The sequence below is a fragment of the Homo sapiens genome, chromosome 9 (genome assembly GCF_000001405.40).
Source record: "Homo sapiens chromosome 9, GRCh38.p14 Primary Assembly".
Classification (NCBI taxonomy): Eukaryota; Metazoa; Chordata; class Mammalia; order Primates; family Hominidae; genus Homo; species Homo sapiens.
This window is the reverse complement of record NC_000009.12, coordinates 86,259,981-86,367,302: the sequence shown is the minus strand read 5'-3', so window position 1 is coordinate 86,367,302 and position 107,322 is coordinate 86,259,981. Positions and strand designations below refer to the sequence as shown.

At 39.7% G+C, this 107,322-nt stretch overlaps 2 protein-coding genes and 1 long non-coding RNA gene across 21 annotated transcripts, besides 7 other annotated features; all 3 read left to right on the top strand.

Annotated features, from left to right (window-relative positions):
• Positions 12,635 to 12,814: a silencer, noted in NCBI's record as "silent region_19997". NCBI's record gives its function as "represses an Ori minimal core promoter by ATAC-STARR-seq in GM12878 lymphoblastoid cells {active_cell/tissue: GM12878}" and the evidence as "EXISTENCE:reporter gene assay evidence [ECO:0000049][PMID:35858748]".
• Positions 12,835 to 13,044: an enhancer, noted in NCBI's record as "active region_28516". NCBI's record gives its function as "activates an Ori minimal core promoter by ATAC-STARR-seq in GM12878 lymphoblastoid cells {active_cell/tissue: GM12878}" and the evidence as "EXISTENCE:reporter gene assay evidence [ECO:0000049][PMID:35858748]".
• Positions 12,893 to 79,570, top strand: TUT7 (terminal uridylyl transferase 7). 19 transcript variants are annotated; one of them, XM_006717283.2, is made up of 29 exons: positions 12,893 to 13,032; positions 14,073 to 14,623; positions 20,823 to 21,004; positions 21,518 to 21,634; positions 22,149 to 22,326; positions 24,140 to 24,228; positions 26,250 to 26,301; positions 27,198 to 27,267; positions 28,354 to 28,480; positions 29,765 to 29,884; positions 38,811 to 38,963; positions 41,789 to 41,969; positions 43,343 to 44,430; positions 44,828 to 44,978; positions 47,633 to 47,719; positions 48,245 to 48,345; positions 50,027 to 50,084; positions 56,494 to 56,597; positions 57,286 to 57,375; positions 57,727 to 57,840; positions 58,014 to 58,091; positions 58,697 to 58,874; positions 62,064 to 62,111; positions 62,356 to 62,447; positions 64,102 to 64,217; positions 65,702 to 66,027; positions 68,031 to 68,104; positions 68,473 to 68,536; positions 78,559 to 79,570. In XM_006717283.2, the coding sequence occupies exons 2-29, from the start codon at positions 14,104 to 14,106 to the stop codon at positions 78,624 to 78,626; spliced, it is 4,626 nt and encodes a 1,541-aa protein (XP_006717346.1). In that variant the 5' UTR covers positions 12,893 to 13,032; positions 14,073 to 14,103; the 3' UTR covers positions 78,627 to 79,570. The 19 variants fall into 19 exon arrangements, with proteins under 19 accessions (XP_006717346.1, XP_011517317.1, XP_005252264.1 ...); XM_011519015.2 differs by lacking the exon at positions 78,559 to 79,570 and adding an exon at positions 70,093 to 72,005; XM_047423867.1 differs by lacking the exon at positions 12,893 to 13,032 and adding an exon at positions 13,184 to 13,853.
• Positions 38,645 to 39,352: an enhancer, noted in NCBI's record as "OCT4-NANOG hESC enhancer chr9:88942866-88943573 (GRCh37/hg19 assembly coordinates)". NCBI's record gives its function as "activates a minimal SCP1, AML or CMV promoter by ChIP-STARR-seq in naive H9 embryonic stem cells {active_cell/tissue: H9 hESC(naive)}" and the evidence as "EXISTENCE:reporter gene assay evidence [ECO:0000049][PMID:30033119]".
• Positions 54,126 to 54,963: an enhancer, noted in NCBI's record as "NANOG-H3K27ac-H3K4me1 hESC enhancer chr9:88927255-88928092 (GRCh37/hg19 assembly coordinates)". NCBI's record gives its function as "activates a minimal SCP1, AML or CMV promoter by ChIP-STARR-seq in naive H9 embryonic stem cells {active_cell/tissue: H9 hESC(naive)}" and the evidence as "EXISTENCE:reporter gene assay evidence [ECO:0000049][PMID:30033119]".
• Positions 84,365 to 84,644: an enhancer, noted in NCBI's record as "active region_28515". NCBI's record gives its function as "activates an Ori minimal core promoter by ATAC-STARR-seq in GM12878 lymphoblastoid cells {active_cell/tissue: GM12878}" and the evidence as "EXISTENCE:reporter gene assay evidence [ECO:0000049][PMID:35858748]".
• Positions 84,765 to 84,914: an enhancer, noted in NCBI's record as "active region_28514". NCBI's record gives its function as "activates an Ori minimal core promoter by ATAC-STARR-seq in GM12878 lymphoblastoid cells {active_cell/tissue: GM12878}" and the evidence as "EXISTENCE:reporter gene assay evidence [ECO:0000049][PMID:35858748]".
• Positions 84,765 to 102,757, top strand: ISCA1 (iron-sulfur cluster assembly 1). Its single transcript, NM_030940.4, has 4 exons — positions 84,765 to 84,925; positions 93,061 to 93,114; positions 95,191 to 95,296; positions 101,112 to 102,757. The coding sequence occupies exons 1-4, from the start codon at positions 84,845 to 84,847 to the stop codon at positions 101,258 to 101,260; spliced, it is 390 nt and encodes a 129-aa protein (NP_112202.2). The 5' UTR covers positions 84,765 to 84,844; the 3' UTR covers positions 101,261 to 102,757.
• Positions 85,085 to 85,384: a silencer, noted in NCBI's record as "silent region_19996". NCBI's record gives its function as "represses an Ori minimal core promoter by ATAC-STARR-seq in GM12878 lymphoblastoid cells {active_cell/tissue: GM12878}" and the evidence as "EXISTENCE:reporter gene assay evidence [ECO:0000049][PMID:35858748]".
• LOC124902194 (uncharacterized) lies at positions 85,222 to 89,086 on the top strand. Its single transcript, XR_007061634.1, has 2 exons — positions 85,222 to 85,334; positions 85,850 to 89,086. It is a non-coding gene; the product is annotated as an uncharacterized LOC124902194 (long non-coding RNA).
• Positions 102,758 to 107,322: the final 4,565 nt, after the last annotated feature.

Below are 107,322 nucleotides of genomic sequence, written 5' to 3'. Positions count from 1 at the left end.
GTGCACAGACCAAGGAAGGAGAAGCTGTGTGAGCTGGTAAAGTATTTCCTTGGTGGTCAGGACTAAGGTAAGAAAGCTGCAGGGGGGTGGGGGGTGTGGTGAAGTACTCCTTGGTCAAGGTGGCTTAGAGGTTAAAAAGAGGCAAGACATCCCTCTTGGCAGGGATTAAACCTCACACAAACCTCCAGCAGTAGAAAAGGCAAGAAATTTCCAGTGGGGGAAATTGAGCCTCACCCCAAAAGGTGAAAAATGTCCAGTAAGGGAAATTGAACTTTGAACCTTACCCCAAAACCATCAAGATGGGAAATATCCCAAGCAAGAGAGGGAGCAAAGGGGATAAAGATGGTAACAAAGATATCCCCCCAGATAGCCCTCTGGGTCTCATGCTAAAACACTGGAAGGATAATGAAAGGACTAAACATAGGAAAAAGCAACAAATGATAAAATATTGCTGTTATATTTGGACTCAGGGACCCATCCTCAAACCCTCAATCTTCTGGCCAAAGTTTGGGTCGAATGAGGATGTGATGTGCCAACTTCTAATCCGATATGGTAATGATAAAGGTCCACTGTCTCAAGAAGAAGTAGGCTATGCCCTTTGTTGGAGGCAAGGCGCAGCCCTCCTTTTTCCCTTAAAAACAAATAGGGAAGAACCCAATCTAGCACCTCAAACTGAAAAGTTAGAGAAGCCAGCTCTCATGCCTAAAGACTCCAGTGCATGGTATCCCCTAGACTCAGTGTCCCCCACTCAGTGTCTCCAATCTTTTCCCTCAGACAGCCACTGCTGCCTCAGATCCCATTCCAATTCCCCCTGTACTCATGTTATTCTTCCTCCTTATAACCCTGACTCTTGAGAATTACCATCCCACCAGCCTGTTCCCTCCCAACCTAAAGACCCCTCTCTAAAAGGACCCCAGCCTCCATCTGGAGGACCAAGGTCCTCGTCTACCAGACCCCCTAAAGAGTATGGGGGAGCAGGGTTAAAGAATCCCAGAACTAAGCGGGAGGAAAGACAAGATAGGTGCTATAGATGTGGAAGAACAGGCCACTTCAAGAAAGGATGTCCTGAACTAAGAAAGGAAAAAGAAACCCTTCCACTCATGACTTTCAAGGAAGAATAGGGGGGTCAGAGGCTCTGTCTCTTTTATCTTGAGTACCACCAGGAGCCCTTGATAAATTTGTAGGTGGGACCTAAACATGAGCTTATCACCTTTTTAGTCAACTCAGGGGCTGCTTGCCCCTCTGTTTGTTCCCCACCCCCCATCTAATATTGTCTCCTCCTCAGAGGAACTTTTAGTCTCTGGGGTAAAAGGGGGAGGATTTAGAGCAAAAATTTTAGAAAGCACAGAAGTTAGATACCAGGATTGCTCAGCTTATATTCAGTTCTTGTTAATCCCTGAAGCAGGAACTAATTTACTGGGGAGGGATTTAATGTTAAAGTTAGGCATAGGTCTGCAAGTCAGCCCAAGAGGATTCCTCACCTCATTAAACCTACTCACCACTACAGATGAAAAATATGTTAATCCTAATATCTGGTCCAAAGAAGAAAACCGAGGGAAACTCCAAGTCCCTCTGATCCACATCAAGCTAAAAACCCCGGGAGAAGTAGTAAGTAGGAAACAATACCCTATTTCCCTAGAAGATAAGATAGAGTTAAAACCTATAATCGAAGGCCTTATTAAGGACAGGCCTCTTGAGCTCTGTATGTCCCTTTATAACACCCCAATAGTGCCAGTCCATATAATCATCAATGGTTTACTATGACAGATTTGAAGAATGTTTTTTGGGCATGTGCCTTGGATGAAGATAACCAAGATATATTTGCTTTTGAGTGGGAGGATCCCCACTCAGGGCAGAAACAACAACATTGATGGACAATCTTGCCCCAAGGGTTCACAGACTCCCCTAATCTTTTTGGTCAAATTTTAGAACAAGTATTAGAAAAAGTTGTCATCCCAGAACAAATATGCCTTCTTCAGTATGTGGATGACATTCTTATAGCTGTTGAAGATAAAGAGAAGGTAACTGACTTCTCTACACATATTCTTAACTGTCTGCAGTTTGAGAGGCTACAAGTCTCAAAAAGAAAGCTTCAGTATGTACAGCCCGAAGTTAAATATTTAGGCCACTTAATAAGCACAGGCAAGTGAAGAATAGGGCCTGAATGGATCAAGGGAATCATGTCCTTACCCTTGTCTCAAACTAAACAAGAACTCGAAATTTTTAGGGTTAGTCAGATACTGCCACTTATGGATTGACTCATATGCACTGCACAGTAAACTGTTATATCAAAAGCTTGCCCAGGAGAAGCCTAACCATCTCCCGTGGACTTCTGAGGAAGCTGATCAAGTTGAGAAGCTGAAGAAAAGGCTCATAACTGCCCCTGTTTTAGCCTTACCCTCCCTAGAAAAGCCATTCCACCTTTTTGTTAATGTGGACAGTGGGGTAGCTTTAGGAGTGCTGACTCAAGAACAGGGAGGCCACCGGCAGCCCGTAGCCTTCCTATCAAAGGTCTTAGACCCAGTCACTTGTGGATGGCCTCAATGCATTCAGTCCATCGCAACTATGGCAATACTAGTGGAGGAAAGCATTTTGGAGGAAAATTGACAGTAAGCAAGCCTCACCAAGTTAGAACTATCTTAAACCAAAGAGCAGGGAGATGGCTTACTGACTCGAGAATCTTTAAGTATGAGGCCATTCTGTTAGAAAAGGATAATTTAACATTGACCACTGAAAATTCACTCAACCCAGCAAGTTTCCTGACAAAGAATCCAAATCTAAGGAATGAACATACATGTTTAGATTTAATTGATTACCATACAAAGGTTCGACCAGACCCAGGAGAAACCCCCTTCCGGACTGGACGGCACTCGTTCATAGATGGTTCCTCCCTGGTGATTGAGGGAAAAAGACACAATGGTGTTCAGTGATTGATGGAGAAACTCTCTTAGAAATAGAGTTAAGAAAATTGCCCAACAGTTGGTCTGCTCAAACGTGTGAGCTGTTTGCACTCAGCCAAGCCTTAAAGTACTTACAGAACAAGGAAGGAACCATCTATACCAATTCTAAGTTAATTTGGACTAAACAAGGTCTTATTAACAGCAAAGGATAATTGAAATCCCAAACTCACAAGGTTTTCAACAAAAGCAAAACTTGCTAAAAGTTAACAGTGTAACATGTATTATCCTAACTTCTAATCTTGTGGCCTTAGGCAATCTAATCCACAGACCCGAAGGAAGTTCGCTTTGGAAAAGAATGGTTATCATCTTTGGGGAAAAAAAAAGGATGGGGGAGGAGAATTTATGTAAAAAGAATGTTATATGGTAAATTCTTGTCCTAAAATAAATTGTTTGTTTAAAGAAAGGGACATTTGCAACAAGTCAGAAAGTTGAGGCATGTCAAAGAATTGTCTGGCATTTCATCAACCAGAGGAAGGAAAAATAAGATATTGTAAAGCGTGAAAAAAAATGTGTTATAAAAGGGAATTTATGCAAGAAATGTTGTATAATGTAACAGTAATTAGGCGTCCTGAATGTAAAACTATTGACGAAACAGTTTATGTGCAAGGTGTATAAGGAAAGTAAAATATACTTTTAGTAAAAGAATTATAAAGAGGCATAAGAATGTGGATTTTTACCTACATTAAAAGGTGAAAAAAAAACTTTGTTTTGAAGGTTTAAGCAAGTTTGAAAACATTAATTATAAAGGAAATTCTGTGTGTAAACACACTGGCTAAAGTTAAAAAGGTATCATCCAGTTTTTCTGTGAACTGGACATTAAAATAAAAGCACAATGGATTTTTCTTAAAGCACTAACCTGCTCTTTAACAAAAATTATAAAAGGTTAAAAAGAGTCTATGAAAATCTTATCTTATGGTTAGATGTTAAAATTGGATAAATATGTCTACACGGTTTTATTAAAATTGATTTTAACATTAATAGCACACTAATATAAAGGTGAAATTTAGCTTATCTGGTATAAAAGTCATACAGGAAGCATTGTCAAATATAAAATGGTGTTTGGCTTTCTTTGGTCTAAAAACTAATAAAAATAGGTGCTAAAGGAAATTTCTTAATAAGAAGGCACCAAGGACTATAATGTCCAATGCTGATGTCCCTGCATTTAAAACAAAAGATCAATTTCTTAGACCTTATATACTTGGTTTATCTTCCTCTTTCCTTTCCCCCAAAACTAAAAGTCTTTTAGCACAGGTACCACCCCTAGAATTTCCAGTAAACCAGCACCAGCCTGAGGATCACATTCTCATCAAAGGGTGGAAAGAAAGAAAACTCGAGCCAGCCTGGGAAGGACCCTACCTTGGGCTGCTAACCACCGGGACTGCTGTTCATACAACGAAAAGAGGATGGACTCATCACACGTGAGTCAAGAAAGGGCCACCCCCCCCGCACCCCCGCCCCCCCACCCAGAGTCGTGGGCCATGGTCCCAGGGGAAAACCCTACCAAACTAAAGCTAAGAAAAATTTAACTTTCTTTCATCTATTCAATTACTCTTGCTTCTTTCTTCGCTCTATTGCTGACCGTCTAGTTATAACATAACAAAGTCAATTTCGCCTCAAACTATTGCATTTGATGCTTGCTTTGTTATACCCTGTGGGGACTTGCCAAGTCAAAGACAGCTCTCTACTTCAAAAAAGTACCTCTGTCCTTCCTGACTCTCCTCAGACTGGGCCTCAGACTGGGCATTTAATCCGGGGAGATGTCGATAAAACTCCAGTGTCAACCAGGAGTCTTGCCCCCGATGTAGAGCTTTTATGCCGTAGTTGGTCCTACGTTCTGTGGACCACTGAAGAGCAAGGATGGACTGCCCCAACCGGTTTTTGTAATTTCCTTAAACCATACATTCATTTTACTAGAGGATCATAAAAGTTAAAGACTTAAAATAAACTTTGGCAATTAAGATACCAAAGATACCAAGGATACCAAGATGCAAATGCCTGGTGGAATAGATCAAATATTCCGTCCGCACATTAAACAAAAGCAATTGTTATGCTTGTACGCACAGCAGGCCAGAGTCCCAGACTGTCCCCTTTCCACTAGGGTGACCCTCCACTTGACCAGGCATAGGCTGCATGGCAGCTCTTTTCCAGGATTCTACAGCCTAGAGTAATAAGTTGTGCCAAGCTCCCTCTCTGCTATATCCCGAAGTCTGGCACCCTGTGGGTCAGCCCCCGAGGGCTATCCAGCTTCCGTCTCCCAACACTAAGTTCACTTCATGTCTCTCACAACAGGGAGGAAACAGCGTTCCTTGGAGACCTGAAGGGATGCAGTGAGCTTAAGAATTTTCAAGAGCTTATCAATCAGTCAGCCCTTGTTCATCCCCAAGTGGATATGTGGTGGTATTGTGGTGGACCTTTACTGGACACTCTGACAAATAACTGAAGTGGCATTTGTGCTTTAGTTCAATTGGCTATCCCTTTCACCCTGGCATTTCATCAACCAGAGGAAGGAAAAATAAGACATCATAAAGCGAGAGAAGCCCCTTATGGGTCTTTTGACTCTCACATCTATTTAGACACAATTAGAGTCCCATGGGGAATACCAGATCAATTTAAAGCCTAAAATCAAATAGCTGTAGGATTTGCATCAATATTTTGGTAGGTGACAATTAATAAAAATGTAGATTGGATAAACTACATCTACTACAACCAATAGCGATTTATTAACTACACTAGAATTAGGAGTTTGCATCATGATTAAAACTCAATGTTGCACCTTCATCCCAAACAACACTGCCCCTAATGGAAGTATAACAAAAGCATCGCAAGGTCTGACTGCTCTATCCAACAAGTTAGCCCGCAACTCAGGGGTAAATGACCCTTTTACAGGATGGCTAGAAAAGTGGTTCGGTAAATGGAAAGCAATAGTAGCCACAATTCCTACTTCCCTCACAGTCATAATAGGTGTACTTATTCTTGCTGGCTGCTGTGTCATACCATGCATCTGTAGGTTGATGCAGAGGCTCATAAAAATGGCACTCACTAAAACCTCCCTTAACTATCCTCACCTTATCCAGAGAAGCTTCTTCTTTTGCAAAATCAAGCAAAACAACTAAGCCAAGACATGTTTAAAAAGTTTGAAAAGAAAGCTGTAAGGAAATAGAAGAGGAGGGGTTGTTAGATATGAGTCCTAAATTTCTTTTCAAAGAATCAATATGTCAGTATGTTCAATTCTTTGCCTTCTACTTTTAAACTTAACTTCCTCATAAAGCAACCTTTTTCGATTACCTACTCCACCCTGACTCATTCCAATCACCTGCTCTGTCATAACCATTTTTCCTGCCAAACCACTCACTCCATCACTCTCTTCAAATTAGCCAATCGGAATTAGTTTAGCCTCTGTCGCCTAACCCTAGCCAATAAGGGAAGGACACAGTAGCAGTGGCCACATGCATCAGGGATAAGAACCCCTTCCCCTCCCTTGTCCAAGTGTGTGCTCACCATTGCTCCATCTGTAAGGGCACACCCTTCTATAGAAGTACCTTGCCTTCCTGAGAATCAAAAAGAAAATTTTATATTCAAGTGCTATTTCTTTTGCAGCACCGAAACTTTATATATAACATCACTACGTTACCAAGGCTGGTCTCAAATTCCTGGGCTCAAGAAATCCTCCCACCTTGACCTCCCAAAGTGCTGGGATTATAGGGTAAACAACCACGCCCAGCCTATAAGCCACTGTGCCGGCAAAATTTTGCATAGAAGGCTGATTTATGGGTTATAACAACAATTTAATTAGTTATGGCTTGTTTTCATTTCCATACAGCTTGTTTTCATTTTCTTCTCAACTTAAGAGTATATTTAACATTCCCTCTTAGACAATGTGCTAGTCATAAGCCTTAGTGTGAGAGAGTTAAGAGGAAAGGTAATCTATAATGAAGATCAACAGTAAAGAGAAAAGGGGTCTTCTCTGGAGCCCATTAGTCATTTACAACATTTTACAAAACAATATAGGTAAAGAAGAAGGTTAATCTATAATGAGAGAAACAAAGGCTACAGCTGCCTAGGTTATAGCTGCCTGTCAAGTGACTCAGGCTCCATAAGCACATTCCTTTAAGGTTCAAAAAATTTAAAGTTTCAACAGCTTAGATTTTTAAATTCTTTTTACAAGACAAAAAAATACACCGGGTAAAATGTTAGATTAAAATTTAAATGGGTGGTCAGGGCTGGGTGTGGTGGCTCACGCTTGTAATCCCAGAACTTTGGGAGGCAGAGGTGGGTGGATCACCTGAGGTTGGGAGTACAAGACCAGCCTGGCCAACATGGTGAAACCCCATCTCTACTAAAAATTCAAAAAACTTAGCTGGGTGTAGTGATGGGCACCTGTAATCCCAGCTACTCAGGAGGCTGAGGCACGAGAATCGCTTGAACCTGGGAGGTGAAGGTTGCAGTGAGCTGAGATCGCGCCACTGCACTCCAGCCTGGGCAACAGAGCAAGACTCCATCTCAAAAATAAATAAATAAATAAAATAAATAATAAATAAGTAAATACATAAATAAATTGGTGGTCAGAATAGGCTGCATTAAGAATGTGACCTTTCAGCAAAGACATGAAGGGAAAGAGGAAGTGACCAATATAGATGTCTTAGGGAAACTGTTTTAGGCTGAGGGAACACCCAGCGCAAAGCCCTGAGGCTTGTGATGGAAGAATTGCAAGGCTAGCATAGTCGGGGTGCAATGTGTGTGTATGGGAGGGGATGTAATGAAAAAAATAGTTTCCACTCTATTCTCACATTCAATACAGCACATTTCTGTGACCAGATAAGTGGAGATTGGTGATTTCCCCACATACCAAGTGTTGGAGCTTAGAAAATGATGCCCCAACATGTGGCACTTTGGCATGCTGTGTGCCTTTAACAAGGAAATTGAAAGGGCTCAGAAATAAATCTCAGAACCAAGGACTGTCTGATTTTCTCTTGCCTCACCCCACCACCCTCACCCACCTACAGGAAGGGAGGGACTTTCTCTAAACTTCCTTTATCTGATTAAGGGAAGTTTCTCCAGAAGAAATGCAATTGTCTTAGACCCCCTCCTTGGAATCTACACTAACTAGAGAAGATGAACTCGTATCTCAGGAGAGCCCAGGACAATGTACCTGGACAGGCTTTTTTTTTTTTTCTAGACAGAGTCTCACTCTGTTGCCCAGGCTGGAGTACAGTAGTGCAATCACAGCTCACTGCAGCCTCGACCTCCCTGGGTTCAGGTGATCCTCCCACCTCAGTCTGCTGAGTAGCTGGGACTACAGGTGTGTGCCACCATGCCAGGTTAATCTTTTGTATTTATCGTAGAGATGGGGTTTTGTCATGTTGCCCAGACTGGTCTCAAATTCCTAGGCTCAAGTGATCCTCAGGCCTCAGCCTCCCAAAGTATTGGGATTACAGGTGTGAGCCACCACGTCTGGCTGGACACACTTTTCACCTATTTTTTTAAAACCATTTTTCTAGTCTGAAAGACTTTATCTGTATAAGAAGAAACTTTTGCTCAACACACACTTACTCTACCCTCACCTTTCAATGACTGTGGTCACCACCTCCCCATCAGAGGCCCTGGTTTCTTTCTGTAGCTCAGGGTCCCATTTAAGCTTCAGCCATTTGGCCCTTCTTTGAGTTTCATACTTTGTTTGGGTCTCGCTAGCTTGCAAGTTAATAAATCGATATGTTTTTTCTCCTGTTAATCTGTCTATTGTCAGTTTGTTTTATAGATTCAAACCATCAAAGCTTCTGAGGGTATAAAGTTCCTTCTGCCTTTACAGAAGCAATTATACCAACTTGGTGTCCTATAATCCATTTCAATTCTATCTACCTGGCAATAGTGTCAGATCCCACAGGTGAGGGCTCAGCCCTACGAGTTTGCCCCCACTTCAGATACCAGTCACAAGTCAAAGCCACCCATACTTCTGACTGACTGGTTTCTGAGGTTCCCGTGTCCCCAGTGGCCCAGAGAACTCAGGGAAACACGCTTACTGGTTTATTATAAATGATATTATAAGGTATACAGATGAACAGCCAGATGAAGAGGTACATAGGGCAAGGGCACAGAGCTTCCATGCCCTGTCTAGGTGAGCCAACGTTCAGCACCTACATGTGTTCAACTATAGGGAATCTCATCAAATCTTTTTGTTCAAGACTACTTAGAGAGCTTGATCTCCGGCCCCCTCCTCCCCTTCACAGAGGTCAGTTGGTGAAGCTCAAAGTTCTAACCCTCTAATCCTCCAATCACTTGGTCTTTCTGGTGATTAGCCCCATGCTGAGGCTATGTAGGGCCCCCATCCTAAATCATCTCATTAGCATAAACTCAGGAGTTTAGGGGCTCACTATAAACACGGAAAGACACTTCTATCACTCAGGAAATTTCAAGGATTTTAAGAGCTCTATGACAGAAACTGGGGACAAAGGCCAAATATATTTTATATTATACCACTGGGGTAAGAGGAATAAGGGCTGAGATCGGGAGGTAAAGGGAAAGGCCCTGAGTCATTGAAGGATTTTGGTTTTTACTCCCAGAGAAATTGGGAGCCAGTGAAAGGTTTTGAGGGGTAACTCAGTCTGATTTTTAATATGCATTTTCTGGCTATTGTGTCAAGAGTAGATTGGAGGACAAGGTGGAAGCAAGTGATAGTGGTGAGCATTTGGCTGGAAGCAGAGAAAGTAGTGATAAGTTACTGGACTCCAGACAGATTTGAAGGACAAACCAACATAACTTGCTAACAATGTGGATAAAAACCGCTGGCATTTAAGCATTAGAGCTCTAAAAACCGAAAACCAAACCAAACCAAACAAAATAAAACACTGGGGAAAGAATTTGGCTGATAAAGCTATGAATATAATTCCTGTATTTCTGACTCCATGGCTGTATAGAAAAAAAGCACTGGGTTTGTTCAAAGTTGACTTGTCAAGATGTATTACAATGTTAATTTCAAGATAGAATTACAAGAATGTCAAGATGTATTACATGTGTTACAATGTAAACTTCAAGATGTATTACATGTATTACAATGTGAATTTCAAGATAGAATTACAAAAATGCCAAGATGTATTACATGTACTACAATGTTAATTTCTAGATAGAATTACAAGAATGTCAAGACATATTATGTATTAAATGTTAATTTCGAGATAGAATCACAAGATTTCAAGTTGTATTACAATGTTAAGCTCAAGATAGAAAATATATTGTAACATATGGAGCAGTATTAAGGTCCTCTGAACATTGCTTAACAGTATATGGCAGCCTTTGCCCTCACATTTCTGCTCCAGGTTGTTGGAAATATGTCAAGACCGTGAAGCAATCACCATAAAGATTCTGAGAAACTCATTAATCCTTCCAGTGACATCCAAAGAAAACTCAAATCAAAATTTCCAACCAGATTGTAAGAATTCCTAGGACCAATTTAAATATCCATTACAGCATAATATGGACAGAAAAAGGTATATTCTGCTGTCAATATATTTTGATTAGTACTGCATCTTATTTGAGAGAGCCTGATTTGTCCTCAAAATGAATCTTAAAAGCAACCATTAGAATAAAAGAAGTTGGGCTTTGGGAAAGACGTTGAAGAAAACGCAAATTCAAAACGTTTTATTTTTTAAATTTATTTTTGAGAGAGACAGGGTATTGCCCTGTTGCCTAGGCTGGAGTGTGGTGGCACCATCATAGCTCACTGCAGCCTCCAACTCCTGGGCTTAAGGTATCCTCCTACCTCAGTCTCCAGGGTTGCTGGGACTACAAGCAGGAGCCAAAGTGCCTGGCAAAAGTATTTTAAATCGGGCCAGGCCTGGTGGCTTACGCCTGTAATCCTAGCACTTTGGGAGGCCAAGGCCGGTGGATCACTTGAGGTCAGGAGTTCCAGACCAGCCTGGCCAACATGGTGAAACCCCGTCTCTACTAAAAATACAAAACTTAACCAGGCATAGTGGTGCCTGTCTGCAATCCCAGCTACTTGGGAGGCTGGGGCAGGAGAATCACTTGAACCTGGGAGGCAGAGGATGCAGTAAGCCAAGATCGCACCACTACACTCCAGCCTGGGCAACACAGTAAGACTCTGTCTCAAAAAAAAAAAATTAAATCCTTAGAAAGATGTATCCTCTGCTGCTGCTCTAGAACTCTAGGTGGAGGCAAAGGTTGCAGCCAGCGGAGATCATGCCACTGCACTCCAGCCTGGGCAACAGAGTGGCACTCCATCTCAAAAAAAAAAAAAAAATCCTTAAAAGTATGTATCCTCTGCTGCTACTCTAGAACTCTAGGTGGAGGCAGATTTCTAAACCAGTTCTTTTGCACAGGAATTACTGGTTTGGGTGGGGCGTGGTGACGCTGCTGTCTCAGAATTAATGTAATCATGCATCTCCACACTCCCTTTTGGACTATATTTTCAAGGCCACTGTCTGCCTGTTGAAGAGACTATCAGTTTGATCCTCACGTATTTTCACAATCAAAATATCTAAGTAAGGAATTATATAAAAGTTGTAGGAATGTGTTTTATATCACTTTTAGTATAGCCACATGGTTAATAACAGCCTCATATTCAGGGTCTGGATTGCAGCAGTGCCATTTACTTCACTGCAAGTGCTAAATGTCCTCATCTTTAAAAGTGGGATAATGATATAGTCTTCATGAAGCTGTGAGGATTAAAGAAGTTAAGGCTGGGTATGGTGGACCACCCCTGTAATCCCAACACTTTGGGAGGCCAAGTTGGGCGGATGGCTTGAGGTCAGGAATTGGAGAGCAGCCTGGGCAACATAGGAGACCCCTGTCTCTACAAAAATATAAAACAAAGGAGTTAATATTTGTAAAGCCTTCAAAACAGTTATTGGCATAGCCAGAACTTTGTGTGTTATTATTTTAAGACCATTGCTCCACAGGACCTGACAGCTTTCAATTTACATGCTTTAAAAAAGCAGAGAAATGAAAACTGTCGATTTTCCCAACGCTCCCTAATTTCACTAGTTGCTTGATGTTTTTCAAAGCATTTAGAACACTGTAAACAGCAAGGAAGGTCATACAGTAAAGAAAGAAAAAGCAACCCCGAGTTCGAGGTGTGCACTCTTCAACTCAAAAATTCGAATGTAACGCTCTCTGGTCATCCCTTGCCATTACACATATTCTTCGAAATGAACTGATTTTTTTTTTTTCCAAGTAAAAGTAATCCTTACACAACCTAAGAAAAAAGCAGAGCATTTTCCTTGACCACTTTGAGATCTGGGTGAGCAGTGGATGTTTAAATGCTGGCATTTCTACAAGGTCGGCAATTAAGAATTCACGAAAACATTAATCACTACGAATTATCAGAAAAACACCAAGAGCGCTACGAGGCCTCGGAGCCTTTACTCCCCCTGGAAGTAACCGGGGAGCACCCAGGGGCAAAGCCGAGGCCCCAAGCGCGGGGAATGCGGCTTTGCCCGACCGCTGGCTCCGCGTCCCTCTCCGGGTGCATAAGTCTTGGCTCCCGCGCCTCTCCCGAGCACTTAGCCTCCCGAGCAGAGAGGGGAACCAGAGGAGCGTCGAAGCCGGGAGAGAAAAGGGGCGGGCGCCGCTCTGGTAAGAAGTTCGGGCCTGGCCCCCAAGCGCCGGCGAACCGGCTATCCGGCGAGCCAGTAATTAGCCCGCTCCGACGGTTGCGCCCGGTGGCCAGACCCGGCGCCCGACACCTGGAGCGAGTGCGCTGGGGCGCCGGACAGGAGAGGCCAGGCTGGCAAAGGCGCGGGAGGCGGGGTCGGAGCGTGGGCGGGGCACCGCGGGGCGGGGCGCGTCGCTCGTTTCCGGTGTGCGCGGCGGAGCGCTAGGGCGGGGGCACAGTCGGCTCCCAATCGCGCACAATGAGACAGCGCTGAGCGCCGGAAGTGGGGCCGAAGGAAAACACGGAGAGGGAGCCCGGCCGGGACAGGAAGAGGCTGGGGACCGCGGCGAAGGTGGTGAGTGCTCTTGGGCGCCTTCTCCCAACGTCCCTGCCAGACTCGCCTCCGGGCTGATTCTCCAGTTGGTTTCCTGGACTCCAGAGTAGCTGTCCGGCCTGGCCCCGGAGGTACGTTGGTTCCATCCCCCGCCGGCCTCCTCGCACCAGTTTGGGTGACCGAGGAACCCCCAGGCCGGCAGAGGCTGAGCCCTCGGGTTCGAGTCCGTGTTTTCACTTTTTGTCAGACTGCGGGCGCAGAAGACGGGATTTGGGTCAAGACATTCGGCTCTGGCCCCCTGGCCGGCCGGGGGAACCCTGGAACCCCATGGAGACAGCAGGTCACTTCCTGCTTCCTGGTCCCCACGGTGGCTTCTTGGCCAGGAGTGCAGGGACGCCTCCTCTTTCTCCACGTCGGGCTCAAAAGGGTGGAAACTAAGGCAGATCGGTGGTGGAGCGGTCAGATGGGGATTGAAGAGGAGTGTCATTCCTCAGGGAATTGCTGTTCCTGACAAAACCAAACTTGTTTGGGGTTGGAGAACGGGGATTGAGGAGGTTAGATGGAGTTGTCCCTTGATCGGAAACCCAGCCTCTTTAATTACAGCTGCACCTTGGTCGGAAGCCCAGCCCCTCCGTAACCTAAGCGCTCAAAGCCGGTCTGTCCAGAATAGGGGTGGTGAAGGGACGGAAAATTGGAGTTGAGAAATGTAGTACTCCTTTCACGTAAAGTTTCGGTGTATAACACTTACAAGTAATTGCCAACTTAAAAAACAAAAGACTGTTTCGGTAGTTTAGTAATAATATTGGCTTGGGATGAGGTTTTCTTTGAAGAGAAACGCCTTGTTACAGAGGGAAAAGCCGACCATACTTGATATGAGTAATATTCTACTATGCTACAGTTCTGGAACCTATAGAGCTTCTCTTATTCACACATTTAATCTTCATGCTAAATAGTAAGTATTAATTTTCATGAAGAATATTAGAGGACCAAGCCTCCCAACCTCTAGGGTAAAGCACTGATTATTAAGAATGTGATAGAATTTTTATTTTAAAAAAATAGGGAGTTTCTTTCTTACAGGCTTTGGGGCATCTGTACGATAAATTGTTATTTTGTATACTTGTATGATATCTTGTTATATAGTTTGATATTTCCCCAAAATACCTTCTTTCAGGTGCAAAGTAAGAAAATTGAAGTCAAAGACCATGGGAGATACAGCAAAACCTTATTTCGTGAAGCGCACTAAAGACCGGGGGACTATGGATGATGATGACTTCAGAAGGGGTCACCCCCAACAAGATTATTTAATAATAGATGACCATGCTAAAGGCCATGGCAGTAAAATGGAAAAGGGCCTTCAAAAAAAGAAGATAACACCAGGGAACTATGGGAATACCCCCAGAAAAGGACCATGTGCTGTTTCCAGCAATCCATATGCATTTAAAAACCCAATCTACAGTCAACCCGCTTGGATGAATGACAGCCACAAAGATCAGAGTAAGAGATGGCTGTCTGATGAACATACTGGTAATTCAGACAACTGGAGAGAATTCAAACCTGGACCTAGAATTCCTGTTATAAACCGACAAAGAAAAGACTCCTTTCAAGAAAATGAAGATGGTTATAGGTGGCAAGACACAAGAGGCTGCAGAACTGTAAGACGACTGTTTCATAAAGACCTAACAAGCCTAGAAACCACGTCAGAAATGGAAGCAGGAAGTCCTGGTAATGTTTTCCAACTTGTCAGATCACAACCCCAGAGTCAGCAATGTTTTATTCTTTTTCATCCAAATGAGTTTTGTTATTTTCAGCAATTTAGTTTCAGTTTTTCACAGTTTCTGTTTTAAGAAATGGTCACTTAGTGTGATTATTTTAAGGATAGTAATCATGATATTTGAGCAGCTAAAACACATTTCATATGTTGATCCCTTTAAAAGTTTACTTTGCCCCAGGGCTCACTTTACGTCAGTAAACATGTTTTCTGTAACGTGTTTTTTACAGAAGAGGGTAGCTATATGCTCCAGGGGACCATATCGTAATTGCTCAGTGGTTTGTGTGTTTTCAAAATTGTGATTATAATTTTGTATTTGAATAATTAATGTGTTCATAATATAAATGACAGAATATAAAGCTTTTTTTAAAAAAAAAACTTATTTGTTGATGTAAAAACACAGTATACACTGCGTATATCTCCTGCCACAAGAGATATATCTTTTGGATGTAGTGTCAGTGTCCCGAGATGGATAATCTGAGATCTTTGTTTTTCAAAAGGGATCGTGACAAACAGGTTGAGAAACAAGTTTAGAAAGTCAGAAATAGATTCAAGCTTTGCTGTTTGGTTTCAGTAAGACCAAAACTAATTTCTCGGTGCCCTCACATGCTTGGTTAATTGCCCCAAAGGGATAATAAGGAGATAATATGTTTTTCTAAAAGTAAAAAGTAGATTTTATCCATGTGGCAACGATTTCTGCAAACAGGAAGGTTATTTTTATCTAATGGGAGATATATACCGAAATGAAATAAAGTCACAAATTGGATGGAAAAAATGAAACAATATCACAGTTGGAAACATGGACTTGTAAGTTTAGTGGCTGAAAGCGTTTTTTAGTGGTTGTATAGAATGTGTTTCAAACTGGCCAGCACTTTTAAATAAATTTTTTTAGTTTAAATGCATTCAGGGAATATGGACACTTTCTAGATCACCCGATGCCTTTTCTCTTCATGTTATCTCACAGTGGCCAGTTCATACACTGGTTACCTATAAGGTGTTTGAATTTGTGTCCCATGCGTATAGAATACTTAAAAGCCAAAAGGTCGTCTTTTATCTTTACAAGGTCTTAGGATAAAAATGAAAGTCTCAAGCACTTATTAATATTAAATGGGGGGAAATGTGCTACTTGATTTTTTTTCTTTTTTCACAGATACTTCTAGTTGTCAGATCTGTTTATTTATATTTTATTTTATTTTTTGAGACGGAGTCTCGCTCTGTCACCCAGGCTGGAGTACAGTGGCGCGATCTTGGCTCACTGCAACCTCTGCCTCCTGGGTTCAAGCGATTCTCCTGTCTCATCCCCCAAAGTAGCTGGGACTACAGGCACATGCCACCACATCAGGCTAATTTTTGTATTTTTAATAGAGACAGGGTTTCACCATGTTGGCCTGACTGGTCTCAAACTCCTAACCTCCAGTGATCCACCCACCTTGGCCTCCCAAAGTGCTGGGATTACAGGCGTGAGCCACCACATTCAGCCTGATTTTTTTTTTTTTTTTTTGAGACAGTCTCACTGTGTCACCCAGGCTGGAGGTGCAGTGATGTGACCTCCTCTCACTGTGGCCTCTGCCTCCCAGGATCAAGCGGTTCTCATGTCTCAGCCTCCCAAGTAGCTGGGACTACAGGTGCACACCACCATGCCCAGCTAATTTTTCTGTTTTTTAATAGAGATAGGGTTTCTCCCTGTTGGCCAGGCTGGTCTTGAACTCCTGACCTCAAGTGATCGACCTGCCTCTGCTTCCCAAAGTGCTGGGATTACAGGCGTGAACTACCGCGCCTGGCCCTCAGATATTTTTAAATTTGAAAATTAAGAGTATATATTAATATCAAGTAGCAGAAACAGAATGAAGTGTTATAAAGGCGTTAAGTAGTAGGGAGACATAAAACTTAAATCTTTAAGCTAGAAATAGCTTGAGGAATTATCTGATGCAGTACTCTGTTGTAATATATCAAAAATGGAATCACAGTTTTACAAATCAGGCAGCTGCAGCTCAGAGAGGTTAAATTTCCACAGACCTGTTTATGCAGCGCGGTAAATGAGGAAGTAGAACTAAAATTGGGGACTCTGCTACTCTGGCCATTAACTCAGCCTCGCTGGACCTGAAATCCTGACGGCGGAGCCGAATATTTCTTGATAATTTCTGGGCTTTTGATTTGTGTTTTTCTTTATTAAAAATTGTGTATATTTAAGTGTTTCTGTATTACTGTCCAGGTGGGATGTGGGTATTTAATTTTGTTACCTATAGTCTTGTAGAAGTTGATCTTGAAAACCATTTCATTTTATTATTATTATTCTCTTTTTTGAGATGGAGTCTCGCTCTGTAGCCCAGGCTGGAGTGCAGTGGTGCGATCTTGGTTCACTGCAACCTCCATCTCCCAGGTTCAAGCAATTCTCTTGCCTCAGCCTCCTGAGTGGCTGGGACTACAGGCACGTGCCACCACACCTAGCTAATTTTTGTATTTTTAGTAGAGTTGGGGTTTTAGCATGTTGGCCAGGGGTAGTCTCGATACCCTGACCTCATGATCTGCCTGCCTTGACGTCCCAAAGTGTTGGGATTACAGGTGTGAGCCACTGCACCCGGCTGAAAAGCATTTTAAAAAGAAAGTTTATAGATCAAAAATTTGCAACTAGACATTAAAAGGAACTGTTGGCTGACCACAAAAACTTTTATATGTTTTCTTATTTTATGTGTATTCTTATAAAAGCAACTAAAGAAGTTGCTTTTAAGTGTATTTGAATAGGAAATGCATTTTGCTATTTTTTTATTGGAGGTAATTCAAAAGTTTGCATGTTTTTGCTGTATGACATACAGGTATATGCTTTCACAGTTATTAAGTAAAGAATTATTCAGTTTCTATCCCTTGAAAATCTTCATATAGGAAGCATTAAGCTTCGGTATAACATTATTTAGTTTAGAGAGATTCAACTGAAAGTATAAACTAAAAAGGATCTCATTAAAGAGATCGAAATTTCTTTATCAAAATTGTGTCTTAATAAGGAAGGGTATTATTCAACAATGTGAGAAGATATAATGGAAATTATGGTGGAGTTGCTTTTTTCCCCCCCACATACGGTACTACCTTCTGTTTTTTTCAGCTCTACATTACTGCCCCTACTTTAGCCTTCAAATGTCCTAGATTGCCAGTTTAATGTATTTGGGACATTGCCATTAATGATCTTAGCTGGAAAGCATCCACTCAAATACACATGTCCTTTGTGAACCATATGCAAATAAAATATGGGAAACTTGGAATGCCGAATATAGAGAACTCTTATTACAATAAATCTGAGGTAAGCCAGGTAGTCTTCCTCCAAGTAATTATGAGAATTTTTCTTTTTTCTTTTTTTTTTTTGAGATGGAGTTTCACTCTTGTCGCCCAGGCTGGAGTGCAATGGCATGATCTCGGTTCACTGCAACCTCTGCCTCCCGAGTTCAAGCAATTCTCCTGCCTCAGCCTCCCGAGTAGCTGGGATTACAGGTGCCTGCCACCACGCCCAGCTAATTTTTGTATTTTTAGTAGAGACAGGGTTTCACCATGTTGGCCAGGATGGTCTCGAACTCCCGACCTCAGGTGATCCACCTGCCTCGGCCTCCCAAAATGCTGGGATTACAGGCATGAGCTGCCACGCCTGGCCAAGAATTTTTCATCAGTACCTAGCTTTACCCTCCAAGAGTCCCTCCGGTGAGATTTTGACAGTTTTTACCATGCATGCCTGTGAAAGTAGGTTTAGAAGGTTATATTGCCTTTCAGTGCTAGTCCACTCTAGATGTGAATGGGTATGTTCCAAGAAGGGATTTTAGTAATTTCTTTCCAGTTTTTATGTTGTTAGTTAGAAGGCTGAATTTCAGGATTTCATCCTTTTTTTGTTTGTTTGTTTTTTAGACAGAGTCTCACTCTGTCACCCAGGCTGGAGTGCAATGGCGCAATCATGACTCACCACAGCCTCACCTCCTGGGCTTAAGCAGTCCTTCCGTCTCAGCCTCCTGAGTAGCTGGGACCACAGGAGTGAGTCATCTTGCTGGCTGATTTTTTTCATTTTTGCTAGAGATGACATCTCACTATGTTGTCCAGGCTGGTCTTGAACTTCTGAGCTCAAGCAGTCCTCCCACCTTACCCTCCCAAAGTGCTGGGAATTACAGGCATGACCCACTGCACCTGGCCCCATCCATATTTTAATCTATATTTTCAATCCCTTTACTTTGATTTAGCCATGTGTTCTTGGAGAAGTTATTCTCTTGGATTCGCATTGTCCCCATCTGTACAATGGGGACAGTATTAGCAGGATTGCTGTAGGGATTAAATAAGGCAGTACATATAAAGTGCTTTACATCTGTTGCATAATAAGATACACCATCATGGTAGCTGCCATTATCTGACAGAATTTCTGCAGCCATCCACTTCTGTATAAAAGCAGTAGGAGTTGATTGAGGTCTTTGGAGGAAGAGAGAAGTTACTCTTTCTAGAAAATGACAGCAAATATGGTTATATGGAGAAACCTTTGTGACCAGAAGAGAGGAAGAGTTTAAAAAAGGAATTCGGTTCCCTATCACTTACTGGCTTGTGAACTAATAGGGGCTTTTCTAAAGGGTATTGCAGTATTATTTTAAATTTATAGAGTTTTTGCCTAAGAAACCTGTAATAAACACTGAAGTTAGATGCAGTTTTTTTGATAATGTTTATAATGATAAGCAAACTAAATGAGAATGGATACATCTCTAAGTAAAAGAAGTGCTTATCTGAAAAAAAAAAATTGTTCAGACCAGAAATACTGGCCTTAAAAGATTATGATAATTTAATTGGGAGTCGGGGGAGTATTAAAAAGGAAATATTAAGGTAGCGCAAGGTAGCCTGATTTTCTGTTGAAATGACAACTTACCTTTTAGTATTTTATTTGTTCAGTGTATTTTGATTGATTTTTTAAAACTACTTTTCCAACACTTTAATTTTTTTTAATTTTTTAATTTTCTTATATTGTGGAAGGTGTTTGCAGAATTTTGAGATAGTCATCTCAGGTAGTTTTAGCACAATGCTTGCTGCTTATCCTTTAGCGCTCTCAGCAAGCTTTTTATAAAATTGGAGGTCCTATATTTCCTTTTCAGCCTGCCAGTTCATTGTAATTGCCATACTAGTAGTAATGAGTTCCTCTGAAAACTTGATGGAGGAATTACTTCATGTAGGGCTTTTCAGTAGGTTTATGTTTCCAAGCACTAATGTGTTACTAATAGTTTCATTTTTTAAAACTCGATATAAGTTATCAAAGCTATCTAAAACAATTTTTTATGGTTTAATCCCACAATCACTTTAACAAGTTGAAAAGTTATAAGTTTTAAAAAGGAACAGGATGATTTTTATTCATTATAAGGATTATAGAACTAATAGCAGAGTTTATAAACAAATGTACTTAGAGAAAACTTTTGTTTCAATGGCCAGTTGTTTTTTTCCTTTGAAATATGCTCAGTGTACAGGCCATTCAAAGAAGCTAAAATGAAGGTAAAGGTAAAATGAGAGATAGTTGTCCTTAGTAAATAAAATTTTGGCTTGGACTTCTTCATATTAACGGAGGGACCCGGCTTAGGTGTTATTGATGGCTAAATTTGCAACTAAATGATGATTTTTCACTCCAGATGAGTATATAGTTGATTTCTGAGTTGTCCAGGGGTACATTTTGCATTTTGCCTTATTGAGATTGTTCACTTATAGAAGATGAAAGCAAATGTGGCTGGTTTTAATGAGAATAACAGGTGTACTTACAGATATTATAGAATATGTAAGATATATTTACAATATGTATTGTAATATTTTAATATAATAGAATTATAGATATACTTGCCTTCAGAGTATAATTTTTCTGTTGCTTTGCTATGCTCAGCAGTATACCAGGAAGAGATAATAAAAATCAAATTGTATGATTGAAGTAGAATTCTTTTAAATTTTCCAAAAAGATGATTTCTATGGCTTAATGTCTACAGGTGATGTGCTCACTGAATACAGTATTAAAGCATTTTGTCCATAGGACAGCTACCTTTCCTTCTGCTCTGCATGCAGATGTGATTTATTCTCTCACATGATTTAATACATATGTAAGGTCTGCTTTTTACTCAGGAGTGGCATTATTTAATATTGCCAATAATATTTTTCCCCCACCTTAAGAAAACAAGAAGCAGAGGTCCAGACCTAGGAAGCCACGGAAGACTAGAAATGAGGAAAATGAGCAGGATGGAGACTTGGAAGGCCCTGTGATCGATGAGTCTGTACTTTCAACGAAGGAGCTGCTAGGCTTACAGCAGGCTGAGGAGAGACTGAAGAGAGACTGCATTGACAGGCTAAAAAGGGTAACATCCTTATATATATATTTGTTGGTTAGAATCCTGGTTTTAGCCTCAATTTTGTTGTTAATTGAGTATGCATGCTCTGATCAATTAGATATCCTACTTTGGTTATCAGTATTTAAGCACTACAAGTTAAAAGTGATGTCCAGTGTGATTTAATAGGATTAGGAGTCATTGCTATTATACTTAAAATGACTGTTAGGGTAGTGATAAAGGGAACAATAACAGTAGCAATTTTAAAAGTGAAGAAGAAGCCAGGCACAGTGGCATGCCTGTAGCCCCAGTTACTTGTGAGGTTGAGGCAGGAGGATTGCTTGAACTCAGGAGTTTGGGGCTGTAGTATGCTATAATGGTATCTGTGAATAGCCAGTTCACTCCAGCCAGGGCAACATAGTGAGACTCCTGTCTCTTTAGAGAAAAGAAATTGAAGGGGAAATCATTTCCTGGCTGATTTTGTTTATCTGAATGTTTGGTTTTACTTATGTCTCTCTCTAAATAAATCTCTTCAAATTATAGCGACCACGAAACTACCCTACAGCAAAGTACACCTGCAGACTCTGTGATGTTTTAATTGAATCCATTGCATTTGCCCATAAGCATATCAAGGAAAAGAGGCACAAGAAAAACATTAAGGTAAATTGAATGTAACCCAAACAAGTCTGCTTACTTGTTAGTTGTTATTACTTGTCATCTTTGTGGCTTTCTTCTCCTTAAGGCTATGATATTGATAACTTTACTGCTTTATTTATTGAATATATTTGAGCCAAAATACATAATACTGGTCAGATGTATTTTACTGGTTAATCTTGTGAATTTCCTTAAGGGCAGCATCAGGTTATATGAAGTCATTGATAGGACCCAGGTATATGTCCTTATACTAGTATTAAAGCAAACAATGTTTGTAAGTGCTGTTTTTAATATTCTTTCCTTACACTTTCTCCTTATGCCCACCTATCCTCTGTTACCACTGATCCACATTATGTGCATAAGGAAGTATGTATATGTTTGATAGGATGAAAACTAACACAGCTAAAATGAGAAGGGAGGGCTAAGAAAAAGAAAACTCTATAGGGTGTTGTCTTCATGAGTGGTAGAAGGTCAAAACTATGTGTAAGTCATTTTTAATCTCAACATTTGATCTTAAAAGGAGAAGCAAGAGGAAGAGTTGCTCACTACGTTACCCCCACCAACACCCTCCCAGATAAATGCAGTTGGCATTGCCATTGACAAAGTGGTACAGGAATTTGGCTTACACAATGAGAACTTGGAACAGAGGCTGGAAATTAAACGTATCATGGAAAATGTGTTCCAACACAAGTTACCAGGTATTTTCTAGATTTGTTTTTCTATTTAACTACCTAAAAGTACCTCATTCATTTCTCCTACCAATAGTAATTTTCATCAAATAAAAATTTATTTACCATGTCATGAAGCTCTTGTGTTTTCTATTTTTTTGTTTTTTGTTTTCCCTGGCTTTCCCTAAGGTAACAAGGACTTTCATATGCATTGTCATTATAAACCTGTTTCCATTATAAATTTTACCCTGTGTGTGAACTTTAAGTTGAATGCCCTGCATTATTGGGGCACTGTGGGACTCTTGTGTATGTATGTTTCCCTTTCCGCTCATCTAAATTGACACCATATTTTGAGTTAAAATCAAGAGAAGTATCCTGAAGTTATTTTCAGGTTATTCATGTCAAAAAAAAAAAAAAAGATTTTATTTAACTGTACTTAAGAGAATTGCAGCATCTAAAATGAACTTTGAAAACTAGTTTTAAGAAATTTGTATTGGATTTTGTGCACTGTTGAATTGATTTTCCAAGTTATGTCTGTCTTCTGCCTGTTTTTAACTTTAGACCTTTGGCATGATGGGGAGGGGGCACAACTATTTGGAGTGTATTACTATGAAAATTTAAGGTCAGGTATGTTCAATGCCTGACACAACTGCTGTCAATCCTTGATGGCAACAAACCCCACCCCACATCATCCCCCAACCCCCACTGGCCATTGCTGTTTAGGTAAATGGTTGGAATAGCTTCATCATTCTCAATTCTTGCTGTGCATCAGAATTATCTGTGAAGCCATGGACAACTATTTTTACAAAGCTCGACAAGTGATTCTGATCCACAGCTAGGGTTGGAATCATTATTTATATTTGTCACCTTATAAATCTTAAAACTGTTTGTTCTACTGAAAGATCATACATATAGTATTTGTAACGCATATACTTTCATAAGAATAAGGGAAAATAATCTCATTTTATTATACATGTATTTCCTGAAAAGTCAGTTGTAATTCTGATGATTTTTACTGTAAAATTTCATGTAAAAATGAATGTACTTTGTTGTGGAAAACTGCTAAAACCCAAAGAAATCACTTGAATTTTAGCAAACCTTAAACAAACAAGAAAACCAACCCCTGATGAGAAAGGATACTATTTTGGCATCATAGTAAAACACTGAAAATAAATGCTATACTATAGATAGTACTCATATACACACACATCTTCCTCTGAAGAGTGAAGTGTCTGCTACCTATGTCAGTGATATTGTAATTATTTTTCAAAAGTTTATTGGGATTTTGTTACAGCAAACGCTTTTTGTTCATAATATAATGAGAAATTCATATTAAATATGTCAAAAGATTATTTTTATTATTGTTTTACTAAAACCTCCTTATAGTAAATTACACCAATGGGTGCATTCTAAAAGGTGAAAAGAAACGTTTGCATTAGCTCTTGAATATACTATCAGGTTTATAAATTTAAACAAAGACATTCTTTTTCAACTGGCACATTTAAAAAAATATTTTAAATAGTATTTTCTTCATAAAATGTGATATTTAGATAATAGTATTTTATTCATAAAATACATGATAACGTAGCAATTTGACGTTTTACAACTGACATGAAGCGTGGCTGTTAAGCTAAATCATAGTTGATGCAGCCTTCCCTATTAAATTAAGTGAAGAGCAAAGAGCCACCTATTTCTGTCCTTTGTTTATGCTAGTCTTGAATACAAGTTTGCTTTTGTGTGTAATTTTAATTGATGGTTCTGCTTCTGAAATAGCAGTGTTTTGTTATAACTTTTGAGAAATTCTACTGTATTTATTACTTTTATTTATTTATTTATTTTTTAGATTGTTCCCTAAGATTATATGGGTCATCCTGTAGCAGATTGGGTTTCAAAAATTCGGATGTAAACATTGACATCCAGTTTCCAGCCATTGTAAGTACAAAATGAAATGCTGGCACTTTCAGAGTGGTATGGAAATTCTTTCTTACAAATGTAAACTGTCTATGAATATATTTTAGATATTTGAAGATATTTTAAGTGTAATGACAGCATCCGCTTGCCTTCAGTTTCAGAGCTTTTTTTTTTAATACTCTGCAAATTTTCATACTTATTTTAGTCTATAGATCTTTTATACATCCAACACTGGTTTTTCAACCATGTGCACCTGATGGGGGTGTTTAGGTTCTGTTACTTAAAAAGAGTAAATTTTCTTGATAAAATCAACTTTCCAGTGGCAGAAAGGGAATTCAGATTTTAAAGTGTAGATATTTAAACATTTATGATCTGCAAGCTTAATTGTCTCTGGAGTTTCCTCTTTTTGTATACCTATTTTGTTAAAATAATTAGGCTTTTAAAGAATCACACCTAGCCTGGATTTCTGGTTTAAACATGATTTAAAAGTATGTTGATGAGTTAGAATTTTAAAACTGGAGTGTAGCTGGACACGGCACAGTTCTGTAGTCCCAGCTACTCTGGAGGTTGAGGCGGGAGGATCACGAGCCCAGAAGTTCAAAGCTGTAGTTAGCTGTGACTGCACTTGAGAATTGCCACTGCATTCCAGCCTGGGCAACATAGTGAGACCCTATCTCTTAAAAAAACAAAAAACTGAAAGGCACTTTAGTAGATTATCCATTTCTCTGCTGTTAGTTCCCACAGGCCTGTTTATAGATGATGTGTTTGCAGTTACTTGGGTTGCTTGTTAAAAATCCATATTCTGAGCTGGGTGCAGTGGCTTCACCCTCTAATCCCAGCTACTCGGGAGACTGAGGTTGGAGGGTTACTTGAGCCCAGGAGTTCATGAACAGCCTGGCCAGCCCCACCTCTCTCAAAAAAAATCCAGATTCTGGGGCCCCAGAGGTTCTATTTTACAACCTCTTACTTCTTGCTAAACCTGAGTGCTGTAGCTACCTGGTAAGCTACCCAATAGACTGTTTTTTTAACCTTAAATTCTGATCAGTGATTTACCAGCCATAGCAGTTATTTTGATCCGGTGTCATTAATTCATTTAGCAAATATTCACTCATCCCATTTGTATGGCAGACATACTAGGTTATAAAGGACAAAACAGAGATGGTTCCTCTTTATGGAACTCATCTAGTAAAGGAGATTAGTAATTACCTTGTAATTATAGTGAGAGCTGTGCAGGTAAAGGTTCAGGGATAGAAAATGACAAGGTCTGGGCAGAGATACAGCAGTCATGAAGGCTTCTTTGAAGAGGGAACATTTAAGCTGAGTTCTAAAAGACGAAAAGGAGCCTGCAGGAGAGGGGGAAACGGGAGGGAAAAGAGTTTCAGGCAGGGGGAGCAGCATTTGCAAATACCCTAAATCAATAAAGAGTTTGGCATATTCAAGGAGCTAAAAGAAAGGTTGTGTAAGTATGGTGAAGGGACCAAGAAAAAGAAGAGCAGGAGATTAGGATGGCTAGGTAGGCTGGGCTTGACTGGCCGAATTGTGTAGACCATGGTAAATAAAGAATTTGGTTTTGACCTAAGGGCAGTAAGAAGTCATTGAGAGTTGTAAGGATACAGTTTATGATTTTAAATGGCCCTGGCTCCATTGCGAAACAAGGATTTTAAAAAGAAGTGCAAGACTGACTCCGGGACCAGTAAGCTATCTGTTGCAATGGTATTAGAGTGAAAGGTAATATTGTTAGCAGTTTGACAAACTTCCAGCTACCACTTTGAGACTTGCTGAGAGGCAGGTTAACCTCAATAATTAGTTAAATCAGAAGTTAGTTGTATAGTAGGTCTCTTGCCCACATTTGTCTTCATTTGGTGTTGATCTGTCTGTCTTTGACTGACATATGCAAACAACATAGTGAGTAATTTCTTTACTTTGATAGCAATGTGCATTTCTCATTTAGAAAGGAATTTGGGGAACTTCGGATGACTCTTATATCAGTGAAGCAAAATCACTTAGGAATAATTTCATGTATTCATTGATTTATTTCCTAGATGTCTCAGCCAGATGTCCTCTTACTTGTTCAAGAATGTTTAAAGAACAGTGGTAAGGCCAAATTCCACATTTAAAAAATTTTTATGTTGTCTATAATTTGGATCTATCTTATTTCTCAAACTTTGAAAATAGCAAGGCATGCTTTTAAAATTATTTATGTGGGTAATATCCAAAGCAAATGCCCATGAATTATTAACTAGAGTCCTGTTAGTAGTTCTACTATGCAGAATAACCATTTCATAAGTAAAGCTTTTAGCTTGATGACATCATCACTATTTATAAAGATTAAATGAGTCCTAGATGTGACTAAGAAATGCAAAATATGTAAAATGTACTCTTGAGGGTAAAACTGAAGGATAATCTGCTTTTATCAATGGTTAAAATCAGTATTTTACCAACAGTGAATAGGTGTAACCCAACCCTAATTAATGAATCCACAGAGTGGTGCCCATTTAGGTTTATCAGTTGTCTAATACAATGTCCAGCTTGGGGCTTTATGGCTCTTTGTGTTTTACATAGTCCTTATGAAACTGTGTCATCTCTTGAATTAGTCATCCCCATCCTCCTTGTTTTGGTTAAATTTTGTCTTCGATCAATACATATTTTGACACTGAATATTTTAGTAGCTTTTACAGCAACTTTGTTTTTAAATGTATTACCTATATTTCTAATTGTTATCCATATAACATTTGAATTTTCTGATCCAATGATGTAGTCACTTATAATGAAACATTCACTTTACAAACTAAGGGTTTTACACTAATGTGATAACTTGGTTTTTGAATGTAATATTTTTTCCTTTTCAAGTCATTGCAGAGCATTATTTAGTAGTGGTCTTTCAAAAGACTCAACAGCTAAGGGACAACTGGTACTTGTACTTTATCTGGTTCTGCTTTTAAACAAAGCTTTAATTAACCAACTTAATATTTTTCTTCTTCTTTCCTCAGACTCCTTTATTGATGTTGATGCAGACTTCCATGCTAGGGTGCCAGTGGTGGTGTGCAGAGAAAAGCAAAGGTCTCATTTCTTTAAACTGTTTATTTACTAACTCTCAACTTGCCAAAAGCACAAGTACTTTACTACATCTTAATGTCCAATTTCTAGAATTATAAGCTTTTTATTTGGTTATCACACATGGTTCCTACTAACATTCTCCCTATACTTTTGGCATTTGATGTAAAAGGGGAAAATCTCATTTTAAAAATAATAAAATGACTTAAAAGAAAAAATATAGCAAGGAAGTATTTCGGTCCATTTCAACTCGTTAAAAAACAGCCTTATTAAATAGTTACTTGCTGTAATCACCTGTATTTTGCCACCCTTTTTGGCAGCATTTATGGCAGTGCTGAGTAACAGTGTGACCTCTCTGGTTTATCTCTCTCTGCCTCTGTGTGAAAGCATTACTGTCACTACTGTAAATGGGTGGTTTATAGGCTGTAATGATTCTTCATTAGGTACATTCCTCCAACTCTTGGGAAAACACTCTTTTATTGTTACAGAGATGAATCATGCTCCCATTTGAAACTTTTTTTTTTGAGACGGAGTCTCGCTCTGTTGCCCAGGCTGGAGTGCAGTGGCGCAATCTTGGCTCATTGCAACCTCCGCCTCCTGGGTTCACACCATTCTCCTGCCTCAGACTTCCGAGTAGTTGGGAGTACAGGTGCCCACCACCACGCCTGGCTAATTTTTTATATTTTTAGTAGAGTCAGGGTTTCACCCAGGATGGTCTCGATCTCCTGACCTCATGATCTGCCCGCCTTGGCCTCCCAAAGTGCTGGGATTACAGGCGTGAGCCACCATGCCTGGCCCGAAACATTTGATAATATTTTCCTTATTTGCATTTCCCCCCAAAAAATAATATTTGAAAACAAAATTATTAATCCGAAAAATAAAGTTTACTCAGAAAATAGCCACGATATCTTTTTTGTAAAGAAAATTTATTAAATTACTCATAAAGATGTAGTTTTTTTCACTTTTAAGCTTTTTATTTTTGAAGTATTTATTATGCATGTATATTAGTTGTTGGCATAAAAGACACTTTGAGACCTGTGTAACACTTTTTTCTTTTTTTCTTTCCCATCCTCCTCCCCCACCTCTCACCAGTGGTCTTCTGTGTAAAGTGAGCGCAGGAAATGAAAATGCTTGTCTGACAACAAAGCATTTAACTGCCCTTGGAAAACTAGAACCAAAGCTGGTTCCTTTGGTGATTGCATTTAGGTACTGGGCAAAGGTAGGCTTGAGGTCTTTATGCATGAATACATTCTACATATGTATAAGCAGTATGCTTTGATTTTTACTTAATTTAATCTTCAGTGTTTAAATGCAAATTTATAGACATCAAAAGAGAAAGACATCTGAATTTTGCAACAGAAACGTACAGACGGAAGATTCAGTGTTTCTGTTTCACTTTAACGGTATTGCTCAAAAGATCAAAATGATTTATAGGGCTTATTAAAAATCAGATTTGTGAGTTAAATCTCAGAGGATAAGGCCCAGGAATTTACATTTTAACTAGTTTACCACAGTGGTTGTTAGGCACAGGAACGTTGAGATAAAGCTTCTCATATCATGTCCAATAACATACACAGAGACGGCAAAAAATAGAAGATACTCTCTGATCTTGTTTACATTTCCATAATGTTTTAAATATATTTCAATTAAAATACTCAAACAGTAGAAGATTTAACGTTCCCCCAAAATGTGAGGTTGAGTCATGATTATAAAATTGAGATTCTGTCGCTTGAACCTGGGAGGTACAGGTTGCAGTAAGCCAAGATCGTGCCACTGCACTCCACCCTGGGTGACAGAGCAAGACTCTGTCTCAAAAAAAAAAAAAAAAAAAGAGATTCCATGTATGTGCTTTTAGAGAAAATCAAAAGCTTTACTGATTCAGGTATATCAATAACAATAGATACTTCCCGTTTCTTGGATCCTGAATGAACAACGGATTTCCCACTCTTCACTGGCTAAATTATAATTATAATATGCTATCCTTTGAAAACCACCGCCTGCTTCATCACTAAGTAGAACATGCCCTTTTAGTTGTTATTTCCATTAGTGGTGATGAGTTTGTCCACGTTCTCTCCCCACGCCAATCTTTGTGACCAAAGCATGCATATGCAAGACGCTATGGGTTAGGGTAAGAGGACCATTGAACTGGCTTAATGTGTAACTGAACAATCGTTTTTAATTCATTAACATGTATTCTAAACAAATGAATGAATTGACCATGGATATCAAAAAATAAAATAGGAAATAATATTTTAGGGCCATCCACAAGTGAGTATGGTTAACAGGATTAAATATTCAAAATTGAAACTATCACTTAAAACCACAATATGTGGTTGCTGCAAAAGTATAAGGAAGTTGTATATTTTGTAACTGCTATTTTCAGCTGAAGAATTACCGTAAATCATGTAGTAAACAAGAATGAGGTTACAGGTTTTAGGCCAAATCGTGTAAATGACAAATTCATACAAAAAGAATGCTTAACTTTCTTTTCTCTTGTTTGTAGCTTTGCAGTATAGATCGCCCTGAAGAAGGAGGTCTGCCACCTTATGTGTTTGCCCTGATGGCCATTTTCTTTCTTCAGCAGAGGAAAGAACCCCTTTTGCCTGTATATCTAGGATCATGGGTATAAAACATTTTTTTTGCTTATATATCTGAACAGATTTTATTACAGGTCCACAATTAAATTTTGCATAATTTCAAAATCTAGACACCTAACCAGAACTGACATGGATTTATTTATTCTACTCATGTGAATATTCATACCTTTCACTGCTGAAATACTAATGTGTTTGATTTCAGTATGTTGCCCTATAACCTGCTTAGGGATATTATTACCTTTCTAGACTGCAAAATCTCTTAATTTTTGAAATATGTATGGTCCTGAGACGAACAAGAGACTGACCCTGTAAATTTACCATTTGGTACATTCTTTCTTTGGGTACAGTTTTCTAAATTGATACTTGAATTTACATATCACCTCCAGACAGACAGACTGTGGGAAGCATTTGGTTCACTGTAACTTACTTTCTGTTTCTAATCTATTTCTCCCCATAACCTGTAAAACAAAAAAATATATAAACATTGAAATTGCTACCTGTACCACAAGATGCAGAACCTAGTAGTCATCTCTTGAATAATATTTTGACATTATTTTAAAGATGAATTAGAATTCATGTGATCACTCTTTCTTTCTGGATAAATTAATGTTGAGTTGATTTGTTCAAGTAAGATTTAAGAAGAGACCATCTGAAAGAGTCAACATGATATTAGCTCATCCTCTTAGAAACCTTGTTTGTAATCCCTTGGTATTACCTTGATACACTTTTATGTGTAGAAAAACTCCCATTTTATAGAAAGACCCCTTAGTGAAAAGCTTACTTTGACACATTGGCTATTGTAACTACTTTTCTTAATGCACACAAGTTTCTCTCATCATTTAAGGAGTTCTTAACAATGAGTACACATCAAAAAATACATTTAAAGAGAATTTTTTCCTTATACTGAATAAGGTGAGATTAAGCAGGGACTTCTGTCTACCAGGCCGTGGGAATAAAGACTGAAGTAGAATAACTCACTTAGAAAACTATCCTGGCATAAGGGATTATTGCATGCTGTGTATCCTAGTAACCTAAAGGTAGTTCTCTTCGTGCCTGTGGTACTGAGAGAATTCAGAGCCATGAGAGGGTATCTCTACCAGACTACTGTCCTGGTAGAAAAAAGAGCAAGAGAACAAAGTCAACCCTTAGTTGATAAATAACTCTTTCCAGCACACCCAAGTAGGAATGTGTGAAAGTCTTTGAAGTTTTCCTTTCACCTTGATCTAAGAGAGATAGGAATTTAGGATAGGATTAAATCAGGTGGACTCCTGCACCTAAAAAAACCCTGGCACAAGTTGGATAAGTTGCCTTGCTCACTACCATCTTACTGAATGAGATCTGCTTTTTCATGTGTCTTGATCTTCTCTAAGTAGTCATCTGTCATTAACATGAGAATGCAGGAAAAAGAAAAATCTCTTCTGGTGATGAGATTCTCCTAAGGATACTTCAGGGTAGTATGGATACCCTTTCCTATGGCCAGCATATTATTTCCTTGTTAGTGATACCGGAAACTCTCTAAAGTGATACTGAATTTGATTTTGATTGGATCATGTTTGTTCAAAATTTAATGACAAAAGCAGGTATGCAGTGATCAAACACTGGATTGAAATCATTGGATCCATTAAGGCACACTACCACCCGAACCAAAATGATCCTGCGGTGTTCAGCATTTTAAACTAGTTAGGAAGTGAAGAGAATGGAACTAATACTTACTAAGTATCTTTATGCTAGATATTTTACATACATTATTTCTGCAGAAAATCCAATGAGGTCCTCATAATTATGTACATGAGAGTATCTAACTGTTAATTCCTTCAAAATATTTAAAGCACTGTGTATACTAGTCATTGTAGTAGTGCCTGAAATACAAAGATGGACAAGACCAAATTCCCTGTCAGGAAGTTTAGTGTATTGTGCCTGTGTTCTCTGATCTGTCTTTTCACAAATCTTTTAGTCATTCTGTCCCGACCTACCCAGATCTCTTCCATGTTGGAGACTCCAACCCTCTCCAACCTTTATTCCCAATCATAATTCCCATTTTATTGTCATTAAATCTTGATATGATTGAAGTTAATCATAGTGAGTTGTGAATGAAGAATAATTTTATATTATAAAAACCTAGTCCTTAGCAGATATTCATACTTTAGAGATGCCAGGTAATATAGTAGAAAAAAGGGTGATTTTCAAGTTTACCAGCACTGGGACTCATCTCTGTTTTGCCACTCACATCCTTGTGACCTTGAGCAAGTTATTTAATCTCTGAGCCTCAATGTCATTCTGAACCTTGAATGAGATAATGAATGTAAAATTCCTGAAACAAGGAAGGAGAACAAATGTTATAGTCCTTTTCTCCTTCAGTAGAAAGTCAAGTTCCACTTATGGTGTGGAAGTGTGAACTCCTAATCAAGTGATCCTTCTGCAAATAACAACTATAAACTCTGGGCAACATACAGAAACAACAGCATCAAAAACCTGCAGACTGAACAAATGCAAACAGTCTTTAGAGGGGAGTCAAAACTTGGAGCAAATGACCAACACAGAGTGAGTCTCCTGTTTTTCTGTAGCTCTACCCCTAAAGGCAACTCTGATTTAAGACAAAAATCAGTCCTCTTCCTGGCCAGAGGAACCAGGGCCACCAGAAGATAAGGTGTACAAGAGGAGGAACTGAAAGGAAAGATAACAGATAAGTGGAACCCTTAAAACCCTTAAAAAGAACCCTGGGTATAAAAACTCAGGATGTCTCTGCCCAACTCCTGAACCAGTTTAGTTTGGCATGAAAGGAGCCCAGAAGTCGTCACTCTCATCCTCACAAGAAAAAAAACTGAACAAACGGAAAATCAACAATTCTTTTTGGATCCATCAGACAATTGATGTCATGGGCAAACCACTGCCCCCAGAATTAGAGAGCAGGGTAATACAGTGAAGCACAGCTTACCAGAGCAGAAGGCCAGGAGCGGAATCCTGCCACTGAAGCCAATACTAGGGTAGAAAAATTTAAAGTGTAGTTGACAAATTTCCGAAGGCTCAGTTTGGACAAGCTTGAGGGTTAAAAATTTCTCCCATTCTTAGGAGGGCTTCCTCAGACTTTTGTGTGAGTTATACCTCCAGGAATCCCACTAAGCTCTGAGGGTAAAGACCTGAGAAAAATCTCCCAGTGCTTCTGGCAGGATGAGAGGAAAAGTTGCCATTTAGAAATAATGCCCAGAGCATTCTTTAATTATTGAAAGCCTGCCCTTCGGAGGTACTCTTACTGAAGCCTAACCACCTTGGGTTTTACTTGCCACGGGAAGGGAGGTACCTAGCTCCACTGCTCCAGCCTTCCTTTCTCATCTAAGTAAGGGTGGTAGTAGGAGAACTGGGAAATAGTTATGAAGGTCACTGTCTAGGGGCACAAGCTCACTAAAAGACTGAGACCTAATCTTAGGACTATACAGTGTTTCCCCTCTCCAGGGATCACAAGGTCTGAACTACAAGTCTCAGACCTTTTTTAAGAAGTCTTTAGGGAAACACAGAGGCAACAAGGGAGACAAAAACAAGGACACCAGAGGAATTTTCAGCTACGACAGCTGCAGAAAACAATAAACATCCTAACTCCTAGCCAGATAAACATAAAACCTCACCCTAAAAGCCTGTTTACCCAGTACATCGTGTCTAGCTTTCAACAAAAAATTACAAAGCATGCTGAAAGGCAAAAAGCACAGCTTGAAGAGACAGAGCATGTGTCAGAACTTAAGTTGGATATGACAAATGTTGAAATTGTCAGACCAGGAATTTAAAATAATAATGATTAATATGCTAAAAGCTGTAATGGAAAAAATGGACAACATGCAAGAATAAATGGGTAATATAAGCTGAGAAGCAGAAACTCTCAAAAGATTTAAAAGGAAATGCTAGAAATCCAAAAAATTATAACAGAAATGAACAATGCCTTTGGGCTCATTAGTAGACTAGACATAGCCAGGAAAAATCTGAGTATGAAGTGATAGCAACAGAAAATTCTCAAACTGAAAAGTAAAGAGGAAAAAGGAACAAAATACCTAAGAACTGGGTCAGTTAGTCAAGGTTGAAACATATGTATAATGGGAATACCAAGAGGAGAAAGAAAAAAGAACAGAAGAAATAGTAGAAGGACTAATGACTGAGAATTTTTCAAAATTAATGCCAGACTCCTAAACCAGGCCTGTGTGGGGCAGATTGAATATAGTTGGGGGCCAAGGCTTAAAGAACTGATGCAAGAGCTGAGCCACAATCTACTGGAGGTGTGATAATTTCCAGTTTGCCTAAACAAGTTAATTACCTGCTGCTAAAACAAAAACATCACTTTTTGGAGTAAAATAAATGATTAAAATTTTAATAATATAATATTTACAATGTCTAAAATGCAATCCAGAATTACTCAGAAAGAGTCAAGAAAGTGAGACCTACTCTCAAAGGAAAAGAAAATGAACAAAGGCAAACTCCAAGATGACCCAGATGCAACTGTCAAAGACATTAAAGCAGTTATTATAGCTGTGCTTCATGACAGAGGAAATAATACATGTGGAATAAATGAAGAGATAGGAAATGTCAGCTAGAGAAGTAGGAAATATCAAAAGAACCAAATGGAAATTTTGTCTGAGTGGACAAACAGAAAACACTCAAATGTTAGACCTAAAACCAATGATATCAGTAATCAACTTAAATATTGACAGACTAAATATCCCCACTAAAAAGCATAGATTACCAGAATTTATTTATTTATTTTTAACTTTCAGGTTCAAAGGTACATGTGCAGGCTTATTATATAGGTAAACTCATGTCACGGGTTTATTGGACAGATTATTTTATCACCCAGGTACTAAGCGTAGTACCCAATAGTTATTTTTTCTTGCTCCTCTCCCTCCTTCTACCCTTAACCTTCAAGTAGGCCCCAGTGTCCATTGTTCCCTTCTTTGTGTCCATGAGTTCTCATTATTTAGCTCCCACCTATAAGTGAGAACTTGTGGTATTTGGTATTTGATTTTCTGTTCCTACGTTAGTTTGCTAAGGATAATGGCCTCCAGCTTCATCCATGTTCCTGCAAAAGACATGATCTTGGGTTTTTTTATGGCTGCATAGTATTCCACGGTGTATATGTACCATATTTTCTTTATCCAGTGTGTCACTGATAGGCGTTTAGGTTGATTCCACGTCTTTGCTATTGTGAATAGTGCTGCAGTCAACATTCGCATGCCTGTGTCTTTATGGTAGAATGATCTGTATTTCTCTGGGTATATACTCAGTAATGGGATTGCTGGGTTGAATGGTAGTTCTGCTTTTAGCTCTTTGAGGAAAGTGTTCCCTTTTCACTGCAACCTTGCCAGCATCTGGTATTTTTGACTTTTTAATAGTATTCTGACTGGTGTAAGATGGTATCTCATTGTGGTTTTGATTTGTATTTCTCTAATGATTGGTGATGTTGAGCTTTTTTCATATGCTCATTGGCTGCATGTATGTCTTCTTCAGAAAAGCATCTGATCATGCCCTTTACCCAAACTTTTTAATGGGGTTATTTTTTCCTTGTAAATTTGTTAAGTTCTTTATAGATGCTGGATATTAGACCTTTGATATATAGTTTGCAAAAATTGCCTCCCATTCTGTAGGTTGTCTGTTTACTCTGTTGATAGGGCTATGCAAAAATTCTTCAGTTTAACTAGATCCCCTTCAGAATGAATTTTAAAAGCAAGACTATATTCTAGAAGAAATAAATTAAATATAAAGACATATAGGTTAAAAGTAAATGGATGGCAAAAGATGTAAATTGTAACCAAACGAGAGAGGCTATGTTAATATCAGATGAGATTGATTTCAAGTGGAAAAAATATGCCAAAGACAAAAGGGACATTTTATTAGGGTAGGGTCAATTCATTGGGAAGACAAAACAATCGTAAATGTTTGCAACTATTAAGAGGGCACCAAAATACATGAAATAAAAATTGATGGAATATATTCTACCATCAGACAAGGAGATTTTAACAGCCTTCATCAATTGACACCTGTGTTAGCTAAACAAAAAATCAGTATAGATAGTATAAACTGATACATCATATCAACCGCCTTGACCTAATTAATATTTATAAAACACTATACCCAATAACTGGAGAATACATATTTTTTACAAGTCCATATGGTACATTCATCAAGATATACTACATGCTGGTTCTTTTGTTTTTTTAATTTAAGAGACAAGGTTCCACTATGTTGCCCAGGCTGGTCTCAAACTCCTGGGCTCAAGCAATCCTGTGTCAGCCTCCCAGAGGAGGGCCTATGCTGGTTCTTAAAATAAGTCATAGTACATTTGAAAGGATTCCATGGATTAAAGAGGAATTCAAGTGGGACATTAAAACATATTTTGAACTAAATAATAATAAAAATGTAAGATAGTTTGGCATAGTGGCACACACCCTAGTCCCAGCTACTCAGGAGGCTGAGGTGAGAGGATTGCTTAAGCCCAGGAGGTTGAGGTCGAGGCTGCAGTGAGCTATGATCACACCACTGCACTCCAGTCTAGAAAACAGAGCAAGACCCCATCTCAAAAAAAAAAAAGAAAGAAAAAAATACAAGATATATAAAATTTGTCAGATGCAGCTAAAATAGTGTTCATAGGGCAAGTTTTAGATTTAAATGCTTAAATTCAAAAAGAAAGGTCTAAAATCAGTGACCTAAAGGTCCACCTCAAAAAGCTGGAAACCAAAATGGGTGAAAGACCTAAATGTAAAAGTTAAAAACTCTGAAACTCCTAGAAGACAACCTAGGGAAAAACCTTTGCAGAAAGGATTTCTTAACATACTAAAATCAATAAAGAAAAACATTAAGAAATCAAACTTTATCTAATTCTAAAACTGCAGCTCTTCAGAAAATATCACTAAATAAACAAAAACTCAAGCTACCCAGTTGAGAAAAATATTGAATACATACATCCAACCAAGAAATAGTCACTACGCCTAATATTTTCCAAAGTGTTTTCTGTGGAAGACTAGTTCAGTCTGTCAACAAATCTTTACTGAGCAGTTACCATGGCCAGGCACCAACTAATTCTGGGTGTTACTGTTAGAAGTGGTGAACAGGGCCGGGCATGGTGGCTCACGCCTGTAATCACAGCACTTTGGGAGGCCAAGGTGGGTGGATCACCTGAGGTCAGGAGTTGAAGCAGCCTGGCCAACGTGGTGAAACTCCATCTCTACTAAAAAAATATAAAAAAATTAGCTGGGCATGGTGGCAGGCGCCTGTAATCCCAGCTACTTGGGAGGCTGGGGCAGGAGAATCGCTTCAACCCAGGAGGTAGAGGTTGCAGTGAGCCGAGATCATGCCACTGCACTCCAGCCTGGGCAACAGGGTGAGACTCTGCCTCAGAAAAGAAAAAAAAAGAAGTGAACAAAACACAATTCTTGCCCTCGAATTTATACATCCAATTGGGGCAAGAGACTAATAAATATATATGCAGTGGTGGTACTTTCTCTGAGGAAAAATAAACCAGGGTAAGGAGGACAGAGAATGATAAATGTGGAGCTCCTTAGAGAAAACATTTGAGCAGAGCTGAATAAAGTGAGGGAGAATGAGTCATAGTCTCCCTCACTTTGTTAGGGGGAAGAGCATTTTAAGCAGAGGGAATACCAGGTGTCATCTCTGAGCCAAGAAGATAGAAGGATCAGAGAAGTAGAAAAGAGCCAGGTTACTCAGGCCCTGGAAAGGACTGCACTTCATCTAGAGTGAGACAGAAACCACTATGAACAGGAGAGTGTGTCTTCTGTTTTAGAAGGATCACTCTCTTCTAAACCAATGAAGTAGCCCATTTGGTATAAAAATACATTTGGGAAATGTGATGTCACATCCATACTCCATCCCATATTATTTTGTTCATTAACCTGTTTTTGTTTGTTTTTTGTTTTGTTTTTTTTTTTTTGAGATGGAGTTTCGCTCTTGTTGCCCAGGCTGGAGTGCAATGGCACCATCTCGGCTCACTGCAACCTCTGCCTCCCAGGGTCAAACAATTCTTCTGCCTCAGCCTCCTGAGTAGCTGGAATTACAGGCATGCGCCACCATGCCTGGCTAATTTTGTATTTTTAGTAGAGACGGGATTTCTCCATGTTGGTCAGGCTGGTCTCGAACTCCTGACCTTAGGTGATCCGCCCACCTCAGCCTCCCAAAGTGCTGGGATTACAGGCATGAGCCACCATGCGTGGCCTGTTCATTAACCTGTTTTAAAGGCTGTGATAAATCCTATCATACGATGAAGAAACCTGTTCAGCTCCGTTTGACATTTCACAAGCCTTTTCAACTAGACCATTTTCTTTTGCATTAATATTCATTAATAGCACATAAAATTTACTTTGAAAATGTCCAGCATACCCAGAATTAATAGTATTTAAAATTATTTTCTAATTAGCTGGATCTAGTTCTTGTAATTTTCATTTTCTAGCAATATAGTTGTCTTGTATTTATTAAGCAGTTACTATGTGCTGTATGCTACAAGCAGATACTACCTCTATCTGAGTGCCTTATGGTCATTTTTTTTATATCATAACCATCCCATGAAGGAAGTCCTAGTGTTACCCCTTTTTAAAGGAACCTGAGGCCTACAGAGAGTAAGTACCTTACTCAAGGTTATACAGCTAGTATATGAAGGAGCTGAGATTTGGGACCAGGCAGTTTTACTTCAGAACCCATGACGTCAGCCACTAGGCCATTTTGCCTACTCTTAGAATATTTACTGAGGAATTATTTCACAAAGTCACCATTTCTTTTGCAAATCAAAACCTTGTTTTTTACTTTTAAAAATATTTTTAAATGTATAGATGTCTCTGTGATAGTCCATAAATTATATCTTTTGTATTTTCGTTGAACTATGAGTATTTTTTTATTCCAAGATTAGTAGACTGTGTTTGATATAAGATTATTTCTATCTTATTTTAGCATGTGTCTAATTTTTCCTAGATTGAAGGATTCTCATTAAGCAAACTAGGGAATTTCAACCTTCAAGACATTGAAAAAGATGTTGTGATCTGGGAACATACTGACAGTGCTGCAGGGGACACAGGCATAACAAAAGAAGAGGCACCAAGAGAAACGCCGATTAAAAGGGGACAGGTCTGTTCTCTTTTGTTTCTAGTTGTCAGTTTCACTTGCCAATTGTGAAGTTGTGGATTAGTCAGTCTTGTCTTCTTTCCTTAACTATCTTTACTATTTCGTGGCTCTTTCATTTGCCAGTCTGTTTAGTACCTCGAACAGACAAGTAATGAGAAAAGGTTAAAAAAAATATTAGATCACTAAATCCACAGTTATTTATGTAGTTTCTTTGTGCTGGTTCCTTTGAAAGAGACTCAGAATTCAAAGGTAAATCCATATCTATCCTCAAAGAGCTTAGTCTTAGGTGGTATTATGAGGTTTAAATGTATGAAAGGTTAACTAGCTTTCAGTTACTAAAATAACAGTGAATGCATATATGATTTAATGTACCGGTCCCATACTGTTGGGGGTGGGCAGGGGAATTTATGCACAAGGAAAGAATAGCCATTAGAATTTCAAACAAAAATCTCTGCAATGTCATTATCCTAGTAATAAGAATAAGATTCTCTCCCAAATAGGTGAAAGGCCCCTGATCTTCCCGTTACCTTTTGGGGTAAATTGACAGTAACATCCACAAAATTCTTGGAATCGAATCCCAGCTTTATACAAACAAGTCATGTCACTCCTCCAGTTCATGTTTTACTCATGCCTAAAATGAGGAGTTAGTGGTGAATCAGATTTTCCAGTTGTGTTTTCTAGAATCCTTGAACACTGGGAGGAGGAGGAGAGTGGTGGTACCACCCTACCTCTGCTGCCACCAGAACCACTTTTATCTGTTTCTTATTTGGAGTCTCTGTAGTGGAGAAGAGTATAGGCTGTGGAGCCAGAATATGTGAATTTGTATCCCAGCTCTCCCACTTCCCAGCTGTGTGTCCTTGGGCAAGTGACTTCGCCTTTCTGTGCACCAGTTTCCTCCCTACTCATGGGGATAATATTGGTACCCTCTCATAGGGTCACTTACAGAATGCTTAACTCAGTGCCGAGCATGTGGTGAGCACTCAGTAAATGTTAGCTGCTATTCTTATTTTATTTGAAAAAGAAAATGTTCTCTGCTTTAAAGAAAACCAGTTTAAGTTCCTGTAGTCTAGATATTTCAAAGGTCTCTCCAGTTTCATGTTATGGTATTATCAAGTCATTTCAGTGAGATGCTTAAAAATCCTTTGTAATGCCGCTATGGATAAAGAGGTAAAATGTAATAATGCTTAAAATTTCTGGGGGGTTTATTTGTGTCCTCAAACTGTAGTGTTTGGGACTTAGACAACTTCCATTTTTAATCAGTTCTGCCTTGTAAAGCCACCAGATGACTTTGTATTACTTGACAGAACCTTTGTGATTGAGAAAAATAGACCACTGATTTTGAAGCTTAATATAATAAAGTATGATTGAAAACAAATTTGTGCACCTTAGAGGAAATTACTTTTTTCAGTGTGAATTATAGGAAAAGCTATTGCTGTAAATCCATTTAATGCTTTATTTTTACATTTTTATGTTATTTGGAAAGATTAATCATGCTGCCACTTCTGAAATAAAGTGAGCTTCAGACATTATGGGGTTGCATATGGTGTGCACTGTACTGAGATCAGGAGACATTGAGACATTGTTCTCATCCGGCCACTGCCAGGCAGTGCAACCTTCTGACAAGCCATGGGCACTCGTGGGGCTTCAGTTCCTTCTCTTGTAATATACAGGAGTTGAACTAGATTACCTCTTAAGAGCATCTTACAGTGGTGACATTGTGTTTCAGTGATATATGGATTTCTTGTACTTAAAAAGGCTATACCTACGTGGAAAAAATACAGAGAGCAACCAAGTCTGCCAGATGCTTTCCCTTGTTTCTGATTTAATCCTCATCACTATCCTGTGTTATAGGTGGTATCATCCCTACTCTGCAGATAATGATAGCGACCATTTTTTGAACACTGTGTGCCAGGCACTGTGCTAAGCACTTTACAGACACTATCTCACTCAGTCCTCCCAACAACCCTATGAGGTGGGTACTGTTATCCCCATTTTTCAGATGAGGAAACCCAGACTTAGACAGATTATAGACCTTGACCCAGATCATACACAGCTAGTACATGGCAGAGTTTGGATTTCAGATCTAAGCTTGTCCCAATTCCAAAGCCTGTTCTCTTAGCCACTGTGCTGTGCTACCAGTCTGAGAATGAAGAAGCTAAGTCACAGAGCAATTAAGAGCTATGACGTGGCAGAATCTCTATTTGGGCCCATATTTTCCCCTATCCTAAGTAATATGTACTTTCTAATATATTACATCGCAGTTATGTTCCAACTTGTCAGAAGTCTGTAACTGTAAAACCAGTGTCAATTTCTGATGGCAAGAGTTATTTGACTTTAAAATCAGTTGTCACTGACAGAGTCAATGTGCTTATGTAGCTTCTCAGGGCAGTGAGAGGAGTGTTTTTCCTTTTTCTCTATGCCTTTAGCTACTGTCCATTTTTGTGTGTCTGTGACTGTAAAGGTGCCTCCAGCAGCAGTAACAGGAAGAGTTCAGTGCTGAGAATATTAGCAACCCATGCACAGTCCTCTCCACCTGTTATTAACAGTTCAAAATTAGGAGCTCTGTCTGGTTAAATAAAACTGATCCTGTCTATTCCTGTGATAATGACTGGATTATAGCATACTCTAATCCTAATAGTGCAGTGAAGTAATGCTGTTTTACCACAAACAAAATAGAAGTTAGAATTGATTTATCTAGATGGATTGTCAGGCTTATATCTTTGTTAAGGTTTTCCAGATTTTTTTAATTTGATGCTTAAATGATCTTTAATTTTCCAGATTGTACTTACATCTGAAATAACCTGTATGTTTCTCTTTGCTATTAATAGGTGTCATTAATATTGGATGTGAAACACCAGCCTTCAGTACCAGTTGGGCAGCTCTGGGTGGAATTGCTGCGGTTCTATGCTTTAGAATTTAATTTGGCTGATTTAGTGATAAGTATTCGTGTCAAAGAATTGGTATCTCGGGAATTGAAGGATTGGCCCAAAAAGCGCATTGCCATTGAAGGTATCTCAAAATGTTTATCTTATTCCCCCCCACTCTTTTTTTTAAAGGTACCAGTCTAACAGCATGCTTTTTATTTCAGTCTCTTTTCAGCTCCTACAAGTAAGGTAGGCCTGCCCTCAAAGGGAAATAAATAGTTAGAATCTTGCATGTGTTAACAGTGGGTCATTTCAAGGAATCAAACTGTTCACCCTGGGTTTTTAAAGTATAAACAACTTGAATAATGGCTGGCTGAGTCCTTGCTTTCTTTGTAGATTGCTTAACCACTTAAATGCCTAAAGTATGTTTTTCACAGTGATGTGTAAATCCCCCTTTCCTCTTTACCATTCTCACCTCTGGATTTTTTAATTCAGTCCTTTTGTGGATTGTTGAAGTTGTTTAGTTTTGCAAAGGTGAGGACAATACTTTTTCTCGTCAAAAATGTCATTCTCCATTGGATTCCTCTCCAGTAGAGAGAATGAGTAGTTATTTTTGACATATCTACAGTAGCATTTAGAACTTATTCATAAAAACACATTTTTAGTGAAGCCTCATTTAACTGAAATCACTTTATCAAAGACACACTGATGTGCCCTGTAGACATCATTAAATGGACTAGCTCTTCTCAGCTTTGCAAAGTCAGGAGGTTGAAACCCCTCTAGAAATCTTAATTCTCCTCCTTTAAATAATTTAAAGAACCTCCTAAATGGAATTCTCTTATTTTTGCTTGATTTTTTTTTCAAGCTTTATGTTGCATAAGAGGGTTTTTTGCATTTTGCATAAATTCTGTGTGCAGTCATGGGGATCTCACATTTTTAAACCCTCCCCTGCAGTTTCTGTGGCTCAGCTCTTCTGGCCAATTGCCTAACCTGCTGGAGTTCTAGGGGAGGAGAAAAGATTGAGAGAAGTGGTGTCTCCTCCTGGTGCCTCCCTCTCGCCCCTGAAATTCAGTCCAGCCAATTCAGTGATGGGGCTTCCCAGGGCAGAAGAGTGGAGGTAAGCTCGATAAACCACAGGGCCTGGCTGAGTGGGGAGGCAGAGCACTCAGCAGCAGCAGAGCCTGGTGGGAAGATCTTCCTTCCCAAGGGCCTGAGAGCCACGCTGATAACATCTTTTCTACCTCCACAGTCACAGAGCACAATAGGGAGAAGGGGTACTGGTTCTGAACAGAATGGGTTCCCTTCATAGAGCCGATGTTTCAGAAAATACTGCTTTTTGTTCTTAAACTCTGTTTTCTTACTCCCCACCCCCAGTTTTTTTTTAAGTCTATAAAATGCAAGATAAATTTTACCATTGTTTGTTGTCTGTTTTTATCTGCAGCAGGCTAATTTTTAAAACATGAAATATAGTAACATATGAAGAGATGGATTTTTCTTTCTTTCTTTTTTTTATTACAGATCCCTACTCTGTTAAAAGAAATGTGGCAAGAACCCTAAATAGTCAACCTGTGTTTGAATATATACTTCATTGTTTAAGGACAACATACAAGTATTTTGCTCTTCCACACAAAATTACAAAATCCAGCCTTCTAAAGCCTCTGAATGCAATTACATGTATTTCAGAACATTCTAAAGAAGTAATAAATCATCATCCAGATGTACAAACAAAAGATGATAAGCTCAAAAACTCAGTTTTGGCCCAAGGTCCTGGTGCTACCAGTTCAGCTGCAAATACCTGTAAGGTACAGCCACTTACTCTTAAAGAGACTGCTGAAAGTTTTGGAAGCCCACCAAAAGAAGAAATGGGAAATGAACACATCAGTGTCCACCCTGAAAACTCAGACTGTATCCAAGCAGATGTTAACTCTGATGATTACAAGGGTGATAAAGTATACCATCCAGAAACAGGAAGGAAAAACGAGAAAGAGAAAGTTGGAAGGAAGGGCAAGCATCTGTTGACTGTTGATCAGAAACGTGGAGAGCATGTTGTCTGTGGCAGCACACGTAATAATGAGTCAGAGAGCACTTTGGATTTAGAAGGCTTCCAAAATCCCACAGCTAAAGAGTGTGAGGGACTTGCCACTTTAGATAACAAGGCTGATCTTGATGGAGAAAGTACAGAAGGTACTGAGGAACTAGAAGACTCTCTAAACCACTTTACCCACTCAGTACAGGGCCAGACATCAGAAATGATTCCCTCTGATGAAGAGGAGGAGGACGACGAAGAAGAGGAGGAGGAAGAAGAACCTAGGCTCACCATTAACCAAAGGGAAGATGAAGATGGCATGGCTAATGAAGATGAGTTAGACAACACCTACACTGGGTCAGGGGATGAGGACGCCCTATCTGAAGAGGATGATGAGTTAGGCGAAGCTGCTAAGTATGAAGACGTGAAAGAATGTGGAAAACATGTAGAAAGAGCTCTCCTAGTGGAACTTAATAAAATAAGTCTCAAGGAAGAAAATGTATGTGAAGAAAAAAATTCACCTGTGGATCAGTCTGATTTTTTTTATGAATTCAGTAAACTTATCTTCACCAAAGGCAAGGTAATCAGTACCACCACTAGTCATAGAACTAGGAGACTTTAAGGACTTTGAATGCATTTAATTTCAATTTTTATATACTAGGAATTTTCCTATTTTGGTAGTGTTGAACAAGTTGGCCTTTCATTCTGATATGACTGCTCGGTCTGCTTTTCTCCTTAAGACTCATGGGAATTAGCAGAGGAAGGGAATGCTATTAGTAGTGAAAATAGCCACTATGTTCTCCTAATGATACTATAGGATGTCCCCATCTCTCAGATCATTTGAGTGGATGCATGTTATATTTTCATTTCCTTTGGAAAGTGAATAGGTGACTGTGTACTTTTAAAACATGATTCCAGACTCCTTTATTTGGCAAATAAAGTGTTAAGTCTTGTTTTGCTTTGCCATATTCCTGCAGTCTCCTACGGTAGTGTGCAGCTTATGCAAACGAGAGGGTCATCTAAAGAAGGACTGTCCTGAAGACTTCAAAAGAATCCAGCTAGAACCTCTGCCACCATTAACACCCAAGTTTTTAAATATCTTAGATCAAGTCTGTATCCAGTGTTATAGTAAGTTATTCACATTTCTTTTGATTTGTCAAAATATTAAATTGACATTTACTCGAGTCTTTAGAATCACTATCCTATTTAGGTCTCTAAACATTATTAGGGACCAAGTCTATTCCATTCTCCATTGTATCCTCAAGCGTTCCATGTCATGTCTGTTCTGTTTGGGACATGCAATAAATGTCAAAGAAGGATGAGGAGAGATGCAGGGAGGATCTTTTTTATTTAAAAAAAAATTTTTTTTTAAATTTTGAGACAGGATCTCATTCTGTCACCCAGACTGGAGTGTAGCAGAGCAATCATGAGTCACTGCAGCCTCGACCTCCCAGACTAAAGCAATCCTCTCACCTCAGCCTCCCAAGTAGCTGGGAGCACAGATGCATGCCACTATGCCTGACTAAATTTTTCATTATTTGTAGAGACACAGTTTCCCTGTGTTACCCAAGCTAGTCTTGAACTCCTGGGCTCAGGCAAATGGAGGATCTTTTATTTTTCTTTTAATATCAAGTGCCTTCTGTACTTCCTTTTATTAACAGCATAGTTGTTGCATCAAGATACATAGCAATCATAGCAGGTTTCCTTTTTTGGAGGGTGATGGTGAGACAGGGTCTTGCTCGGTCCCCCAGGCTGGAATGCAGTGGCGCAATATCAGCTCTCCACAGCCTCTAACTCCTGGACTCAAGCAATTCTTCTGCCTCAACCACCCAAGTAGCTGGTATTACAGGCATGCATCACCACACCCAGCTCATTCTTATATTTTTTGTAGATACAGGGTTTCACCACGTTGGCCAGGCTGGTCTCAAACTCCTGACCTCAAGTGATTCATCCAACTGAGTCTCCGAAAGAGCTGGGATTACAGGCTTGAGCCATGGCGCCTGGCCAGCAGGTTTCTTTTTAAAGCTTAGTATTAAATATCTTTCCCCATTTAAATTTTCCATTACTCTGCCAAGAAAAAAAATTTTTTTTTTTTTGAGACAAAGTCTAGCTCTGTCACCCAGGCTGGAGTGCAGTGGTGCGATCTCAGCTCACTGCAACCTCCACCTCCTGGGTTCAAGCAATTCTCCTGCCTCAGCCTCCTGAGTAGCTGGAATTACAGTCATGCACCACCATGTCCAGCTAATTTTTTTTTTTTTTTTTAGTAGAGATGGGGTTTCACCATATTGGCCAGGCAAGTCTCAAACTCCTGACCTCCAGTGATCCGCTCGCCTTGACCTCCCAAAGTGCTGGGATTACAGGCGTGAGCCACCGCTCCCGGCCAAAAATTAAAATTCAAGTTACTTGAAGCCTGGACACACTTCCCTGGCTAGCTGGGCTATGTAAAGGTTGGTGGTGTTATTCTTCCTGCTGTGTAAGCAGATCCAGGCCCCAGAAAGAAGGGACCAGGTTATATAATTGTTTTTGAAAAGTTTGCTACAAAAATGCATGGCCTGTTATAAGCCAGGATACAAAGTAAGGATGAGGGTAAGGGAGCGACATTTTTTTCCAGAAGAAAGATATTTTCTGAAGAGTCTCAGTTCATAATTTTCCCAAAATCGTTGGAAGAGAGGGTAAAATCTCAATATGAATTTCAAAGTACTGTCTCTGTGAGGGGCCGAAAGTTGCCTTGCTGAGGATCTTTTATTAAGTCTTAAAATTAGAGTAGTAGCATTTCCCAGCTGGCATTCTTTGAAATGTTTTTCTAGATGGCAGTTAATAATATTTCATCACCAGAAGTATACCTAGGCCAGCGAGGGAATAACACTACACACTCCCTTCTCTCTTAGAATTCCTGGGTTATTTCCAGGACATATTAGCATATTGAAGGTATCTGAGAAATATTATTTCTAAAATTTGAACATAGAATAATTTTTGAGTAACGCTAATTAATAGCCTACTTAACAGCCCTTTAAGGAACACAAATTTGGGGAAGCATTGGTGTAGAGAGCCTTAAAGTTTTACAAAAGAAAATATTTAAAGGATAGATGTTCAGCTGCTTAAAATGAAGGAACTTGTTTCACATGGCTTCATCATAAGGTGTTCATCCGTGTCAGAAGACACGTGTTCTTAACAAGTCCTTTTTTTTTTTTTTTTGGGAAATTTTTTTTTTTTATATTATGAGCTATTAAAAAAACTAGGTTCTCCTTAGGGAAAAAAATACATGCAAATGCTCACAAACTTTTAAATTCACACTTTAGCGGGGTGGTGATTTCTGAAGGCCCTTTCTGTAACCCTGGTGTCTTTCAGGAAACCCAGGTGGAGATCCCATGTTTAAATTACTTTCCGTTTCAAGAGCACTTCTTAGATTCTTTAAAAAAGGACATCTTAAATTTTACATTACTGTTACAAAAATTAGCCAGGCATGGTGGTACATGCCTATAGTCCCAGCTACTCGGGAGGCTGAGGTGGGAAGATGGCTTGAGCCTGGGAGGCAGAGGTTGCAGTAAGCTAAGATCACACTACTGCACTGCAGCCTGGCCGACAGAACCAGACCTTATCTCAAAAATAAATAAAAAACAAACTTTACCTTGTTAATGCTATCTACTGAGAAGACACAATGATTTAGGAATTTTTAAATTTAAGCTTGTAAGTTTTATTTTCTAAAAAATAAATTTTTTTCAGCTTTTTCTAAGAGTGTCAACCGGCTTATTTTGTCAATATGTCTATTTATTTTTAAACAGAGGATTTTTCTCCAACAATTATAGAAGATCAGGCTCGTGAACATATTCGGCAAAACCTAGAAAGTTTCATAAGACAGGACTTTCCAGGTAAATGATTTATTTTTTATTTTTAAGAAAAGTAGTGTAACCTTTTTTCCAAATCAGTTCATGTGTTACAAGCACACTGATTTTGAGAATCAGGATTTCCATTGTTTTGCAATATACCCAGGATGGTCCTTGGTCTGCCAAATCCTCATTTACCAACAGAAACAGTGTAGGGTTTATTCTAGCAAGTGCCATAAGTGAATTTCATTTAATACTATGTTTAGAGTCAAAGTTAAGCTTACATTATTAAATGTGTTGAGGTGATCTAACATTTTCCTTGAAATGTCTTTGCATTTAAGAATAAAGGAGCACCTGGTAATCTTTCTTGCCATATACAGCTTGTATGTAAAGGAAGCTTTGAGAGAAAAAGACTTTAGCATAAATGACCAGTTAATCAGAGAACATAAGTATGAGATTAATATAGGATAATTAAACAACTGGGTGTTTTTGATTCATGAGAGGGCCATTTTGATCAAAAATTAAATGTACTCAGGTAATTAGTTATTACTTTTCATATATCCCTAACAGGAACTAAATTGAGCCTGTTTGGCTCCTCCAAAAATGGATTTGGGTTCAAACAGAGTGACCTTGACGTCTGTATGACAATTAATGGACTTGAAACTGCTGAGGTACAGTGACCACATAAAACTTCCATTTGCTGTGGCAGTGTGATTTAACCAATCTAGACTGGCATTACAGCTTGGTATTTTCCAAATTTATCAGGGCATACCATATAGAGTGTGCTGTTTGGCACAGTCTCTGGCCAAATACATTAAGAGGCTTGGAAAGGTTGTGAGGAATGTGAGGAGCAGAAAGGTTATACTTTCACTCTGTAGCAAAAAGTGGATTGGAAAGTGTTGCCTGGGAATTCTACATAGCCAAACCAGCCTCTTCAGTGTCCCATTGGCTTGGCTACTATGCTGACTTGGATCACACACTCACATAAGGTTACCTGTAAAGTTTGTTACCAGACAGGCAGTGTGGTAAATCATAAGAGTACTAACCTTAGAGTCCAGAGGCCTGGATTTGAGACAAACTTGTTTCATCAGTACCTAAACATGTGGTCTTTGGTAAATAATCGATAAAGTATAATATCTGTTCCTCCTGCCTCCGCTGATTTTTGTACACATTATCATGGATCATGTGGGTCAGGAGTTAGCAAACGATGGCCCTTGGGCAATTCAGCCCCCCACTGCCTGTTTTTGTAAATAAAGTTTTATTGGGACAGAATCACACCCATTCACATATGTAATGTCTATGGCTGCCTTCACTCTTAAGTACAGAGTTTAGTAGTTGTAAGAGACCATATGGCGTGCAAAGCAAAACAAACTTGCCAGCCCCTGGGATATCTGAAGGCATTTATAAAATATAAAACACTATATAAAGGTATAAAGTCTAGGAAGTGCTGAGTCCCTATTCTTTTAAATCCTTAACAGCAGTCCAAATGCTAAATATCCAAATGAATGATGCTGCTGTTGCTGAAGACCTTTTTGTACCTTTTCTTAGTTTCAAGTCTTTCTATTTTGAGGATGTATCTGATTTGGGAAAATAGTCAAAAGTGATCTAGCCTGAATTTGAATAAAGTATATAAGCAAGATTGGCTCAACATATGGAATGACCCTATCATACATCCTCAAGGTTTATTTATTTATTTATTTTTTTACATGGCTTATAAACTAGTTTTGAGGGCATTTCTAAAGTAACATTCCACGTATGTTCTGGGATTTTTATAACCATCAAAAAGGCGTATGTTGAGTCAGCCCAAATGTTTTTAAGAATGATTTATCAAATACTATTTATATTTGCTGTATGACTTTAGTTATATGCATTATAATTCTGGCTAGTCCTATAGGGAAATAATTTGAGCTTAATCACTCTCCACAGCAATTCATCAACTCTTAAACTATAGAAGGTCTGCTTAGAATGAATGAGCTGGGGCACAGAAGCCTCCTCTCATTTATTCTGGGACATGGGGTACATCCGAGTGATATTATGTGGAGGGGAAGAAATGAAGGTCCTCAACCATGGTTCAGAGACTTTTTTGGAAGCCCTAGGTCCATAAGCTTCCTGACTGATTTTAGCCTTTGTTGCACACCCAAAAACAATTAGGAAGTAGGGTATTTAGTGGTTTTTGTACCGTCAGGATATTTCCTGTGAATACTGACTCTAATACCCAACTAGAAAGGAAAAAAATAGATATAGACTGACTTGAAATTAATTACATTATTTCTGAAGGTAATGGAAACTATAGCCAGTTTCAGAACCTGTCTTCCAGTTTTGGTTAAGTTCTTTATGCCTTCTTTGTTGTAGGGATTGGACTGTGTCAGAACTATTGAAGAATTAGCAAGAGTCCTCAGAAAACATTCAGGTACCTCTGTAAACTTTTTCTAAAAATATTTCTGACTTTTTAATTAGTGTTTTCTATAGTCTTCCCTTGGTATCCATGGGGTATTTGTTCCAGGCCCACCCATCACCCCTCAACCCTCCCTTCCCCAGCAGATAAAAAAAATCCTTAGATGCTCAAGTTCCTTATATAAAATGGCATAGTATTTACATATAACCTATATGCATCCTTCCATATAGTTTTAGTCATCTCTAGGTTACTTATAATACCTAATACAGTGTAAATACTATGTAAATAGTTGTTATACTGTATTTTTTATTTGTATTTTTTTATTGTTGTATCGTTAGTTTTTTATTAGTTGCTTTTTTCTCTTAAATATTTTTGGTTTGTGTTTGATTGGATATGGGGATGCAGGACCCACAGACATGAAAGGCCAATTGTATTTAGAGTTTATTAATGCCATGAAGCAGTATAGTGGCTCATTCATAGAATAATTGCAATATTAATGTCTTTTTAAAATCTTGTATGCGTAAGTATGAAAGACTGAGGAATTGGTGATAATTTATATGCATATTGTTGCCTAGCTCAGTTTTATTTCAAGACAAAGCCTACGCCAGACAGGCAAGAAAGGCTATAAATCCTTTTCCTTTGTTGGCGTTGTATAAGTCAAAGTGTAGGAGTTGCTAATTGTGTGAAGTGTCAAGGAAAGCACCCCGGACTGGGCTTGTGGGTTGAATTTGCAGCTGTTCTGCTCAACAAGCTGTATATGACCCTGAACAAGTCCTTCACTTGAAGCGATCTCTTTTTTTAAGAAATGGGATCTTGCTAGGTTGTCCAGGCTAGTCTCTGAACTCCTGGGCTCAAGTGCCTTGGCCTCCCAAAGCACTGGGATTACAGGTGTGAGCCACTACGCTTGGCCTGATCTCTTTTTTTCATTGATAAATTGAGGCAACTGGACTGGATAATTATTCTAGAGTATTTACAGCTATAAAATGTATAGATTTTGTAAACCATGCACAGAATTGAAATGCTGTTAACGTATCCTTTTGTTGTCATGGCAGCTATGGATACCATTAACAGTGAAAAATCTTCTTTTAAAATGTAGTTCAGCAAACTTCTGTGCTAAGAGCTGAAAATGAAAGTGAACAATATATGGCCCCTATCCTCAGGAACTTAAAATCCATGGTCTGTCCATGAAAAGTTTTTGTACATTTCGGTTAGGAACAGACTTTAAGTCACAGCATGAACGTGCACACACACCTAGACACACACATATATACACCTTGGGTGCCACTTTTCTTTGAAATTTTTTCCCCAGGAGTTAATAAAGTACATACCATGTTGTTTAAATAACAGGAGGAAAAAAAATCTTAATTTTGGTTTATTCCCAATAAAAATTAACCTAAAGTATACAGAAATTGGGTTAGGCTTTGTTTTTTTAAATGTACATTGATTTGTTCACAGAGGGCAGAACAATATAAAAAAAAAAGAAAAAAAGTGCATTGATATACTTTTCTTTGGTCATTGAAGTAAACATTTCCCTTAACTTGGGAATTCCACCTCTAAAGATCATGTGTTTTGTTTTGTTTTGTTTTGTTTTGAAGGTCGTGCAAAGAAACTGAAGTACTAAGTTAGCGTGACTATTAATTTTTTAGTACTGAGCTAGATTTTAACTTTGTGTTTTGAAATAATTTAATTTCACATTTAAAGGAAAGCAGCAAAAGTTGCATAAAGAGTTCCACATATAACTTTTATTCAGATCCACCAATTAACATTTTCCATATTTGATTCATCATTCCATCTTTTGCTTGCTCTCAATTTCTTCCTGTACCATTTGAGATTAAGCTATAGACATTATGTCCTTTCCCCTAAATACCTCAGTATATATTTCCTAAGAAGGAACGATGTTAAAAACAGATCATTTTTAGATTAGAAATGACTTAGGCACACAGATGATTTATAATAATAATGGAATGCAGATTGCCTGGAACAAGAATTTCGTAACAGCTAGAGGGCTGTGTTTAAAACTTCATATCTTTAAAACAGTCTCCCCAGGTATTTTATTGGGTGCCTCCTATGTGCACAGCACTGTGTTGGGCACTTAGGGATGGTGGAAAAGTAAAAAAATCTGTATGTTTTTTTTGTGAAAGCTTCCATATCTTAAGAGGTAAGGTAATCTTCCAAACTATGTAACAATGTAAGGTAATATTCAATTAAATAACTTCTAAGAAGAGAGAATGTGGGAAAGAGTTGCACAGGGGAGGTTGATGGAAGAGATGGAGGTTGCTATGATCTCAGATGATGGTGAACACGATTTGAAAAGGATGGGAAAAGAAATCATTTCTAAGTGCATAGATGTGAATGTGAGACTGTGGGATATTTTGGAGAGCAGTGAGAAGATTGGTACATTTGGAGATTTTCAAATGGGAAATACTAGGAGATAAGATGAAGTCTATAGATATTTGGAAGCACTGAAGTTTCTTCAGGAGGGAAAGGACCCAATAAAAGCATAACATAAGGTTTTTAGGCAGCTGGTGTGGTATTTTAGGGAAGGTATAATGTAGACAACAGGGCAGCAGGACCTCAGCCAGGGTGCCACTGGTGCTAACAGGAAAAAGATATGAGAGATTCCAAGTGGGAAAATTTCCTAGATTTGGTACCTGCAAGTAGGAAGTAAGGATTGAGGTCACTATCTGGGTTATTTGAGAACCAGGAATGTTTGCAGAGAACACCTGTGTGAAAGTGTTTAGTTTGCCATGAGCATATAATCTCCAAGACTTAACATTCCAGAAAACAATTAGAAATATGGGGTTGCCAGTCAGAATTGAAGATGAAAATAAAACAGTTTTTTTGCATTGAAAGCCTTGAAGAAAAAGAGAGAGATTGAGAGAAAGAGACTAGACAGAAATTAAGAAAAGAGACTGAAAAGGAACTGGGAAGATATGCTGTGAATAAATCCGAGACTTTGAAGTGTGGTAATGATCAACAGTGTCAAATTCCAGAATGGGAAGGATGTGAAGAAAAGGGCCTCTGTCTAATTTAGAGGCGAGATAGCAAAGTACTAGGTGGAGGTTCTGGAATCAGACTCTGATTTTAAATTCTGTCTCCCCCTTGCTGGCTGTGCAATCCCAAAAAGTCACTCAGCTTCATAACAAGCACTCAGTTCCTCATCTCTAAAGTGGAAATAACAATTCTATGGCATTTAAGAAAGATAATACGTAAAGTGCAAAGCCTAGCATATTCTAAGTATTCAGTAAAGTGAGCTTCCTTGCCCCCTTTCCCCATCAGATTAAGTTTCATTTCCTCTGTCTGCCACACAGATTTTTTCCTGAAATGTCTTCTACCTACTTATTTTCTCCTGTGTTCTATGATGTGATCACTATGTATCTGCTTTTTAGGAACCACCACTTAGCTCTCTCAGAAGAAACTCAAACTCTGACATCTCAGAATGAGCTTATCTTTCACTTTACCGCTTCCCTTCTGCAGGAACCAACTCCATTAATCTGCCCTTCCTTGTGAATCCTTTTTCATGGTTGTTGATATTGGCATCCTTGGAATCAATAAAACGGGTGAAATGATAATTAGCCTGACCCACACTAGGTTCAGTATAAGTTGGGAGTCAATCTTACCTAGATTTGAATTCCGGCTCCACAATTTACCAGCTGCATATTCCTAAGCTAGTGAATCTTTCTGGGTCTCTGTTTCCTCATCTGTAAGATGAGGGTGATAAACCTAAGGAGGTAATGTTTGTAAAGGACTCTTCACATATCCCTATCACACATTAGGTGCTCAGGAAGTGGTAACTCTTACTCTGAAAGCCCTGATCCTCTCTTACTACCCCTAGCTTCCCATCCAGTTACAGATGCTCTCAAACATGCCTTGCTTCTTCTGTGTATTCCCATGCCACCATGAAAGTTCACACCCAGTTGTTTTTCATAAGTGGTCACCCTGCCTCTGTTCCTGGTGCCTCCAGTCTGTCCACTGCCAGGGTTATTGTCTAACTAGATGTGGTCAGTGATTCCTCCCAACTTAGACCAGTTCATTGGCTCCTCTTTGATTCTAAGGATAATTCTTTTTATTTATTTATTTATTTATTTATTTATTTATTTATTTATTATTGATCATTCTTGGGTGTTTCTCGCAGAGGGGGATTTGGCAGGGTCACAGGACAATAGTGGAGCAGCATAATAAACTTGTTTATCTGGTCAGCAGATAAACAAGTGAACAAAGGTCTCTGGTTTTCCTAGGCAGAGGACCCTGCGGCCTTCTGCAGTGTTTGTGTCCCTGGGTACTTGAGATTAGGGAGTGGTGATGACTCTTAACGAGCATGCTGCCTTCAAGCATCTGTTTAACAAAGCACATCTTGCACCGCCCTTAATCCATTCAACCCTGAGTGGATACAGCAGGTTTCAGAGAGCACAGGGTTGGGGGTAAGGTCACAGATCAACAGGATCCCAAGGCAGAAGAATTTTTCTTAGTACAGAACAAAATGAAAAGTCTCCCATGTCTACCTCTTTCTACACAGACACGGCAACCATCCGATTTCTCAATCTTTTCCCCACCTTTCCCCGCTTTCTATTCCACAAAACCGCCATTGTCATCATGGCCTGTTCTCAATGAGCTGTTGGGTACACCTCCCAGATGGGATGGTGGCCGGGCAGAGGGGCTCCTCACTTCCCAGTAGGGGCGGCCGGGCAGAGGCGCCCCTCACCTCCCAGACGGGGCAGCTGGCCGGGCGGGGGACTGACCCCCCCACCTCCCTCCCGGATGGGGTGGCTGCCGGGTGGAGACGCTCCTCACTTCCCAGACGGGGTGGCTGCCGGGCGGAGGGGCTCCTCACTTCTCAGACGGGGCGGCTGCTGGGCTGAGGGGCTCCTCACTTCTCAGACTGGGCGGTTGCCAGGCAGAGGGTCTCCTCACTTCTCAGATGGGGCGGCCGGGCAGAGACGCTCCTCACATCCCGGACGGGGCGGCAGAGCAGAGGCGCTCCCCACATCTCAGACGATGGGTGGCCGGGCAGAGACGCTCCTCACTTCCTAGATGGGATGGCGGCCGGGAAGAGGCGCTCCTCACTTCCTAGATGGGATGGTGGCCGGGCAGAGACGCTCCTCACTTTCCAGACTGGGCAGCCAGGCAGAGGGGCTCCTCACATCCCAGACGATGGGCGGCCAGGCACAGATGCTCCTCACTTCCCAGACGGGGTGGCGGCCGGGCAGAGGCTGCAATCTCAGCACTTTGGGAGGCCAAGGCAGGCGGCTGGGAGGTGGAGGTTGTAGCGGGCCGAGATCACGCCACTGCACTCCAGCCTGGGCACCATTGAGCACTGAGTGAACGAGACTCCGTCTGCAATCCCGGCACCTCCGGAGGCCAAGGCTGGCGGATCACTCGTGGTTAGGAGCTGGAGACCAGCCCGGCCAACACAGCGAAACCCCGTCTCCACCAAAAAAATACGAAAACCAGTCAGGCGTGGCGGCGCGCACCTGCAATCGCAGGCACTCGGCAGGCTGAGGCAGGAGAATCAGGCAGGGAGGTTGCAGTGAGCCGAGATGGCAGCGGTACAGTCCAGCTTCGGCTCGGCATCAGAGGGAGACCGGCATCAGAGGGAGACCGTGGAAAGAGAGGGAGAGGGAGACCGTGGGGAGAGGGGAGAGGGAAGAGGGGAGAGGGAGAGGGAGAGGACTAAGGATAATTCTTAGCAAAATGTGTATGTTCTGTAGTTGGACCTTTCCCAGTTTCTCCACCATCTCCTATGCCTCATATTCCATTCCCTCAAGTTCATTCGGCAACCTATGCAATTCTCTGGAACTTCCCTGAACGTACCATTCTATTTCAGGCATCTACACTTTTTGTGTACAGTTTGCCTTGCCTGGTAAATTTGCTCAACTGCCACTATTTTTGCTGGTTTTTCTCCCTCTTTTTCAAAGCTTAGCTCAGGCAATTTCCTCTCTCCTATTGAAGTTAATTCCTATTAACTTCATAACTTCTAGCTTTAAGGTGAGTAACTTGTTTGGAGGATAATCGTCCCTTAGGCTGTTCTCCAAATTAGATATAGTCACATGGAGAGAACAGGTGGGAACCACATAGTTCAGACTCTATAGTAGTTTCCTCTGTTTGGTATTTGTCTTAGTGACAACGACATACACATGCATATACACACATGCACACGTGTGCACATACGATCCAGTAAGTTCCCAGAGGGGAGTGACTGTTTGATTCTTGTAGTTCTAATATCAATATGTTTAATAAATGTAAACTTTGCCAGACTAATCTTCCCAGATGTTTGTTAATAACAGAATTCTTTGACAAGTCCTAATGAATGCAATGAAACAGGCCAAAGTTAGGTTTACACCATTTTATATTGGAACATTAACATAAGAGTTACTTATATCCCCAGCTGCTGTATTTAATGATAACATTTTATTTCCCAACTTAGGTCTGAGAAACATCTTACCTATTACAACAGCAAAGGTGCCAATTGTGAAGTTCTTCCATTTGAGAAGTGGTCTGGAAGTAGATATCAGTTTGTATAACACATTGGTAAGATTTTTTTCAGGCTTTTTGTTTAGAGAGGTTAAGGGAACAAATGTCTCACCTTGCAAAAACCTCAAGTTAAAGAAGTCACATTCATTTCATCTTAGTGAATCTTTCAAGAGTTATTATGCTTACTTGCTGTGAACCTGGCAGTGTTCTGAGGCTGAGGATTCTAAGATAATTCAGATATGTTTCAGGGATTTATAGGACCTCTCTGACCCTTTAGGGGTGTTTGTGCAGAGAGATCTTATATCTACTGAAAGGGAACTGATTGTTTATTTCACCAGCCCTTATTTTCTAGATGTTCAGACCAAGGACGTATAAAAGCCATGAGGTCAGATGTTACTTATAATTCTTTATTATTATCTAGTAAGTTAATGAAGATTGTCTTTAGGGAAAAAAAAAAGGTTAATTTCAGTTGAAATGTCTTCTTCCTAAAATGAATCAGACTGTAAACCTATTTAAAATATTCCAGTTTAAAATCTTTTCATCTAGGCTCGCATGGTGGCTCATGCTTGTAATCCCAGCACTTTGGGAGGCTGATGGGGGAGGATCACTTGAGCCCAGGAGTTCATGACCAGCCTGGGCAACATAGTGAGATCCCATCTCCATTATTTAAAACAACAACCAAAAAAAAAAAAGAGACCCTTTACACTTCATTGTTAGTCTTATAGTGTTATTTTCCTTTTAACAGGCCCTTCATAACACAAGGCTTTTATCTGCTTATTCCGCCATTGATCCCAGAGTGAAGTATTTGTGCTATACCATGAAAGTATTTACAAAGGTGAGTATGCTTCCTATTGTGACTTATCAGGAAATTTCATTGCATCTTTAAACACTGTTGAAAACATAAATCTATTTTTTAATGAACTGTAGTCATGTGAAATGCTTCATGTAGCTATTTGGGAGACCCTATGAAGAAAGCTAAAATTTTGTTCTGAATTTTATACAATGACCTGATCTTGCACGTAGCCAGCTGTCCACTGCTTTGCTAGGTTGGATTGGTTTTGCCTTTGACAATGTGATTTTTATATTAGTTCTCAAAATATGCACTTTACTTTTAGTGATAACAGAATGGATGCAAAGTTAGCAGAAAACAGACCTTTCCTTTGTTCTTGGTTTTCCTTCTGTCTAGATGTGTGATATTGGTGATGCATCTAGAGGCAGCTTATCATCGTATGCATATACTCTTATGGTGCTATATTTTCTCCAGCAGAGGAATCCACCAGTCATTCCTGTCCTTCAAGAGGTATTAGTGAATGAAATTGTATTTCTTATCTGGAAAACTGGTGATCTCTGAGCCTTTCTCCTCCTCTAAAATTCTGTGGTTCTGTAGTTAATTTTTTACCTATTTTCCTAGAAGTTTTTGTATCAATGCATTAAGTTTGTAATCCATACTAATAGTTTAAAAATTAATTTCAGATATACAAAGGTGAAAAGAAACCTGAAATATTTGTTGATGGCTGGAATATTTATTTTTTTGATCAAATAGATGAACTGGTACGTATTTTAAGAGTAAAGATTTTCCTATATCCTTGACTAAAAATTAGCTATACTACAGTGTAGATGTTCAACAACTATTTTATTGCTTGTTGTATTTATATATCTTATGATAGTAAAAAAAATAGTGTTTTCAGATGCTTTCTTTGATGTGAAAATATTTTTACTAAGCCAAGTGAATTTCTAGGGCCTATATCCAGTATTTCTTTAATGCCTAATAATTCCAAATGGTTAAGTAACTTTATTCCAAGTGAATGAATATTTGTTCTGTGGTTTTTGTACCCAGAGTTTAGAAAGACTTTCAATGAGCTAAAGAGATCTAATAACCTACGTATTACCAAGGCTCTTAGAATCTATTTCTGGATCTTCTGACTAATATGTTCTGAGACTTGACACTGAAAACTCTGAGCTCTTCCTACTCCAAGTCACAGAGTAGAGATTAATAAACTTATGTAAATTATGTTTTTAAATATGAAAGAAAAGTTGCATAATTGAGCTCTAGTTAATTAGAAATAAATCCAAATTTACTCCCTAAAATACAAATGAATATTGATATTAACACTTCACTAAAGACCATGGTATCCCTTGTTCCCTTCTATTTCTAGCCTACCTATTGGTCAGAATGTGGAAAAAATACAGAATCTGTTGGGCAGTTATGGTTGGGCCTTCTTCGTTTCTACACAGAGGAATTTGATTTTAAAGAACATGTTATTAGCATCAGGAGAAAAAGTCTGCTTACAACTTTTAAGAAACAGTGGACCTCAAAATACATTGTTATTGAAGGTACGAATAAAATTAAACTTGAAGTCGAATAGACTATAGAGCTTGAACTATAAGGACATTGTTCTTCCTCCTTGCAGAGCTCTTCCAGCTGCTTGGGGTGTGCAGTGCCCCAGTCTCATTGTCCATACCAGGCCAACTTTTCTCTTTCCAGCCTTAAGATTTGTTTTTTAAATGACTGAAGCCATTTCACCATGACAAATTTTTTGCTATTGTTGGACACATACTGAAGGATAAGGCAGCAGTAGTGATAAGGCAGCTTCAAGAAAGTGGGACTTCTACAACCTTCCTGTTGGGGGGTTTGAAGAGTGCCGCTAAGTGAATTTTCAAGATCTTCATTCGCTATTGATGGAGTTCACCTATAAGTAATTGTATATAAATTTTGACATTTATTTTGACCATATGGAAGCCTTTTCTTTTTCTATTTTTTAGTTTTTGAGATGGAGTTTCGCTCTTGTTGCCCAGGCTGGAGTGCAGTAGCGCTATCTCGGCTCACTGCAACCTCCGCCTCCTGGGTTCAAGCAATTCTCCTGCCTCAGCCACCTGAGTAGCTGGGATTACAGGGACCCACCACCACAACTGGCTAAATTTTTGTACTTTTAGTAGAGATGGGGTTTCACCATGTTGGCCAGGCTGGTCTTGAACTCCTGACCGCAGGTGATCACCCACCTCGGCCTCCCAAAGTGCTGGGATTACAGATGTGAGCCACTGCGCCTGGCCACCTTATCTTTTTCTATTGAATGTAGTGATCTATTGGAGCCATTGATGCTAATAGTTGATTGTTTATTTCCAATTTGTGGGATTCTTATTTTAAGACAAAATGGAATTTAAATGCTTTAGCTGAGAAATGACCTAAGAAATATTTTTTTAATTTTAATAAGATTTTTAAATGTTTATCTTTTAATATGTTTGTATCACATAAATAATACGTACTATTCTAAGTTGTGGTTTTATTATTATTTCTGCCTATTGGCAGTATTAAAATACAATGAACTTTTGTAAAATGAATTTCAGATCACCATGGGTTACAGATATAGTTTTGACTTTTTAAAGATCTCATGTGTCAAACACATAGAATTTTTGACTTACTACGCCTTTTCGTTATCACTGCAGTTCTTATCATCTGTCACTTATTAAGGTATTCCTTTTTTTTTTTTCTTGAGACAGTCTCACTTTGTCTTCCAGGCTGGAATGCAATGGCGCAATCTTGGCTCACTGCAACCTCCACCTCCCGGGTTCAAGTGATTCTTGTACCTCAGCCTCCTGAGTAGCTGGGATTACAGGTGCCGTGCCACCACGCCTGGCTAATTTTTTTGTATTTTTAGTAGAGACGGGGTTTCACCATGTTGGCAAGGCTAGTTTCGAACTCCTCAGCTCAGGTGATCCGGCCCACTTCAGCCTCCCAAAGTGCTGGGATTACAGGCGTGAGCCACTGTGCCCGGCCTATTAATGTATTCTTTTTTAAGTTTTGAAGGTTTATTATCTTTTGCTTCTAATTCTTACATTACTTTCAGACAAGCAGTTAGTAATAGGCTAAACTAAAAAGAAGGCTTCATTCATAATCATATAACCAGCTATTTTAGAATTGAGGCATTTCAGTGGTGATAGTAGTCGTTTGTTTTTGTTTTTGCGGGGGACAGAGTCTCACTGTCTCGCCCAGGCTGGAGTGTAATGGTGCGATTTCAGGTCACTGCACCCTCCGCTTCCTGGGTTCACCCGTTGTCAGCCTCCAGAGTAGCTGGGACTACAGGCACACACCACCAAGCCTGGCTAATTTTTGTATTTTTAGTAGAGAGAGTGTTTCACCATGTTGGCCAGGCTGATCTTGAACTTCTGACCTCAGGTGATTAGCCCACCTCAGCCTCCCAAAGTGCTGGGATTACAGGCGTGAGCCACAGCACCCAGCCAGTAGTAGTTTCTTTAACTGCACAGTAGCTAATATTGTAGTATCTCCACTACACCAAGCAAATAACCAAAAATACACATACACATATAAAAATCACTTGAAGAAAGAATGACCAAACTGATGAAGGTAACCTTCTCATAGCAATAATTACTGCAGGGTTGAGCTGAAGGAAGGGTCCTATACTTCGATAAACTGATAGTCTCAATCTCAATATGGTACACCTCAGTTACCGTTCACTAGAAGCATACCTGGCAAGTGGAAGATGCCACTTTTTACTTCTTTACTTCTCTTGTGTATGCTATATCCATGCAGTCCTTCATTTTCTCAATAAGAGGATTCCCGAAAAAAGGTCATCGCTTTTTTCTCTTTGCCTTCTTGAATATTGTTTTAGGGATGTGAAAAATAGAAGTTAGATATCTACACATAATGTCTAAATTATGAATCATGGGTGTATGTTATTTTAGATCACTTATAAAACAGTATTTGGATTTAGAAATAGTGCTTTTAACCCCATTTATTTCATGAGACAGTTTATTCACACCTCACATAAATCTTTGACATTAGCATTGTTTTCATCATTCCTACCATTTTCTGGGTTATTTAACAAACAGTATTCCAAAACATATCCTATATACAGCTATCTAAGATGTTTCAGATGCAGACATGTAAGATCAAATGAGAGTCTATATTAAGCTTTTACTAGAAATTGTATCCCAAGATCCAGGTAGCCAATGGCATGCCATTGGGACAGATGTATATATCTGTGTGTTTTATAAGTGTGTTTTGTAATCTCCATCATGAATTATTTTCTGAAGTGATCTTTAAGAAATTTGTTACATAGTGGGAACATTTAGTGCCAAAATGTTTTAAATGTATTTATAACTTCTATATACATCCAAAACTAGTGTCATTAAGTAATATCAGGCTAATGTGTCTTCTGCAAACAGTATTTTGTTCAAAAATAGGCAGCCAGTCATAACATAAAGAGCTTTATAATGATTTAAATATAAAGTAGTACACTCTATTCTGATGAACAGTGTAGTGGAAAAACTTGCCTTCTGTTTAGGAATATGTATTGCTTAGCTTTATTATAACTTCTAAGCTCATTTAACAGGTGTCATTTTAAACTTTTTTTTGCACTTCTTTTCTATCATGTGAATTTAAAACTTATTAATGATAAGCAAAGTAGATGATATTCTTGTCTTGTTTTATGAACTTTACTTATTGGATGAATGGTGGCATTTTCTATTTGATTACCTTATTTGCTCTTAAATTTTTTTGCTTAGATCCCTTTGATTTGAATCATAATCTTGGAGCTGGATTATCAAGGAAAAGTGAGTTACTTCGTTTGTCAATTTTATTTTTTATTTTACTTATGTATTTACTTTTATAATAGAGACAGGGTCTTGCTTTTATTGCCCAGGCTGGTCTCAAACTCCTGGGCTCAAGTGATCCACCTACCCCAGCCTCCCAGAGTGCTAGAATAACAGGCGCCACCAGGCCCAGGTAGTTTGTCATTTGTAATACAATCTCTTTTCCTTTTAACCCGCCTAAGTGAGTTCTTACTCTTCTTTTTAGTGACAAATTTTATAATGAAGGCTTTTATCAATGGTAGAAGAGTATTTGGTATTCCTGTCAAGGGATTTCCAAAGGACTACCCCTCAAAAATGGTAAGTGTGTTGGAAATACCAAAAAATAAAAAATAAAAAAAAGTGCCTAATTTGTACACATCACTTCAGTAGTAACTTAAATATTTAGAAAGTCTGTGAGTCTAGCCAAAGTAAATGACTATTGTACAGAATGATTCCCAGAGCCCCCCTTTTTCTTAAACATCCCCGGGTAGAGGCCATCAGAATAGAGAGAAATAGTAAGAAGTTGGATTTAAGGTTGTTAAATTCTTGTTTTCCTCTTTGATGCCTTTTTTTTTTCTGGTTATCTGTGCTAGCCTTCATAGGTGCATTGCTGTTCTGCCAGCATTCGGCTTGATGCCAGCCTTGGCCAAGCCCAGTTTGTACATATCTAGAATCTAGATTTTCCAATCTGCTTGCAAAAAGTAGTAAATCTTTTGCTGGGACTAGGGGGTTAACAGTGCTTCCTGTAGCAGACAGCTATCTCTTCTCATGTAACTTGATACTCGAGTTTTTCAGGAACCACATTTATTGAAAACAAAGCAAAATTATGTCAAAAAAATAATTTCAGTGAGAGAAAAATGGCTAGGGACTAGATGATCTTGCTAAGAATAATATTATGTTCTTCTGCATTAATTTCCTTATACTTTTTATTCTTATTTTTAATTGACATACAGTTTATGGAGCACAACGTGATGATTTGATACATGTATATGGAATGATGAAATCAAGTTAATTAACATATATATATCACCTCACCATTTTTTGTGGGGAGACATTTGAGATTTACTCTTAGTTATCTTGAAATATACACTATTATTGACTATAGTCACCCTGCTGCGCAATAGATCTCAAAACTTATTCCTCCTGTCTATCTGAAACTTTGTACCCTTTGACCAGCAACCCCCTATTCCCTCTGTACTCCCAGTGAAGACTTTTAAAATTTAACGTAAGTGTATTGCTTTATAGGCACATTCAGTGTTTGATTACATCTGTACATCTGATTTATGGTAGATATTGATGTGGCTTCTACACCAGTGCTTCTGAAACTTGTTCGAACAAATCACCTGAGGATTTTGTTAAAGTGCAGATTCTGATTCAGCAGGTCTAGGATCAGGCTCAAGACTGCTTTTCCAGCAAGCTCCCTGGGGATGCTCATGTTGCTGGCCTCCACCTTAATTTTAGTACAAAGAGGCTACAGGCTAGACCATTATCTTTCCTTTGTTCTGTTATTTTTCCTTCAGCAGCCACAACTAAGCAAAGTAGAAACACATAGTTTTTTTTCTTTTCTTCAATATAATCTGTATGATGCAAATCATGTTTCTCAATTCATTATGTTTTAGCCTTTTCATTTGATGAGGAGACAAAGCCTGTGTACCTGGCCTCAACTCCCTCCCACATCCTGAAAAGCTGACTCATCCGCTTCTTTAGAAGTGTGCTTAAACCTTTAGGGTTAGGGCTCACGAGTGCTCTGCATGACTAAAAGGAATAAACAAAAATGGATTTAGTTAAAACTATCCTGAGTTAGACCTTGATGGTCTTAGATTTTGTTTGGAATTAAGCAGTATAAATAATATTTATTAAAAGTAATGTTATATCAACATTGAATTGTAAGATAACTGTTTAATATCTGGTTAGTTTTGTGTTCCGATCTCACGTGAATAGTTCAGGCTTTTATATATTTATGTTCTTCTAGGAATACTTTTTTGATCCAGATGTGTTAACTGAAGGAGAGCTGGCCCCAAATGATAGATGTTGTCGAATTTGTGGAAAAATCGGACACTTCATGAAGGACTGTCCTATGAGGAGAAAGTAAGTAAATGTTCAAAGGGGTTGGTTGTGTTTTTATTTTCTTAATGTCCCAATTTTTAAATGAGGTACTATTATAACAAAGAAAATACACTTGTGTAAAATCCAGCAGTTTTCAGATACATTTAAGTTTTTTATTTTATTTTTTAATGAAATGAAGTGATTTAAAACATGACTTTAGGCCGGGTGCAGTGGTTCACGCCTGTAATCCCAGCACTTTGGGAGGCCAAGGCGAGTGGATCACCTGAGGTCAGGAGTTCAAGACCAGCCTGACCCACATGGTGAAACCTCATCTCTACTAAAAATTAGCCAAGCATGGTGGCGGGCACCTGTAGTCCCAGCTACTTGGGAGGCTGAGGCTGCAGAATCGCTTGAACCCGGGAGGCAGAGATTGCAGTGAGCCCAAATCACGCCATTGCACTCCAGCCTGGGCAAAAGAGCAAGATTCTGTCTCAGAAAAAAAAAAAAAAAGCCCAGGTGTAGTAGCTCATGCCTGTAATCCCAGCACTTTGGGAGGCCAAGGCAGGCGGATCACTTGAGGCCAGGAGTTCAAGACCAGCCTTGCCAACATGGTGAAAAGAGGAAACAAAAATTCTTCCTTTTTACAGTAGTGAGAAGTTCAGAATCATTTCAGTCAGTAAACAGTCAAATGAGTTCCTTCAGGATCTCAGTTACATCTCTAATGCACAGTAACTGTTCAGCACGTTGGGATATATATTCACAAACAGTTCACTGGATTTTAGCACTCTTTGTTTGTATTCCACTTAACCCTTAATAATTGTTGTGAGTAGGTAAGCCATGCAGTTTAGTCCCCATGCTTTCTTCTGGTGGCGTTTATTGGGGGGCAAGAGAGACATGTTTTTGCTTGCTTGCCTTGGGATACGTTGTTTTGGGTGGTAGTGGTGGTGTTTTTAACTGTACAGCAATATTTTAAAACATGGTGCTCAAATTAGGTTACCATCTGGAATTTGAGAAGCTTTGTTTTTCAGTCCTTTTTTTCATTACTCAAAAATCAGTGATTATTAGGATAAGGGAGAAATGATTTTGACATTTTAAGAGCATAAATCTTAAAACCATTGTTCCTTTGTGAATTTAAGCCTTCACATCTAAAATTTCCAGTGCCAAGTAAAGAAAGAATGCTAATGTGCCAGAAAGGCCGTTCAAGAAATCACTCCATGGATGATTTGCCTTTCATTACATCAGTGTCAAAGTAGGCATTCAGCCAAGGAGTGCCACTAATTGCAGTCATTGGTTTTACAGCACTAGAGCAACTTTGAAAATGAAGAAGAAAAACTGCACCCTTAAACCCTGAGGGAGCATCTTAACAGAGAAGATGGATTTTCATTTAGGTTCTTGCTTTTCCTTTTAATACTTTCTATTCCTGGTCATCTCTTAAATCTAGAATTGCCTTAATATTTTGGGAATTGCCTTAATATTTTGTTAGGCTTCTGTTTAGATTTTTGCTACTAATATGATATCTTCTACAGAGTAAGACGGCGGCGAGATCAGGAAGATGCCCTGAACCAAAGATACCCTGAGAACAAGGAAAAAAGAAGCAAAGAGGACAAAGAAATTCACAACAAGTACACAGAAAGGGAGGTGTCAACAAAAGAAGATAAGCCCATACAGTGCACACCTCAGAAAGCCAAGCCAATGCGGGCAGCTGCTGACCTGGGGAGGGAGAAGATCCTCAGGCCACCAGTAGAAAAATGGAAGAGACAGGATGACAAAGACTTAAGAGAAAAACGTTGTTTTATTTGTGGAAGAGAAGGGCACATTAAAAAGGAATGCCCACAGTTTAAAGGCTCTTCAGGTATGGACACCTATCACACCTTGATGTTTGCTCTAACATCTCAAGGGAAATCTGCTTTTTAGAGCTCTTTACTATTTTAGTTATCTTTATTTCTTTATCAATATATTTACTCAAAAAAGATCTTGTTTTTAAGAAAGTAAAATCCCTTCCCCCTCCTTTAATGTTGATCCTCCATATATCTTATTCCTGGCTTTATTTAGAGTCTTATGAGAGTCATTTGGTGAACTTTTCTAAGATTATCAGTGAGGTGAAAGTGTAATCATCCCTGGTACCTGCACATGTAGCCTCAGTGACCAGAAAAGAAGCTGCAACTTGAGCTTTGCTACTTGATATATGTACTTGTGAAATCAAATCACAGGGGTGGCGGTAGCCAGAGTTATCTCAGGACACCATGCTCTGTGCACAGGTGAGCCACACACAGGCACATGCATAGAAAAGGGAACAGAAAGAAATAGGCTGCATAGTTAGCAGTGGGTGAATCTGCAGAGGGGAATTATGGAAGATTTTTTTCTGTAGATTTTGTCATTTTGATTTTCTACAAGTGAGCATGATTATTCTTATGACGAAGAAAATATCTATTAGCAGTCATTAACAACACCATCCACAAATCTGGCCCCTTTGAGTTGTTAAATACAAATTGGCCATTTTTGCTAAATGGGTGAAATGTCTATTGTGGGCACCTTTTAAACAGACTACTAACTATAAGGGTACCTTGTGTGTGTATAATAAGTAATGATTTACAAAGCAATTTACATTCTCACTTCTCAGAACTGTGCAAGTGATGAAATTTGATAAGCATAGAAAAGAAATATTTGGAAGTAATTTTTTTCTAATTAAAGTAGTCAATCCTGTCGCTATCCTCAGTTGTATATATATGTTTGTGGACAGCATAAAGTGTCAGCTGCTTTACAGTTTCCCTAAAATACTCCATGTGTATAGTTCTTGGAACAAGAATACCTCTCTTCTATTTTATTTTATCATATTCAGCAATATAGTGTATCTTTTTTTAAGACAGGAGATTTTTAGATCATACCCATTCTTTTTTAAAGGAGCTTTATATGAAAAGATCAAAATACTTAAAAATTTTTATCTATTATTTTTAGAGTAGGGTTTAAATGTTTATGAAAGATACAGCTTTAGCTGCTCACATGGGACATATACCAGAATAAAGTGATTTTCTTTTGTTGTTTTAAGAGGAAAATGTATTTAAAAGAAATTACAATAATAATAGTTGCTAACATTCATTGAGCATTCACTATGAGTTAGGCACTATTTTAAGTACTTTACATGGATAATTTCATTTAATTTTTACAACAGCTTCATTAAATACATTAATATCTGCTGTTTTACAGGTAAGGAAACTGTAAATAGTATAGATAACTTTTAAATAGTATTCCCAAAATTATTCCTAAAATTACTCGAGGCCTGTGTTGATTACTCATGACTGAAACATTATTACAGTCTTCCTCTTTGGTACAACAAAGTGGAGAATTTGCCCCAGCTTTGATGAATTTCTTTTTTCTCGCTAGCAGCAAGTTTTAAGTTGTGTACTAGGGAAGCTCTCACAACAGTTAGACCAATGATTTTGGCAGCCTGTGGGGACAGCAGCAACTCAAAAAGATGCGGGGCGGGTAGTCCGGGTGGCAGGGGAATTATCAAGCATAAGGAAGAGCACTTATCTAGAAATGTGGTCCCTTCAGAATGCAGTCTTGACACATTAAAGTTAGTAGTCATCATATTTTAAAAGTGAAATGACAGTGGAGGCATGGGGATAGATACAGGGAATTTCCTTTGGTGGCAGTTCAAAAATAATCAGCTGCTTCTTCCTCTCTCAAAATTATGCTGCTCTCTCTTGTTTCTTCAGATATATTGCTCCTTTGTCCACACAATATACTGAGTGGAGCTTCTGTCACACCAACAGACAGTCTCTCTGTGAAAGTTTGAAAACAGGGCTACTGCTTTCAATTTAAAGTAGGAACAAAAAGTGCTAATTTCTTTTTTAGGAATGTCTAAATCAGATTGTATGTTTGGATCGCCCTCACCTGTCCCATTGAAACCAACTGGTTTATTTGTTCAGGTAAACCTAGCTCAAACGGAGAAGGAGGCGTGTCTGTCATCTGTTCACTCAGGAGCTGCTCCCTGAGTGCTCTCAGCTCTGCACCATGTCCTTGCGCTGTGCTGGCAGTGCGGGCCCTCCTTCCTCTGGCTGACCTGCAGCACTCCTGTCTGTCCTGCGCGGGTGTGGTGCGTGGTGAGGCTTACTGGGCACCGGATGGCGGGGCCTTGTTTCAGAACTCCTGCCCATGGTCTTGCTTTTCAGTTAACTTGCAAAATTCTGCCACCCACATGCCTTATTTCAGCTCTCCTTGGATATGGTTTCGGTTTTAAGGCTGTTTCAGATGCTCTTCCTTTCGATTTTGTAAACCAGTCTATTTCATTTTTTAGGCAGTGCTTTTACATGAAGACAAAAAGAAACAAAAAACAACAATATTTTTGAGTCCCCAGTCAGGTATGTGGGTTTTAAAAAAAACAAATGTGTGTTATTTTATTTACTGCATACTTTACCACATGCCTTTTGAGACTTTTTCTCCAAATATGTGCTTTTAACAGGGATTGGACATCAGAATCACTTGGGGGAACTTTAAAACATATAGTTGCCCATCCTCTACCTTTATTTCCTAAAGCTAATTCTTCAGTGGTTAAGCATGGGCCTGTGTGTTTTGTAAATTCCAAGTGATGTTTATACCACCCATGAGTGGCAACCAGAGTCTTCAATTATTTGTTCCAGTCCCGTGCTTTTTGTTGCTGCTGTCTTGCCAGCAGTGTTTTCTCCTCCTGGAGAGTATTTGCCACACACAAAGTAAGGAAAAAAACTAATCTCTAGCCTGAACTCCACTGTTACCTCTCAGCTACTTCATTTATTCATTCTTTCAACAAATAGCTATCCAGCCTCTCCCCTCCCTTTCCAAGTTCAGGACACCAGCCTCAACACTGAAGATACAGCAGTGAACAAGCAAAGCCCCTTCTCTCATTTACTCTGCATCCTTTTCAGAAGAGGTAGACAATAAAGAGATACAGAAATAATATGTCATGTGGTGGCAAATGCTAGGAAGAAATAACAAAACAAGAAAAGGGAAAGAGAATGGTTGGCTAAGGAGGCAGCATCTCTGGTAAAGTAACATTTAAGCAAAGAATCAAATGAAACAAAGGGGCCAGTCGGGGGAAATTGGTGTTAGACTGGTAAACTCAGAGATGGAAACAGGTGTTGTCCTGCAGCATCACTGAGGCAGTGTGGCAGGAGTGGAACAGGATTGGAAACTCGAGAGACAGAAGAAATTTGAAAAAAAAAAAAAAGTGGAGCAGGCAGAAGGGTGAGTGAGTGGTAGAGGTGAAGTCAGAGGGTGGATAGATCTGGGTTATGAAGCGCCTTCAGCAGTGGTAGGTACCGTTTTTGTTGGTTTTTTTCTCCCTCAAAGTGAAATGAGAGACTATTGTAGGGTTTTGAGCCAAGGAGTGATATTATCTGAATTCTGTTTTAAAAGGTTCATTATGGCTCCTGTGTGGAGGCAGGGTAGCTACTTAGAAACCAAGCCATCTCAGCCTCCCGATTTGTAGAGATGTGGTCTCACTATGTTGCCCAGACTGGTCTTGAACTCCTGGCCTCATGTGATCCTCCCACCTTGGCCTCCCAAAATACTAAAATGATAGATATGAGCCGCCACACCTGGCCATAAGCTTCAGCCTTGAGCAGATACTTTCTAAACACTTTATATAGGGAAAAAAAACTAATTCTTGCGTAGCCAAGGTGTTCATTTTGCCGAGAATAACGTAGCATAGTGTTTACAATTACGTGGGTGTAATTTCTAGCTTTGTGATCCTGAGAGACTGCCTTATCCTCCATATGCCTCAGTTTTCTCATGTGTAAAAAGGGGGTAATAATAATACCTGACAGGGATGTTGAGAAATCCATGTAAAAGTACTTAGAACAGCGCCTGCATATAGTGAGAGCAGAGAAAAGGGAAAAGGTTCGTGGTGGTGATTGCATTGATGTTATTATTCCTTCAGGGTATCACCAAGTCTTCCAGTGCCAGCATTGTTCAGTTGAGAGAGAAATATAGATGCTAGGCATACACCTAGAAATAGCATTGACAGTAAGTTACGATTTCTGTAATTATCTTCTTAGTAAAAAACCTACATATTTATAAATCTTTTGAGCAACTGGAAAAAAAGTATTAACTTAAATTTACTACAGGAAAAATGTATTGCAATAATTATGTTACTTTATACCAGAAAAAAGAAAACATTTATAGGTGGTTAAAATCGATCCTATCCAATAAATCAGACTCTTCCAAATAAGTATATGTCAGATGATATAACTGTCTAGTTTATCTGTGATATATGTATCCAAATTATCTATGTTGTTATAAATGTGAACTGTATCTCACCTGTAAGTGGTGTTAATTTCCCCACAGCTCTTCCTTTCCATAGTATTAAGTATGTCTTTGGCCCACTTGTAGTTTCTCAAGAAAGCATGTTGATACGGACAGCCCCTACTCTCATATATGGTGTATTGACCTTAGGCAAGAGATGTGGTTTCTCTGAGCTCCAGATATGTCATCTATAAAATTGGTGTTAACACCGTTTATCTCATAGGGTGCTAAGAAGATTAAAGTACTGCCCAGAGTAGGCACTCAGTCAAGTTCTCTTTCCTCTCCTGATACCTACCCCCATCCTTTCCTCTAGGTTGCATATAGTTCTTTACTCCCAAAGGAGATCACAGTAGATAGAAAATCCCATGAATGTCCTTGCTCTTCGTTGTTACCTCCCTCCCCCTCTATCCCCCACACATAATGCCTTAGATATTCAGTAGGTTTTATTGATTAGAGGTGAACTTATTTGGAAGGAATAAAAAGACAAAGCAGGAGAATGGTCAAGAACATGAGTTTTAGAGTGAGACACTTGAGTTTGAAATCCAGCCCAACCATTTACTAGTTGTGTGACCTCTATCAAGTTATGCAACCTCTCTGTGCCTCAGTTTCCTTTTTGGCAAATTGGTGCTAACACCTCACAGGACTATTGTAAGGATTAAGTTCATGTAGATAAAGCACTTAACACAGCATCCGACACATCTCATCACTCAATAAATTATCACTGCCCTTTGTTACTGTGGTTAACAAACACTTGCTGTAATTTCTCTCTTCTAACTTATAGGACAAACAAATAATGGAAATTTTTAACATAAGTATGTAGAGATTGTGGTACCACAGTGATAAACTGATTTTTATGCTTAAGTTAATGACTCTGGTTTATGTATGACAATTTATTCAGTATGAGAATCTCAGAAAACTAATGTTTTTTTCTATTCCTTAACCTTCCTACCCTTTTTTTGGTAAAGAAAATTACCGAAAAAACAAAAAACAAAAAAAAAACTACCTCTGTCTATTTATTTATTCCATTTTAATCTCATGGCTTGAAATCTGAAAAATTGGAGTTGCTGTAAGAGATTGGTGGATGTCTTTTTGCCCTCATGGTGATGTATTCTTTTACAGCTTTTATCATTGACCAGAATTTTAAGGCCTGCTTATTTTAAAAAACGAAAACCAGTGTTCTTTATGATAATAAGCTTAAAATAATAGAAATACTTTTTAAAATAGTATGGGGAGAGCTCATTGTCAGTGAATATAGATCATTCTTGTTGATACCCTTCTTTGAATATTCTAGTGTATTAATATACCATTGTTTATTTAATCATGTCTTATTAATGGACTGGCTGTTTTCACATATTTGATATATCAAGTGTCTTCACAACTTGTGCTTGCATATTCTTTCCCAAAATATTGAAAGTCCATATATTTCCTTGTACATTTTTAAAGTTGATATCTAAATCTTTCATTGTAGTTGCAAAGCATGTAATTTCTTGGGGGAGGGGGGCTGTAAATATTGACATTTTAAAATAAAACTTTTAAATCAGCCTTAAATGTATCAAATGAAGTATAAATATTATTGCTTTTTCATACCCACCATCATTTATATACAGCTCAGCTCTTCTTTAACAGGCAAAAATTATATATCATTTCCCTTTCCTCCTTGAATTCCTTTGTTGTACTTCTACAGAATTTCAGCATAAGATGATATATTTTGTTTGTTTGTTTGAACTTCTCCCTGAGATGATATATTTTTATTACACATATTTTCAAATATTTTATTGAGTAGCTTATCATGCTTATCTGCAACAAAAATGACAGGGGCAACAAGCTAGGCCCTATTTTCTATAAATTGAATTTTTAAGCTTTTTATTAAATCTCAAAGGATGAAAATATCTTCTATATTGAGTTTTCACAATTATTAGAATATATAATTGATCAAAACAAATGTTACAAATTTTAATTAAAAATTACTTTTTTTTTTTATACCTAATGCTAAATGACGAGTTAATGGGTGCAGCACACCAACATGGCACATGTATACATATGTAACAAACCTGCATGTTGTGCACATGTACCCTAAAACTTAAAATATAATAATAATAAACAAATATTAAAATAATAATAATAATTACTTTTTATGTTTACTTACAACGACTTTAATAAGAAAGATGAGATTTTTTCCCTATACATTCACATATCTTTGGGTCGACATTATTTACTGCGTGAATGAAACTGTTCCTTTTCTATCCCTAATTTTTTTTTATAGTTGATAAAAATGGAAAAACCCCAATATTCTTTATGATAGCAAATTAAAAATAATAGAAATACTTTGAGTTTGGGAATAGAAGATATATTACAATAGTGCCACTCAATTATTTTGATTCCTTCTTAATTACATGACAAAAAATCACAGTGATGTATCATCAAAAATTATTTGTAATGATCATCCACTATCAATGTAATTTTATGAAAGCTAAAAATTTGGATTTTTATTAGAGGCATTTACATTCACCACAGACACCAGCATTTTGTTTGCCTCTCCTCTTCTCTGGGTTTTTTTTTTTTTTTTTTTTTGCCTCATGGCAATACACCACAGTAGGATTTGGCTGGTTAGGAGATACGCCTTTCTTTTGTAAAGTAGATAAATAATTGTGAAAGGGGAATTAGAAAGGACAGGTGGAGTGATTCCTGAAAACCAGCCTAAGCCTTGACCACAAAGGCATTCACAGACATATAATTTTTAAGAAAGAGTACACATGGAAGTTGAAGAGCTAGAAATTGACTCTCTTAAAACTATCCTTGCGGCCGGGCGCCATGGCTCACGCCTATAATCCTAGTACTTTGAGACACCGAGGCGGGTGGATCACCTGAGGTTGGGAGTTCCGAGACCAGCCTGGCCAACATGGTGAAACCCCATCTCTACTAAAAAGACAGATTTAGTCAGGTGTACTGGTGTGCGCCTATAATCCCAGCTGCTCAGGAGGCTGAGGGCAGGAGAATCACTTGAACCTGGGAGGTGGAGGCTGCAGTGAGCCGAGATCAAGCCACATGCCCTGTCAGGTAGGCTCAGGAACACATGGGCCCAGGTTGGAAGAGCACCATTTATATAAAACACTCTAATGAATAGTCGCATATTTGTCTAGTTATTTCATCAGGATAAATTCCCGCTCATAAGAATGATAGGTTTAAAAGTATGCACATTTTGACAGTGATGCCAATATTCCCAAATTGTGATTGTTGACAATCCCGGAGAGTCAGTGACATTGTTTCCCATACCCTGACTTCATTGGGATAGTCTTTTTTCATTTTACACCTGCTTGAATTCCTATTATTACCATTGAACTTTACCATTTTTTTTTACATGATTTCATCTATCTTTCTTTGTACTTTTGTATTGGAGTATTCTTGACAGGGTCTCACTGTCGCCCAGGCTGGAGTGCAGTGGCTCAATTATAGCTCACTACAGCCTTGAACTCTCAAGCGATCCTCCCATCTCAGTCTCCCGAGTAGCTGGGACCATAAGCTAGTGAGACCACACTCAGCTGATTTTTAAAATTTTTTTGTAGAGACAGGGTCTCGCCATGTTGCCCAGGCTCGTCTTGAACTCTTGGGCTCAGATGATCCTCCTCAGTTTCCAGAAGTGTTGGGATTACAGGCATGAGCCACTCCACCCGGCCCAGTTTATTATTTTAACCTCACTTATATGTGTTTGCCATACAGATGAATGTTTGTTTTAATAGTGTGATCTAGCCAACTTTTGCATGGTTTCTTATCATGCTTACCAAATTTTATAAATGCCATATTATTCCTCTATATTATATAAAAATTCATTCATGTGTTATTTCTAGTACTTTTGTTTTTTTACATGCAAATATTTTATATTCAGGTATAGTGAAGATTTTTCTGATATAGTAGATTACATGTTTAAATGCTACAGTAGTAAAACTACTAGTACTATACTTACCAAAGGGTTTAACATTTTGGGAAAAACAGAAACGGGCAAGTAGCAGTATAACAATAACTAACTTACCTTCTAGAGAATTGGCATTGTTTTTCAATTTTTTTTTTCTTTTAGAGAGAAGGGTTTCACTCTGTCACCCAGGTAGGAGTGCAGTGGCACAATCATAGCTCACTGCAACCTCGAACTCCTGGGCTCAAGAAATCCTCCCACCTCAGCCTCCCAAGTAGCTCACAGGCATGAGCCACCTGTGCCTGGCTCAATCTCTTTTTTTTTTTTTTTTAATAAAAGACCTGTCACTGAGGTAGTGGAAGTGCCTTGAGTACCATCACCAACATCGTTTCCTCTGTCATGTCCCTCTCAACCCTAGAAACATCCATTATTATGAGGTTAAGTCTCCAAGTTTCCTTTTTTTTTTTTTTGAGACAAAGTCTCCCTCTGTCACCCAGGCTGGAGTGTAGTGGTGTGATCTCTGCTCACTGCAGCCTTCACCTCCTAGGTTCCAGTGATTCTTCTGCCTCAGCCTCCCAAGTAGCTGGGATTACAGGTGTGAGCCACTGCACCCAGCCCCTTCTGGTTCATTTTTTATACTCTTTCATATGTACTCCTTAACATATGTTTCTCCTTGGTGAATTTTTAAATTAAAATGGCATATCATGGCATATAATAAGAATGTCCTACAAACCAGGGATGGTGGCACGGGCATGCAGTCTCAGCCACTCAGGAGGCTGAGGCAGGAGGATGGCTTGAGCCCGGGAGATCTGACACTGTAGTATGCAATGATAGTGCCTGTGAATAGTCACTGCACTGCACTCCAGACTGGGCAACAAGCTAGACCTCATCTATTTTAAAACTTTTATATGGTGCTGTTTTTATATTTGGGTTTTTTTCTTTACAGTATTCCACCCTGTGAATAAAAAATATTCTATGTATTTATTACCCAGTTTTAGGTTGTATTCAATATTCTGCTGTTATTAACAGTGCTATAGTGAACATCCTTGTGGAAGTCCCCTTGAGCATGTATGAGAGATTCTTTAGGGTTTGTGTGTCTACAAGTCAAATCGTTAGGTCATAGCTTATGTGCATTTTAGTTAGATTCTATCAGATTACGCTTGTATTGGCTGAAATAATTAGAACTCCCACCAGCAGTGTGTGGGTCATTTCTATGTATTCTTCCAAATACTTTATTTATTAATTTTTCAGAATTTTCATTTTTGCAAGTCTGATGGATGAAAACTACTTTGGTGTTGTTCTCATGTGTATTTGTATGACTCTGGTGATGCAAGGGGCCCTTTTACTTTTTTTTTTTTTTTTTTTTGAGATGGAGTTTCGCTCTTGTTGCCCAGGCTGGAGTGCAATGGCACAATCTCGGCTCACCACAACGTCTGCCTCCTGGATTCAAGCGATTCTCCTGCCTCCTGTCTCTCGAATGGCTGGGATTACAAGCACATACCATGACACCCGGCTAATTTTTGTATTTTTAGTAGAGACAGGGTTTCACCATGTTGGCCAGGCTGGCCTTGAACTCCTGACCTCAAGTGATCCACCTACCTCAGCATCCCAAAATGCTGGGATTACAGGCCCTTTTTACATGTTTATTGGCCATTTGGAGTTCCTCTTCTGTGAATTGTCTGTCCAAATCATTTGCCCATTTTCCCATTGAATTATTTCCCTATTAATTTTTAAAGGTTCTTCATTTATTCTGAATACCGCTCTTTTATTATTATATAAATTTCAAGTGTCTACCTGCAGTATATCTTCTGTTTCAACTTTTTGTGTGTATTGCCATTCCAAAGTTTTTAATTTTGAGATAATCAAATTATTAGTTTTCCATAATTAGTTTTCATCATCATTTGGTTCATAATTTAGGGTCATCTTTAAGAAATTCTTCTCTAACCTGAGGTCATAAAGATATCCATCTGTATTTTCTTCTAACAGCTTTAAAACTTTGTTTTTTCTATTTAGACCTTTAATCCATCCAGAGTTTGTATGTGTATGAAGTATGAGGTAGTCTCTTTTTTTTTCTTTTTTGAGATGGAGTCTTGCTCTGTCGCCCAGGCTGGAGTGCAATGGCATGATCTTGGCTTACTGCAACCTCCACTCCTGGGTTCGAGCAATTCTCCTGCCTCAGCCTTCCGAGTAGCTGGGACTACTAGTGTGCCACTGCCATAACCCAGCTAATTTTTTTTTTTTTTTTTTTTTTTGTATTTTAGTAGAGACGAGGTTTCACCATGTTGCCCAGGCTGGTCTCGAACTCCTGAGCTCAGGCAGTCTGCCCGCCTTGGCCTCCCAAAGTGCTAGGATTACAGGCATGAGCCACCGCCTGGCTGAAAAGCCAAATCTCCATACTTTGTGCAGTTCACAATATCGAAGATGGGTGCCTACAGACTAGTAGACACTTTGTGGCATAAATAATACAGTGGTAGAACAATAGAGTACTTTGTTTCTTCTTGACTGAAATTTCTTACTGAATTCCCTGGCTGATATTTTTCATTGTGAGTTGCTTATCTCGATGTCCTGCTTTGAAAAGTATGTGTTTAGGGAATGTTTTTATTTGCATACTTACTATGTTTGCTATGGAAAATTTAGAAAGTAATGTTAAGTAAAATGAAGAAAATAAAAACCATCTGTACTCCCTCCATTCTAGCATTAACTACTATTTAGATTTTGGGGATAAAGTTTTCCTGTCTTTTTACATTAATACAATAATAGTTAACATTTATTAAGCATTTTCTAGTACCAAGTACTATTCCAGTTGCTTTACATGTATTCGTCTAATCTTCACAATAACTTCAAGGGGGCAGGTATTATTGTCCTCATTTTACAGATAAAGAAAATGAGGCACCAAATACATGATTGGTGGGGTATATTTTAGTTTTTTGAAAATGCTATTTATATAGTTTTATACCTTGTTTTTTCATATTATTATCCTTCTGTGTATACCTAATATTCTATTATGTGCATAGTTCCTCATATACTTGGTCATATCGTAAGTTTTGGATTTTAAGTTCTTTGCATTGTTAATTATAAGGTTTTTATGAATATTTATTTAGCAGAATTTCTACCCACCTCCTCCTGATCTTCTTCCTTCTAATAATTTGGCAACCAAAAATTGATAGTTTTAATTTGCATTTCATTGATTACCCCTGATATAGAATTTTTTCATATACTTATGCCATTTTTTTTTCTATTTTATATATTACCTTTTCATTACCTAGTTATCTATTGGTGTTCATTCTTTTCTCTGGTGACTTACAAGTTCATTAAGTATGGTAGTGTGCTTAGGAAACTCTTACCCTACCCCAGGATTACCTACAGGATTACTCACTCTTTCTTACGCTCTGACTTTCTTATAGTTACATTTAATTCTGTATTCACTTGGAAATGGGTAGAGAAGAAGGATATGGTGTGAGGAGGGAAACTACCTCCTTTCTTCCCCTCCAAAATTACTTATTTGACATAATACAGTTATTGAATAATTCATACTTTCCCCCATTGGTTTGAAATGCAAACTTCATTATGTATTACTTTGTTACATATAATCACTTAAGAATTTCTCAGGTCTCTTCAGTTTTTTCGTTGATCTATTTGTTCAGACTCCAGAACAAAATTTAGTAACTATTCTGTGGTATTGGTTTTAATCAGTAATCCTCATTTGTGTCCTCCACCTGTAAATATAATAAATTTCCCTTTTTCCTTTTATATCAATAAGTTATTGCTACAATGATTACCATCCACAGCTTCGTATCTGCAGAGTAATGATCTAAGATATTTATTTCTGGCCAGATAATTCTTTGCAATCTATTATGTTTGGCTGCAAATGAAGATACTGAATTATACAAGGCAGAACCTTAAGTTCGTCTGGTGCTCTGTACCAACATGGAAATAGTGAATATGTAAATGTATTAAAATGAGATCACTCTAGGAACCTGTCTGCATTCAGAAAGAATTTTGACTAAGCTTATATTTAATTAATCATGTGCATATATACTTTTCAATATCAAGTCTTATTACTTGATTCAAAACAAGTGACCAATTCTAGTATGAAGTTTTTGTGACTACTTAATAAGAAGTAATTTTATGGCTTTTGTCATAAAGCGAGGCTTGTTTCATTTATATTGGGTTTTGTTTCTTCCCCTCCTCTAGGTAGCCTTTCCAGTAAATATATGACTCAGGGAAAAGCCTCAGCGAAGAGGACCCAGCAGGAATCATGAGGGAAGGAAAATGCAGCACTCTAAATGGCCACTCAGGCGTTCCTATTCACTCGGAAAATTAGGTTCATTTCACAGGACACAGCAGTGTAGATCAGGCTTCAACTTAACATTTAAGGGAAATGTCAGATTTTTTTTTAATTTAATGAAATTGTTAATGAGGAAAAATTTTTAATATAGTCTTATCTACCACACATCCCCATAGATTTAAGGATTTTAATAGAAAGACATGATGTATGTATTTAAGCCACGTTAAAAGAAAAAATATAACTATGGACCGGTATTCAGTGAATACAGTTTCATGGTTTTTAATTCTTTCAAAGCACATTAAAAATGGTGTGCTGATAAACCCCAAGTAAATTAACCCTTTTTCCGTATAAATCCATTTTTTGTTTTGAAGAGGGGAAATTATATTTATTGTTGTTTACTGAATCCTGGTGTGAAAGCATATCAGATATGTATGAACTGCTACTGCTGTACTTCCGATTTACGGACATCATTTTATTGCTATTTGTAGACGTGATAACATGAACATGAGTACCTATTTATGTGGGCCTTCAGTGGATGGGCAGTGCCACTCAGGTCTCTGGGGTTTCCCTCTCTAATTTTAAGTAAATTGACATATAACTACTATGCTTATAAAAATGAAGTAAGGAAAACAAGTAGTCCTGTTTGCCACTAAAAACATTTTCAAAGGAAAAATAAAATGAAAGTACTTTTTACTTTTTATGATACTCAGAAATTAGGATGAAGAACTTTTAAAATTGCTGAAGATCAAAGAGGTTATCTCTGCCAGTCACAAGTGTGGCTGGTGTCATTCTGGGTCTGACTGGAGCCCTCCTGGACTGTTTCTTTAATTTCAAAAGCCCTGCAGACATAGTACCTGGTCAGAACTATGCCTCGGTTTATTTATCATTTTGAAATAAAATCAGAATTTCAACCTGTAATTTTATCTACATTATTTTCTAGTGAAAGATTCCTAAATTTCCTGGGGAAAAAAAAAAAAGATCAAGGAGTGAGAACATTGGGAATGATAGTAAGAGGCGTTTAACAAAAAAGAAGAAAGGACAAATATACTCCCCTAAAATAGTGTACACAGACTTCCCTTTGACTTGTGCCCTTGCAATCATTGGTGTGTGTTAACATCCAGTGTGTTCCAGGCTCTGGGAACGTATAAATTTGTTATTATAAAAGGCACAGATGGGGGTGGGGGGGCGGGGAATTTGTAGGCAGGGAGGCTCAGGGGGTGCTTGCTGGACGAACATTCTGGATGTTTGAGGACTCAGAAGACGCACATCCCTGTGCCCTTCTTTTTTAAACAATTATTTGAAGACAGTCTAGCTAAAGACGAATCATATCAAAATTAAAGACTTCAGAATTTGGAGGCCATGGTAGAAAGAATTAGTGATCATTCCCTACTCATTTTGAACGCAAACTAATGAATGACGCAACCTGGGCTGATGCTGCTCTACGTGACCGTCCTCAGCTGCCCCCTTCTGGTTTCTTCTCTCTAACTCATGCATGAAAGTCGACTAGGCTTACAATGCTTGTCACACTTTTCTTTGAAAAGCCCATTGATGCTGTTCTGTTGTTTTCTAGCATTATAGCAGAAGACAAGTCTAAGACCAGGCTGATTTTTGTTCTCTTGTAGGTTTTGTTTTTCTGCCTGGGTGCTTCTGTTTTTTAATTTTATCCCTGTAATTCAGAAAGAAAATTACCTCAATATAGAAATACATCTATCCAGTGACTTTTCATGCTAGGAAAACTTCAAGTTTAATCTCTACATGACTGGCTTAATTTTTACTGTCATTCTGGTGCTTCCTGTTTCTAATATGGATTTTCTCATTGCACTTCTAATTTTCTGGAATTTGCCTCACTGACCTTCCTTTACCTCTCATTTCTTTAGTTTACTTATATTCTCTTCCTTTTCATAGGAGCCATATTTTCTTGTATCCCTTTAAGGATGTTAAAAGTTTCCTACATTTTAATCTGATCCTTAAGGTAGCTTCTGCCCAAAGTACTGGGTCTTTTGTTTGATTTTCAATACCTCACACTGGATCCATGGGACAATGAGCAGTATTTGCCAGCAGGCCTGGATAATGGATTGCCCTTGATTCTTTACCTGGATGTGGTCGCAGCCCCATCTTGCTGCCCCAGCTGGGATGCCAAAACGTCTGCTCTTTGCTAAGTCCATTGGCCTAGCTATCTTTCAAGTGCAGCCGGCTTATCTATCTTAAGCTGTACAAATGCCCCATTACCAAGGTTCTCCTTGCCACCTTCTCTCAGGAACAAAAATATGAAATCTCTTTTGTATAGCAGTGGTCCAGTGGCCCCAATCTATGATGTTTAAAACTCTTGCTTGGCTGGGTGCAGTGGCTCACCCCTGTAATCCCAGCACTTTGGGAGGCCGAGGCGGGCAGATCGCTTGAGGTCAGGAGTTCGAGACCAGCCTGGCCAACATGGCAAAACCCCGTCTCTACTAAAAATACAAAAATTAGCTGGGCTTGGTAATGGGCATCTGTAATCCCAGCTACTCAGAAGGCTGAGGCAGGAGAATCACTTGAACCCAGGAGACGGAGGTTGCAATGAGCCAAGATTGCACCACTGCACTCCAGCCTCGGCGACAGAGCAAGACTCCATCTCAAACAACAACAACAACAACAAAACTCTTGCTCAATGTGTGCAGGATCAGCAGTGTGCAAAAATGTTTTTAAATGTTCTTAGATAACTTCAGTGTATTTTTCTTCTTGAAATATGTTTGACAAATGGCTTCTACTTTTAAATCTTTCCTGAGTGGAAAAGATCCTGGATAAATACATCAATAGAGTTCAGTGTTACAAGCAAAAATATACACACACACGTTGAAAACAGAATTTATCAAACCCCTGTAAAACTGTAAAGCCCTCAGTAGTTTTTTCTTTGGAAGCAGGCATATTTGGACAGCAGCAGTCAAGAACTACATAGACTTTCCACTGAATGGAACTCTAGACTTAGACAAGGTCTGGCCCACCTCGTTTTCCAGCTGTGTGGCAGTCCCCTAATCTCAGGCAGTTCAGTTTCCATTCCTATAAAATGGAAACCATTCTTGGCTTTCCACACAGTTGTGATAATCAAGTGAGGTCTTACCAGGAAAACACTTCTTTAAATGTCTAGAACTATGAAACTAATGCCTGAAGTGCGGGGTGAAACAGTTCCCTATTGCAAGTTCTGTCACATATTAGTGGAAATCTAAAAGTGGTTACAGCTTGTAACTCTTTTGACACTTCCCATACCCACCTCATTTTGACACCACTGGACAGCTGCTGCTCTGAGATAAGCTCACATACTGCTTAAATAATCGTGAAAATTATTTATTCTAACATAACATTATTTCAGGGACTTGTGCCAGTTTCAAGTGATATTAGAAACTAACAAGTAGATTATGTGACTTAATGCTTATGTGCAAAACAACTAACCAAGTTAAAAACTGAATAGTGGGGTTTTCTTTTTTGTTTGTTTTTGTTAAATAGTGGGTATTAAATAGAGGAAAGAAGTCTGTTAAACATACACAGGATCCTGAATCAGAAAATTGAGGACTAGATGTTTTCAATAGTGTCTAATGCTCTCTACTAAAATCCTTGAGTTTCAGCATCTGTAAAACTGCCATGCCAGTGCTTCTGCCCTACTCAGTTCAAAGTTGTGAGGCTAGTATGAGATAATATAATATGCTCATGGAGTTTTCTGAATCTTGTAAAGTGCTGCACAACTGTGTAATGTGTCAATAACTGAAAAAAAAATGACAGCATCTTTTATTTTTATTAAATTTTAATTTTAGGGCTGTTTTAGGTTCACAGCAAAGTTAAGCAGAAAAACAGAACTGCATATATCCCTTGTTTCCACATGTGCCTCACTGTCACTCTGCACCACAGTGGTACACTTGTTACAATCTTAAACCTACATGGACACATCATTAGCTCTCAGTGCCCATAGTTTACCTTAGGGTTCACTCTTGGTGGTGTACATTGTGTGGGTTTTGACAAACGCATAATGATATCTATCCACCATTATAGTAGTTTCACAATACATGGCATCTTTAAATACTCATTAACAATTACCATTTGAGTGAGGCTGTGTGCCTTGCACCCCTCTAAGGGCTTCTCCTGTATTAACTCATTTAATCTTCACAATATCTGTAGGAGGGAGGATATGAGATCCCAAACCCCCAGGTAGTCAAAGATGAAGGCCAAGAAACAAACCCACCACACCACCACCTCTCTATGTCCCTCCCTCCCTCCCTTCCTCCCTCCCATCACTTTTTCAGTTTCTTTCTTTCGAGATGCAGTCTCGCTCTGTCACCCAGGCTGGGGTGCAGTGGCGCAATCTTGGCTCACTGCAACCTCCGCCTCCTGGGTAGCTGGGATTACAGGTGCCCGCAAACACGCCCGGCTAATTTTTGTATTTTTAGTAGAGACGGGGTTTCACCATGTTGGCCAGGCTGGTCTAGAACTCCTTATCTCAAGTAATCTGCCGGCCTCCGGCCTCCCAAAGTGCTGGGATTACACGTGTGAGCCACTGCGCCCGGCCCCCAGTTTCTTTTATTTTCTTTCTTTCTCTCTCTTTCTTTCTTCTTTCTATCTGTCTGTCTGTCTCTCTCTTCCTATCTTCCGTTCTTTCTTTTTTTTTTTGAGACAGAGTCTCACTCCGTTGCCCAGGCTGGGAGTGCAGTGGCACGATCTCAGCTCACTGCAACCTCCGCCTCCCAGGTTCAAGCGATTCTCCTGCCTCAGCCTCCTGAGTAGCTAGGATAACAGGTGTGCACCACCACACCCGGCTAATTTTTGTATTTTTAGCAGAGATGGGGTCTCACCATGTTGGCCAACCTGGTCTCGAACTCCTGACCTCAGGTGATCTCCCCGCCTCGGCCTCCCAAAGTGCTGGGATTACAGGCGTGAGCCACGCGCCCGGCCCCCAGTTTATGTGCAGATAAGGCTTAGGGGAAAAAAAAAAGCGTCCTCTTATTGTCAATGCGATTGCATTTCTGTAGCAGGAAGTCAGAACTACTTGATGGAATTTTGAACTATCCTTTCAGAAACTGCAGGAGATCGAAGATAAACTTGGCTTTAAAAAATGTTTCACTGATTAGTTCTTCCCACATTCAAACACTGCGAATCTGTCCTCCCCAGGACTGCTTCATAGACCCCTCCTGCCCTTTTTCCTTCACTTCTAGCACTTCAATGACAAATGCCACCTGTCTTGATGTCCTCCTCTCTTCATCTGCTAGCCCTGTCCTGCCAGTATCTCATTCTTCCCTGGCCCCTCTTTACCTGGCTTCCTGTGTATGCCTGGGTACCGCGCCTGTGCAGTGTCTGGTGCTCAGGAATACTGCATCAAAAGGCAGAATTAAGCCCCTGAGCAGCCAGGACAAGGTCTGACAACACGTTTTAAATCGAGTAATTGTTGCTCGCTATAAATGTGACTATTCACACTGCTGCCCAGTCACATTTTCAAGTAGGGTTGGTTCCCAGTTCAGCACCAGAATGAAAACTGCATTAGTCACCACCCTTCAGCATCCCCAGCAGTACAGCACGCTGGGGAGAAGGGTGGAGGGTGGCGATTATACAACTCTGCGGTAACGCCATGCTCTTAAGAACAGCCTAATTGGACCACAAAAGAAGAATGAAAATGGATGTAGATGTCTGGGCATCGGAACGATCACTCTGCATTTGAGAGCATAAGCTCCCAGTGCAGGGTTGACTTATGCGTCCTTAAGTGTCACCGCCTATGATGGTGTTTGTCACGGTGAGTATTAAAGCAGGGGGTGACGCTGCACCTTGCCCCGGGGGCAGGTGGTGAAGCTACGTGCATCCGGAGTCAGCAGGTCTGAGGTCATTCCTCGCCCCCTCCCGCCCGCTCCCCGACGTCACGCCGACTCCGTCCTCGGCGGTGAAGACATTCCTCCCGGGCCCTGCGCCCTGCAGCGTGGTAACCCCACTGCCGGAGACCGTGCGCAACCCAGCTGCTAGACCCCCGGCGTTGAGCGGCAAAACCCCGCCCCGAGCGGCTTGCCCCGCCCCCGGCTCGTCACTCATGCAACTCACCCAATGGTGGCGGCGGGGGGCGGGGCTAGGACTGAGGGCGCCGTGCGCCGAAGCTTGTGGCGTCAATGCGCCCGCCGTGTCCATGGAGAGAAGCTGAGGCGGCCGACCTTCGGCCCGAGGCACCGGGGCGCCGGGACGGCGAAGATGTCGGCTTCCTTAGTCCGGGCAACTGTCCGGGCTGTGAGCAAGAGGAAGCTGCAGCCCACCCGGGCAGCCCTCACCCTGGTGAGTGCTCGCGGCGCGCGGCGGGGCCCGTGACATTGCTCGTGTCCGCCCCGTGCAAGGGGAGGTCACGGCGGCCGGGAGTGGGGCCGCAGGGACGCGGACACGTCAGACCTCGGCGTCGCTCCGACCCGCCGCACAGCCTCGCCGCCTCCTTCGCCTCCGGCCCCTCTTTGCAACGATAAACAAGTCCCGGGCGGGGCTGCTCTCTTGGCCCCGGAAACTACGTTTCCCGTCAGGCCGCGCGGCAACCGCGTGCGGGCCGGAGGGGATCCCGGGGGTGGGCGTCCCCGGGGGCCGATCGCCTCCACACTCCTGCCGGCCTGCGCTGTTCGGCCGTTCCGGTTAAGCAGAGGCTGAACGTGCCCGGTGGCGGGGGTTCCCGGTGGTGGCCCGGAGTCCTAGCCTGGAGGTGCGTGGGGTGGGGAGGGACCAGGCTGTCCGAAGGACCGCTGTGTCGGGGCGACAGCGTTCGCAGAGGGCGAGCACAGCGACAACAAAGCCCCCGGCTCCTGCCGAGGTCACGGCCGCGGCGCGCAAAGCGTTACTTGCCGGTGTCCTGGGTGATTGAGGCCTTTGAAACTCCCTCTGTGCCTCTAGCAAGCCTAGGCTCTTAGGACAAAAGATGATTTCCCAGAGTGAGTTTACAGCCTTTTCTGGGTGAAAGGTCAAACACTCAGAGGGCACCAGAGTGCAACCATTGATTACTTAGAGAATTCACTGAGCTCAGTGTTCCGGCCGCACCGTTCAGTTTTTTAGTGGAAGGAAAATCCACATAACATAAAATTAGTCCTTTTAAAGGGTACAATTCAGTGCCATTTAAGACATTCACAGTGTCGTGCAACCATCACCTCTATCTAGTTCCAAAATACTTTCACCCCAAAAGAAAAATTTATGATCACGTTCCTACATACACTCCCCTTTTAGTGAAGGAGACGACTTTATGCAACCATTCGCTTAGAGACTGGGAAAAAAAACGATTTAAATTGACTCATCGATTCTGTTGCATCTAATGCCAAAAGGGCCTATTACCAGAAAATAAGTTTGTAGCAAAGTAGAAGAAAATTGTGATCAGGTGAGAGAATTTATTTTTATAATCAATTTTTTAGGCCTTTGATATTACCCTGATTATATATGGTACTACTAGTGTACTGATTATGTATCATTCTATATTACCTCTTTTCTGTAGGAGCAAGCTTATTTTCATACACCGTGGGATGTAGAATTAAACAAGGTTTTAAGAACTAGAGGGCACAACTCATTCTTTGTGTCTCTTTCAATCTCAGTAAGAATTATTCAGAATTCTTCCACTGGTAATGGTAGATCCAGGAAGAGCCAGAAGGTTCAGGAACAGTTTTTGCCTTTTCTTTTTTGCTTTTTAGCAACCCTATTAACTGGGTTTTTTGTTTTTTGTTTTTTGTTTGTTTGTTTGTTTTTGTTTGTTTTGTTTTTGGAGACAGGGTCTCACTCTATCTCCCAGGCTGTAGTTCAGTGGTGCAATCATGGCACACTGCAGCGTCAACCTCCTGGGCCCAAGCGATCCTCCCACCTCAGGCTCCCAAGTCGCTGGGACCACCGGTGTGCACCGTCATGCATGCACCTAGGGTCTCCCTGGGTTGCCCAGGCTGGTCTCGAACTCCTGGGCTCAAGCAGTCCACTGCCTCAGGCTCCCAGTGTGCAGGGATTACAGGTGTGAGCCACCATGCCTGGTCCCTGATGTCTTTCTCCATCACCATTTGACATGTTACCTCTTCCTTCAGAATTTCTTTTTTTTTTTTTTTTTTTTGAGACAGGGTTTCGCTGGGTTGCCCAGGCTGGAGTGCAGTGGCGTGATCTCAGCTCACTGCAGCCTCTGCCTACTGAGTTCAAGCAACTCTCTGCCTCAGCCTCCTGAGTAGCTGGGATTACAGACGCCCACCACCATGCCCAGCTTATTTATTTATTTATTTTTGTATTTTTAGTAGAGATGGGGTTTCACCATCTTCACCAGGCTGGTCTTGGACTCCTGACCTCGTGATCCACTCGTCTCAGCCTCCCAAAGTGCTGGGATCACAGGCATGAGCCACCGTGCCTTGCCCTTCCTTCAGAATTTCTATGTCAGTCCCTTTCTCTCCATTCCTAGTCATTCAGCAGACATTTATCAAGATCTGCTGTGTTTCAAGACAAATGAATGAGTTATACAGTTCCCAGCCTACGGGGCACAGTCGCAGGCCAAGCCTTTGCCACCTCTTACTAGGAGTAATAGCACTGCACATTCTCAGGCTTGGTCTCTCTCCACACTTGCTCCCCTCTGCTTCAGTACATGTTATCATAGCAGTTCTCAAGGTATCCATGTTGCCTGACTCAGCTGTTTTGATTAACTTGCAGGAGTCTACTGTCTGTACTCTGTTGTCCTACTTAAGTATGGCTGACTTTAGAAGCTTCTCAGAAGCTGTACCAGAGAGAAGGCACATCAATGCTGTTTTCCACACAGCCTGTGTTGGTGGGCTTGCAGTCATTTTAGTTCCAGCATTCGTGCCCTAGTCAGGACACTATGGCATGTATTGCTCTTTGTGCTTAGTTTATCATCAGCATGTATCGTCAAGTGCAAAAGTAGTGATGCCGTCAAAGGCCTAATGAATGGAGACAGATAAGAGAGCAAACAAAAGTATACGTAATTCAGTAAAACTGATTGGAAGAGGTAAATGTTACTTGGGTCTAATAAGTAGAGACAGATAAGAGCAAACACAAGTATACCTAATTCAGTAAAACTGATTGGAAGGGATAAATGTTACCTGGATATATAAATTTTGATGTTAGGAATTTGACATGTTGCAACATTTGAAAAGTGCTATATGTGTGGAGTCTACCAGATGTCAACAAAAGGCTAGGAAAAGTAACTGATAATATAACACAGTTCAATGCTGTCATTATCAGATTATCTACATCTTCCCTATTTCCCTACATATCTAGAAATTGACAAGTGGAATTGAACTTGCAGGAGCCAGATGTGATTAAAGAATCTGAAGAGTAAATAGTGCCCTGCTTGCAGACAGATTTATTTCCATCATTGTACAAGTCAGAGCAACTCTAATTTGTAGGACTGGGGTGGATCACAGCTGTGCATTAAAACTCAACCAAGTTCTATGAGAGAATGATGGTGCACAGCCACTATCATTCTTGATGAATTCATTGTGTACGGAAGGTGCCTTAGGGCTTAACTTTCTATTGGAGTCCAGTTGAGAAGCTAGGAAATGCTTAATGCTCAGTAAGGAACTGTGTGTTAGTTCATTGGACTAGAACCAGAAGTCCTTTTGAACAGTGACCAAGCACTAAGATTTCTATACGAAGGCAGTTTAGGAAATACTACACAAGAAGCACTGGAAGTAGCCTAGCAGTCTAACAGTGAAAGAACGGTTAAGTACGTGAGAGTAGATCCTGTTGGTGAAGGATGTAGTCATTGTAAATTATGGTTTTTTTTAAGTTTCAGCGTTATAAATCTTCATTCTTTGACTTATGCTGTGCAAATTATTTAATCTTTAATACCTAAATCACAATGGCAGGAATAAAAAGATGTTACGTTTAAACCATTAAACACTTAGAAGGTGCTCAGTAAATGGTGAATATATGTTTATTACCATGTATCAAATGAAAAAATAATTTGTTAAATTGTTTCAATGGAGGCTGCAAAATTATGTATATATGCCATGATTACAAACCTTTTTCTTTTTAGAGACAGGATCTTCCTCTGTCACCCAGGCTCATATGCAGTGGCATGATCATGGCTTACTGCAGCTTCAAACTCCTGGGCTCAAGCAATCCTTTCACCTCAGCCTCCCAAGTAACTGGGACTACAGGCACATGTCACCTTGACTGCTAATTTTTTTTTTTTAATTTATTGTAGAGACAGGGTCTTGCTCTGTTGCACAGGCTGGTCTCAAACTCCTGGCCTCAAGCCGTCCTCCCACCTTGGCCTCCCAAAGTGCTGGCATTACAGGCATGAGCCACCACACCTGGCCTACAAATATATATTTGTATATTATATGTATTTTGGATGTGTATATACACATATACACAAATAAGAAAAGACAAAAGAGAATGCTTTTGTCTTTTCTTATTTTGACACTCTAATGCCAGCCATGGCTGTTAAAGAATGATTTTAATAAAATACACTGTACTTGTTCACTGGCTCTATTTATTTACCATCTTTTGTTCCCCCAGAAAATTGATATGTTGACATTAAAATGCCATGTTTGTAGAGAAATTAAGTTGTAGTTGTTGGCACATGTTTAGTATGCATAATCACAGAGTTAACTTTAGCTTTGAATTTAATTTAATTTTCTTAAACAGCAAAAAATGAAAATTGCCTGGGGAGTTACTTAAAGAAATACAGGATTGAGAATGAAAAGTTTCTCCTACAAGGATTAGAAAGCGTGTTGCTATGAAGTAGTGATAAAACATTCATCTACAATGCCTTTTCCCTTAATTTTAACAGCGGAAACATCTTGGAAATATATTTATTTTTCAATTAGGCCAAAATACCTTACCTCAAAGATAACCTCTCACTTTAAAAGTCATATTCCTGTGATTTGCATGTGAGTAAAAACCATCATATTTTAGTGGGCTTCAGGAAGCTCTTAAATTTTAAAACATGGGCCAAATCTCAGGTAAGCTATATTCATTAATAGTACATAAATTTCTTGAGAATTACATGTTTCTTAGTTGTTCTGGGAAGTGCACTGGTACTGGCAGGCTGCTAGGCCCTGCAGCATGCTGTGTAGTTGAAGATTTTATGCTGTTTCTCACATGAATTTTACCTAAGCACAAAGTTGCCAGAGTATGTAGACTTAAAGCAGGGTAGGATTCTTAGCCTCTCCCTGGTACTGAGACACAAAAAGTACCTCTTATAGCTCGATTTTTTTTAAGTCCCAACTCTTCCCTTTTAACCACTCTCCCTTGTTCTGAAAATCAGATCAGTCACTTTGAAAGTTCTAAGAACCTTTTCCCTTGGTTGAGTACTGACCTGGGTTGTCCATCATTAGTAACACCCTCCCAGTGGAGTAGGTTTGGTTTTGGCCTGGCACAGGAAAATTAAGACATATTTTAGTTCCTGTAACAGCAGCTTCCCAGGCACACAGGTTCCTGTTGAATGTTACTTTTCCCTTAAAGAGTCCTTCAGTATGAGATGTGAACATCAGCAACTTGGTGATAAGTAGACCAATCCCCACGAATTGCTTTCATTTACTGTATTTAAGTGTTTCCTGCTAAAAGTTGAGAAAATAAGAAAATAGATGACTTTGTAAAACCAAATTAGATAATTTAGAAAACCACTTGGAGATAAAAAAAATTATATATTTGGGGCTGGTAAACGGAGTAGTGTGACAGACACATTTGTTTTGTTTAGATCATGCAGTGGTGTGCCCATCTGTGCCTTTGATCCACTCAGATTAAACCAAGACCACGTTTCAGATTTTAGTTCCCGCGGATATTTTCCATGGCTATGCCTTTTTTTTTTTTTTTTTTTTTTTTTTGAGACAGAGTCTCACTCTGTTTCCCAGGCTGGAGTGCAGTGGCATGATCTCGGCTTACTGCAGCCTCCGCCTCCTGGGTTCAAGCGATTCTCATGCGTCAGCCTCCGGAGTAGCTGGGATTACAGGCGCATGCCATCATCCTCAGCTAATGTTTGTATTTTTAATAGAGACGGGGTTTCACCATGTTGGCCAGGCTGGTCTCAAACTCCTGACTTCAAGTGATCCTTCCACCTTGGCTGACCTCAAGTGATACTTCCACCTCGGCCTCCCAAAGTGTTGGGAATATAGGCATGAGGCACCAGGCCCAGCCAGGCTATGCCTTTTTAAAATAAACTTACAGAAAGCTATTTTTATTTGACAGTAAGTGATTAATTTCTTCAGCATGCACATAGGAAAATATGGTGAAAATTTACATGTGGTTGATAAGAAAGCTAGCTTTTATTGACAATCACTTAGAACAGGGGTCCCCAGTCCCTGCGCTACAGACTGGTACTGGTCCATGGCCTGTTAGGAACAGGGCCTCACAGCAGGAGGTGAGAGCAGCAGGCAAGCCAAGCATTACCACCTAAGCGAGCTCCACCTCCTGTCAGATCATCAGGGGCATTAGATTCTCATAGGAGCACAAACCCTAGTCTGAACTGCAGGTGTGAGGGGCTAGTTTGTGCACTCCTTATGAGAATGATGCCTGATGATCTGTCACTGTCTCTCATCACCCCTAGATGGGGCCATCTAGTTGCAGAAAAACAAGCTCAGGGCTCCCACTGATTGTATATTTTGATGAGTTATATAATTATTTCATTATATATTACAATGTAATAATAGAAATAAAGTGCACAATAAATGTAATGCATTTGAATCATTCAGAAACCATTCCCCTTATCCGTGGAAAAATTGTCTTCCACGAAACCAGTCCTTGATGCCAAAAACATTTGGGACCACTGCTTTAGAAGGGTAATGAGCACTTTAAAAAATAATAACTATTTCTGTAACTATTTAAAGTTGGTATTCTGTGACTCAAAAAACAAAAACAAAACCATAATCCTGCTCTTCCCTGTTTTCTCCTTCCACCCTGTGTGCTACTTCCTGCGTTGGAGGACTGCATGCCTCCTTTTCTGACAGAACCATGGGAAACCATGGGCCTTTAGAGGCCCACCTACTGGTAGTGGTTTGTTTTTTTACAGTGACATGTAATAAGAAATGTATATACACAGATACTATATATTAATAACTGAATTAAAAGTTTTACTAAACAACATTCACGTTTTTAAGTGCAGTGCATTGTTTTCTATTTAAAATGTTTAAGACATGTTGGTCTTCACATTCCAAATTGCTTTCATGCCCTTCTAAACTGGGTCTGTACTGTGTTTAAGCATGCTCATCTAGCTGAGCCCCAACCCCGACAGGGCAGGAGAGCACACTCTAGGGCCATCCATTGGGCTGGCTCTTCCAGGTGTCAGTCCTGGCCTCAGTTTACTACCAAGTCTTAGGTCGTAATATCCAGACTTTGAGACTTCACAAGCAGTCTCAAAGACTTTACTGTACAGTAAAATGTCAGTACAAGGGACTGGAGGGCCTGCAGAGCACTGCCAGCTAGAGGAGCTGATAAAGTAGGAAGGACGCACATAATGTCTTCATTATGATGTACTCTCATAATCATAATAATACTTGGTATTTTTGTGCCTGGCACTGTCCTGAATGCTTTCCATGAGTTTAAATATTTAATCCTCACAAGAATCAGGAGGAGGAGGAACTGTTATCCCTGTTTCACCAGTAAGGGAATAGAAGTCAGAGAAGCCACTTAGGGTGACTGCCCTGGAGGCACAGCTAGGAAGTGGGCCAGGAATGTCGGGGAACAGTCTCCTTCCCAAAGAAGTGGGGTTGGCAACACCGACCTATTTCACACAAACTGTGATGTTTTTCTCATTTTGAGGCCCGCTGAGCTATGTTAAAACAGCATTTCTCTGGGAAACAGCTCCTCCTTGTTCTTATTTCTGTCATTGACTAGCTTAGTTTTGTTCATCTAGATCTCCTGAGATGTTGGTTTAATCCACGTTGAAAAAAATCTATGTGAGCATTTGGTGGGACTGGTGCAAGAAGCACACCCTGGGTTATTTTATGCTGGTAACACTGTTTCCTCAAGCTATGCATTTTGATGGATTAGAAATGGATTGTGAGTAAGAAAAAAAAAAGCAGTAGGATTAATAATCAACAGGAAAAACACCTGAAGGTTGGCCTTCCCAGTGAGATACTTGATTCCTTCATTGGCTCTTTGTCGTAGGCAACATGCTGGTTCCTGGGCATAGAGTTGGTGCACAAAATAGATGCTGCCCAGAAAAATAGCATTTGTAATGTGAGTGAATAGCACCATAGAGAGAAGGACAGGGAACCAACCTGGACTGAGGAGCAAGATTAAAAGGATGTTGCTAGCAGATTTTTTTTTTAAATAAAGAGGATATTTTGAATTAGGTATAGTTTATGTGTTTCTATATAAAGTCCATAAGGTACCCTGGCAAGAATGGAACATAAATTTGTCACATGAATTTGCTAAAGACAGACTTACGAAGACTGATAAATATGAGGCTTTGAATAACAAGTTTTGTAGCTAAAAACATCATTTTCTTTTTTCAGACACCTTCAGCAGTAAACAAGATAAAACAACTTCTTAAAGATAAGCCTGAGCATGTAAGTAAAACCAGTTAATTATTCAGTAAAAAACTGAAGCTGCATTTTCAGAATGAATTTATCCCATGATATACAGTATTATTTCATTTAGGGGTTTTTATTTAAAATGTAAAATATACTCAGGATTTTTAAAAAATTCAAATAATACAAAAGGGTATTTAACTAAAAGGAAGTCATTCTTTCAACCTGACTCTTCGTCGTCATTCTTCCTTCCAAGAAGCAATCTCTTTGGTATCCTTCCAGGGATAATGTATACATTTGAAGCGGCTAGACCTGATTTTCTCAGCCTCCTCACAGTTGACACTTTAGGGCAGATTGTAGAATGTTTGACAGCATCTGTGGCCTCTGTCCATTAGATACCAGTAGTACCCCCTCTTTGCCTCAACCAAAGAATCCACATATGTGGAACCCACCGATACGGAGAGGTGACTGTATAGAGTAAAAGTATGGTGAGTACTATTTCACCAGCAGTTCCTGATTCCACAAAGCTTTGGTTGTCACAACCAAAAATGTCTCCCTGAGGGCAACCACTGGCCTAGACTGGGCTTGTTATTCCTGTGTATATCTCTTCCTACCATAAATTTTTTTGTTACACTTTGCTTTTTACCCTTAATAATGGCTTGAAGATCTTTCCATGTCATTATGTAATGATCTGCCTCCCTTTCTTGGCTGCATGTAGAGTATATTCCATTGAACAAGTTTGAGTTCTTTAACCAGTCCCCATATTAAAGGGTCGTTTTCATTCAGTGCTGCCGCAAACACCATTCAGCAACTATTTAGTGTCTGCAGTGTGCCAGGCTCATTGTTCTAGAACTGTAAGCATGGCTTAGTCCACCTACATAGGATCCATTCCTAGATACAGAATTGTTGAGTTAGGGATGTGTGTATCATCTTAATTGTACATTGTTAGTTGCCGATGGAATGCTGTAAATCATTTCAAGTAATGGATTGCAATATTTAATAATTAGACGGTGGGGTGATTTCTGGTTTCTGTTGTTAACCTACTACATTACAATGTAATGGAAGTTCTCAAACCTACCTTTTAAAATTATTAAATTTCAAAGGATATCAGTGTTCTGATTCAATTTGGATAGACCGATGAGTAGACTACAAATTGGCCTAATGAAACAAGAATTCGGCTTTGTAGAATCAGGAACTGCTGGTGAAATAGTACTTATGATACTTTTGCTGTATACAGTCACCTCTCCGTATCTGTGGGTTCCGCATACGTGGATTCAATCAACCATAGGTCAGAAATATTTGGGAAAAAAATAGAAGGTTGCATCTGTATTAAACATGTACAGACTTTCATTCTCTAAACAATACAGTATAACAACTGTTTATGTAGCATTACATTGTTACAGGTATTCAAGTCCTCCAGAAGTTATTTAAAGTACAGGGGAAGATGTATATAGGTTATATACAAATGCAGTGCCATTTGCATAAGGGACTTGAGTATCTGCAGATTTTTGTATACTCAGTTAGTCCTGGAACCAATTTCCCATGCATACTAAGGGATGACTGTATTTAAATGAAAAATCAGCTCAGCTCTAAGACAGAGAACTTAGGTAGATACTGTTTGAAAATTGCATTAATGTAAACATTGATACTTTTAAAGTGCTGTTTGGTCACTTTTTTAAACTTCTTTTGTCTGTATTGACTGCAGTCTTTTGCTTTCTGGTATTTGAGACTGTACACAAGTCTGCACTATAATTCAGATCCCATGTAGAGGTAGGATTGCCAGATGGTGGACTATGAACCCTGGTGAATCCTAACCATAAGGAAACATTCAGAGGATATCTCACAGAACAAGGTAGAGCAAAGACATTTTAAATAAAGTCCCAGGCTGGACGGGGTGGCTCCTGCCTTGTAATCCCAATGCTTTGAGAGGCCGAGGTGGAAGCGTTATTTGAGTCCACGAGTTTGAGACCAGTCTGGGCTACATAGTGAGACCCTGTCCTACAAAAAATAAGAGAAAGTCCATTTTGGTACGAGGAGGCTACTGTCACTTTATTAGTATAATTGTTTAATCTGTACTACTTTAAAACCAAGTTTATATTTTCACTTCTTTTTCAGGTAGGTGTAAAAGTTGGTGTCCGAACCAGGGGCTGTAATGGCCTTTCTTATACTCTAGAATATACAAAGACAAAAGGAGATTCTGATGAAGAAGTTATTCAAGATGGTGAGTTTTTAACAAACATTTTTTGGGCACATTGTTTTGCCTAAAATTATTAGCCTTGCACAGCACAAAGTAAAAAATAAGGATAGTAGCAGGAATTATGTAAATAATGCTCACTGTGTGTGTAGGTGTTGTTTGATGGAATTTCATGTATTAACTGATTTATACACAATGCTGAATGTGGGTGGTACCATATTATCCCTGTTTTTCTGATGAAGAAACTGAGGCACAGAGGGGTTAAATAGTTTAAGGTCATAATAAGTGGCCTAGTAAAATTCTTTCCAGAGACTGCTCTTAGTAACTAATTGATAAATTATTATATAAGCTTGTTTTAACTATGAAAGATCATCGTTGTGTCCAAAAAGTGAACCAGCCTTAAACCTCACAGTGAACCAACAGTTTTTGTGTAAGCAGTAGTTTTATATCTGTGTCAAATAAGTACGAGTTGAGCATTCCAATCCAAAAATCTGAAATCTGAAATGCTCCCAAATTCAAAACTTTAAAAGTGGGTGCTGACATGACACTCAGAGGAAATGCTCATTGGAGCTTTTTGGATTTGGGATGCTCAAGCAGTAAGTATAATGCAGATACAGTCATACATCACTTAACATTGGAGATACATTCTGAGAAATGTGACGTTAGACAAATATCCTGGGGTGTACTTAGACAAACCTAGACGGTCTGAGAAATGTGACATTGGACAAATATCCTGGGGTGTACTTACACAAACCTAGATGGTAGAGCCTACCATATGCCTCAGCTAGATAATATAACCTGTTGCTCCTAGGCTACAAACCTGTACTGCACGTGACTGTGCTGAATACTGTGCACAGTTCTGACACAATGGTAAGTATTTGTGTAAACGTACCTAAACAAAGAAAAAGTATAGTGAAATTTCTTTTATTATTATTATTATTATTATACTTTAAGTTTTAGGGTACATGTGCACAATGTGCAGCTTAGTTACATATGTATACATGTGCCATGCTGGTGTGCTGCACCCATTAACTCATCATTTAGCATTAGGTATATCTCCTAATGCTATCCCTCCCCCCTCCCCCCGCCCCACAACAGTCCCCAGAGTGTGATGTTCCCTTCCTGTGTCCATGTGTTCTCATTGTTCAATTCCCATCTATGAGTGAGAACATGTGGTGTTTGGTTTTTTGTCCTTGCGATAGTTTACTGAGAATGATGATTTCCAATTTCATCCATGTCCCTACAAAGGACATGAACTCATCATTTTTTATGGCTGCATAGTATTCCATGGTGTATATGTGCCACATTTTCTTAATCCAGTCTATCACTGTTGGACATTTGGGTTGGTTCCAAGTCTTTGCTATTGTGAATAGTGCCACAGTAAACATACGTGTGCATGTGTCTTTATAGCAGCATGATTTGTAGTCCTTTGGGTATATACCCAGTAATGGGATGGCTGGGTCAAATGGTATTTCTAGTTCTAGATCCCTGAGGAATCGCCACACTGACTTCCACAATGGTTGAACTAGTTTACAGTCCCACCACCAGTGTAAAAGTGTTCCTATTTCTCCACATCCTCTCCAGCACCTGTTGTTTCCTGACTTTTTAATGATTGCCATTCTAACTGGTGTGAGATGGTATCTCATTGTGGTTTTGATTTGCATTTCTCTGATGGCCAGTGATGACGAGCATTTTTTCATGTGTCTTTTGGCTGCATAAATGTCTTCTTTTGAGAAGTGTCTGTTCATGTCCTTTGCCCACTTTTTGATGGGGTTGTTTGTTTTTTTCTTGTAAATTTGTTTGAGTTCATTGTAGATTCTGGATATTAGCCCTTTGTCAGATGAGTAGGTTGTGAAAATTTTCTCCCATTTTGTAGGTTGCCTGTTCACTCTGATGGTAGTTTCTTTTGCTGTGCAGAAGCTCTTTAGTTTAATTAGATCCCATTTGTCAATTTTGGCTTCTGTTGCCATTGCTTTTGGTGTTTTAGACATGAAGTCCTTTCCCATGCCTATGTCCTGAATGGTAATGCCTAGGTTTTCTTCTAGGGTTTTTATGGTTTTAGGTCTAACGTTTAAGTCTTTAATCCATCTTGAATTAATTTTGGTATAAGGTGTAAGGAAGGGATCCACTTTCAGCTTTCTGCATATGGCTAGCCAGTTTTCCCAGCACCATTTATTAAATAGAGAATCCTTTCCCCATTGCTTGTTTTTGTCAGGTTTGTCAAAGATCAGATAGTTGTAGATATGCGGCGTTATTTCTGAGGGCTCTGTTCTGTTCCATTGATCTATATCTCTGTTTTGGTACCAGTACCATGCTGTTTTGGTTACTGTAGCCTTGTAGTATAGTTTGAAGTCAAGTAGCGTGATGCCTCCAGCTTTGTTCTTTTGGCTTAGGATTGACTTGGCGATGCGGGTTTTTTTTTTGGTTCCATATGAACTTTAAAGTAGTTTTTTCCAATTCTGTGAAGAAAGTCATTGGTAGCTTGATGGGGATGGCATTGAATCTATAAATTACCTTGGGCAGTATGGCCATTTTCACGATATTGATTCTTCCTACCCATGAGCATGGAATGTTCTTCCATTTGTTTGTATCCTTTTTTATTTCATTGAGCAGTGGTTTGTAGTTCTCCTTGAAGAGGTCCTTCACGTCCTTTTTAAGTTGGATTCCTAAGTATTTTATTCTCTTTGAAGCAATTGTGAATGGGAGTTCACTCATGATTTGACTCTCTGTTTGTCTGTTATTGGTGTATAAGAATGCTTGTGATTTTTGTGCATTGATTTTGTATCCTGAGACTTTGCTGAAGTTGCTTATCAGCTTAAGAAAATTTTGTAAAAGATCAAATGTGGTCGGGTGTGTTAACACAAGCCTGTTGTCCCAGCTACTCAGGAGACTGAGGCAGGAGGATTCCTTGAGTGTAGGAGTTCAAGAATGTAGTGCACTGGCCAGGCGTGGTGGCTCACCTGTGTAATCCCAGCACTTTGGGAGGCCGAGGTGGGTGGATCATGAGGTCAGGAGTTCACGACCAGCCTGGCCAACATGGTGAAACCCCATCTCTACTAAAAATACAAAAAATTAACTGGGTGTGGTGGCACACGCCTGTAGTCCCAGCTACTGGGAGGCTGAGGCAGGAGAATCGCTTGAACCCCAGGAGGCGGAGGTTGCAGTGAGCCGAGACCATGCCATTGCACTCCAACCTGGGTGAAAAAGTGAGACTCTGTCTCAAAAAAGAAAAAAAGACATCATAGTGCACTGTGTTCTTACCTGTGAATAGCCACTGCCCTTAAGCCTGGGCAACATAGCGAGACCTCCATCTCTTAAAAAAAAGAAAAAAAAAGGAAGAAGAAGAAGAAAATAAAACATGGTACACCTGTTTGTGGCAGTTACCATGCATGGAACTTGCAGGACTGGAAGTTGTCCGCGTGAGTCAGTGAGTGAGTAGGGAGTGATAAGTGAATGTGAAAGCCTAGGACGTTCCTCCGTAGTACTATAGACCTTATAAACCTTGTACACTTAGTCTTCAATAATAAATTAACCTTAGTTTACTGAAACTTTTTTACTTTGTAAGCTTTGGGGTTTTTTTTTTTTTTTTTGACTCTTTTGTGATAACATTAGCTTTGAAACACATTGTACAAATAACAAAAATTTTTTACGTTCTTATTCTATAAGCTTTTCTCTATTTTTAATTTTTTCTTTATAAACATTTTAATTAAAAACTAAGACAAAAACACACGTATTAACTTAGGCCTCCACAGGGTCAGGTTCATCAATATCCCTGTCTTCCACCACCTCCCCTCATCCCATTGGAAGGCCGTCAGGGGCAGTAACACTCATGGAGTTGTCATCTTCTGTGATAATGATGCCTTCTTCTGGATACCTCCTGAAGAACCTGCCTCAGGCTGTTTCACGGTTAACTTTTTTTTTTATAAGTAGAAGTACACTCTAAAATTTTAAACAATAAAAAGTATAGTAAATACATAAAGCAGTAACATAACCATTTATTATCATTATCAAGTATTATGTAGTGTACATAATTGAACATGCTTAGACTTTTATATGACTGGCAGTATAGGTTTGTTTACACCAGCATCACCACAAACACCTGAGTAATGGGTTGTCTTGTGATATTATGGTGGCTACAGCATTGCTAGGCAATGGGAATTTTCAGCTCCATTATAATCCTTTTTTTTTTTTTTTTTTTAATTTGAGATGGTCTCGCTCTCTCACCCAGGCTGGAGTGCAGTGGTGTGATCTCGGCTTGCTGCAACCTCCACCTCCCTGGTTCAAGCGATCCTCCCACCTCAGCCTCCCAAGTAGCTGGGATTATAGGCGCCCACCACCATGCCTGGTTCATTTTTGTATTTTTAGTGGAGCTGTATTATCAACTCATGTTTTTGAGGAATCCTGTATTTCCAATTTTTATTCAAAGCTATTTATTATAATTTAATTTATAATTAAAATTAATTATATTTGCTGCTGCCCCCTTCTTCCACCCTATAATCTGTTAAAACCTATCTAAAATAAATAATTTATCTTGTCATTGGAAGTATGCACTTAGCTTGCAGTTCTTACCTACATGGGAGAATGAGGCCTAGATTCCTAAGTGTGCTTTCTTATTAAACTAAAGTTATAACTATCAATAAAGACCTTTTAAAAATGTATTATTTTAAAAATTATAACACATTATAAACCTTAAGATTTTCATCTTAAAGAAGAGGTGACTTAATTATATATTGTTTATATTTAGCTAATGGCTCAATTTCTTGTAAGGAAGAAAGTTTTTTTGTTGTTTCGTTGTTTTGTTTGTTTGTTGAGACAGAGTCTTGCTCTCTTACCCAGGCTGGAGTGCAGTGGCACAATCATGGTTCACTGTAGCCTCTGTCTCCCGGGCTCAAGCAGTCCTCCCACCTCAGCCTCCCGAGTAGCTGGGACTACAGGTGCCCACCACTGTGCCCGGCTAATTTTTGTATTTTTAGTGGAGCCAGGGTTTTGCCCTGTTTCCCAGACTAGAAAGCTTTCTTAAATTGATTGTATTTGTTGGCTGGGCACTGTGGCTCACACCTGTAATCCCAGCACTTTGGGAGGCCGAGGTGGGAGGATCACTTGAGCCCAGGAATGCAAGACCAGCTTGGGCCACGTGGTGAAACCCTGACTCTAAAAAAATTAGTTGGTCCTGGTGGTATGTGCCTGTAATCCTGTGGGAGGATCGCTTGAGCCTGGGAGGTGGAGCTTGTGGTGAGCCATGATCATACCACTGCACTCCAGCCGGGGTGACAGAGTGAGACTCTGTCCAAAAAAAAAAAGATTGTATTTACAAAGATGCTGACCTCTACCTGTGTAATTACTAGGGAATAGTACCTGTTTTCCGTCCTGTAACCAGAAAAGACTATTGTTGTACTGATTGATGTTATTAAAATAGCCCCATTGTATCACAGTCCTTTGTACATCTTTAAGCTTGAATCCGTGTATCTAGTGTATTGCAGAATTTTCATAAATTTTTTTTTATTTCATAAAACTCATCGAGAATATACATTTTCTTCATGTTGCAAACTGGAAAAATGAGTGAAGTATAGTGAAAGGTAAATTCTAATTTTGCATAAAATTGTCATGGAATTTACTTGTATAAAATTCTCCCCTAATGTGATTGTGACATAAATTCATGTGTGGGAAAGAAGGGGCAGACAGGAAACTGAATGCTTAATTCCTTAAGGAAATAATTTAAAATGTTCAAGGCTTCTTGTTTGACTTTCATTGATAGTCACTATTTCAAGTTCACTTGTGCTTTGAATCAGCAAGTTCCATAAGGCTGCAGGCTTTCCATGACACATGTTTTCTTTTCTCCAAGGAGTCAGAGTATTCATCGAAAAGAAAGCACAGCTAACACTTTTAGGAACAGAAATGGACTATGTTGAAGACAAATTATCCAGTGAGTTTGTGTTCAATAACCCAAACATCAAAGGGACTTGTGGCTGTGGAGAAAGCTTTAATATTTGAAATCTCAGGACTCTTCTGGCCGTAGGTTCCAGGAAAGCTCGTGGAAGCTTTGGGGCTCACTGCAGAAATCATGTGACTGTCACGTGCTGGAAAATAAAGTGATACATCTTGAAAATGAATCCAGTGTGTTGGATTCCAGAAGAAATGATATTTATATTCTCTATAGGGGACAGAAAATGAGAAGCCATCACTCTTTTTGGATCATTTAGGTCTCTTGTATCCTTTGTTTTAGAACCAGTTTCATTAAAGTTGCCTTCCTGGGCACCTGTTTATCCATTTCCTGAACTGTGTGCACTCCTTAGATCGCTATTGATGGCTTGATCATCCCTCAGCATTTCTCCCAACCAGATCGGTGACTCCTAAAATCTGAGACAGGACATCGTGACTGCTGGTAGTAATATGGTGGTGCATTGTTTTTTCCACCCAAACTTAACATAGCCTTTTTATACATTTTTATGAAAAATTTCATTGTCAGCTGCCTCACTGCATACTCTTTAATAGTACCAGGCAAAGATTTTCTTCAACTATAGTACAGATTAGTTCTGAGTGATGGTATCAAAAGGTGAGAAAGACGTCATCCGCCTTTTTTTAATCCATTTCTTTTGCCACCCTATATGTCTGTTCAGAGATGGGCTCTCAAGCTGACTTTGATTCTTTTAGTTGAGAAGTCTCTTAAAGCCATCTAGCCCACCTCCATCAATTCCCTATGTGAGGAAGCAAAACCCCAGGGAAGCCAAAGGGCTCCTGTCCACCCTGACACCACAGGCCGGGGGAGAGTAGGGACTCTACCCCCCTCTCCCCTTGTAGGTGACACATGCTCTGCCCTCTGAGGCAGTCAGCGAAGGCAAATGGTCTGACTTCTTTATGTGGTCAACATTTTGATAGAATTTCTTTATAATTTGATAGAGATTATATTATTTTTATTTTATTTTGAGTGGGAAGAATTTTAAAACCTTTTTATGTCAATTACCATCTTGTTTCTTTCACCTTTGAAACAATGGTTTGTAGCAGAGATGACATTGTAGCAACCCAGAATTATGCTTTTGGAATGTGGTCCTCACTGTACAGGAGAATGTGTAATCTTTTGTTAAAATTCCCAGTGTGCATACATTTTCTGGTTCCTCGGTCCAGTTGCTAAAGTTCTTAGTATTTTAGCCTAACATATTTATCACCAACTTTTCTTTAAAAGTGTTCCTTTTGTCACTTAGTTACTGATTTTCCTGGGTTTGACATAAGTATTCTATGAGATGATATATATGCTTTTTTTGAAAGCTGATTCTCATGAATTCAAGTAGCTGAGTTCCTTTATGTTTCGTTTATTCACTAAAGTAGCTGACACAAAACACACCAAAACCTAGAGCGGTAGTTTTATGTAAATGCTCATGAGTTTGTATCAATAATATAATTGTTGATCCACTTATAATTCGTGCAACACTGTATGTATGTAGAGATTGAGTTGTCAATTAAAAAAAATGTGGCCTCTTTGTGATCATAAAATTGCCTTTTATTATTGAGGGGAGAGGGTTTGGGACAGCAGCTGCTAAAGCCAATAAAAAAATGACTGTCTTTTTTGCCTAGGCTGCCTGTCACCAGGCGTCCTCCCTACCTGACACTGTTTCGTCCAGAGTCCTAGCTGCTGATTCTCCACACAGCCCTGGAGAGACCATCTCAGGTGTCTCTCATCTCCCTGGCTTTGCTAGCCTCTTTTTCCTCCTTGTTCCCCATGAGGGTCATCCATCCCCCAAGCAGGTTCCTCATGTCCTTAGGACGAGAGCATTATCACTACCTGGAGTGCTTTTCCCTCTGTCATCTGAGCTTTTATGTGAACCTCCTCCAAGAAGGTTCTCAGCTGTTCACTCAGGCACAGTAGTGAGCACTGACTCTCCACTAGCCCTGAGCTTTCACAGGTCATCAAAGACAGTCCCAACCTCAGAGAGCTTCAAGTCGGCAAATGAGACACCAGCGAAGAGCATCGATCACCATGGTAAGTGTTGTGAGCAGCTGGTGGTGATGGCATGCTCACTGCATGCCAGGAAGTGTTCTAATAAACATCATCTCAGCAATCGAGAATGCAGGTCTGACTACTGTCTTTTTCATAGATAAACCAAAACACAGCTTAAATAAAATAGCTAAGGTGGCCAAGTCAGAATCGTACCCTGTGTCTATGGCTCCAGATGCTGTGCTCCCAGCTGTTAGGCCATACTGCGTGTCCTGATAGAACCAACGGAGTGCGCTTCTAAAAAGGTAGCCTACAGGTTATGACCCCTGCGCCTAGTTGAAAGAGATTTGGGGAAGAGGGAAGACAGTGAACAGTACTAAAGAGGGTTGAAAAAACACAGAGGGCGTGTTCTCACTCATAGGTGGGAATTGAACAATGAGAACACTTGGACACAGGGCAGGGAACATCACACACCAGGGCCTGTCGTGGGGGAGGGATAGCATTAGGAGATATACCTAATGTAAATGACGAGTTAATGGGTGCAGCACACCAACACGGCACATGTATACATAAGTAACAAACCTGCACGTTGTGCACATGTACCCTAGAACTTAAAGTATAATAAAAAGTAATAATAAAAACACAGTGAAGCTAAGCACTCCGGAGAATGAGGCCCGGAGAGGAGCAGTAAGGCTGGAGGGCAAGGTAGATGCCTGGGGCGTTTGGGCTTTCTGCAAGTTCTGTAGGCCTTGGGGCCACTGAAAGTGTTTAGGGGCACTCATTAGAAAATTGCATTTGGAAGTGTTTCCATGGCCTGGACTAGGCTGGCTGATGAGGACAGGAAGAAGCTACTGCAAAGCCCGCTATAATAGGACCTGAGCAGGGACCCGTGAGAGAAAGGCTTAGGAGGCAGAAAGGATGGTACTCTATCCGTAGCCCAACCTCATCAGCCAGTGTTCTGTGACTCATTTCTATTTGTACAGGCAGTACTTGTACTGTTCATTGGTTTTGGTTCTTGTCTCTTGTACAATATTGAAAGGATCTTGGAGACAGGAACGCAATTGCTTCTTCAGTGTTCGTTTAGCATCGGGCAGGTCAGAATTATTTTTGCAAAATGGCTCCATCCTACGGCCATGTCACACCATGTCATGCAAGCCTTAGCCCTCACCAGGAAGGTTCTGTCTGTTGCACCACATTCATCCACATTCTACTCACAAACACTGGTCATTGTGTTAGGCGATTTGGTAGTGCCCCTGGGTGATGTGTAGGCCAGCAGATCTGTCGCTTAGCAGCAGACTTCAGGCTTTTCATGATCAGTTATAAGCCCACTCTTCCACATCAGGATGCTAAATTGAATGAATCAGGCCATGAGGACAGAGGCCTGCTGTGCTTCATTGTTGCAGGGCGCCTCCCAGCCCTCTGTCACCGGACCCACCAGAATGATTTTTTTTTTCTCAAACAGGAAAGGGTTGGGAACAATCCCTACAAGATCAGATGTCCCTAAGATTTCCAGTATTTCCTAGGTTTCACTCAGCAGGAAATACCTCAAAAAAAAAATGGCCTTTCTTGTCATGTTTTGATACCTGAGAAATCAGGAAATGGAAAAGCCTGTGCTAAGCTGAGCTGTAAGCAACATCAGTGTCTCATTTGAGCCTTAGAGCAGACGTGGCATGGGCCAGACACAGCATCGACCCAGAATAAACCCAAATACAGCTCACCTGAGCTCAGTGCAGGCTGGGAGGCTGGCCTGGAAAGGTGTAGGTTTGGGGTGAGATATGCCTGGATTTGAATCATGGTTCCTGTCATTTTGTAGCCATGTAACCTTCTGTAAAACAGTCTCAGAATTTGGGGGGATGTGATGAGCTAACTACACATAAATGGCATCCTGCTAAGGGTAGACGTTTCATACGTTGTAATTCTTGTCCCTTTTAGCCATTTTCTTGTGCAAAAAGGGATAATATGTTAATGGATTATCAATCAAAGCAAGAGCTTAGGGAAAGAGTTTCAACACATTTAGGGAGTTATTGTCCCATATTCAAATCTGGGGGAAATTTGCTGTATTTCCTTCAAATAAAAGACCACAGTAACTTCTTTGAAAAGAACCATAAATTTCAAATATAAACATTCGGAGAAATTTCATTCTCTTAGTAGCTGATTAACTATAGACAAACCTGCCTTAATTGAGGAGCTGTTTTGAAAGCTCATTCCCCAGTAGGAACTCAATCTCCTGGTCCCAGGTGGGTCTCATCAGACAAGAGATGGAGGAGAGAGGGAGGTGCACCCTAGCCTCAGCCTCTATTGAAATACAGAGCCATGTGGTGGTTACATCACTGTGGACTCCCATCCTCCCTTGCTGCTGTGCAGTGTTCAGGGAAGGCTTCATTTCACACCAACCTTTAGCGGGGCAAGGGCTCTGTACCAGCGGTACTCAGCTTAAAACTAGCCTACTTTGAGGGCCTTGATGGGTTACTGCTTTTACTTCCACTAGCTAGTGATTCCGAAACTTTTCATGATGAAGTGCCCATTTATTGGGCCAGGTGTGTTGGCTCAAGCCTGTAATCCCAGCACTTTGGGAGGCAAAAGTGGGCAGATCACCTGATCCCAGGAGTTCAAGACCAGCCTGGGCAACGTGGTAAAACGCCGTCTCTACAAAAAATACAAAAATTAGCTGGTCATGGTGGTACATGCCTGTAGTCCCCGTTGCTCAGGAGACCAAGGTGAGAGGATCACTTTAGCCCAGGAGGTAGAGGTTGCAGTGAGCCAAGATCGTACTACTGCACTCCAGCCTGGATGACAGAGCAAGACCCTGTCTCAAAAAAAAAAAGAATAAAAAATAAAGTACTCATTTTTTGTTCTCCATGGATTCTATGTCTTGAAGCAGTCCTCAAACTTTAAGGTGCAAATAAGTCACCTGGGGGTCTTGTTAAAAAGCAGATTCTTGGCCGGGCGCAGTAGGTAGCTCACGCCTGTAATCCAGCACTTTGGGAGGCTGAGGCGAGTGGATCACTTGAGGTCAGGAGTTCGAGACCAGCCTGGCCAACATGGTGAAACCCCATCTCTACTAAAAATACACAAAAATTAGCCAGACATAGTGGTGGGCGCCTCTAGTCCCAGCTACTCAGGAGGCTGAGGCAGGAGAATCACTTGAACCTGGGAGGTGGGGAGGTTGCAGTGACATGAGATGGCACCACTGCATTCCAGCCTGGGTGACAGAGCAAAACTGTCTCAAAAAAAAAAAAAAAGCAGATTCTGTAACAAAGGTCCAGGGCAGAGCCTGAGATTCTGCATTAGTAGCAAAGGCCCAAGTGAAGCCAGTGCTGTTGCTCTGCAGAACACCTTTGAATGGCAGGCTTTTGAAATATTTTCTCATTGGAAGAATCTTCTGTATTTATTAAATTCTGCTTAAAATTATTAACTTTCTTGTATATCCATGTTCATAACAGCATTATTCACAATAGCCAAAAGGTAGGAACAACCCAGGTGTCCATTGACAGGGGACAGGGGGTGAGAAATTTATTTCATGGACACAGATTCAGGTGGAAAAGATGAAAAAGCTCTGGAGATGGAAGGCAGTGCAGGTGGCACAACAATGTGAATGTACTGAATGCCACAGAACTGTGTACCTAAAACGGCTTAACACGGTAAGCTTCATGTTATGGATATGTTGCCACGGTGTTCACAAGTTATTAACTCAATCAGACTATTTAAATGCCCAGTAGATTGCATTCTGGGGAAATGGCTGTTTCAGGAAAATTTTCAGTGATTGCCACAGGGACCTCCCATGGGTGGGGAATGGAGTCTGGAGCACGGCTGCATGGCTCATGGAGAGAATTTGCACAGCCAGGTAGCCCCTGGTCCACTTCTACCCATATCTGGCCAGGTGCAAAGAGCATAGCTGTACCTTCTATTATCTCTCTCAATTTCTTATTTGCACTTTGCCCATGTCTATAGAAGGAAAAACTTGACTGATTAAAAATTACATTCACGGCACCTGTAGTCCCAGCTACTCAAGAGGCTGAGGCAGGAGAATGGCGTGAACCCGGGAGGCGGAGCTTGCAGTGAGCTGAGATCGTGCCACTGCACTCCAGCCTGGGCGACAGAGTGAGACTCCATCTCAAAAAAA

Excerpts from the sequence above, each read along its gene's own strand:
- TUT7 (XM_011519012.3), top strand. The coding sequence starts at position 14,104 with ATGGGAGATACAGCAAAACCTTATTTCGTGAAGCGCACTAAAGACCGG. Across the intron at positions 66,028-68,030 it reads ACAGTTTAAAGGCTCTTCAG|GAATGTCTAAATCAGATTGT; the intron begins GTATGGACACCT and ends TTTCTTTTTTAG. Across the intron at positions 68,105-68,472 it reads CAACTGGTTTATTTGTTCAG|GCAGTGCTTTTACATGAAGA; the intron begins GTAAACCTAGCT and ends TTCATTTTTTAG.
- ISCA1 (NM_030940.4), top strand. The coding sequence starts at position 84,845 with ATGTCGGCTTCCTTAGTCCGGGCAACTGTCCGGGCTGTGAGCAAGAGG. Across the intron at positions 93,115-95,190 it reads TTAAAGATAAGCCTGAGCAT|GTAGGTGTAAAAGTTGGTGT; the intron begins GTAAGTAAAACC and ends CTTCTTTTTCAG. Across the intron at positions 95,297-101,111 it reads TGAAGAAGTTATTCAAGATG|GAGTCAGAGTATTCATCGAA; the intron begins GTGAGTTTTTAA and ends CTTTTCTCCAAG.